This window comes from Notolepis coatsorum (genome assembly GCF_963971535.1).
Source record: "Notolepis coatsorum genome assembly, chromosome: 19".
NCBI lineage: Eukaryota > Metazoa > Chordata > Actinopteri > Aulopiformes > Paralepididae > Notolepis > Notolepis coatsorum.
In genome coordinates, this window is record NC_140183.1 from 24,403,761 (window position 1) to 24,526,545 (window position 122,785).

A 122,785-nucleotide genomic window follows, 5' to 3' on the forward strand; every position below is an offset into this window, starting at 1 on the left:
CGCCCTCGATGATGTAACCGAGGAACCCGATGGAGGAGATGTGGAACTCACACTTCTCCGCCTTGACGAACAGCTTGTTATCCAGAAGGCGTTGGAGGACCCGGCAGACATGCTGGACGTGCTCCTCCATGGAGCGGGAAAAAATCAGAATGTCATCCAAATAAACAAAAACGGAGCGGTTAAGGACATCACGGAGAACGTCATTGACAAGGGCCTGGAAGACAGCAGGGGCGTTGGTCAGCCAAAAGGGCATTACCTTGTACTCGAAGTGACCGAGCGGGATCTTAAAGGCCATCTTCCATTCGTCCCCCTCCCGGATGCGGACAAGGTGATAGGCATTCCTGAGGTCCAGCTTTGTGAAGACGGTGGCACCTTGCAGGGGCTCAGAAGCAGAGTTAATCAAAGGCAGGGGGTACTTGTTCTTGATTGTGATGTTGTTGAGACCCCGATAGTCGATACAGGGGCGAAGGGAACGATCCTTCTTGGACACGAAAAAGAACCCCGCGCCGACAGGAGAGGAGGAGGGAGTAATAATGCCAGAGGCCAAGGACTCATGGACGTATTTCTCCATAGACTCCCTCTCTGGGCGTGAGAGGTTGAACAGGCGACTAGCGGGGAGCAGCGCTCCTGGGAGTAGATCAATAGCACAGTCATATTGGCGATGAGGAGGTAGGGGGAGAGCCTGTTGTTTGCTAAATACAGCCTCTAAATCATGGTAGACAGGAGGAATAGCAGACAGGTCAATGGGTTCGTTGGGAAGGCGAGAACCAGCGACCCCCAGTGGTGGCCGAGCTGATTGCAGGCAGGAGACGTGACAGTGAGCGCTCCAACTTGTCACCAGGCCAGTAGGCCAGTTTATGACGGGGGTTGTGTAGTTTTAGTCACGGCATGCCAAGGACAATGGGATTGTGGGGAGAGTTGGTGACATGGAAGCGGATACTCTCGCTATGGTTTCCTGACAACAGGAGGCAGAGGGGTACAGTGTGGCGAGTTATTCGCGTGAACAACTTCCCGTTTAACCCGCAAGCATCACGGGGTATTGGCAGGGTGTCGGTAGCAATGTGGTAGTGGGAGACAACCCCAGCGTCGATGAGATTCTCGTCTGCACCTGAGTCGACCAGGGCGGACAGCGGGAGTGATTGGCCATTGAGACACGGCGTGGCACTGAATTGCATGGTCGGACCGGAGCTGGGAGCAATATCAAGGATCGAACAGATGGCCAGCGTCACTGCCGAGCTCTGTCGTTTGGGCGAATCGAACATGAAGCAACGGAGTGACCGAGTTGACCGCAAAACATGCCCCTGTCGCGAGCCTGTGACGGCGTTTGTTGGGAGGAAGGCGCGAGCGGTCTAGGTCACGAAGGCGCATATCCAGTTCCCTGGCTAAATGGATTAACTCGTCTAGGGAATCCGGCCTTTCTTTAGATGCCAGTTCATCTTTTAGAACGTCGCTCAGGCCTTGGCGGAAAGCCCCTCGTAGTGGCGTGTCACCCCAGTTGGAGCCGGCTGTCAGGATATGGAATTCGATTGCGTATTCGCTCACACTGCGATTTCCTTGGCGGATTGTGAATACGCCGGCTGCTCTATCCGAGCCCCCCGGAGGGTGGTCGAAGACTTTGCGCAAGTCGTCAATATATGCGGAATATGACTCGCAGAGGGGAGAATTATTGAAGTGGAGAGCGGTCACCCATTCTAGCGCAGGACCCGTGAGCAGGGCCGACAGGTAAGCGATTTTAGACTTCTCACGTTGGAAAGTGTGTGACTGTTGCCCGAATACTAACGAACATTGAAAGATAAAGGCTCGACATTTGGAGACGCTCCCGTCATAACCCTCCGGTGCGGGAACGTGGGGCTCTCTGTGCAGGGGAATCGCAGCCATGGGTGGGGTGTCTGGCGAGGCTTGCTGAGCCGTGACGTATGCCTCGAAACGGCCATATTGTCTGTCTTGCTCCGCAGAGCCGAGTGTGAGAGCGGTAAGCTGAGCAGTGACTGCATCTATTGAGTGGGCGAGTTAGTCTACCCGAGCGGTCTGGCCGTTGATGATACTCACGGACTGCCTCTGAAACTTCCTCCATTCCTCGATCTCGAGTGTAGCTGGTTCTGACGTCATTGGTCGTGGTGTTCTGTGAGAATGGCAGAGCCCAATCGCTGAACACAGGAGAAGAGAGAATGTTCTTGGGGCAATGAGAGCAGGTGCACTCCAGTGCTACTGCGGACAGAAGACACAGGTCCGTGTCGAGAGAGTGAGCAGGAACTCCTTAGTATAGCTCCAGGGGTCCAGACAGGGGCTCGCTGGAACGGAGGTCCTAGGTAATGATAATAACACCACGACGACTTCTGGTCAGCATCCTCCGGTAGAAGTAGGGCCTTGGTGATCAGGGAATGGGATACAGCTGTGAAGAGTGAGGTGCCTGGCAGCGTGTGAATCAGGAGATGAGGTGCAGCTGAGTTGCGTGACAGGGGGTGAAGGAGTGCTGACCATATATGGGCGTGAGGCTTCTGTGGTGGGTGGAAGGGAGGATGAAGAGGCTTCCGTGGTGGATGGAAGGGAGGATGAAGAGGAGTGAGGAAGGTGTGTGGTGGATGTGAAGGGGGGATGAGGAGGAGTGAAGAATGCTCTTGCTGTGATTATGACAATAATGTATGGTGCTCTCCCTCAACATACGAGTAGGGTGAGACAACACCATTCTTTAGTCCAAATAATACCCTACTCTATACTATATTATTGTCATTTGTTTAATGTAAAGTCAGTCTTACATTGGCACTGCTTTAACGTTGCATTTACCCATAATCCATTGCTGTATTAGACCCATGTGCCAGTATAACTTTTGTAAAGTAATGAAGCGAAAATGTAAAGTTAATCAATACACAATGGAACAATATATTTATCTATATCACATGTCAAAACTACTTTAATAAAACAAGATTTCCGTTTTTCATTTCTACTCATTCATAAACAAGACAGCAATTCTACTTCTGCATGTACCGGGAGAATTGAGCTCATAGCACAGATTTGGACATTGCTGTTCTTAGGAAATGTTGCACATGGTGGAAATAATGGAAATTAACATTTCTAACATTAACATTTAGTGCATGTTTAAAGTTTATACATTGAGGCATGGTAGAATTTCACTTTATATTACAGCAGTATCCGTTTTTAACATTACAATTAGTGTCTGACACTATAGACACATGTTAAAAGTCAAAGTCAACTTTGTCATTTTCCAATTTGTGCAAGACATACAGAAAAATTCAATTACGTGCCCCCCTTCCCACGGTGTATATAGAAAGAGACAATAAACACAAAAGTAACATAGGACACAATATACAACACACAGGACTATGTACAATATAAACAGTACCTACAATTAAATTAATTAATGAATAAGAGGTAAAAGAGAACTTAGTGTAAATATTCCTTAATTTGTGTCAACGTTATAAAAATCATATTGTATTCAACAAATTAATTATGATACACCACAATGTGCCCTTTCTATCTATTCTAAATCTATGGCCTTGCGATTCCACGGCTGCGCAGTGCCGACAAGAGCAGGCGTTCCATCTCCTCTACAGAAACACTGACACTTCCATTCATTTAATGCAGAGATGTACACAGCATTTAACTTTCAACCAGGTATCTGATTAATTTAATGTAGCAATTAGTAGTTCACCCAGTCCTTGGGTACATACAGGTTTTGACCAGATGATGGCAGCAACGAGGCAGCTCAGCAGCTGAGCTCTCCCGTTTTTTCAAATCCCAATGTTGACAGCTATGAAATATAGTCAATTATACAGTAGAAATTATGGTAGTGCTACAATACATTTGTATATACATACATACAAAATATTGACAGTTGGTCCTATAATGAAAATGCATCTTTATTTCTTTCTTTAATCTGTCGCCCACAATTTATAGGTAAAAACAACAACAACAACAACAACAACAACAATAATAATAACAATAATACCGGAAATATTTTGTATCTTCTGTTTCAGCCTGTGTGTGACTAGTCTACAAGCGTAAAGTGTGTGTGCGTGCGCGCGTGTGTGTGTGTGTGTAGTCCGGCTCCTCCAGTCCACTAGATGGCAGTGCTATAAGTGTCGGTTGCTGCCTGCGTCACACAAGTTTACCAAAAGAAGAATCTGTTTAGAGCGGATTTCATCTCATCCCGTCAGTCAAACAGTGAATTTTAAGCATTTAGTTAACCCGTATGCCCTCGTTTCGCCGGTCAGCGTCATTTACGGAATTATTTATCACAATTACAAACTTAAAGAGTTATACTTGTCATTAAAAGGCCCCAGATATGGCAGAAAATACAGGTGAGTATCTCAGCTAACGTTGGCTAATAGCGAGCTAACATTCTGTGTGTGTCATTAGTGCTAGCATCATGCTAACCGCTGGGAGAGAGAGCTGCTGTTAGCCTCGTCGTTGCAAAACTGTGGCAACGGACGCTGGATTGAATTTCGAGGCAGGTAATGTTCACGTACACAGTGACTTTAGTTCCAGCTCATTTGCTAAGACAGACGTGTTGCCACTTCACTTAACTTAGCTAGCTAACGTTAGCTCAATAATGGGCCGCTAGCTAACGTCCTTGCCCTGCTGCCTGGATAACGTTTCATATGCTGCACGTCGTGATGATGTCAACACACGCCGAGCAGGAAAGTGGCCGGATAGAATTACAGCAGTGTTTTCTTTATTATGGATCAAATTTTACACACAATGTCCCCCTCCCATTATTTCATCAGAGCAAAGCGAAGCAAAGCACGACAATTCTTCCCCCGGGACGGCAAATCAGGAGAAAGAAATGGCTGCAAGTGCATATGAAGCATTCACTGTGAGTCAACTCTACTGAGTCTGTTTGGTCCCAGAGAGGCGGTGCCCTTGTTGGCGACATTATGTATTGTACGGATTGTTGGGTCGACAGGAACATCTTAATATTAAACGCACCGATGCTTGCTGTCGACAGGCTGGGAAGTACGAGGAGTCTCTGAAACAACTGGAACCCCTGCAAGAGCTGAACAAAGATGACTACAAGATTGCAATGAATAGAGCTGTTGCAGAGTTTTACAAGAGTGGCCAAACCACTACAGGGACTTTGAAGCAGAGCCTTATGGCAATGAAACACCAGGTAACTATTGAAATGTTTGTTGTGGTGCGTTTCTCACAGGTAAGGGGTACAGGTAGGATAGGTAGTAGTAATAATAGAACATAGAAGTACTAATGATCATAGTGTTATCAGTAGTAGTAGTAGTAGTGAGTGGCAGGATTCAATCAGACGGTAGTTATAGGGATGCTGGTATAAGTGGTCCAAACCATAGTAACACTGCACCAGAGTCAGTGCAGTGTTTTATTAAGAGTCAGATAGCAGATATTATATTATAGTAGATAGTAGTGTACTAGACATATTAGCATAGTAGGTGGTATTATAGACATAGTAGCATAGTGGTAGTAGTATAGACATAGTATGTGGTAGTATATGATTGATTGATTGAAAACTTTATTAACAAATTGCAGAATGGGTACAGTACAGCTCAATACACACAATTGTTAAGGGGATGCAGACCAGAGAAAGACTTTCGTCTTGTTTACATCAGGGTCCCCCATTTTCAATTCATCAGGACATATATGACATACAGATAGACGGTACTGCTACATCTATACATTTATGACATATTGCATAGTTGGTAGTAGTATAGGTATGGTAGTATAGACATAGTAGATGATAGTAGCAGTGCTTTTTTTTTTATATACAGTTGCCCACCTTAACTTTACATTAGTTGTGTGGCTAATTAACACTTTAATCGCCAAGGACGCCTTAACTCGTCATTCCCCGCCATGCTAATTCTGCCAATGATGCCGTAACACGTCATTGAGATCAATATTTCAAAAATCTGTGATCGCAATCATATTTCTCCCGCGGAGACTTGAGATCTACTGTTGATCCCCTCTCAACTCTCCAACGGTTCAAGAGCGCCATCTGGTGGCCGATCGGCGGATCGCCCAAACCGGAAACGGAAACTTGTGCTCATCCAAATTCGGTCCGATCACTCGCTATAGGTCCCGGGACTCGAGCTAGACACAATGGATAGCGATCCGTTACCAATAACTCGATAAACAACATGATTTGGACGTATATACTATTATACAACCTGGAGATGGATCGCATATTTCAACATCCCATAATGGGAATATTTTTGCTCATCGCCCAACGGCCCGAGGAGACTGGGGTAAGTTTCAGCGTTTTTTTTAACGTGTTCGATACAAACTGCTCTAATGATCATATCACCCACAATAGATGAATCATCTAACGTTGGCCACGGAATTATAAACGACCCCCCCCCCATCCGGTCAACATCAGATGATACTTCTAGAAGCACGTCCATTTGAAATTTTTTATCTCGCGCTGATCGCTATCAAACTGTATTTGATCATCAATATAATGCATTTAGGGCTATAAATCACGTTCTGCACAATGCTGCAGAAAACGATAAAAACATATTAATAATTTAGACCGTATTTTAGTATGAATGAAGAATTATAACGTTCCTACATCCTGAACGATAGATAATTGACGTTGAATGGGCCATAGTAATGTCAATTTAGCAATACAATTTAAAAAGTTATAGCCCTGCAAAGAAGGGGAACTTCTCCATAGACAAATAGAGCTGGCAGAGGATGGTATAAGGATGTACATAAGCCTGGCAAAGAAAGTGTTAAGGAGAGGAGCTGGGTATCCATTATGAAGCATAGCATGGATTGTGAGAAAGGACTCACCTTCGGCCACATCATTGATGAGTAGGAAATTTAGCTAGGGGTCCAAACTTCTCAACTTATCCTTTAACACATTGGGCGCCAATAACGTCGTACAACGTGTTTCAAGGTCATGCTAATTCTGCCAATCCACGACGTATGACGTTATTGAGATCATATTTAATTTTTTCACCATGGTATTCATAATTCCCTCACCCAGCCTCGGCTGATACAGTGGGAGCCTGCACAACTCTGCAACGCTTCAATACTGCCGCCTGGTGGATGATCGGGGAGTTACAACCGGAAATGGATCTCTGGTGATCTCCGTGCATCTGGGAAATGCGTCCGGCACTCTCATATTGTTGCGGGACTCTAGACACACATCCGTGTATATGGATCGCTGCCATAACTCAATAATCGATATGATTTGGGCGTTTATTATACAAACCGGAAATGGATCTAGTCGATCCACGTCAAATAAGTGGGATCTTTTCCTCCAGTCTCATCGGCGAACGGTAAGAGAACGCTGACATCATTTTCAGCGTGATTGTTTATGCAATGCAAACTGCTCTGATCAATATATCACCCATACTACATAAAGCATTTACTGACGATCACGGAATTATAAACGACCCCCCCCCCCCCCCCCCCCCGACCCCGTTCATCCGCGCATGATGAGTCATAACTAGGGATGCTCGATATTGGCTTTTTTTTTACCGATATACCGATATTGTCCAACTCTTAATTTCTGATACCGATATATGCAGGGTTCCCCCCCCCCCAAAAATTTAATAATTTCAGGTAATTATTAACATTACATATCTCTTGTTGTGGAATTAACACAACATTATGCATACTTTTGACAATAAATAAAATCAGAATTTGTTCTTACTTGCTTGCCTGGGTAAATAAAGGTTATAGAAATGTAAAAAAAATAATATATATATATATATATTTTTTTTTGAAAACCGATACCGATATTTTCCGATATCACATTTTAATGCCGATATCGGCCGATAATATCGGTAGGCCGATAATATCGGACATCCCTAGTCATAACGTTTAGGATCGTATTCAGTTGGATTTTTTAATATAGCGTGTATCACGAATAAACTGCATCGATAATTAGGGCTGGGCGATATGACGATTTTATATAAATATCGGGTACAGTTCATTAACGATACACTTTTTTAACGTATCGTGGATATTGTGATGTTTTACCCAAGAGGATTGTGTCGCGTCAATCTGGTCCACCCCGTTCAAACTTTTGAACAACGCCGCTCCCACACACGCACTACTGCATCAAAGTTAGTACTTATGATTAACAAAGGCATTCGTTTTGTGGCATCAACATTATATAGTTACACGTTATATAGTTACACGTTATATAGTTACACATCAGCGTATTTACCCAAACATAGCAACGTCCGATGACGACATAGATAGCAAGCGTTACTGTTCATATCTCAGTCCGTGCCGAGTTGTGTGTGCCCATTCTGCGGTCTGTTAATAAAGTTTTCAATCAGACAGGTGTATGGAAAGGCTTTTATTATAACATTTGTTGCAGTAAAATCATTATGCCTCGTTGTCATGCTGCGGTGCGCTAGTAATCACTCGTCGGCTGCGGTGAGCTGTTGTTGTCGTTGAGCTGAGCTCTCGTTAAAATCAATGGAGGGCATTCAGGAATGTAAAAAAGAATAGCGCTGCTTGCCGATTGGTGCTAAGAACAGCAGGGCGGGTACAAGCGGTGTGACGTAATTGGCAGACTCGACTGTCAATCAAAATTATTCTGTTGCCGGCTGAATGAATGAACGTTATTAACGATTGCAGAATGGGTACAATACAGTACAGCTCAATACAACAACAGTGGACTGACTGGAGGATGAAGACCAGAAAAAGACTTTCGGCTTTTTTACATAAGGGTCCTCCATTTTCAATTCATCAAAACATTTAGAGACATACAAATATACAGTAGTTTCATAAAAATGCTAAAATCCTATTGATTGATTGATTTAAAACTTTAACATATTGCAGAATGGGTACAGTACAGCTCAATACAACAACAGTGGACTGACTGGAGGATGAAGACCAGAGAAAGACTTTCGTCTTGTTTACATCAGGGTCCCCCATTTTCAATTAATCATATTTCATATCTAAATCATATAATATCTCATTGCTAAATATATGCAATATATAATCTAATAATCCAATAATCTAAATCTAATATATAATATAAAAATGCTAAATGCATGGGTATTTTATTTTGTCTTTAATGTTAGCTTGCAAACTCAAATTCATTATGCATTGTGTGTACTGACTTTTAATAATTTTGTTTTTTTGCAATGGTGATTGTTTTATGTTTTTTTTGTGTGTGGACCCCAGGAAGACTAGCTGGTTGCTATCGCACCAGCTAATGGGGATCCCTAATAAAATCAAATCAAATCAAATCAAATACAGCGAGTTGGAACTGTGCTTTTGATAGTGTAAAAGTTGTTGTTCTCGTTTATCTGCATCTCAATCTGAACTTCATATATTTATTATAAATTTGTTTTTTGTCGTTTTGTCCTCAAAGGTTCACACCTCAGTGGAAGACAGCGAAGGTCTGGATGATGTTGAAAATAGTTTGTTGTACTACAATCAAGCCATCATTCACTACCACATGCGTCAGTATTCAGAGGCCATTTCCATAGGAGAAAGACTGTACCAGTTTCTGGAACCGTTTGGTACGTAATGGTGATTACTACTAGGCTAACGTATCATATCGGATATCGGGCCTGTACCAGGCTAACGCATCATATCAGTAATCTATCAGGCCTGTACCAGGCTAACGCATCATATCAGTATCTGAGAATTCATCCAATACTAAAATCAGATACCACCCAGCGTTTCCGTTAGCCGGTAATTACCGGTATTTGACCGTCAAAATCTGTTGAAGTCCGACATATTTATTCTCTCCGGTCTTAATGTCCGGTGAAAATAATTCCCTCTAAGCACAATTTGATTATTTGAATTGTATTAAAATAGGCTAAAATTAAATAGCCTATGCGATGAACGAAACAATCATTACATTTGTTTCATCGTTGCTTCTAATAATGACAACGACGTTGTCAGCGAGAGCTTAGTGCTGGGTTTGCGAATGCATGTGCAGCTGCAGAGCCGGAGCTGCAGCGGCACAGTGCAGTACTCCAATTCAGCCATTGGCAATTCAGCTGTTGGGTGGGGGGCGCTGCTGAGCGGTCCCCAGATAGAGCCAGAAAACAGCTGAATCTGCTGCTCTGCATCGACATACTCTCGCAAATAAGTCATTGGGAGGTGGAGAGAGAGAGAGTTGTCACGCAAACTAGGGCTGGGCGATATAACGATAACGATAAATATCGCGATATATTTTAATAATCGATATCGAATATCGAAATTAAAAAAAAATCGAAAAATCGTTTTTTTTTTTTTTTTTACCTGCAACAGGGCAGTTTTAAAACCAGAGACAGTGGACAGACTTGTCTTTCTTGCCTGCAACTTAAAGTAATGGCTTTGCTTGTCCAAATGACAATACTGACCAAATTCAGATTTCTTTTTCTCTTGTCCATTTATTTTGTTTGCTTTCTAATTTAAAATACATTTTGAAACCGTCTGTACACAGTAGGCTATGTGTGCTAGCAGAACTAGACTCCAGTCACGAGTCACAGTGCACATGTGCGGTGGTTTGTCCACCAAAAAAGCGCCAAAAGATCGAAAATAAACTAGCAGAGCCAGAACTGTTCAACTCCTCTGGAGCCACAGCCAGCAGAGAAGCCGGTTTACTTTAGCTTTTAAACCAGCTGCAGCCTGAGAACTGGAGTGTGAGGGGATGTAACACTAAAGATGGCGGCAATGACAAAGAATTGCTGCAAAATAAACATACATCTGTTGTTAAAAAAAAATGTTTTTATTTTTAATTTTTTAATTTTTTTTATACTTATAACAATTCGATAATTATCGATATCGAGAAATAAAATAAAATTATCATATCGTTATCGCGATATGATTTTTTTCCATATCGCCCAGCCCTAACGCAAACCCACGATAATGTTGCCGTCTCTCTCTGCCAAATTTCTCAGTTCTTCGCTTGATATAATTAATACAAATGTCCAATATAACGGAATTCGTTAGCTCATAAAAATGTGATTATAACAGACTGCTGTTTATTAATGTCGGGCGACTGCCCAGACACCTATTTGATTTAAAGTCGGCAGCAGCACGGAGTCTCTGGACTTATTTTATTTGGAATATAATGACTATACGCAAAAGTAGCCTAGTTTTAAGTAAAAATATTATAAATCTACATGCCTTGATGATGTCATTCTTTTGTTTTGTTGTCATTCTTTTGTCTATCAATTGTTTTTAAGCTCAATAAACTCTGACCGGAATTTCTCTCATTTGACACTGAGGCCGGCAACAATTTTTTCTAACGGAAACCCTGATACCACCAGAACATGTAGAAAATAAAGTGACATGAGTGTACTTGCTGCCTTTTCACACAGAGATGTATGTTAGATACTAATGGAGAGAAAATTATTATATCTCAATAATATCTGTCCAGTGATCTAAGTCAGCAATCGTTTAATTTATTAGGATGTAGCAGAAGCAGCAGCTATTGTTCCTGGAGACCACACAATATTCTATATAATCACAATAAAACATCACAACAACGACAACAATCTCATACAAAAAACACATGACCTAAAAAACTGAAAACAAAAGGAGTTCCACAGAGATATAAAACTAAAGATGTCTCCTTATTGAGTTGTAGTCGTTGAGCAGACCATGCCAAAATAGCGCCAATAAAATTGTGGTATTTCTGAAAAGTATCGTGGTATTTCTGAAAAGTTGAAAGTATCGTGGTATTTCTGAAACGTATCGTGGTATTTCTGAAAAGTTGAAAGTATCGTGGTATTTGTATTTCTGAAAAGTATCGTGGTATTTCTGAAAAGTATTGTGGTATTATCGTGGTATTTCTGAAAAGTATTGTATTTCTGAAAAGTATTGTGGTATTTCTGAAAAGTATTGTGGTAATATCGTGGTATTTCTGAAAAGTATCGTGGTATTTCTGAAAAGTATTGTATTTCTGAAAAGTATTGTGGTATTTCTGAAAAGTATTGTGGTATTTCTGAAAAGTATCGTGGTATTTGTATTTCTGAAAAGTATTGTGGTATTTCTGAAAAGTATCGTGGTATTTCTGAAAAGTATCGTGGTATTTCTTTTTTTTGATCCACTTTTTCTCCCATTTTCTATATTTTCTCCCATCCCAATTTCGTATCATCCAATTCAACCCTCCCCTGTCACGAACGCTGTTTCTTGCCTCCCACAAGCCGGCTGCAGTGAGGACTAAGTCATACATAGCACAAGTCCCCTCCGGTACTTGAGGTAACAGCAGTCGCATCTTTTCACCTGCGCAGCTCGACCTCTCAGTGTCGAGGAGTAACGCGTGGGAGGCTCACGCTGCCCCCGACACTTCCTGATTCTACTGCGCAGGCGCACCAACCGACTTGTAGGAGTCGCTTGTTCACAACGTTCGATCCCCACCCTTCAGTTTTTCCCTCCCCGTAATACGGCCAATGTGTATTACTGCGGACGACCAGCCAAACTGAAAAACAATGTGGAGAGCTGGATTCGAACACGCGAATCCTAGCGTCTCCACACTGGTGGCGAGTGCCTTAGACCACTACACCACCTAGCCGCCCTAGTATCGTGGTATTTCTATCATTCCACAGCACCACCGTCGCGATAGTGACCCAAAACGATGCCAATACAATCGGTATAAGGGATTCAATTAAATCAATAAAGGTGTTGGATTCTATCAGTACAGAATCTGCATTGGCAGTGAGACCGTGGTGTTGGTATGTCACTAGGTGTTTTAAAATGCTAACATAAAGTTTGTCATGGCTTGATGGTGTAATTCTTTGTTCCTGTAGAGCGGTTCGCTCAGGCAGTGTGTTTCCTGCTGGTGGACCTGTACCTGCTGACCTTCCAACCAGAGAAGGCCCTCCATCTCCTCGCCATGTTGGAGAAACTCTCTGTACAGGGAAACAGCAAAAGTGGCAAAGGAGAGGTAACCTGACTTCAGAAAATCCTTCATTTGTGAATTTTATTTGTCTGTATCATCATCAGACTTGAACCTGTGTATCGTTTGTTCCAACCTGTCTGTTGTGATGTGGTGACTGTGACTACATTCTGCATTAAACATTAGGGATATTTAATCAACGGAAAGTTATGTTTTATTAGCTAAAGACTATGCAGTCTGTACTTGCATTACCTTTTGCACAGAGCATTTCGGTGTTGTGTGAGTTGGATTGTGCCTGCAAAACATTCTAAATGGGCTTGTTGCAGTGTTTGCTAATGGCTAACACCAACATCTCTCCATTGTATTGACCCTGGTTATTAATGGTGAAGTAATTCCCAACATTAATGGGAATTAATCCATTAATGTTAATCAATTTAATTTAGAAACCTGTTAACCATGAAAGCTGTACATTCTCCTAAAAGCCTTTTCTTGAACTCTTTAACATATATATATGTACTTAAATATATATGTGTACTTTTTCCTTTTTGATTGATTTTTGTTTTTCCTTCTAGCATAACAACAGAGATGCAGCGAACCAGAAGGCAGAGTTTGCTGCCATGATAGAAGCTGCTAAAGCTAAGATGCACCAGGTGGGTTTCTGCTGTTGGATTTATTCTACGTTCAGGTCCAAGTTAAAGGGGCATTTCACAGATTTTCTTTTAAACCTTAATCCTATCGTTGTTGCAAGAAGGACATGAAGAAGAAGATTACTTTATTGTCAATGTATACAAGGCAATTGAAATTTGTCTTTTCACATATCCCTCCTAGTTACACATACATAACCACAGTGCAGCGCCCCTGGGGCAGTTTTGGGGTTCAGTGCTTTGCTCAAGGGCACTTGGGCAGAAATGGTAGCCACCGTAGACGTAATACCAGCCACCCTTCAGTCACCAGCTCACAGCTAGAATACACACTCCTGTCAGTGACGGGGATTAAACCAGTGACCTTTCAGTTACTGGCCGGCCTCTTTACCTCTAGGGCGGGCAGGCCATGCTGCCTCCCCTGTGATACGGGACATGCATCTTACCGGTGTGTTACAGAACAGTAGGATTATCACATGTCCCCCTCACGACAGAACAGGAGGATTATCACATGTCCTCCTCACGACAGAACAATAGGATTATCACATGTCCCCCTCACGACAGAACAGTACATGTCATCTCATTTATTTTACAGTGAAATAAAATAGTTCTGGATTACTGTTCAAAGTCGTCTTTACCTTCTCTGTTTGGTATCCACAGTTTAAAACTTGACAGTCTTCCCTCCTGTTTTATACCCACTTTGACCCTTTGAACCTTCCACTCAGGGCAAACCTCCCTCTCAGGGCGCAGTTCCCTCTCTCGGGGGGCAGTTCTAGGCCTGGGTCCTACAGTTTTAAAGCCTGGCAGTCTTTCTTGTTTGATACCCACACAGTTTAATACATGACGGTTTTGAACCTGTAATAAAAATAGAAAATATCACATGTCCCCCCCCACGACAGAACAGTAGGATTATCACATGTCCCCCCCCCACGACAGAACAGTAGGATTATCACATGTCGTCCTCACGACAGAACAATAGGATTATCACATGTCCCCCTCACGATAGAACAGTAGGATTATCACATGTCGTCCTCACGACAGAACAATAGGATTATCACATGTCCCCCTCACGACAGAACAGTAGGATTATCACATGTCCCCCTCACGACAGAATGGTAGGATGCGGTACCTCCGGCTTGGTTGACCGTCCATACTGACACAATTGGCCGGTGGGGTGGGTCCTGGTCGTTGTAAACAGCGACTCCTACAGTTCGGTCGGGGCACCTGCACAGCGAGGGAAGGATCTGGGGGAGGTAGTGTGAACCTTCCACACGTTACACTCCCCCAGTGAGAGTCCTCGCTGCCAGGTGAAAAGAAGTGGTGGGCTGGCTACACATGTGTCGGAGGAAGCATGTGATAGTCTCCGCCCTCCCAGACCGACGGTAGGGGGTAGAGTGCGCAACGACCAGGAAGGGGATTGGGAATTGGCATAACGACTACAGGGTGTCCGCGGATCCTTAAAAAGTCTTAAAAAGTCTTAAATTTGTTTATCAATAATTAAGGCCTTAGTTTGTCTTAAAATGTCTTAAATCCATTTTCAGAGGTCTTAAAAATGCCATAGACAAAGACATAGATTTAATAATAAATCGCTATCTGACTGAATAGTTTGGTTTGTTTAGACAAAGAAATAAAATAAGTCGGAGCGATTCGATTGAGCCTATTTTGAAATCGCCTTTCACGCAAAATGAAATGTGGCTCGGCTCTACCCGTAGTGTTTTTAGCTGTGCTATCTGAGAACAGCGCGCGTGTGTGTGGTCAAAATGCCGGGAGGCTGCCGTTTTAATGAGCTCTGGCTCGAAAATATCAAATATAAGTCATGGTTGAAAAGAGGAGAACATCCTCGAGTAGCCGTCTGCAAAATATGCAGAAAGGACTTGAAGATTTTTACGATGGGGGAGAGTGCACTTTCGAGCCACATGCAAGGTGAGCTAATGGATCATATTATTAACGTGTCTCAGCCTGGCTCGACACTACAAGTGCTCCACACCGGTCTCCGTAAATGTTAGTTTTAAAAATACCACTTCAATAATTGAAATAGTCAAGTAACAGGCAGAATACACTATTGGAATTACAAACTTGTGTTTACCGGACTCTGTTTTCACCGCAGTGTTTTGAAATACGCAGCATGTAGCAAAGCCTTAACGTTAGGCGAATCAACGTTAGCTAATTTCCTTTCATGTATTTCAAAACACGAAAACTTGTTGTGTATTGAAATGGTATTTTATTTTTATAACGGAACATTTACGGAGACTGGCGTGGAACTGGTGTGGAGCAGTTGTAGGTTGGAACGCAGTAACGTACTGTATATGTGTATGTCATAAATGTTATGATGAATTGAAAATGGGGGACCCTGATGTAAACAAGACGAAAGTCTTTCTCTGGTCTGCATCCCCTTATTATTGTGTGTATTGAGCTGTACTGTATTGTACCCATTCTGAAATCTGTTAAATAAAGTATTCATTCAACCAAACCACAAAAACAAAACAACTGGATGAATGAAAACTTTATTTAACAGATTGCAGAATGTGTACAATACAGTACATACACACAATTATAAGGGGATGCAGACCAGAGAAAGACGTTTGTCTTGTTTACATCAGGGTCCCCCATTTTCAATTCATATAGACATTCCTGATGAATTGAAAATGGGGGACCCTGATGTAAACAAGACGAAAGTCTTTCTCTGGTCTGCATCCCCTTAACAATTGTGTGTATTGAGCTGTACTGTATTGTACCCATTCTGCAATCTGTTAATAAAGTTTTCAATCAATCAATCAAAAACATACACAACATAGAATAGATAGAATAGAAATACTTTTATTATCCCGTGGGAAATTTGACACTGCAAATCGCTCAACATTTAAACATTTAGACAGGACAGGTCACTAATTAGAATAATAACACAAATCAATCAAGTTGCCTGGGATAAGAGTAGAGTAAAATAGAATAAAAATGAAATAAAATATACAGAAATAAATACAGTAAAAACATACATGACATCATGACATTTATGGCATAGGGACATGCATGACATACAGGTATATACTGTAGTACTGTTACATTTGTGACATATACGATATGCAAATAATATACAGTACTGTTACCCAGAGATCCTAACAGAAAATATTATATATATATGATGGGGATGAGACTGTACATTGGGGGGGGGGGGGTTGGACATTTACGGTGGCCAGTTTCGAATTGCAGCCTCCCGTAGGTGCTCTTAAAGAGCGGTTTTGAATGTGGGCAGGGGTAAAGTGGGTTTTAGGAGTGAGGTTAAGCAGTAGTCTGACCAGTTTGTTTTGTGATGTTTGTAATCTTGTTTTTAGTACCTTTGAGGTGCTTTGGTACCATGAGGTGTAGCCAGGCATAGTCGTAGTACCCTTGAATGAGTGTACTGAGAGTACCCATGATTTTTGCCATTTTGTTATCGTGAAATTGGTATTAAATTTAATTCTGAGTGGCATTAAAAAGTCTTAAAAAGCCTTAAATCTGACTGGGCTAAACCTGCAGATACCCTGGACTAACATTGGGATGGGAGAAAAATGGAAAAAGGAGGGGTAAAAAAAAAAAAGGGATTATCACATGTCCTCCTCACAATAGAATGGTAGGATTATATCACATGTCCCCCTCACGACAGAATGGTAGGATTATCACATGTCCTCCTCACGACAGAACAATAGGATTATCACATGTCCCCCTCGCATGTGGCTTTTTCCCAATCCAACAGTGCAAAAATGCGGAAGCATTCGTCACCGCACGCCACTACGGTAAAGCGCCTTTCTTTTCAGGCCCGCTTTGGGAGCTGTCGCGCGGAAATAGGCTGTCTATTGCCATTCTCTTTGACAAACTCTAACCTTAACCAGCTCCTTAACAGCGCCTAAACTTAACCGTTCTAACCTTAACCAACTCCGAAACAATGCCTAACCTTAACCTTAACCTTAACCATGCCTAACCTTAACCATAGAAAGAATATTGCCATTCTCTTTGACAAACTCTAACCTTAACCAGCTCCTTAACAGCGCCTAAACTTAACCGTTCTAACCTTAACCAACTCCGAAACAATGCCTAACCTTAACCTTAACCATAACCATGCCTAACCTTAACCGGCGAAAGAATACACGTTAAAAAAAAATCACGTTAAAAAAAATATATTTGACGGGATTCGAACTCACCAGCAACTAGCTGTAGGATCCACAGCCATGGCGTCTTGCCAATTGAGCTATTTCTGGATACTGAATTTGGGGCGGTGACTTATATATATTGTTAAGGCGGGATCTCATGCGCATGCGCGAGCACCTCGCGAGCACGCCGGCGCACGCACGCACCTGAGCGAGCACGCCGCCACTGGGCGCTGCGTGAAGGAAAATGAAAGGCGCATTACCGCACGCCACTACGGTACCTCCGGTGACGAATGCGGAAGCATTTTTGCACAGTTGGATTTGGAAAAAGCAAAAGGCGACCCCCTCACGACAGAACGGTAGGATTATCACATGTCCCCCTCACGACAGAATGGTAGGATTATCACATGTCCTCCTCACGACAGAATGGTAAGATTTCACATGTCCTCCTTGTGACAGAATGGTAGGATTATCACATGTCCTCCCCGTGACAGAATGGTAGGATTATCACATGTCGTCCTCGTGACAGAATGATAGGATTATCACATGTCGTCCTCATGACAGAATGGTAGGATTATCACATGTCGTCTTCACGACGGAATGATAGGATTCAGGTAAAAATTGTCTAAATTGAATCTGCTGATTCTGTGTATTTTCTACAGTACAAACCCTGACTCTGTTGTGTATTTTCTACAGTACAAAGTCCGAGCATACATTCAAATGAAGTCATCCAAGGCTTGTAAAAGAGAGATCAAGTCTGTGATGAACACAGCAGGGAACGTGAGTAACATTTATTACACTTCTTCTTAAAAATAACAATCAATTTTGTACCATTAAAAACAAATAACCTGGTATCCAAATGGGTAACCCCACTACCAAAAATACATTATATTCTCTATACATTCTCTAGTTGATACAACGACTAGTAGACAACAGATGATTATGAGTTTTATTTTCTCTAGTTGTATCACTGAGCTCTTGATACAAAGATCATCAGACGTCTTTAACACTTTGATCGCCATGGTTAAATTCATAATTTACCATCCCTAGCCAGCTCTATTTGTCTATGGAGAAGTTCCCCTTCTTTGCAGGGCTATAACTTTTTAAATTCTATTGCAAAGTTGACATTATTATGGCCCATTCAATGTCCTATATCCATTGTTCAGGGTGTAGCAACGTTATACTTTTTCATTCACATATTCATACTAAAATATGGTCTAAAGTATAAGTATGTTTTTATCGTTTTCTGCAGCTTTCTCCAGACCTTGATTTATAGCCCCAAATGCATTATATTGATGATCAAATACAGTTTGGTAGCGATCGGTGCCAGAAAAAAAATTTCAACTGGAGGTACTTCTAGAAGTTACTACGTATCATCTGATATTGACCCGATGGGCGGGGGGTAGTTTATAATTACGTGGGCAACGTTGTATCATTCGTCTAGTGTGGGTCATATGGTCATCAGAGCAGTTTATATGGAATACGTTAGAAAATAACGCTAGATCTTACCATATCTTCCTCGCGCCGTTGGACGATCAGCTTGGAGTAGACCGTTTTCAATTATGGGATGTTTTATTTTAATTTTTTTTTATTATGGGATGTTGATATATGATTTCAATCACAGATCTTTGAAATATTGATATCAAAGATGAGTTACGGCGTCTTCGGCAGAATGAGCATGGCGAGCAAAGACGAGTTACGGCGTTCCCGGCGATTAAAGTGTTAAGTGACATCATGCCAGACGAATGAAAGGACGGACGATGTTCTGACCCTTGTTTCCCGTCTCCTCCACTAGTCGGCGCCTTCTCTCTTCCTGAAGAGCAACTTTGAGTACCTGAGAGGGAACTACCGTAAAGCTGTGAAGCTACTGAACAGTTCCAACATTGCAGAGCACCCTGGAGCACTCAAAACAGGTCAGCACACTGAACAGTTCAAACATTGCAGAGCACCCTGGAGCACTCAAAACAGGTCAGCACACTGAACAGTTCCAACATCGCAGAGCATTCAAAACGGGTCAGCACACTGAACAGTTCAAACATTGCAGAGCACCCTGGAGCACTCAAAACAGGTCAGCACACTGAACAGTTCCAACATCGCAGAGCATTCAAAACGGGTCAGCACACTGAACAGTTCAAACATTGCAGAGCACCCTGGAGCACTCAAAACAGGTCAGCACACTGAACAGTTCCAACATCGCAGAGCATTCAAAACAGGTCAGCACACTGAACAGTTCCAACATCGCAGAGCACCCTGGAGCACTCAAAACAGGTCAGCACAGGAATACCTAGTCATTAAGGGACCATACCAGTCTAATTTCGACATCTTGGCATTACTGGAGATTGCTCCCGTCTTTAGTAAATTGTGTGTTCATATGTGTGTACGGTGTGTGTTTTAGCTGACCTCAGCCTACCTTACTAAATGCCATTCAAACTGCCATTGATATTGAAAAGGGGTGGAAAATACTCTGAGAAAGTTGTTTGAAGTTGTTATGCATCTCATCCTTCTGAAAACCACTGTACCGATATAAACCCCCTTTGACTCGGCTGGAAGCGTCTCAAGTCAAACTTCAGTGCGCTTGTTTAACTCCCGGGTGCTCCTGGTTGCTTTGCTAATTTAAACAGGAATTGGGGAACGTAAAGGTGCAGTTGAGTGGTTTTAAGTAAATCTTTAAGGTAAGTCATTCAATACCTAGTGACTTTCATGGAGCATCTTTTCAACATCAACGGCAGTGTGAAAGGTAGGCGTAGAACTACTAAAACATACACTTTATACACCTGTGAACACAAAGCTTGTTAAAGACTCTGGTCATGGCGACTAGTCAAAAACCTTTTTTAAAGGGAGCCTTTTACACATTTGAGGAAAACGTTTCCACATACAGTGTGTCCCTCAGTATCCCTAAAACGGCTTCTATGGTTATTGTTCCACATTGAAACTAAGAGGCACAGCTAGCTGCAAGCTTGGAGCTAGCTGGGCCCTACGGTTTCAATGTGCGGAACTGTATAGAGAGAACATTTCCAACACATATAGGGCAACCGATAGGGCATACATACCCTCATCTGCACCTTTGTTTACACTATTTACGTTCTCATTTTATATTCAGAGTAAATTATATTGTTTACACAGTTTTTCTTTTCCTCATATTTCTATATTAAAATTGTATTGCCTATATTTATGTCCGTCTTCTCTTACCCTGCCCATCCCTTTACCTCCCCTTCCCCCCATGCTGCTATGACACCCAAAGTTCCCCAAGGGGAACAATAAAGGAATATCTTATCTATAGGCTGTGATTAAACCTCAGCCACAGATGGATGCTTGTCTGAGCCACAACAAGGTGGTGACTTGTCTCCTTGTCCCCAGGTGAATGCGTGCGGTGTATGTTCTGGAACAACCTGGGCTGTATCCACTTCGCCATGGGGAAGCACAACCTGGGCATCTTCTACTTCAAGAAGGCCCTGCAGGAGAACGACCACACGTGTGCACAGCTTGGGGATGGTGGCAATGGGCAAGGTGAGTTGACACTAAATGGACTGCATTTATATAACGCTTTATCCAAAGTGCTTTACAACTTGTGCCTCGCATTCACTTACACTTTCACACACCGACGGCGGAAGCAACCATGCAAGGTGCCAACCTGTTCATCGGAAGCAATTAGGGTTTAATTATCTTGCTCAAGGACACTTTGACACACTGCCGGGGGGAGCTGGAATCGAACCAGGAACCTTCTGATTACCTGACTGCTCTACTTCTTGCGTCATGTCACCCCAGTAACAATGCAGCTTAGATCAGTGGGCAGGGTCAATTCACAGTAACAACGCTGGTTTGATCAGTGGGCAGAGTCAATTCACAGTAACAACGCTGCTTTGATCAGTGGGCAGAGTCAATTCACAGTAACAACGCAGCTTAGATCAGTGGGCAGGTCAATTCACAGTAACAACGCAGCTTAGATCAGTGGGCAGGTCAATTCACAGTAACAACGCAGCTTAGATCAGTGGGCAGGGTCAATTCACAGTAACAACGCAGCTTAGATCACTGTGCAGGGTCAATTCACAGTAACTGCTGTTTAGATCAGTGGGCAGGGTGAGTTCACAGTAACTATGCTGTTTAAATCAGTGGGCAGGGTGAGTTGACGGTAACAGCGCTGCTTAGATCTGAAATCATATTGCATCACACGAGCCTACACGAGCACCGCCGGCGATCATATGTGGAAAAAAGCGCCCCCTATCGTCTCCCAGATGACATAAGGGATTTTGGAATGGACTCAATGAAAATGGATGGGGGAAAAAATCCGGTACTCCACATTTTCCAGTCCACTGATCCAGCCGGGGTTACCACAGTTCATTCTGGAGCCTCTGAGCCCCGCGGATCATGGAGTTCTACTGTATCTCGTTGGATCTATACACTTATCGATTTTTTCGAATGGTGATCAGGAATTGGAATATACCATCTGATGTCGGGTAAGGAATCTATGTTATCAGTGTTAGGATAATCAGACAAATTTTGATGAAGTTATAAGCTGTTTTGTGAAATGGGCTCTTTCGGTTTCACTGTAAAAGTCCAAGAGGAAATCTGCGCGGCGATTATCCGTGCGCGGCCCGAATGTGCTTGCGTGCACGTATAATATTGATCATCTAGCGTTTATTTGAAAACGATTCATAAATAGGCAGACGAATATCAACGTTGTGGAATATTCCAGTAAAAGACGATTTTCATAGAATGGTCCAGAATGAACTGTTTTTTATCTCAACGGGTGCTTTTCTAAATGCTCTGAAACGGAAATGACGCGATAAAAAACCAATCTGCCTTGACAGCACTGACTGGAAAATAGTCTTTGATAAGCGACGGGCAGATTAGACACATAGCCATAATTTAAAACATAGATTAGGCGATATTAACGTTAACATTGAAGTGGATGGTGGCATCAAGGGGGTAAAAAGGAAAACCCGGCGTGGCACTCAAAGTGTTAATACATGAGACGTTGTCTACTGATGGCTCATAATATCAACAGCTGATTTGTTGTTAGTAATGTTACAGCTAACGTTAGCTATTCGTTCTTCAGTTAGCTTATGCTAGCTAGCCACCTTATAATTCACAATATAATTACTTCATGGAAACGGAGTAACGTTAATGTTATGTCGAGTTCATACTACACTACACGTATTATGAACTCGACATAACGTTAACGTTACCCCGTTTCCATGAAGTGTTTAATTAGCAGCAATCTTGTTGAAAATGTAACGTTAATGCTCAGAGCAAAGCTCCACGCTCCGGAAACCGGAAGCAGTCATGAAATTCTTCAATGGGTTTAATGGCAGATCGCGACCACAAAAGGCGCACACCGCCACCTACTGTACAATCCATTCAACCCCATAACGCACAAAACAAAAAACCCATCCCTAACATCGCCACCCTATCCAAACCTAATCTATGAGTCACTCATTGCCTCCTATGGGCTGACTCTGGCCTTCTTGATCACTCACCACCCCCTTCCCTAACTCTCTTACTTGATCACTCACAACAACCCCCTTCTCTAACTCCCTTACTACTTCCCCCAATGTTAACCCCTTCATACCCATGTGTTGTACTGCTGCTTTAACTATTAACTTTATCCTATCTGTTCTACTGCTAACTAGGGATGCCCCGATCGATCGGCCACCGATCGTTATCGGCCGATACTCAGTATAAATATGCAATCTGTGAATTCCGATAATGAGTCATATTCGCCGATCGCGGAAACCGATCAAGCGAAGCTCTCACTCGCTGTCTGTCTCAGACACACACGACCTGCAAACTGCCGCTGCTCCTCCTCCCTAGCCCCGCCCGCCCCCGTGTAGAGTTTGTAAACAAAGAGGACTGAGAGGCGGCTCCTCTGCTCGAGTCTGTAGTGCATTCGACCTGCGCTAACGTTAGCTACCTAGCTATCGTTACTGTTTAAACAAAATTACCCAGTCAACTATTCACGTTTAGTAGGCATTGTCTAACGGTATTTAGCCGGCTAGCTACCGATAGCTCCTGATATCAACAAATGATCCAGAAAGTCTAGTAGTCCATGTTCATACCTCCGTTAGCTTGCGTTAGCTTGTGTTAGCTGACGTTAGTTTACTGTTCAAAACGAAATGTCCCATTGAACTAAAGTTCTGTCTTAACGTCATCTAGCCGGCTAGCAGTAGCTACAGATAGCTCTCGATATCAATGTCTTATAACATTGATTTAATGCGTATTCGAGCTGAGGGCTTGCTGAATGTGAAATGACCAAAGCACAGTAACGTTACCAATAGGGTCCCGCTGCAGCGCCGGAGAATCCTTTTTGGAGCTGGAGGCTACTAGAGTACACACAGACAGTGGAGCTGTTTGCAGATAGCGAGCATTTTGACTTGTTGCATGGTGGCGATGTCTCGCAGATAATACAAGTACAAGTCTAATTATATAATATATATATTTTATATAAAAAAAAAAAAAGTTTTATATAAAATAATTTTTAATTTCTTTTTAATCAAAAACAATCGGTATCGGATCGGTATCGGCCGATATGGCTCACGGCGATCGGTGATAGGTATCGGTGGCAAAAAACGTGATCGGGGCATCCCTATTGCTAACCATCATTGTTGTATTCACTACTCCTCCCCAGTGCATGTGAGCGGATCGTAGCGTGAGCGGCGCGGGGAGCGGAGTGGGCGGTTTTGACGTGAGCTAGGTGTGGGTTTTAAAATGTGTCCGTGCGACGTCCGGAGTGAGAGTTCTCCTCCGCTCCAGGCCGCTCACAGTGGTTTAACACTGATGTTAATATACATGTAGTACAATGCCAAAGCAACAGATGGCGATGTACAAACATGAAGGCCATTTTCAACCAATGAGAAGGGTGAACCTGTGATATCCTGTTCAGGCTTTGTCACTCACTCCTGTTAGAAAAAGTATCGACGCCATTGTTGTTGTCGTTAGCTTACATGCTAACGTTAATGGCAGCGACCATAGCATTGTGGCTCGGCTAGCTATCATCGCTTAATAGAGCTAGTGAATGGATAAACAACGTTATTTAACATTGCAGAATTGGTACAATTACAATGCGGCTCAATACAAACAATTGTTAAGGGGCCCAGGGGGTGTAGACTGTTGTAGTTTGAGCTAATTTACACCATGCTCCAAAAAAAAATCTGCCGAGCGATCTGGAGCGGGGAGCGCTCGATTCAAGGTGAGTGGTGAGCGAGCGGAGAGCGACTTGGGGGCCGGGTCAACATGAGCGATTAGCGGAGCGGACCAAGCTTTGAAGAGCGGATTTCTCGGCCGCGCCGATCCGCTCACGTGGCCTGCTCCTGCCACAAAGGCCACTATATTCAACTTCTCCCCCCACACCCTCTCTTTCTCCTCCTGTACTTCCTCTACTGACAAATGCCCTTTTCTAAAACCCTGTTCCCTATCTTGCTTTCCCTGATCCTCCTGCACTACCCTTACTGCATGCTTACCACTGTCAGTCTGCAACACTACTATCACCGACATCTAAGAAGGGAGATCCCCCCCTTGAATGGCCCTTCTAAGGTTTCTCTCCTCCACATTGCCTGTGGTGCTTTTTCCCCTATTGTTAGGTTTTAGTGAGTTTTTCCTTACCTTCGCGTGGGGTATGTCTGGGAGTGTTTGCACTCATTCATATATTTGTATTTATCTTAAATTTGTTGGACCTTATGGTGTTCTTGTTTTGTTCTTGACTTATTGTTATGTTTCTTCTTGACTTGTTTAAAGAAGACGTGTCCGGCCCATGGGGACATTAACGTGTGTTGTCGGGCCTTACAAATAAATTTGATTTGATTTACTGCCAAATGCCCTTCTCTTATAATTGTTGTAGTCATATTGTAGTCTTTTAGTCTTAACTAAAAGATTTTAATCAAATAAAAAGCAGCAGCACTATTGCATAACTGAGTCATGTTTGCTATGTATTTCTTTCTTTAGGGGAGTAGGACATTTGTTTCACAGTTTTAGCATGATGTTTTATAGATGGCTAGGTTAAACACAGGTTTTTGTTTTTAAGAGGGGGGGTTTGATTTGATTTAGATTAGATAATTAGTTTTTTTTTTATGTTTGATCTAAAGAGAAACAAAGGGTTTTAAAAGTGTTATATATTTATCTTATAGTACTTTTTTTTTAGTTTAAAAAAAATACATTTTCGTGGTATCGAAAATGATATTGATACTTTTCAAGGTATCGTATCTAAGTCGAAATTCCAGTATCGTGACAACACTACTTGCTACGGTTACACTCATCGCGTCAAATATATTTTTGAGATCTGATCAGAAAGATGTGATGTGGATCTTGTAAACAATTTAGTGGAATATCCTGCTCTTCCAGTATTTTACCTGCTCTACTGCTGCATAGAAGTTAGGTAGTTTCTTTCAAAAGTTGTTACCAATGATTAACACTTTCAGTGCCAGCAGGGGGCGCACGATTTAGTGCTTGAATGCCCACCATCCACTTCAATGTTAGCATTAATAACGCCTAATCTATGTTTTAAATTATGGCTATGTGTCTAATCTGCCCGTCGCTTATCAATGACTCGTTTTCCAGTCAACATTGTCGAAGCGGATTGTTTTTTTATCGGTTCATAGCATTTTGAAAAGCCCTCGTTTTCAAGGAAAATAAAAAGATTCCATAATAAACGCCCTTTACTGGAATATTCTAGAACGTTGTAATTTTTCGGCCTATTTATGAATCGTTTTCAAATGAACGCTAGATTAGTATATGTGTACGTATGCACGCTATATAGGCTATCTGAAAAATCGATTCTCTGATTTCCTCAAAGCCATCGCCCACACACACATAGGGCGAACGCTGAGAGCTCAGCGAATACAACTCTGATTATCCCAAGACTTGTAAAATAGATTCCTTGAATGAATGAATGAATGAATGAATGAAAAACTTTATTTAACAGATTGCAGAATGGGTACAGTACGGCTCAATACATACAATTGTTAAGGGGATGCAGACCTGAAAAAGACGTTTGTCTTGTTTCCATCAGGGTCCCCATTTTCAATTCATATAGACATTTATGACATACACAACAAACATGACATTTATGGCATAGGGACATATAGGTATTTAGTACTGATACATTTGTGACATAAACGGTATTCAAATTAGGGCTGGGCGATATGGCCTAAATATGATATCACGATATTTTCTGACCTTTCGGCGATACACAATACACATCACAATGTTTTTCTTTTTTACCCCAAACGATTCATCATGAGGCTTACCAAGACAGTATTTGAGTTTGCAAGCTAACATTAAAGACAAAATAAAATACCCATGCATTTAGCATTTTTATATTATATATTAGATTTAGATTATTGGATTATTAGATTATAATATATTGCATATATTTAGCAATGAGATATTATATGATTTAGATATGAAATATGATGAATTGAAAATGGGGGACCCTGATGTAAACAAGACAAAAGTCTTTCTCTGGTCTGCATCCCCTTAACAATTGTATGTATTGAGCTGTACTGTACCCATTCTGCAATATGTTAATAAAGTTTTAAATAAATCAATCAATCAATAAATAGCATTTTAGCATTTTTATGAAACTACTGTATATTTGTATGTCTCTAAATGTTTTGATGAATTGAAAATGGAGGACTCTTATGTAAAAAAGCCGAAAGTCTTTTTCTGGTCTTCATCCTCCTGTACTGTATTGTACCCATTCTGCAATATGTTAATAAAGTTTTCATTCATTCATTCTGACGGACAACAGAATAATTTTGATTGACAGTCGAGTCTGCCAATTACGTCACACCGCTTGCACCCGCCCTGCTGTTCTTAGCACCAATCGGCAAGCGCCATTCGTTTTTGACTTCCTGAATGTCCGGTGTGCTGACATCAACAAAGCTACTTACATTAGCTCCCCGCAACCGACTAGTAGGAGACCAGTGCACCACAGGATGACTAAATGAGCCATAATGATTTTACCTCAACGAATGTTATAATAAAAGCCTTTCCATACATCCGTCTGATTGAAAACTTTATTAACAGACCGCGGAATGGGCATATCTCAACACAGGCTGAGATATGAACGAGTAACGTGTGGACCAGATTGACGCGACACAATCCTATTGGGCAAAACATCACGATATCCACGATACGTTAAAGTGTATTGTTAATGAACTGTACCCGATATTTATATAATATCGTCATATCGCCCAGCCCTAATTCAAATATACAGTACTGTTACCCCTAGATCCTGACAGAGTATATACATATGTTGGGGAGGGGACTGTACATTAGGAGGGGGTGGGTGGGTGGGAGAGAAGTATCCATACGGCGGGGAGGGAATATGTACATGCGGTGGGGAGGAGACTGTCTATTAGGAGGTGGTGGGGGTTTTGGGCATTTACGGTGGCCAGTTTCGAATTGCAGCCTCCCGTAGGTGCTCTTTAAGAGCGGTTTTGAATGTGGGTAGAGATTCACATTCCTTTACAGCTTTGGGTAGGGCGTTCCACATTGATGTGGCATAATTGCGAAACGTATTTAGTCCCTTGTTTGAGCCGAATCTGGGTTTAACATGATCAGATCAGATGTTCTCCAAAAAGATCATTCCAATTCCTGATCGCCATTCCGCTTTTATTGATCCAACGCTACATACTGTAAACACATATTCCACGCTGTTCTGATGGTCCACAATGAATCCGATCGGCTCGGGTTACATGCCTGAGAAGTAAAATGTGGATTCCGGATTTTTCTTTTCTCATCCATTTTCATTGAGTCCATTCCAAAAGGGTGCATTACCATCTGGGAGACGATAGGGGGCGCTTTTTCACATCTGAGCTCCTGATGGGGCTAGTTTACCAACGGGAGACTCGGTTGATGAAATATGAATTCAGATCGCTAATAAAAAAACACGCTAATTGTCGTGGTGGGCATTCAGGGGGCGGGCTGATAACACGTGTTATGTTGTGGTGGGCACTGAAAGAGTTAAAGGCAGCTATGTGGAAGAAGTAGGACTTTACTGCAATCTGCTGCTCTATCTCAGAAACCAAGACACTGGTGCTTGTGCTCTTAGGGTGGAATGACATCACTCCCAGTTTGGGACAAATCGGATAAAATGTGGACGGTCTATTTTTAAGTGTAAATGCATACATCCCCCCTTTTTGTTTTAATCAACTCTATTGTCATTGTGTATCCTTCCAGCTAAGAAGTTTGCAGGGATTCCCATGTGTGCCCTGCTAGCCAACAAGCGCTATGAGCTGCTGTATAACTGTGGGATCCAGTTACTGCACATCGGAAGGCCCCTGGCCGCCTTTGAGTGTCTGATGGAGGCGGTGCAAGTGTACCATTCCAACCCGCGGCTGTGGTTACGACTGGCAGAGTGCTGCATCGCTGCTAACAAGGGGGTGAGTACTGTCTGACAGTGAGTCTTTGTCTAACCAATCAGAAGTCCTAGCTATTAAAACAATATTAAGCTATTAAAACGGCTTCACCTGCATGTTTTACCTAATCTGTTTTTTCTGTGAAGACTAATACAATTATTTGATCGCTGGTTGATCATCTCATTCCTGGTGTAGCTGTGGATCTTATCCCAGTGGTTCCCAAACCTTTTTACTCTGGCTCTCCATGGGTAATTGGAAACATGTAGGCACCCCCCACACAAATGGCCAAATGTATTAGTTAGGGATGCACCAATATGAAAATGTGCGGCCGATACCAATTGTTCAAATAACTAGGGATGCACGATAATTATCGGGCCGATATCAGCAATTATGACGTCATCCCGATAAGCCCGATAACGTTATTACGGTAATAGCTCCGATAATATAATATATTTTTTGGTAAAAAAAAAATGCGGTGTGGGTGAATTGTGATGAAGGGTGTTTGTTTTTACTGTAGGCTCCTCCCGTTTTGCCAGTACTGTGGTATGACTGATAGCGTGTGGTTTAGGAAGAGGGCGTTTTACACAAATCCAGCGCTCCCTTTCTTGGCTGTGACGTAGCCACGTAAGTTTCTGAAGCAGCGCGGATGTAAACAAAGATGGCGTCGGTAGTGTGGGAATAGTTTCAGAGGAAAAAAGTTTGCTTGCTATTTGTAACAAATGCAATGCAGAAGTTCCACGAGGAGGGAAAAGGGCAACAACTTATAATACATCCAACCTAACAAGTCACCTGCAACATCGCCACCGCTACGATGGTGTGTTATTGTGTTAAAAGCCTACAATGACGCGTGAGCAGCTAACGCTGCTGCAAATCTAGCCCCTTTCATGACTGTGATGCAACCCTTGGTTGAATACGCAGTCAGTTATTGCTCCGTAGTAGCCAGGTTCATTTGCACCACCAAGCACTGCTTAAAAGCTAGCGGCTTGAGCCCTTGGGTCATTTCTGTCAAACTTCTTTAATTTAGCAAATGCCTCGTCAATAGGTACAAGCGCCGCGGGTTCCTTTGTGCTCGCGCCGTCGTAGGCTTTTAAAACACCATGTTGTTGTTGTGATGTTGCAGGTGACTTGTTAGGTTGGATGTATTATAAGTTATTGACGGATTGTGAATTTTCATTTGGAAAAATAAATATGGTCACTTTATCAGTCAAAACTGTTGTCTTGGCTTTGTTTTGTTCATAGTAGTAACACATGTCATGATAAATCTGGTTAGGTCAAAACTACAGGAATATACATTTAAAAAAAAAATGTATAATACAATAAATATCGGCTTGAGGAGCATAAAGTTATCGGGGTCAAAAAATCAATATCGTGCACCCCTACAAATAACACAATCAGCCAATACCGATATTTGTGCCCTGGCAAAACATAATTTTTTTCAAAATAAATTATATTTGTATGTCTCTAAATGTTTTGATTAATTGAAAATGGAGGACCTTTATGTAAACAAGCTTTCTGGTCTTCATCCTCCAGTCTTAGCAGTTGTTGTATTGAGCTGTACTGTATTGTACCCATTCTAAGCTTTTATTGTAACATTCTTTCATATAACAAAAAATTATATTATTATTAGATAATTTTTTGGCCCTATGCTTGCTTATTTTAGGCATGGCACAACAAATCAAATTATAAATAATAATACAATTATTAAATAAATAGGCTACACGTCTCTTTTTGTGTTCACAAATTGTGTTCACTGATATGAACATAGGCCTTTTTACTTACCGGTACTTAAACAAAAAGGAAACATCAAGAAATATGTTTATGGTATTCCACCATGCCATGTGTGTTTTTATTTTATAATGCTCATGATTATTGCTGAAGTCTGAGTCATACAATACTCACTGGCTTTCAGTTTGTGCTTTTTTGTGCATTTAGTTTGATTGAAACCCCATGGTACGCTACTGAAATTGACGGATAATTATCGGCCACTGCCGATTGCAGTCAACAAGGCACATATCGGCCGATACTGATACGTGACCGATATATCGGTGCACCCCTAGTATTAGTAGTCAGGAAATCGTTTATATAATAATAATAATAATAATAAAATAAAATACGATATCAATTTCGTTTTTTTTTCTACTAGTCTCTTTTCATTCAAACATAAAAATCTGGCGGCTGGGTGGCGCAGCGGAGATTGCGCTCGTCACCAATGCGAGAGACTGGTCTCGAATCCAGGTATTGGCATTGTCTCTGGCTTGGGCCAGCCGTCATACTAACTCGTTTGGCTGAGTTAGCAGGAGGGAAGTCGTGGGTGGTAATCTGGCGTTGTGGACAGCGACTCCTACATGTCAGGTCTGGGCGCCTACACAGCAAAAGACAGGAAGTGGTGAAGGCAGCATGACCTCCCACGCGTTACACTTCACCAATGATAGTCCGCGCTGCCAGATGAAAAGAGAGCCGCTGGCTGTCTCCGCATGTGTCGGAGGAAGCATGTGGTAGACCTCAGGGCTCCCTAGACCGACCAGTAGGGGGGCACATGCGCACAACGACAAGGTAGGGGAGGGGGGAATTGGCATAACGACAAAAAATTGGGATGGGAGGAAAAGCACAGAAAAATCAGGCGGAGAAAAAGAGGATTAAAAAAAAAAAACATCAAAATCTGAGGTTCCATAGTGTTCTGATGTGCATTTATTGGGTCTCATAGTGAAGTAGACATGAAGCCAAGAGGCCTCGTCATTAGAGTTGTTCCGATACCGATACCAGTATCGGAAATGCCTCCGATACAGCTTAAAATGCTGGTATCGGTATCTGCGAATACACGTAAAAGCTATGCTCCGATCCCATATGATGTCATTTATCAACACGCGGTATCCTCCTGCTGAGAGTGAGCATTATAAAAACAAATGTGTTTTTAATCGACGTGAATTAAAGTGTCAATGCCGTTTGTCATTTTAACAGCAGATAACGGCAGATACTTTCTTAAATGCCATCGTCCCGACAGAGCGGTGTTGACGGGGAGTTCTGATGTGTTTGCTTGCTGGTGTTATTAGCATTAGCTGAAGAGCTAACCGAAAAGCTAGTTTTAGTTTAACGTTACTTTGGCTAAAGTTGGAGCTATTCATAATCCAGCAATAATGGCTGCAGACCTGCAAGCAAAGTACAGCAAGTTGGCAAAGGAGTATTCCAAGGTAAATCACTTTTTCACCAGTAACGTTACATTCTTTCCATCTAGCTCACGTTAACGTGGCTAACCTAAGTGTCGTCACTGATCGACCTCTCCCACACATGCACGCAATTAATGACATGTTGCAGACAGCCATACCGGTGACAATGTTTAGTTTTTAGTGCCAAAGGATAGGAGTCTGAGGCGGAGTCTCAAAAGAGAATGTTGAATATTTATTGTGCATTAAAAATCACAACAGAGCCTCTGCTACTAGCTAACTGAACCGGAGCAGACTGGGTAGCAAGTGCAACAACGTATAACGTCCGTGCGGAACCAATGTCCCAACAACCTTTCCGCGGGTGAACTCATTGAGCATAGTTGTCAATTAACCCATTCTCTGCCGGGCTTATATCCATCCTAAACCATCCTCTGCCAGCGCTATTTGTCTATGGAGATGTTCACCTTCTTTGCAGGGCTATAACTTTTTAAATTGTATTGCTAAATTGATGGCTAAAATTCGGTTATATATATATATAAAAATTATATATATAGATTTTTTTCAAAATCAACTCTGCCTCTCTTTAACACATTGTTCGCCAAAAACGACTTACGCCGTTTTTGCCCGCCATGCGTTGAACGCCAACAACGGCGTAAATAGTTTTTGGGATCAATATTTCATTTTTTCGCCATGGCATTCATAATTCATCCAGCCTCCCTCCGGACTGCAGCGGCACCTGTATGAGATTGCAACACCTCAATACCGCCACCTGGTGGATTGTCGGGCGAGTTACACTCTCGCCAAAACCGGAAGCGCCGATCGGTGCGTCGAGGAAATCCCTCCGGCAGTCATATCTTGTTACGTGGATCCAGACAAAGGACACTAACGTTATTTTCAGCCTGATTGTTTATTCATTTCACTGTAAACCATCTGCTCAACATATCAACCCATACTAAATAATGCCGTTACTGACTATCAAGGAATTATAACCCCCCCCCCCCCTTTCCTTCACGCATGATGAAGCATAATGTATACCAATCATATACATTTGAATTTTTTAATATAGCGTGTATAGGAAAGAAACGCCAACCGATAATCTATCATATGCGTCAGGGCCTATTACGTTTGTTTTTGGAATAATTACAGCAGAAAACCTTAAAAAACATACTTATATTCTAGATGGTATTAACACAACAATGTATGAATGAAAAAATATAACGTTCCCACATCCTGAACGATAGATAATCGATGTTGAATGGGCCATAGTAATGTCAATATAGCAATACAATTTAAAAAGTTATAGCCCTGCAAAGAAGGTAAACATCTCCATAGGCTTTCAACGGTGGCAGACTGGGTACAATGATGGGCACAACCCCCGGCACCCAATGTGTTAACTACAACAAGCAATGCTGTTTGTTATTTAAGATGAGGTCGGACTCGGCACTGACCGATGTGTGTTCATTGTGCTGCTTTTATAAAACCTCAAATGACGGCTTACAATATTTCATGAAAGCAAAGTGTTTTGTTTGTCTAAGATTTAAAAAGGTTTAAACTTTACAGCACTGACAAAGTGCTGTACAAGTCCCACAACATAAAAAAAATATATTTATAAAAGATGTTTTAATTTTTTTTTATCTCGAAGCTTCGAATTAAAAAAAATAATTCAAGGTCAGCCCTAGTATCGGAACACCTCTACTAGTCATGCTGTCTTTCTCTTGGTTTTGTAACGTGAGCCATGTTCACTACACTAGTAGGAACAACCATAGAACTATATGAGGGAACAACATCCACTAGACTAGTAGGAACAACCATAGAACTATATGAGGGAACAACATCCACTACACTAGTAGGAACAACCATTTCTCCTGTATATTAATGACTTGAAAGCAGCTTGCTCATGTGACCTTTTTTTATACGCGGATGACTCCGCCTTACTAGTAGTGTCTCACAAAGACAAACAAGTGGTTGAGCAGACATTGAGTGCAGAACTAGAGAAGGTTAGCGACTGTCTAGGCCAGCGTTTCCGTTAGCCGGTAATTACCGGTATTTGACCGGCAAAATCTGTTTAAGTCCGACATATTTAATATCTCCGGTCTTAATGTCCGGTGAAAATAATTCCCTGAGTCTAAGCACAATTTGATTATTTGAATTGTATTAAAATAGGCTAAAATTAAATAGCCTATGCGATGAACGAAACGATCATTACATTTGTTTCCTCGTTGCTTCTAATAATGACAACGACGTCGTCAGCGAGAGCTTAGTGCTGGGTGTGCGAGTGCATGTGAAGCTGCAGAGCCTGAGAGGCAACAGCACAATGCAGTATTCCAGCAGTACTCCAATTCAGCCATTTTCAGCCAATGTTGGGTGGGGGGCGCTGCTGTGCGGTTCCCAGAAAAGAGCCAATAACAGCTAAATCAGCTTCTCTGCAGCGCCATACTCTTTGCAAATAAGTCGTTGCGAGGTGGAGAGAGTCGTCACGCAAACCACGATAATGTTGCCGTCTCTCTGCTTTCTCAGTTCTTCGCTTGATATAATTAATACAAATGTCCAATATAACGGAATTCGTTAGCTCATAAAAATGTGATTATAACAGACTGCTGTTTAGTGTCGGACCGACTGCCCACAGATACGCGGTCTATTTTATTTCAAGTCAGCAGCAGCACGGAGTATCGAGGGACTTATTTTATTTGGAATATATTAATTAATGACTATACGCAAAAGTAGCCTAGTTTTAAGTAATAATATTATAAATCTACATGTCTTGAGGATGACATTCTTTATATAGCCTGCCTATCAATTGTTTTAAAACTCAATAAACTGACCGGAATTAATCTCATTTGTCCGGTAGATTGAAATCTTGCAGGTCACGGAGACCGGCAACAATTTTTTCTAACGGAAACCCTGGTCTAGGCTACAACAAGCTGTCCCTCCATGTGGGGAAGACTAAGTCCATTCTATTCGGGTCAAAGTTCAGGCTCAGAAAATCGCCAGGTTTTAACATTAGAATAGGAGATACTGTTCTCACAGACAAAACATCTGTGAAATATCTTAGTTGCGTCCTGGAAAACAGCTTATCAGGGGAAAGCATGGCTCACCAAGCACTTACAAAGATCAATAACGGGACTAGATACCTAGCCAGAATTTTCTAGATCGGTCAGCGATGAAGATTCTTGCTGGAGCACTCAGTGTCACTATGACTATGCGTGTGGCTCCTGGTACAACAGTGGCCCCAAAAGTCAGAAAATAAAACTACAGACTTCACAAAACAAGCTAATCAGGGTAATACTAAGGCTACCTGCCCGAACCCACCTTGACCCATCACACTTTGAGATCATGAGATGGCTTAAGGTGGAAGACAGAGTAAACCAGATAGGGGTGTGCCTAGTTCACAGAATAGTGCACAGGGTAGTGCCAGTGTACTTCAACAACTACTTCAACCGAATCAGGGACACTCATGCATACCCAACTAGGCGCAGCTCAACTGACTTTGTGCCAGTCAGATTCAGAAGTTGTATGGGGAAGGAGTCATTTCTGTATTCAGCAGCTATCTATTGGAACAGTCTGCCCAGTGACCTGAAAATCGTAGACAATGCCGTTAGATTCAAGTCCAGCCTGAAGACATGGCTCAAAAGGGACTACTTAACCTAGACACTTAGCTTAAGGCACCTTGCATGTTGTATGAGTCTGTTATGTATATAAATGTTAAATGGTATATGTGATGTGTTGTGATGTCATGTTTTTTCTATGATGCATGTATAAGCATCACACTCCCCTACCCCTCCACAAGGACCACAATGGAAATAAGCTCTGAGTTTTTTTGTGTTTCATCCTTGGCAGTATATCCTGACTGTGCTTTTCTGTCACATGTTTATTTTTTATATTGTCAAATAAAGTCATTCAAGTCATTCATTCATTCATAGAACTATATGAGGGAACAACATCCACTACACTAGTAGGAACAACCATAGAACTATATGAGGGAACAACATCCACTACACTAGTAGGAACAACCATAGAACTATGTGAGGGAACAACATCCACTACACTAGTCGGAACAACCATAGAACTATATGAGGGAACAACATCCACTAGACTAGTAGGAACAACCATAGAACTATGTGAGGGAACAACATCCACTAGACCAGGGGTTCCCAAACTTTTCAGGCCGTGACCCCCAAATAACTGTGTCAGAGAGCCGCGACCCCCACTATTATAGGAGGATAAAAAATATAAATAATAATATATATATATATATATATATATATATATATATATATATAAAATTATAAATGGAAATGTATGGTTGAAACATGCACACACACTAATAAGCATTGGAGGCTTTTAACCAGGGCCGGACTGGGGAAATCATTCAGACCAGGAAATATAGTGCAAAATATAGCCCCAGTCAGGCCACTTTTTAAGCAGGGGGTCTGGGGGTCCCCCACCAGGACATTTCTTGTTACAAAGACTTCATTTCCTGCATTCTGGTGCAGGCATTTTTTAATTTGTACCCTTTAAATGCCAGTGTTTGTGATGGCATCACAAATTATTGTTAAAAAACAGACTAGCATATGTATGATTAGCAACAACACTGATTTTGATGGATTTTCTGTTTTTTGTAATGTCAGATTGAAAAAAATACAATCTTTTATTCAACTTCAGCCCTGATCATAACACCACATATTCATTTTATAAATCTAACCCTTTAAATGCCAGTGTGTGTGATGGCATATATTTGCAATATATCAAATGCAAAGTAGATTTTTCTTGGGGGGATTATTACAGGCTAGCATGTGTCAATGATTAGCAACAACAGTTTTTTGTAAGGGTCCCGCCTCCACCAATCACATGCGGCTCCCTTTGTGTGTGTGTGAGAGCAAGAGAGAGAGAGATAGTTCTCCAACTTGTGTGAGTTGCAGTGATCTCCTGGTTGTTCCTCACCTAGGTTATCTAACTATTGCGCTGCTGCAACTAGAGACACTGGCCTGGCCTGCTTCTAACTTCAGTGGCCTGACTGCATACTTTTTTTTTTTTTTTAAATCATCTGGCGACCCCCACTTTGGGAACCCCTGCACTAGACTAGTAGGAACAACCATAGAACTATGTGAGGGAACAACATCCACTACACTAGTAGGAACAACCATAGAACTATGTGAGGGAACAACATCCACTACACTAGTAGGAACAACCATAGAACTATGAGGGAATGTCTTTTTTTCTCCCTCCATCTCAGCTACCCAAGGGAAACACTGGTCTATCCAATCAGGGCAAGGATCCCCTCTGATGCACCTGTTCAATCTTCCTATTAATTTTTATTTTTTATTTTTTTTAAAGGAACAATGCAAATATGTTGTTCCAAGAACAGTGCTTTTAAACATGAACAATATGGACTAGCCCTTTGATATACAGTTTGAAGATTCTATAATGAATGAATGGTAGATTGGAGATTTTATAGACCTTCCAGAATAATTCCATTGCTAGGGGCAGCTTTGGCCCCAGTTTATTTCCTGTCGGCTACTCTAGCAAACATTAGCTATTAGTAGGGATGGGCGAAATGTCTATTCAGTAGTCACTGGGAACTATTGAAACTGTTGTTTTTACTTAATGGCGAACGTGAGAGAATCAAGCGAGCTGGCTGGCTGCTGTCATAGCTAACAGCTACCGTTAGATATTTGGGAGTCGGACCAGGTGCAACGTTATTTCCGGGAACAAAAGCATTCAGTCCGATTTCCGAGAGTTACAACATTGATGCTTGAAAGGTGTGAGCTTAGTGAAACAAAGTGCAACATCTCTGGTCTCATCTTTCTTGAATGTACCGTACTCTAGAGACGGAGCCTCTCCCAGCTGTTGTGCTACCTGGTTAGCTAGCGAGCTCCCACCAGCATGCCCATTTCAGTGGTGTAACAGTTAATAGGGTCCCCTCTCAATACACTACACAGTGTAAGTGCTGCTAAAAACAAGGGAAAATATATATTTTTAAAGACTAAACGATAGTCTCATAAACCTTTTTTATAATGTAATGACTATTTGAAAATCAATGCCCATCCCATAGCAGTTAACAAACATTGCAACAGGAAATAAATAAGGGCCTGTTTAGAATGTTTGTGTTGTAAAGTTAGAAAAGGTCTAGACCCAAATTGGTGTCATTTCCTAGTTGTCCTAACAGCTCTGAAAGAGATTATACTCTAGGTTCTCTGGCAAGCACCTAATTCAATATTATCTTTTGACTATTTCCAGGGCTCTGAACAAGAGAACAAGGGTCTACCCAGTAAAAAAGGCATCGTTCAGTCTGTTGTTGGACAGGGCTATCATCGCAAGATCGTCCTGGCATCACAGTCTGCCCAGAACACTACTTACAGGTCAGTCTCTCCAGAACATTACCTACAGGTCAGTCAGAACATTACCTACAGGTCAGTCAGAACACTACCTACAGGTCAGTCAGAACATTACCTACAGGTCAGTCAGAACATTACCTACAGGGAACGACCACATCAAACAAGAGGTGGATGCGGGCAAATACTGCGGCATGGTCATGCTGGACCTACAAAAGGCCTTCGACACTGTCAATCACACCATTCTGATTGACAAGCTAAAAGCAATTGGTTTTGATGGTCTATCAGTGAGCTGCATACAATCTTACCTGGAGGGGAGAGAACAGATGGTGGAGGTAAACGGTACCCTATCCCCCCCCCCCCCTCCCAGTGAGCTGTGGTGTTCCACAAGGAAGCATACTAGGACCGCTACTGTTCCTAATTTATGCAAATGACATGTCGTCAGCTTGTGACTGCAACTTGTTCCTGTTTGCGGACGGCTCAGCCCTGCTGGTCTCTGACGAGAACAAGTTACAGGTTGAGAGAACCCTCAGCTCGGAACTAGGCAAAATCTGCATATGGCTCGCCGATAATAAACTATCATTACACATGGGCAAAACAGAGTCCATTCTCTTCGGTTCAAATAACAAACTCAGCAAGACCGACGGCTTCTCAGTTACAGTGGGTGACAATATTGTCACAAGGAAAGATGAAATTACCTACCTGGGTTCCATCCTAGAGGCTAATCTTTCCTGTGACAAAATGGCATCCAATGTAATAAAAAAAAGTCAACCAACGAACTCGATTCTTGTACCGGATCTCCTCTCTGGTAAACAAGAATACCCTGAAGACTCTGGCAGGAGCACTCATTCAAGGGTACTACGACTATGCTTGCACCTCATGGTACCAAAGCACCTCAAAGGCACTAAAAACCAAATTACAAACATCTCAAAACAAACTAGTTGACCTGACTCCTAGAACCCATCTCACCCCTGCCCACTTTGACAACCTAGGATGGCTTAGAGTAGACGACAGAGTACAGCAACTTGCAATGGGCCTGGTCTACAAGATACACTACACGTCCAAGGTACCCATGTACATGTCAAAATACTTCCCAAAGGTCAGTGAATACCACGATCACAACACCAGAGGGATCTCCACAAATCATGTTAAACCCAGATTCGGCTCAAACAAGGGACTAAACACGTTTCGCAATTATGCCACATCAATGTGGAACGCCCTACCCAAAGCTGTAAAGGAATGTGAATCATTCACTACCCACTTTCAAAAACACTCAAAGAACACCTACGGGAGACTGCAATTCGAAACTGGCCCCTACAAATGTCCTAAACCAGTTGTACAGTAAATGACCAAGTATGGCTTTGTCAGTATTCCAGTGTACAGTGTCCCCCACCCACCCCCTACCCAACCCCCCCCCTCTCCAATGTACAGTCCCACCCACCCAACCCCACCCCACCTACCCAACCTCCTCCAATGTACAGTTTCTACATCAAATGTATATACACTTTTCTGGACACTTTTTGTATCACAAACAGTACTGTATTTGCAAATCTGGTATGTCATAAATGTATAGATGTAGCAGTACTGTCTATCTGTATGTCGTGTGTGTCATATATGTTATGATGAATTGAAAATGGGGGACCCTGATGTAAACAAGACGAAAGTCTTTCTCTGGTCTGCATTCCCTGAACAATTGTATGTATTGAGCTGTACTGTACTGTACCCATTCTGCAATCTTTTAATAAACTTTTCAATCAATCAATCAAGGTCTGTCTCTCCTCCATTCCAAGTATTGTCCAGTAGAGGGCGACATAGGAGCACATCATGTTAAGTTATTACATCATATTGTGACTGAAAGATGTAAGACTATGCTCATGTTTTTGGAAAAGGCACATCGATTTGTTTTTATTTTATTTCGAATTTGGTACCAATATTGGGTGTTTTGGTATGTGTTATGTGTTCGTGCAGCGAGGGCCAGTCAGCAGCCATCCCTGTGGCCAGTATGGAGTTCGCTGCCATCTGTCTGCGGAACGCCCTCCTGCTCCTCCCCGAGCACCAGCAGCAGGAGGTCAAGACGGAGAACAGCTCCAAGACCTCAAGCCAGTCGGGGAGCACAGAGAGTGGCAGTGAAAACAGCGACGCCTGCAGGTCAGAGGAACACACACCACCTCTCACCTGTCCTTTCAGTTGTACACTCGGCAGGGTCTCCAGAGATACTCGTTCTGTACTGAGATAAACTACTTCACAATATTGGTCCCTTCTGGCATTTTCTCCCATCTCCCAATTTAGTTATGCCAATTCCCTTTTTGGTCATTGCCCTACTGTTGGTCTGGGAGTGATGTAGACTCCATGTCTCCATTAGCTATGTTCAGCCTGGCTGGGGCTAGCCATGGCCAGGTATGGTATGGTTGGGTTCACATCTCCATTGCGTAAACTCTCCGATTGCTAGGCAATCTTTAAAAATCACAACTATGGTACACAAGTTAAACTATGATGATATGACAGTCCCAGCCGGCTTTGGCTCAGTTCTCTGCCAGGCAAAGGTTCTAAAGACAATGGAGATGCTCACTGTGTGCCAGACATGCCACAGCACGGCTAAACCCTGGCTAGTGGAGATGAGGCATACCAATTGCCTCCTCCGATACATGTGGAGTCGCCAGCCACTTCTTTTCACAGAGGAGTTTCACTGCGAGAGCGAAATTATTAAAGGAAAAGTCCCTCTGTATATTGTGAATAATTTTTTTTTCATATTGTCCAGTAGGCCCCAGTATCGGCACTGATTACACAATTCTAATCGATTTCAATTCACAAAGTCCCGATTTCAATATAGATTCAATTTGGCTTCATGGTGCTGGTTTCAGGGCACCTGCATTTGTTGTCAAAAGATAAAAAAAAAAAGTAATTTGGTCAACTGAGTTTCCATAGTAGTTCAGCAGAAACTAGAGACGTCTGCAGGACGGGAGGCAAACTAGAGACGTCTGCAGGACAGAAGGTGAACTAGAGACGTCTGCAGGACAGGAGGTGAACTAGAGATGTCTGCAGGACAGAAGGTGAACTAGAGACGTCTGCAGGACAGAAGGTGAACTAGAGACGGCTGCAGGACAGAAGGTGAACTAGAGACGTCTGCAGGACAGAAGGTGAACTAGAGACGTCTTCAGGACAGAAGGTGAACTAGAGACATCTTCAGGACAGAAGGTGAACTAAGGAGAACTAGTGACGGCTGCAGGACAGAAGGTGAACTAGAGACGTCTGCAGGACAGAAGGTGAACTAGAGACGTCTGCAGGACGGGAGGCAAACTAGAGACGTCTACAGGACAGAAGGTGAATTAGACGTCTGCAGGACAGGAGGCAAACGAGACACCTGCAGGACAGAAGGTGAACTAGAGACGTCTGCAGGACAGAAGGTGAACTAGAGATGTCTGCAGGACAGGAGGTGAACTAGAGACGTCTGCAGGACAGAAGGTGAACTAGAAATGTCTGCAGGACAGGAGGTGAACTAGAGACGTCTGCAGGACGGGAGGCAAACTAGAGACGTCTACAGGACAGAAGGTGAACTAGACGTCTTCAGGACAGGAGGCGAACTAGAGACGTCTTCAGGACGGGAGGCAAACTAGAGACGTCTTCACGACAGGAGGCAAACTAGAGACATATGCATGACAGCAGGCAAACTAGAGACTAGAGAATGTTAGAAATAACATTTAGTGAAAATCTACACGCATCCACTTAAACGGTGTAGATTAACCTCTTCCACCCGTGCGGTCCGGTACCGTTTGTTATTGTGTTATTAGTGAGATTTTAGTTTTTGAAATGTGATAATATTTTCTCTGAGATCTGCCATTTTGAATGAGCAAGCCTAGTAATAGACACACTATTTCTGACACTGGGAATACATTCACTGAGGTCCATAGATGTCCCTAGATACCAAGAACATGCAAATGGACCTTGTAGAAGTGGAGCAAAATTCCATTTACTTAGGTATGTATTTTAGGTGGATTTTCAGAAAATAGGGCTCCGGGCTTAAGAGGTTAAACGATCGATCTTGGGATTTTAAGATTAATAGACCTTATCGCCCAGTCCTAATTGACGCTATGGAGTCATGTTCTAATAATGGAATGCTCTGTGTGTTTTCCAGTGGGAAGGGCCAGGAGGCAGATAAGTTCCTGTCTGCCGCTCCGTCGTCACCCCTTAGAAAACAAGAGGTGGAGAACCTCAGGTAACCTGGCGTTCTAGTTCTCATTCCTGATTCTCCTGTTATTTCCCAGGTTTCACTTTGTCACTTTGTTTTTCCCCTCTCACCTCCAACATCTGTTTCTCGTGTCTGTTCCTTGTGTTCTTCTGTTAGTCTTTGGCTCTGTGGAGATGTAGCCTAAAGGTTTGTCTGTCTAGTCTTTGGCTTGGTATGTAGAGGTTTGTCCGTCTAGTCTTTGGCTTGGTATGTAGAGGTTTGTCTGTCTAGTCTTTGCCTTGGTATGTAAAGGTTTGTCTCGTCTGTGTCTGCTCTCTTGTCCTCCAGGTGTTCCATCCTGGCCTGTAGTGCCTATGTTGCGTTAGCCCTGGGAGACAACCTCATGGCCCTGAACCACGCAGAGAAGCTCCTTCACCAAACCAAGGTCTCCGGATCCCTCAAGTAAGGACTCCTGTATTGGTCAGATGCAGTTATCACCAAACTTGTGATACCACACTACAAAGGGTTAACACTTTCACACTACATAAGGTTGATCTTTCACTACCACACTTACAGAAGGTTAACCATCTGTAGTGTGGTAGTGAAAGGGTTAACCTTATGTAGTGTTGTAGTGAAATGGTTAAACCTTGTGGTGTTTGCCTTTTTGCACTCAATGGTCGCAGGTCTGGTTAGGCCTGTCACGATAACACATTTTGCTGGGCGATTAATTGTCCCAGAAATTATTGCGATAAGTGATATTATTGTGGTTTTGAGATTTTTTTTCTTTTTGAAAAATTTATTTCCCAAAAGTTTTAATTTTTTATTTTTTTTTACTAATATAATGATAATAGCATAATAATGCAAGGAAACCGTTTCAAAGTGCAATAAACCTTTATTTAACATTGGAAGACATTTTAAATATCCTAAATGACTACCTAACCAATCAGATCTGCGATATGAGGTAGCGTCACAAGCAGAGTAACCTCGTTCCCATTTTTATCTCCGTGAGAGAATGATAAAACGAGCAGAGCAATGTGTGTGGACAAGAGGCGGGTTGCTAGGTTTACTGTAGGAAGGGGCTTTTAGACTCATGTTTTTTTTTTTTGCTTCGAAAAGAGGGACATCTTCTCAATATGCAGGACGTGGGACATTAGGTCAAATGGCTGTGCAGTACAACCAAAAGCGGGACACCTGGTCACCCTAACTGTGGCTCGCGTTTGTTTACCGTGGCTCGCGGATTATGTGATGGGCAAGGTACTTGGAAAATGTAGTAAGCTACACTACCAGTTACTCTCGATTTAAATATAGCTCAACTACAACAATAGCTATCCCCAGATAAATGTAGCAAGCTACACTACAAGCAACATGGCAAAAATAGCTAGCTACATCGACACTACTTTTTTTTTATCAACTTCATGATCAAGTTTCCACCAAACAAATAGGCATGCAAAAAATGCTCAGTTTGATTGTTTATTATAAAACAAACTGAAACTGGAAACAAGCCCTCTGTCTGGCTTTTTGTGTCATCCTTTTAACATGTACTTGTATTATTAATGTACCTTGCGGTACCATGTACAAAATGTTAATAAAGTGTGAGAAAAAACTGTGGAAACGTAATAAATAAAAGGCAGTGAAACAATAATCAAATAAACACCAAAATATATACTATCTCTATTGGAATGGAGACTTTTCAGCACAGGATAAACTAGGGATGGGCAAAAAGAATCCAGATAGATTGATCACATGATGTACTCGAGTACTCGTGGAGGAAAACGCTGTACAAAATAAACGTCTTTTCCGGTGTTTTAGACTTTGCTCTTTTATTTTGAAACCCACCGACCGGATTGGAAGTATTGTTGTTATTATCCTAGCAGAACCTATGAGCGGACAACTTGTCTCGTCCGGTTCTGTGTTTTTGAGCTAATGATAAAACAAATGTTGAGATTGTTGGTGAACAACTAACTTTAGGTTAGTTTTAACGTTAGCTACTAACGTTAGATGCTGCTACTACAGGCAATCAACGATGAGGAGGAAGCGCCAAAGCCGTATATAATAGAATAGCCCTGTGGTGCGTAGGCACGACAGCGCAACTCGAAACTGCCTGTTAATTCATGTTTAACTTGTCCCTGTGTCCAGTCCTTTGACTAGCCCCACCCGTTCATTGTAAACAATGATGCATGTAATTCTATTAACGTTATTGTGTGTTGTAGCTATGTTATACAATGTATTTCGTTGGTTAGCTATATAGCTAATGTTGATAGCATTGAATAGTAGGGATGTGTACCGAATTCGGTACTTTTAAAGGTACTTACCGAAACACGTCGGTACTACAGAGTATCGATTCACGTGAGATACCCCAAAAAGAAATTAAAATGTTTTACACTTTTTATTTATTTTTTAACCTTTTTTTCTTTTCATGTCAACGTTCACACACACAATATATGCTTACCTAGGATTTTACTTGATTCAACAACAAAGCAGTCGGGCAATGGCAAGCCGAAAACGTCAAAAGTGTAGTTACTTGAAGTTTTGATATTTCTTTTCACGACTGAGGTAGGTAAATACATTTTTTAGAGACTAAAGTACCGAAAAAAGGTACCGTTGGGTACCGGTATAGATTCACAGGTACCGTATCGGTTCAAATGTGAAAGGTACCCATCCCTATTGAATAGCATCAACGCTAGATCTTTAATCTTTATTTAGCAGTCCAGTTTCTCCGGGCAGTAGCGAGTAACTACTTGGGTCTAAAAATAGCTACACTACAAAGAACGCTACTTGGTTCAAAAGGAGCAACGCTATTGAGAAATGTAGTTAAGCTATGTAGCGTTGCTACTGCCCAACATACGCATGGTGCTCACAGGAGCTCCCGTGCTGTACGCCAGCGGCCCGCCTCCCCACACGGAGAGTGACTGACGAGAGGTACTGGTTCCGCCTCATTAAAACAAACACGCAAATAGCAATTAATCGTGCCCGTCAAAATCATTGCATTCATTTTAATTATCGGGCGATAAATTGATTTATTGCTTATCGCGACAGGCCTAGGTCTGGTGGACCCACAACATTATTGGGATTTTAAAATTATAAAGCCATAACAATTTGTACCCCTGTAACATTTATCAATACAATTGCTATTCATCTTTTGTGATAAAATGTGATGTCTATTATTATATATTTTTCTACAATCTATTAAGACGTGAATGGAATAAATCATGTTTATCTTGAAAATATATAATTGAAACAAGGTGGAGGCAGACAGTGAAGGTACACAGTGAACCTTTTTGTTTCGTTTTTACCATATTTACTTACACAATGACTATGTGTTTTTATATGTTCTTCACAGAAAATTAGCCAAGGCCAATGAGTCTCGGCAATAATACAAAATTATTCATTATATAATTTCTTAGTAAACATTGAAACGGGTCCCACATACCTGAACAACACCACACAAGGGTTAAAGGGAAAGCTATGGATTTTTAGAAGCCTGCCTCATTGACTAATAATTAAGCCCCATAGCAGAATATTCTAAAAGTTTACATGTCAGTTTTCTTGTTTGATAGAAATTGGCACCAGCCTTCTGTTAGTATTCATTGGCAGTGCTAACGCAAGTCAATGGAGCTTTACTTTGAAACCATCGGAAAGCTATTCCACATGACTTCCATAGTTGTAGTTATAGTTGGACCAAGTAAATGGAATTAAAATGGAACATACCTCTATGCGATTTAGAGTAAATGCCCCATATATACCCTAAGAGGGGCCCTGGTAGGACAGGCTTCTAAAAACGTTTTCCCTTTTAATAATTTAACCCTGTCGCCTCCTTCTCCCTGCTGTGTCTTCCAGGGTTCTGGGCCACCTGTACGCTGCTGTAGCCCTCATCTCCCTCTAACCCTCCCCCTGCTGTGTCTTCCAGGGTTCTGGGCCACCTGTACGCTGCTGTAGCCCTCATCTCCCTCTAACCCTCCCCCTGCTGTATCTTCCAGGTTTCTGGGCCACCTGTACGCTGCTGTAGCCCTCATCTCCCTCTAACCCTCCCCCTGCTGTGTCTTCCAGGTTTCTGGGCCACCTGTACGCTGCTGTAGCCCTAATCTCCCTCTAACCCTCCCCCTGCTGTGTCTTCCAGGTTTCTGGGCCACCTGTACGCTGCTGTAGCCCTCATCTCCCTCTAACCCTCCCCCTGCTGTGTCTTCCAGGTTTCTGGGCCACCTGTACGCTGCTGTAGCCCTCATCTCCCTCTAACCCTCCCCCTGCTGTGTCTTCCAGGGTTCTGGGCCACCTGTACGCTGCTGTAGCCCTCATCTCCCTCTAACCCTCCCCCTGCTGTGTCTTCCAGGTTTCTGGGCCACCTGTACGCTGCTGTAGCCCTCATCTCCCTCTAACCCTCCCCCTGCTGTGTCTTCCAGGTTTCTTGGCCACCTGTACGCTGCTGTAGCCCTCATCTCCCTCTAACCCTCCCCCTGCTGTGTCTTCCAGGTTTCTGGGCCACCTGTACGCTGCTGTAGCCCTCATCTCCCTCTAACCCTCCCCCTGCTGTGTCTTCCAGGGTTCTGGGCCACCTGTACGCTGCTGTAGCCCTCATCTCCCTCTAACCCTCCCCCTGCTGTGTCTTCCAGGGTTCTGGGCCACCTGTACGCTGCTGTAGCCCTCATCTCCCTCTAACCCTCCCCCTGCTGTGTCTTCCAGGGTTCTGGGCCACCTGTACGCTGCTGTAGCCCTCATCTCCCTCTAACCCTCCCCCTGCTGTGTCTTCCAGGTTTCTGGGCCACCTGTACGCTGCTGAAGCCCTCATCTCCCTGGACAGGATCTCGGACGCCATCGCTCACCTCAACCCTGAGAACGTGACCGATGTCTCACTGGGGGTTCTACCCAGCGAGCAGGACCAAGGTCACACACACACTCACACTCTCTCTCCCTCTCAGCTTCTTATCCCAGGGTGGTAAGTAGTAATCAACAGTTAATGCTCATGTGTTTTGTTTGTGTTTCATCCACAGGGTCAGAAAAGGGGGATGAGCCTGCTGAGTCCTGTGAGTATACTCTTCGTTATCATAATCGTTATGCTATTCTAAATATGTACCAGCACATGAAGCCACATAAAGTCTTAATGCAACATCTGCTTTACCCATTGGCTAGCATGAGCTTTAGCCGCTAACATTAGTAATTTAACATTAGAGCTAGGGATGTCCTGATCACGTTTTTTTGCTCCCGATCCGATCCCGATCATGTGATTTTGAGTATCTACCGATACCTATATTTCCCGATCCGATCAAAGAATTTAATTTTATTTTTTTACCTTTTTTTTTTATTTATGTCAATTTATTTTTATTTATTTTTTGTCAATCACGATCTTCGGAAAATCACGTGATCGGATCGGGACATCCATAATTAGAGCTAATTAGGGATGACCCACGGACCCCGGTTCTAAATGGGAACCGGTACTATATTAGAAAAGACCGGAGTATTTATAAGCTCCGACGTCATCGGTACTGCTATCGGTACTCGAGAAATTATGGATTTTTTTTTTTAAAGGAATTTAAACGTCTCAAACTAATCTTGTTGGCCGTTTTCTATATCTCTCCTCCCTCGGTCTCTCTCTGCCTGCGCGAGGAGGAGCGGGCTGTGCTGTGCTCTTACACAAACACACTCACTCACACACACACACGGGTGCTGTTGTAGGCTACAGAGTACAGACAGCTCTGCTCTCATCATGGCGGACAGAACGAAACGTTCAAAAGTCTGGGTCTATTTTACTAAAGTTGATGCGGACAACGCTTGTTGTGCAACAAGACATTTGCCAGTAATGTATAAGTGCTGGTACTTGTCAATGTGGCTGGCGGGGAGCTAACGTTATTAGCCTGAGCTGAGAGCTCCGAGTAGAATAATGGCTGACAATCCGGAAGTAAATAAACGAACGAGAGCTTCCGATTGGTGGTAAGAAGAAGAGGTGGGTGCAAGCGGTGTGATGTAATTGGCAGATCGACTGTCAATCAAAATAGTATTGTATGACTCCAACTTTTTTATCTTACATTTGTTGTTAATTATGAAAAGTCTATAAATCAGACACATTTAAAACATTGCTGCTGCTGTTGCTGCTGAAGAAATAATATTTATTTATATTTATATAGTTATATAAAAGAATAATAAAGCAATGTCGATTCTGTTCTTAATTAATTGTTTTTTTTCTTGCAAATAATCAAAAAGAACCGATAAGAGTATCGATAAAGTACCGAACCGTTAAGCAGTATCGATAAGAGTAGTAGTATCGATAAAATCCTAACGATACCCATCCCTAGAGCTAATGTTAGCTACCAAACATTACAGTCCTCGCTCTAGTAGATAAATTAACCACAAACTGCTGCATTATATTGTGGTGTAGACTCGGTGGACTGAATGACATATTAAATGTTATTCATTGTAGACATCTTGCTCACTAGCAACCGGTGACTAATCAAATGACAGATGACTATCATTAAATGACAACCAATGAGCTGTGTGGCACTGAGTGTGCCATGATATTGTAAAGCAAAACATTTCACGAGAATGCTATGAAGTCTTTTGCTTTTATTTAGTATTTCTGGTTCTTTCTGTGTGTTGCAGCAGGGAAGCAGACTCCTCTGTGTTATCCCAGTACAGTGAGCTCAGCCCGCGCCATGATGCTGTTCAACCTGGGCAGTGCTTACTGCTTGAGGAGCGAGTACGAGAAGGCTCGCAAGTGCCTGCATCAGGTACTACCAACACACACACACACACACACACACATGTTGCGTCAGGTACTACCAACACACACACACATGTTGCATCAGGTACTACCAACTAGGGCTGTACCGAATGTCATTTTTTAACATTCGAAGCTTTGATTGAAGTATTCGAACGAAGCTTCGAATGTCTATAAAAAAAAAAAAAAAAAAATTTACTAAAGTGATTAATCTGATTAAATTAGTCTTTTTCTTTGATTAAATCAACTCTTTAATGAATATAACTCATCAGTTTAATCAACAATCCAATAAGGGCACGGTTGGTATGAAAGTGATGGTGACGTCTTATGTATAATATTAGTGTAGCCAAACCCCCATTGGTTTAAACCAGTGCTTCTCAAACTTTTTCTGTCGGGCCCCCCTTTGGCGGACCAAAATATTTTGGGCCCCCTCGCCCCAACAAAATAGTCATGAAATGGGCCATGTTTAAATTTATTGAAATGACACCAATATCGTGACCTTTCAAATTGGCCCTATATTTTGTTTTCAGAGCGGTCATGGATGAAAAGCCAGCTTCACACAGATACTGTATGTGGTGCTGAATGGTATCAACACCTTAACTGCTGCATCATGAGATACTTGGTACTCAGCACCACACTCTGAAACTAGCTCTCTAGGTGGTATCAGATGAGATTTCAAAGAGTTCTTCCATGAGTTTGGATGGAGATGTGTCAGGAAGCTTTGTCTCAATGTTGTCTGTAAAGTTTTTTTTTATCCAGAGTAACTTGGTGATCCTTTTCTGTGTTTTATTAAATAATGATTTTCAGATTTTGAGAAATGGTCAAACTTATCCAAATATGGTATTTTCATGGAGAACAGTGCAGCTGCAACAGATAGCACTTTAGTGAAATTTTCTGTATTCCAATTATATATATCTTTTTTTTATAAATCTCAAGGCCCCCCCTGTCATGCCTCTGCGCCCCCCTGGGGGGCGCGCCCCCCACTTTGAGAAACACTGGTTTAAACGGATAGAAAAAATAAATGATTAAAAGAAAATAATAATAAATTGGTCTACTTCTCTTTAATCATTAGGTTATGGAGTAGAGAATATGTGGTTTAAAGTTGGCAGAGGACATCAGACATTTTGCCAGTGACTTCACTCATTACGTAGCTTTTTCTTTAACATTTTGGTCGCAAGGCTTATATTCATAATAAACCATCCCACGCCAGCTCTAGTTGTCTATGGAGAAGTTCCCCTTCTTTGTTCAGGGTGTAGCAACGTTATACTTTTTCATTCACATATTCATACTAAAATACGGTCTAAAGTATAAGTATGTTTTTATCGTTTTCTGCAGCATTCTCCAGAACGTGATTTATAGCCCTAAATGCATTATATTGATGATCAAATACAGTTTGATAGCAATCTGCGCGAGAAAAAAAATGTCAAATGGACGTGCTTCTAGAAGTTACTACTTATCATCTGATGTTGACCGGATGGGGCTGGGGGGGGTCGTTTATAATTCCGTGGCCAACGTTGGATGATTCATCTAGTGTGGGTGATATGATCATTAGAGCAGTTTGTATCGAACACGTTAAAAAATAACGCTGAAACTAACCGTAGCTTCCTCGTAGCGTTGGGCGATGAGCGTGGAGCAGAAATATTCCTATTATGGGATGTTGAAATATGCGATCAATCTCCAGGTTGTATAATAGTATATACGTCCAAATCATGTTTATCGAGTTATTAGTAACGGATTGCTATCCATTGTGTCTAGCTTGAGTCCCGCTACTATTAGCGAGTGATCGGACCGAATTGGAATGAGCACCAGCTTCCGTTTCCGGTTTGAGCGATCGGCCACCAGATGGCGCTCGTGAACCGTTGGACAGATTTTTGAAATATTGATCTCAAAGACGTGGTACGGCGTCTTTGGCGACCAAAGTGTTAATATACCTTATGTTACCTAAATTTAGAATATAGAACATGCAATGCAAACTAGTTTGTTTCCAGATCAAATATAATTCCGTTTGTCTATTTAAAAAAAATTATATACAGATACATGTATATATATTTTTTCTTTATATTATATATATATCGTTAGCCTCATACGATAATTGCCTAAGTAATTTTTCAAGATTTTAGTAAAAGAAGAAAAAACAAAATGTCCAGCAAATGTGTACACGTTTTTTTATTTTTAGATTTATTTTTTTAGCATTTATTGCTTTTCATGGTCAGTCATGACTGACAGATGAGGAGAGGATGAACGTGAGAAGAGGCGGGGAAGACATGCAACAAATGTCACCGGGAGCGGGAAGCGAACCCGGGATGGCCGCGTGGCGTAGGTGTGCGATGCACTAGCGTGGTGCGCCACGAGGGCACCCATGTGTACGAGTTTTTAATTTATATTTTGAAAGTAAGTTCCACAAGGTGTATCAACAAGTTTGCAAAATTACAAAAACACAACAACCATAAATAAGGTGACTTTTAACACTTTAATCGCCGGAGACGCTGTTCAGCGTCTTTCCCCGCCATGCTTATTCTGCCGAAGACACTGGACAGCGTCTTTGATATCAATATTTCAAAAATCTGTGATCGAAATCATATTTCTCCCCCAGAGACATTATATGTACTGGTGAGCCCCTCTCAATTCTCCAACGGTTCAAGAGCGCCATCTGGTGGCCGATCGGCCGCTCGCCCAAACAGGAAGTGATGCGGATGAAGTGGCGCTCACCCATATTTCGTCCGGGCACTCGCTATCATTAGCAGGACTCCATCTTGACACAATGGATGTCGATCGGTTGCAAATAACTCGATAAACAACATGATTTGGACGTATATACTATTATACAACCTGGAAATGGATCGGATATTTCGACATCCCATAATAGAAAAATTTCTGTTCCACGCTCATCTCCCAACGTCGCGAGGAAGCTACGGTGAGTTTCAGCGTTCTTTTTTAATGTCTTCGATACTAACTGCTCTAATGATCATATCACCCACACTAGATGAATGATATAACGTTGCCCACGGAATTATAAACGACCCCCCCCCCATCCGGTCAACATCAGATCATACGTAGTAACTCCTAGAAGCACGTCCAGTTGAAATTTTTTATCTCGCACAGATTCCTACCAAACTGTATTTGATCATCAATATAATGCATTTAGGGCTATAAATCAAGTTCTGGAGAAAGCTGCAGAAAACGATAAAAACATACTTATACTTTAGACCGTATTTTAGTATGAATATATGAATGAAAAGGTATAACGTTGCTACACCCTGAACAATAGATATAGGACGTTGAATGGGCCATAGTAATGTCAATTTAGCAATACAATTTAAAAAGTTATAGCCCTGCAAAGAAGGGGAACTTCTCCATGTTAAATAGGGCTGGCGAGGGATGGTAAATTATGAATTTAACCCCGGCGATCAAAGTGTTAACAAAATGTCGTGACTTAGGCATTTTTTCCTCGTACATACATACATGTCATACACTAAGGCAGTTGTTATACTTGCCTAAGTCATGCAATCGCCATCTGTGTATGTAACGTTAAAATGCACAAGTCACACGAGTGAGTTAGGCAGATGGGGATTTTTTAACGTAACAAGCATTCTGATTGGCTGAGGACATAGGCACTAAGCCAGGGCGATGCAGCAGTGTGAGTAGAGTACAGTTAGGCAAAAATCTCAATTTGGCCAAAACATTTCTTAAGCAATTATCGTATGAGGCTAAATGAATATCGTTCGATATATTGATACTGGGAGTTTTTTACTCCCTAATCCCTAATACTAATATTATTGGTCAGGCTCGACTCAAATATTTTTGGTTAGGCTCTACTCAAATTTTTTTTTAATAAAAAAAAATAAAAAATGTGAATGTTGATTTAGAATTTGAATGTCAACATTATGATCGAAGCTTCGAAGCATTCGGTACAGCCCTACTACCAACACACACACACATGTTGCATCAGGTACAACCAACATACACACATGTTGCATCAGGTACTACCAACACACACACACACACTTCTTGGAGGCGTGCCTTTGACTATACAGATTGATATTTGTGCATAACTTGTCACCAGAGCACCTTTTTCACAATCTTTAACTGAAGGGGGGGGCTTCTCTGTGCCTCCTCAAATTCTGAGTCTCTGGTCAAAATCTGAATCTGAGTTGCTATCACCCAGCTGGTCACACGGTCATCCAGGAAATGCTAACGTGAAACTCGTATTATAAGTTGATACATTTAGTGATCTGTGCACTTTTTTTTTTTTTCAGCAGATACAAAGATTTTGTGAGCTAAATGTGTTTGTTTGAGTGAAACAAATGTTTGGTGAACCGTTTAGGTTAGTTGAGAGAGAGTTAACCGTTGAGAGAGAGTTGACCGCTAAGAAAGAGTTAATCGGCGTGGGGGACGTGAGGGGAGAATCTTGGTTCATAGATCCTTCAGGGTAAATATGTAGTGATGCTGCCAAGACATTTTCAGTAGTTTATTGATCATTTTTGGTGGTAGTCAAATAGTTCCCAGTGACTATCGAATAGCAAGTGTGTTGTGTTTTGCCCATGACTACTGCGTACCGTGGGGGAAGGGTTAAAGGGGACATGTACTGCTATTCCTAGCACTATTTGGGAAACTTTACACAATTCCTGTGAGTGTATTGAAGACATCTGTACGTTTTATTTTCCAAAACATTTATTGTTTTATATTTCTAATCAAGTACTCAAAACTATCATTTTTCAGCTTCAAGATTTCAGGCTGTTATGGCCTGGCTCCGCCCATAAGCACTTTGAGTGACAGTCAGTCCACACAGTCTGCGACTGGTAGACAGAGAGAGAGCGATAGGGAGGGGGAGAGAGGGAGAGGGAGATTCTTTTTCCCTCTGCCTCTCGGTGTGCTGCGCGACAGCTTGTGTTTTTTTCTTTCTATCACTCTCCCGTTCGGAGGTGTGTGTTGCACGGACCTGATTGATTGATTGATTGATTGATTGATTGATTTTTATTGTGGAGTAAAAGACAGCATCCAAGGGATAAAAACATGAGAAAGTGCAAGCACTTATTTCCATCATGGTCCCTGATTTTGGACATGGACAGACATCATAAAACATAGAGCATCATAATAAAACATACTAAAACAGAGCATCATAATAAAAACATAGAGCATCATAATAAAACATAGAGCATCATAATAAAACATAGAGCATCATAATAAAAAACAGAATAAAACATAATAGCAACCCTCTCCTTCCTATGGCTATTCTATGCTTCACTGGCTAGCCATTTCTTTGTGGCACGTCTAAAACTTCCCCCCTCTTCGATGTTTTTCAGGGCCACTGGAAGCTTGTTCCACTCCAGTGCTGCAGAATATAAAAATGTATTTGTGCCCATTAGGGAGTTAAATCTTGGCAGAATAAAATCCGTACTGCTCCTTCTAGTAGAGTATGAATGATTGTCACGGAATCGATTAAAATAATTAGATAGATATTTCGGACCTGTATTTTGAACTATCTTGTGTGTGAGACCTAATTTGATGTGAATTACCCTTTTATTGACCGGAAGCCAGTTTAGTTGCCTAAAGAAAGTTGGCCCTAGGTGAGTGCGTGGAGGTAGTTTAAGGACTACTCTAATTAATTTGTTTTGAGCTGTCTGAAGTTTATTTTTCAGGACCTGTGGAGCGCCACTGAACCAGGAGGTGGCAGCATAGTCAAAGTGACTCTGTACTAATGCGCCCTCCGCGCGGCAGGTCCCCCCCCCCCCCCCAAGTGCTCCTGAATGCTCTCTATCTCTCTCTCTCTCTCCCTCCAGAGTGCACGCAGAGTATGAGGAAGTGGTTTCCACTCGCTGTGTACAGTCAGTCTAGGACTCTAGGTAGATTGTGGGCGGGCATTAGCTACAACCACAGAGCCAATCACATCACTGTCTGCTACCCAGAACCTGAGTAATGTCATTCAGGCCTTCAAATCAGGATGGCCTAATTTACTGGAGAAGGAAATGATCTGAGCTGAATCAGAGCAATCCGCCAATATGGTATTTAGACACTAAAACACATTGATACGAACTCCTATTACTATAATACAATGCTAGAGACTGAAAAATGACATTTATAGTACATGTCCCCTTTAACATTAACACCAGTTCAGCCCTCCAGCAGCCAGCTGATGTGTGTGTGGTGTCTTCCCCAGGCCGCCTCCATGGTGAACACAAAGGAGATTCCTCCAGAAGCCATTCTGCTGGGGGTCTACCTAGAGCTGCAGAATGGTGAGTCCTGAGGGAACGCTCGGGTTTAAACACTTCTTTTTAATTGTTTTCAGTTATTTAAATGAATCATACTAACATTATATTAACCTTGCACGGCAGCTGGCTGTGTGAGATCACGTGAGAATCCATCTTCCAATGCAGTGTACAGAGGAGAAAAGACTGAACATTAGGAATACACATTTAGAATTTTACTTATCTTTCTCCCATTAAAAGTCTATGCAATAGTCCTCATATACCATTAAAGGTATATGCAATAATGCCTCAGTTTACCATTAACACTTTCAGCGCCACGCCTGGTTTTCCGTTTTACCGCTTGAATGCCACCATCGGCGCCAATGTTAACGTTAATATCGCCTAATCTATGTTTTAAATTATGGCTATGTGTCTAATCTGCCCATCGCATTATCAAAGACTATTTTCCAGTCAGTGCTGTGAAGGCAGATTGTTTTTTTATCGCGTCGTTTCCGTTTCAGAGCAGTTAGAAAAGCCCCCGTTTTGATATAAAAAACAGCTAATTCTGGAGCATTCTATGAAAATCGTCTTTTAGTGGAATATTCCACAACGTTGATATTCATCGGCCTTTTTATGAATCGTTTTCAAATAAACGCTAGATGATCAATATTATACGTGCACGCAAGCACATTACGGCCGCGCACTGATAATCGCTCCGTTGATTTCCACAGAGTTTTACAGTGAAACCGAAAGAAGACATTTCACAAAACAGCTTATAACTTCATCAAACTTACTCTGATTATCCTACCACTGATAACATGGAGTCCTTACCTGACATCAGATGGTATCCAACTGGTATATTCCAATTCCTGATCACCATTCGAAAAAATCGATACGTGTATGGATCCAACGCGATACAGTAGAACTCCATGATCCGCGGGGCTCTGAGGCTCCAGAATGAACTCTGGTAACCCCGGCTGGATCAGTGAACTGGAAAATGTGGAGTACCGGATTTTTTCCCCCTTCATTTTCATTGAGTCCATTCCAAAATCACTTATGTCATCTGGGAGACGACAGGGGGCGCTTTTTTCCACAGTGATCGCCGGCGCCCCTCGGCTATACTCGGGTAGGCTCGGGTGATGCAATAATTTTTCAGATCGCAAAAAAAAAAATCCGAGAAATCTCGTGAGTGGCACGCAACCACCTATAAAAAAAAACTGAGAAATCTCGTGAGTGGCACTCAAAGTGTTAAATGTCGATGCATTCGTTTACCTAACGCATGCCAGCATCATTGGTATTCCTCCTTGAAACCCAAGGGGCACAACTAGTGGTAGGCTTGCATCCAGCTGTGCCCCTCGTTTTCAATGGAGAATGCTAATTATACTAACAAGGACAAATTTAAAATGTTGGTCTGTTGGAGACGAAGGACAAATATTGTTTGTTTCTGCTTTGTTTTTGTACTATGGTGCTAGTTTACACTACATTACCATAGCCAGGCCTAGCCAGGCCAGGAATTGGAGCCAGTCTACTTCTCTTTAATCATTAGGCTACTGCCAGCCCTGAAAGAGTAGAGCTATGTGTCCTGCATAGATGGAATACTGTGATAACCTCTGTCATTAGAAACAGCTCACTTGGAGTATGACTCGGGGGTCATGACCTTTAGTAAGTGATGACCCTTTCTTTCTCCCCCATCTGTCTCTCTCCGTCTGTCTCTCCCCTCCCCTCTCCTCTGTCTCTCTCTCTTCTGTCCAGGGAACACACAACTGGCCCTGCAGATAATCAAAAGGAACCAGCTCCTCCCCCCCTCCCTGCAAGCCCCCTCCCCCGACACGAGGAAGAAACCGGTTCAGTCCTTCCAACCTATCCAGCCTATCCAACCTATCCAGATGCCCTCAACTTTCACACAAGTCCAGCGCAAATGAGCCTCCCTCTCTCAGCCCTGTAATCGTCGCCTGCCCCCCCCCCCCCCCCCCCCCCCGATGCACAACACTACAGTATATTACACGCTCGCACACACATACACACTGAAATGTGGGAAAAATAAATTTTATTTACAGTACATATGAGACGTAAGGTGTTTGATTGCTCATTGACTTTGTGTCTCTGGCCTGTTGTGCAATGTTTATCTCTACTACAATGATTTAATCGGTCGATATTGGCCTCACAACTTAATACAGAGAAAAAGGCTTGGGGAAATTTAGAAATGGTGTCATCACAGTTTGTCCAGCAGAGTGCGCTCTTACTCCATTGTTTACATACAACTCATTCATAATACTCAGTCATTGTTTACAATACTCTTGGGAGACTCAGCACTGTCTGCATGAATCTCATAGCTTGCATGAATCTCATAGCTAGCTTGATGGAGTAGAGAATATGTGGTTTAAAGTTAGCAGAGGACATCAGACATTTTGCCAGTGACTTCACTCATTACTTTTTCTTTAACACTTTCAGTGCCACGGACGACATAACTCGTTTTATTAGGCCCCCCACTGAGTGCCCACGACGAAATATCGTTTTATTTGTTTATTAGCGATCTGATTTCATATTTCATCAACCGAGTCTCCCCTTGGTACAGCAGCTCCTCCAGCAGCTCAGAATGGAAAAAAGCGCCCCCTATCGTCTATCCCTGTGTAACTGCAGGTCAGTCGCTTAGACTGACCTGGGATCAGTTGATATGTAGAGGCGGAGCCAGCTGGCTCCTTGAGCTGGCAAGCTGTCTGCTCAACATGGAAGTCATCGCGGGACTTCACAGTAGCCAATACTCAATCAATAAGTGATCGATATTTGGAATGGCGATCAGGAATTGGAATGATCTTTTTGGAGAACATCTGATCTGAGGTAAGGAATCTATTTGACCAGTCTTGGGATAATCAGAGTTGTATTCGCTGAGATCTCAGCGTTTGCCCTATGTGTGTCTGTGTGCGCGATCGCTAATGAGGAAATCAGAGAATAGATTTTTCAGCTCGCGTCTCTAGCGTGCATACGTACACATACTATCGATAATCTAGCGTTTATTTGAAAACTATTCATAAATAGGCAGAAAAATTACAATGTTTTTGTGTATTCTAGAATATTCCAGTAAATGTCTTTTATCATGGAATCTTTATATTTTCCTTAAACGAGGGCTTTTTAAAATGCTATAAAACGAAAATGAACCGATAAAAAAACAATCCGCTTCGACAATGTTGACTGGAAAACGAGTCATTGATAAGCGACGGGCAGATTAGACACATAGCCATAATTTAAAACAGATTAGGCGTTTTTAACGCTAACATTGAAGTGGATGGTGGGCATTCAACCGGTAAATCAAGGTTAAGCAAGGGCTCTGAAAGTGTTAATATACCTAAATACAAAGATAAATTCATCAAGTCAAGATTAAACTATTTAGAATATAGAATAGAACATGCAATGCAAACTAGTTTGTTTCCAGATCAAATATAATTCTGTTTAAAAAAAAATATATACATATATATATTTTTTCTTTATATATATATATATATATATATATATATATATATATATATCGTTAGCCTCATACGATAATTGCCTAAGTACTTTTTCAAGATTTTAGTAAAAGAAGAAAAAACTAATTTTCCAGCAAATGTGTACAAGTTTTTTTATTTAAATGTTTTAGATAAAGTTTTTTGCATTTATTGCTTTTCATGGTCAGACATGACTGACGGATGAGGAGAGGATGAACGTGAGAAGAGGCGGGGAAGACATGCGACAAATGTCACCGGGAGCGGGAAGCGAACCCGGGATGGCCGCGTGGCGTAGGTGTGCGATGCACTAACGTGGTGCGCCACGAGGGCACCCATGTGTACAAGTTTTTAATTTATATTTTGAAAGTAAGTTCCACAGGGTGTATCAACAAGTTTGCAAAATTACAAAAACAACAACCATTGCGTAACAAAATAAGGTGACTTTTAACAATGTCGTGACTTAGGCATTTTTTCCTCGTACATGCATACATACATGTCATACACTACGGCAGTTGTTATTTAAGCATTACATAACGTGCAGGAGTGGTTTGTGAACAATAAACCATGCCTAGGGGTGGTCGTTAGGCCCGAGGTGCAGCCGAGGGTCGTTAGACCCCCCTAGGCATGGTTTATTGTTCACAAATCACGACTGCAAGTGGTGTAATGCTTTTATACAACTGCCACATTCATCCAACCTTATTGCTATACAATAAACACACATTAATTGAAGATTTATTGAAAACCATCCGCCAGAAAAAGTAGTTCCCACAACAACAAAAAAGAGAAATTGCCTCCATGTGGAAGCAGCTCGGAAGTGCATCCAACCAACTAACACATCCAACTGTGTGTTATTGGAATCCAACTGCCTTTCAACTAAGACATCCAACCAACTAACACATCCAACTGTCTTTCAACTAAGACATCCAACCAACTAACACATCCAACTGTCTTTCAACTAAGACATCCAACCAACTAACACATCCAACTGCCTTTCAACTAAGACATCCAACCAACTAACGCATCCAACTTTTCTTTAGTTTTTAACATCAACCTGCAAAGGGACTACAGATGGAAATTAGCCTCCGGCTATAATCTGGCATATTTACATGAAAATGTTCATCAATATGTACTGTCCCCATTTTAAATAAATAAATAAAATAAAGAAAAGCCAAAAATCTGTTGAAAAACCAGTGACATCACAAGATGTCATCTGTGATAGGCTGACTGAATATACAGTACAGTACTTGTATATAAAATACCTTGAGGTTCTGTGTGCTGCTACACTGTCAATTGATAGTGAATAGTGATGTGAACCAATCTCATGCTTATCCAATTATTTTGATTGATATTGAAATCACAATTATTAAACACGATTACGCATTGATTTGAGAACGTCACATGACTACAACAAGGAATTTTTTTTACCTTCTCAACCAAATCTTCTACAAGTTACTAAACGCGCCATGGCTCCCTCCTCCCTCTCAACACAAGCTGAAACTACTGTTGGGCCTGGGGGAAGGGGTGTAGTGCACCGCTGTGAAGGAAGGGTGCACTGCACTACAAAAGACAAAATGAGAGCAACACGGCATGCGGCACAAGAATAATTTTATCTCTATCTTGTTTTCATGATCGTGGGAAGACAAAATCGACAAACTTGATTAATTTCCCAGCCCTAAGCTGTACACTGTTTCTGGCTGTAGTCACATGCAATAATCAAGTGTTTATTACCTTGAATATCTGAAGGACAACAAATACTAGTTTCGGTGTTCCAAATGTGCCCCTAAGTCCTACTTTTCCTGGTGAGAATGTGTCTCCTTCTCCTTCACTGTGACTGGTGGGAACACTGGTTTTTAATGTATAGTATGGCGTTGCTTTCCCCTTATCCTCCTTTGCGCCTCCATCTTATTTCCATGTCCGTTTTTATGTTTGTTTGTCTTGTATTTTTGTAGATAAAATAATAATAATAATAAAAAAAATAAAAAACAATGGTAATTCATTCGACCACGAACACACAGGAAGTGAGTGTAGCTTCTGATATAAACATTTGTGCAGACAGGTATTTCTCACATGACAACAATAGAGCCTCATAAGACTATCAATAAATACAAGTAGACTGCAGACTGATTTGGACTAAATCCATCTGTGCACAAGGATCTTCTCTGGTTGAGCGACTGCAGTTCAGAGATACAGCGGTCATGAGGTAACAAGTTGTTGAGAGGTATGGAGACGGCATTACTGCATGGAGCTGACTGTAGTGATTGTAATTTCATTACTGCATGGAGCTGACTGTAATTTCATTACTGCATGGAGTTGACTGTAGTGACTGTAATTTCATTACTGCATGGAGCCGACTGTAGTGACTGTAATTTCATTACTGCATGGAGCTGACTGTAGTGATTGTAATTTCATTACTGCATGGAGCTGACTGTAGTGACTGTAATTTCATTACAGCATGGAGTTGACTGTAGTGACTGTAATTTCATTACTGCATGGATCTGACTGTAGTGACTGTAATTTCATTACTGCATGGAGCTGACTGTAGTGACTGTAATTTCATTACTGCATGGAGCTGACTGTAGTGACTGTAATTTCATTACTGCATGGAGTTGACTGTAGTGACTGTAATTTAATTACTGCATGGAGCTGACTGTAGTGATTGCAATTTCATTACTGCATGGAGCTGACTGTAGTGACTGTAATTTCATTACTGCATGGAGCTGACTAGTGACTGTAATTTCATTACTGCATGGATCTGACTGTAGTGACTGTAATTTCATTACTGCATGGAGTTGACTGTAGTGACTGTAATTTCATTACTGCATGGAGTTGACTGTAGTGACTGTAATTTCATTACTGCATGGAGTTGACTGTAGTGACTGTAATTTCATTACTGCATGGAGCTGACTGTAGTGATTGCAATTTCATTACTGCATGGAGCTGACTGTAGTGATTGCAATTTCATTACTGCATGGAGCTGACTGTAGTGACTGTAATTTCATTACTGCATGGAGCTGACTGTAGTGACTGTAATTTCATTACTGTATGGAGCTGACTGTAATTTCATTACTGCATGGAGTTGACTGTAGTGACTGTAATTTCATTACTGCATGGAGCTGACTGTAGTGACTGTAATTTCATTACTGCATGGAGCTGACTGTAGTGACTGTAATTTCATTACTGCATGGAGCTGACTGTAGTGTTTGTAATTTCATTACATATTGTTTTACACCAACACGCCTATAGTGATTTACTGCATATGGCTTCATGTGCACAGAGGTAACTTATCTAATCAAATATGACTTATATTTCAACTTGTCTTTCTGATTCACCTTTATAGAAATCACTGAGGTAGACTTTGTGTTTGGAAATATCACTGCATGCAGGCTCTGCTAAAAGATACTGTGTACTAAATACTGATTTGTACAAAGCTGGATGAGGTAGGTATGCTGGCACAAGAGCAAATAGTTCAAAAAGAGGAGAAATTCCCTGAGAAGATCAGCAAACCAGATTCCTGGACACACATCAGGAGCAACGGTTACTGGGCTGAAGAAATAACCAGGCCCTTTTAACTGTGCTGATAGTACAACAAGTAGACTCAATATAACTTTTAAAGATCCTCAAATTCACCATTTTCACCTGATGTGCTTCAAAATCTTCCAGTCTAACTGCGTTATTTAATTTCCAGTATGTGAACTAGAAAAGCAGGACTCGGTTGTTACCAAAGTCCACCGCCACGATCATCCCGTCGGGGGTGACGGCTACGCTTGACGGACGGTCCATCTGCCCAAAGCCGCCTCCCTGCGTCCCAAACTCACGTAAGAAGTTGCCGTTGGGCTCAAAAACCTGGATCCTGTGGTTGCGAGAGTCGGCCACGATGATGCGGCCCTCCCTGTCCACCGCCACGCCTTGTGGCCGTAGGAACAGCCCGTTGCCCGCGCCCTCGGACCCGAGGAAGTGAGCCGCTTGGCAGTCGGGCCGGATGACCAGCAGTCGGTGATTGTTGAAGTCGGTCACCACTAGGTGGCCATCTTGGTTGAAGGCCACACCTCTAGGAGAATCAAAGTTCTTCCAGAGGGCTCCTTCAAACCCATATTTATTAAGAAACTGCCCTTCAGGACCGAAGAGCTGGATGCGATGATTCCGAGTGTCTGACACTAGGATCTTACCCTCTGAGCTGACGGCTACATCCCAGGGGTAGTTGAACTGGCCGTTCTTACTTCCCTTCTCCCCGAACGTGAGGAGGAACAGGCCTTCGAAGGTGAAGATCTGGACACGGTGGTTGTCCTTATCCGCTACGAGAATCCTCCTCTGGCCATCGCAGGCCACGCCGGCAGGCCGGTCAAATTGGCCCGGCTGCGAACCCAGCGTGCCGAACTTGTGGTGAAAGGAGCCGCCCGAAGTAAAGACCTGAATCCTGTTGTTGCTCCTGTCGGCCACGATCACAAAGCCCTGCCTGTCCACGCACACGCCCCAGGGACGACACAGCTGGCCGTCTTTACCTCCCTCGCTCCCAAATGAAGCCACCGCCTGGCCGATGGTGCCGTAGTCGCGGCCGAACTTGATCAGGACCTTGAAAGGGCTTCCTTCGATGTGCCGGTTGCAGATCAGCACAGACAGGAGGTGTTCTCCATCTGTGTTGGGGAGGTAGCTGACGGTATAGGAGCCACTCTGATGGTCGCACACCTCTGCGTTCAGCAGGGTTCCATTAGGAGCCACGAGAAGAGCAGACACCTCGTCTCCCCCGGAGACCATGGCTTCTCCCTCGTGGTCATATCCCACTACAGTGAAGGAGGCGGTCTTGCCCAGCAGACCCCGTCTCAAGCCTTCTCCCTGGGCCTTAGTGAGTGGAGCGTAGGCCCTGCTGCTGATGAGGCCCATGGTCTGGATGGCCTGCAGCAGAGCCTGGTCAGGGGCAGTCAGCACGATCCCGTCATCTTCCTGAGGTAGCAGCAGTCCTCCTCTGAGGGCCTTCAGCTCTTGGACCTGGGACAGCATGCGCTCCCGGGCCAGGATCAGGTCCAGGGTACCGCCCTCCTGCAGGACTTGTGTCACGGTGGTGATGGTGCTGTCCAGCTTGGTGAGGTTCTGGTGGAGCTTCTCCACCTGTCGGTACAGAGACTGGACCTTCACCTGACGGATCTTCTCCACCTGACATGAGTAAACAAAAAGTAAACAAAAATAAAGCATGTTCACAGCACTCCATTACCATGTTACATAGTGTAATTAGTCACGTATTACTTATCATGTCCATCCAAGACCTACAGACATGTAGGCATTTCACTATAGAGGGGTCAGCGAATAAGGTTAGTGAATTGCAGCATTTTAGGGTTCAGGCTCAAGAAAACTTGGCTGTCACAAGCATCAAACCGGCGACCTTCTGGCTACAGGACAAGCCCTCTAGCCACCTTCTGGCTACAGGACAAGCCCTCTAGCCACCAGGCCACCTTACTACCCCTGTGAATAGCTCACCCACTGCACGATGACCTAATGATTGGACATATCAATAACTACTGGGTACTCTGCAATTGCATTGTGGATACGTGCCTCCCTCAGAAGCTTTGCACTAAAGCTGAGCTGACTACACTTGTGATCTAGCTGTGTTAAGTAAGTCAGTACCCATTGTGTATTATTTTGGTGGTTGTTCTCTCTGAATCAATCAGCTCAGTTCACCCCATAGGGATTGACTTGAGCAGCCTGTGCTAATTAGTCCAGTCAGAGGCCAGCCCCCTACAGGTGTGGCACAATATTCATTAGGGATTTAAGTGTAGTTTATCCAAGCGCCGGCGAAACGCCGGCGACCGACTAAGACAGACAAAGACTTGGAGTTTTCCAGGAGGCAACCGAGTGCATTTGAGTATCTACTGCCTCTTACTTGCCCTCCTCCAGCAGGCCACTCTTTTGTATCTGCATTTTCTGGTCTTGCCTTGTTAGCTTGTCAACTATACTATCCTAGTCCGCTAGCTTCCAGGCTTACCCCGGCTAGCTCGACCTACTGGTTTGAGCTCTTTAGCTAAACCTTCAATTGGCTTCATACACGTAGCCTTTAGCAGTTGATCCATAGCACTTCTTATTTAAATTTTTTCCCGGTCTACCACCGCCACCTGGGTAAGCATGTCTCTGTGTTCGGTCTGTCCCTCTCTCCTAGAAATGTTAACTCGGTTAGAGAGTCGTGTCCTTGAACTTGAGTCAGGAAAACAGTCAGCTTTAGACGTCTCGGACACTTCAGGCTTTTCTAAGGAGCCTCAAGCGAAGTCTTCTAGTCTGGAGAGTCAAGTTTCAAGTTTCTTTAATAGTTGTCATACAGAAGTACAGAATACTTTTATACAAAATGCTTCTTACTGTTACGCTCCAGAGACTGTGCTAGACAAGATAAGTATGAAATAAAATAGTATAGCATGTAAAATAGAAGTAAAGTGTTCAGTATAGACATATGTACAATGTTCGATGCTGAATAGAAGTAACTGAGTTACCATACAATATACAATATACTATGCAATGTACTAATATACAATACTATATAGTGCAGAGCAGAAATGGGATGAGGTACAATTTAGGTACAATTTACAGTAAGGTGTACGAGTTGTAGTGCAAATCCTTTACCAATAAATATAAAGTGTAAAGTGTGTTTAGGTGATCTAAAGTGTGGAGAGTGGGTGCTGCAGTGTGTTTGTTTAAGTGAGTGTGTGGGTGTGTGTGCTGTGTGCATTTGATGGTTGTTGCATAGTGTTTATTGTTCACTGAGCAGCCTGATGGCCTGGGGATAGAAGCTTCTTCTGAGTCTTTCTGTGCTCGCCTTAAGACTCCGGTATCGCTTGCCTGACCGCAGCAGTTCAAAGAGGCAGTTGTTCGGGTGGCTGGAGTCCTTGATGATTCTCTTAGCCTCACCCCTGCACCGCTTGTTGTAAATGTTCTGGAGGGTGGGAAGCCCCCCTCCAATTGTGCGTTCGGCTGCACGTGTCACTCTTTGTAGTCTGCTACGGTCTTGTGCAGTGCTATTCCCAAACCAGGAGGTGATGTTGCCAGTCAGGATGCTCTCTATTGTACATGAGTAGAAGTTCTTAAGGATCTTCTGACTGACTTGGAACTTCCTTAGGCGCCTGAGGAAGTAGAGGCGTTGTCGTGCCTTCTTCACAACACTGTCAATGTGTGTGGTCCATGTCAAGTCCTCGGATATGTGGGCTCCGAGGTACTTGAAACTGTTCACTCTCTCAACCGGTGCCCCGTCGATGCTGAGGGGGCTGTAGTCCTTGACCCCCGACCTCCTGAAGTCCACAATTATCTCCTTTGTTTTGCTGACGTTCAGGGAGAGGCTGTTTTCCTGGCACCATCCCGCCAGGACCTTGACCTCTTCCAGGTAGGCCCTCTCGTCGTTGGCAGAGATCAGGCCCACCACCACTGTGTCGTCAGCAAATTTGATGATTGTATTGCTACTCCGCTGAGCCACACAGTCGTGTGTGTGTACAGGGAGTAGAGGAGGGGACTCAGAACACAGCCCTGGGGGGCCCCTATGTTGAGGGTGATGGATGAGGAGGTGCAGTTGCCTGCTCTCACCACCTGGGGTCTGCCCGTCAGGAAGTCCAAGACCCACTGGCAGAGGTCATAGTTCAAGCCCAGGTCCCTGAGCTTGGCTATGAGTATGGAGGGGACTATGGTATTGAATGCCGAGCTGTAGTCGATGAATAGCATTCTCACATAGTTCCCCTGCCTCTTGTCCAGGTGTGATGCTGCTGTGTGCAGCACATGGGCTATGGCGTCCTCCGTGGACCTGTTGGGGCGGTATGCAAATTACAGGGGGTCCATGTTGATGGGGAGGGAGGAGCAGATGTAGCCCTTTACTAGCTTCTCAAAGCACTTCATGGCTATGGAGGTGAGAGCTACAGGGCGGTAGTCGTTGAGGCAAGCAGGCTTGGATTTTTTGGGTACAGGGATAATAGTGGACTTCTTCAGGCAGGTGGGGATGACAGCCTGTTCTAAGGACAGGTTAAATATGTCAGTGAATACCGGGGCCAGTTGGTCGGCACAGACTTTTAGGACGCGGCCGGGGGGGTGCCGTCCGGACCTGCTGCCTTCCTGATATTCACTTTTTTAAAGGTCCGCCTCACCTCATGCTCTGTTACCCTGAACACTGAGTCTCCATCAGCAGCAGACCCCCCCCCCCCCCCATTGCCGTGGCTTGTGGGCTGGTGTTGTTATTACCAGCATCAAACCTCGCATAGAAGGTATTGAGGTCATTTGCTAAGGAGATGTCACTGTTCAGTTTGAGGGAGGCGCCTTTGTAGTCTGTCATCGTTTTGAGCCCCTGCCACATAGCTCTAGAGTCAGCCTGTTCAAACTGGAGTTCAATTTCATCCTTGTAGCGCCGTTTGGCCTCTGTCACTGTCCTCCTTACGTTGTATCGCGCCACCTTGTGGTCATTCATGTTGCCTGCCACTAGGCCGTCGTTGTATGCTTTGGTGCGCGCTCTCAGCTTCACGGACGGATTTGTCTACCCAGGGTTTTTGATTTGGGTAAACTCTCATTGTGGTAGTGGGGATTGTTTCTTCCACCAAAGTACGAACATAGTCCAGCACTGTCTCCGTGTAGACATGAATGTTATCTGTGTCGCGGAACACGCTCCAGTCTGTGCAGTCAAACGCAGCCTGGAGCGTCTCCTCTGACGTCCAATCCCATTTCTGCACCTCTCGCGAGACTACGGGAGTGCTTTTGATTCTCTGTTTGTACTTTGGTGAAAGGAAAATGGACGCGTGATCTGACTTACCAAAGCCACTAGCAGAATGAGCCTTGTATCCACCCTTGAATTGCGTGTAACAGTGATCTAGGATGTTACCGCCTCTGGTGTTACAAGTCACATGCTGATAGAAGTCAGGTAATACCTTTCTCAGATTGGCGCTATTGAAATCACCCACCACTATGATGGCGGCATTAACGTTCGCTGCCTGGAGTTTGTTTACCTCGTCGTGGAGCCTGGAGAGCGCGGCACTATTGCTGGCTTGCGGTGGAATGTACACTCCTACAAGGATGATCGCCGTTAACTCCCTCGGGAGGAAGAAAGGACGACACTTGATGGTTATATATTCCAGGTCTGGGCAGCAGTGGTTCGATAATTCCTTCACGTTAGCTGGATCGCTCCAATTGTTGTTAAACATGAAGGCAATACCTCCTCCACGTTGTTTGCCGGACAATGCTGATCTGTCCTTGCGGTGGATGAAGAAGTGGTCGGCCGGTTGTATGGCGTGGTTAGGCACCCAAGAGTTTTTATATAAATTGTCTTAGATGTAAATAATTTTTTTTATTAGTGTGTCAGTAGACTACTCTTAGTACATTTTCATTCAATTATTTTTTAAAGCATCTTCATGGTTTAATAATGCAAACATATGTTGCAGGGACTTATTATAATCACCATATTGGCGTGACTGTATGCATCAAAGGGTTAAATCAAGCATTTTTTTAGAGGAAATGTAAAAATATCGCGATATATATCGTGTATCGCGATATAGCCAAAATATACCGGAGGGGACTTGTGCTATGTATGACTTAGTCCACATTGCAGCCGGCTTGTGGGAGGCAAGAAACATCGTTCGTGACAGGGGAGGGTTGAATTGGATGTTACGAAATTGGGATGGGAGAAAATATAGAAAATGGGAGAAAAAGTGGATACAAAAATATATATATACAGAGTGCGTGAAGGTTGGCCTTATCAACATTCGCTCTCTGCCAACCAAAGCACTTTTGGTAAATGAACTGATAACAGACCATAGTCTCGACTTATTGGGCCTCACTGAGACATGGCTTAAACCTAATGACTTTCTGCCCTTAAACGAGGCTTCACCCCCTAATTTTAGTAGCTCCCATATCGCACGCACCTCCAAGAAAGGAGGCGGAGTTGCTCTAATTTACGACTCTAAGCACAACTTTACAAACTAAGTTTTCCTCGTTTGAGGTGCTCCTGTTGCGTCCCTCTCCCCCCAACAGAAAGTGTGGCGGTCTGATTCCTACCTCCACTGCATCCTTTGTAATGGCTGTCCTTTACCGCCCCCCAGGCCCTTACACCCTCTTCCTAGATGAGTTTTCCTCTTTCATCTCTGAGCTTGTTACTCGCTCAGATAACATTTGAATTGTTGGTGATTTTAACATTCATTCCAACAAAACTCTAGATCCCCTAAATAAGGCTTTTACCGACATCATTGACTCTGTCGGTCTCATTCAAATCGTTGACCAACCCGCACACAGTGGTGGGAACACCCTTGACCTAGTCCTAGCCCGCGGTCTCACTGTGTCAGATTTGACCGTTTCCCCGTATGTTCCTGCTCTCTCAGACCACTACCTCATCAAATTTCAAATTGATTTGACGGTTTCTCGCCCAGACAGTGTAGAATCGTACATGAGCCGTCGTATTAACGCCTCAACTGTCCCAATTCTAGTTAACTGCCTACCAGACACCCTCTCTCCCTTCCTCTCTTACTCTGGCCCCCTTGATCTCTTTACAGACAAACTTAACGCCGCCCTTCATAGCACGCTCGACATTGCCGCTCCCCTTAACACTTTCAGTGCCCAGCAGGGGGCGCTCATTTAGTGCTTGAATGCCCACCATCCACTCCAATGTTAACGTTAATATCGCCTAATCTATGTTTTAAATGTGTGTCTAATCTGCCCGTCGCTTATCAAAGACTCATTTTCCAGTCAACATTGTCGAAGCGGATAGTTTTTTTATCGGTTCATTTCCGTTTTCTAACATTTTGAAAAGCCCTTGTTTAAAAAATAAATAAAAAGAATCCCTGATAAATGCTGATGTACTGTAATATTCTAGAACGGTCATTTTTCTGCCTATTTATGAATAGTTTTCAAATAAACGCTAGATTATCGATAGTATATGTGTACGCATGCACGCTGGTGCCGCGCGCTGAAAATCGATTCTCCTAGTTCCTGACCGCTCGCACAGTCAAACAGCCTGGGGGACACATATGGGAAAAGCTTATATCTCCGTGAAAACGGGTCTGATCATCCCAAGACTGGTAAAATAGATTCCTTACCTGAGATCAGATGGTATCCAAATGGATTATTCCAATTCCTGATCGCCTTTCCAAAAATCAATCATTTTATTGATCCCACGCGTATACTGTAAAACACAGTAACCACGCTGTGCTGAGGGTCCAGCATGAAGCTGATCGGCGCCGGTTACTTGCGTGAGAAGTAAAACGTGGATTCCGTTTTTTTTTCTCATGTATTTTCATTGAGTCCAATCCAAAAGGGTGAATTACCATCTGGGAGATGATAGGGGGCGCTTTTTTCACATCTGAGCGCCTGGGGTGGCTGATTTACCAACGGTAGACTCGCTTTATGCAATATGAATTCAGATCGCTAATAAAAGAATTAAAAAAATATTCTCGTTATGGGCATTCAACCCGCGGGGGGTAAACCCGAGATATCTCTGTTTGGGCATTCAAAGTGTTAAGCCTAAAATTAAACGTGCTCCACAAAAACAAACTCCCTGGTTTACGGAGGAAACTCGCTCCTTTAAAAAGGCTTGTCGCAAACTTGAACATAAATGGCGTTCGACCAAACTCGAAGTATTCCGCCTTGCCTGGAATGATAGTTTACGTAACTACAAAAAGGCACTCTCACTTGCCAAAACCTCATATTTTCCCAGGCTCATTAATGAAAACAAAAACAACTCAAAGTTTCTGTTTGCAAAACTTACTCGGAAACAACCAACTGCCCTAAACCATGCGTTCTCGGCTAACGAATTCATTAAATTCTTTACCAAGAAAATGTATCTCATAAGAGATAAAAAAATTGTTGGCTTACTCAACAATCAGAGTCCCTCCCAACCTCTGATGGGCCTTCCCCCTGACTTTGAATCCAGCCATTCACTATGCTGCCTTGAAAACGTCTCACTTAGTGCCCTCTCTAAACTGGTTGGTGCGGCTAAACCCTCAACCTGTCTGTTTGACCCTCTTCCAGCAACTCTCATCAAAAAGCTCTTCCCAACTCTAGGCCCTGCCCTACTCAATATCTTCAACACCTCCTTGTCTACTGGCGTGGTGCCCCTGGCCTTTAAATCAGCCGTCATTAAACCACTACCAAACCGAACCTCGACCCTCTAATCTTGAGAAATTACAGACTCCAATCTTCCGTTCCTATCCAAAGTGTTAGAACGGATTGTCGCAAATAAAAAAAATTTGATAAAAAAAAAAAAAAATGATTGTCGCAACACAACTTACTGACCATTTATCAAACAATAATCTTAATGAATCTTTTCAATCTGGCTTTAGAGATTGGACTTACTTACTGCTCTCTCTTGACTCAAACCTAACTTCTGTGCTCTTATTACTTGATCTCAGTGCAGCTTTTGACACTATCGATCATTCGATTCTTCTAGGTCGGCTTGAGAATCATGTTGGCATTCGGGGTCACGCACTTGCTTGGTTTAAATCTTATTTAACTGATAGAACACACTGCGTGGTCTATAATGATTTAACATCTGAGACCCTCCCAGTGCAATGTGGTGTCCCACAAGGCTCTGTCCTGGGCCCTTTGCTATTTTCGATTTACATGCTACCCCTCGGCAATATCATACGCAAATTTGGCATAAACTTTCATTTTTACGCTGATGACACCCAATTATATATACCTATTAAGCCAAATGATTCCTCCCAATTACAAAATATTGAGGCCTGCCTGCTTGCTGTCAAAAAGTGGATGTCGCAAAACTTTCTACTCCTTAAGGCCTCTACATGCTACAGCAACTGCAACGCAACTGCAACACAACATCAGCACGACTTCAACGCAACATGTTGCAGAGGGTGTTGTAGAGTGTGTTGTGAGGATGTTGCGTACCTCTCCCCAAAATCTAATCTGAACAACCTTGCGTTGATGTTGCGTAGCAGTGATTGGTTGGTTAGCGAATGGGGGCGGGGCTGTCATCGAATAATATTGGTCCTGCAGGGAGGAATACTATCCTCGAGTTAACCTAATTTATACAAATGGAAGTATTGATTTTGCCGTAACGAATCATTAAAAGAATATACCGTTAACTGGAATATGTTGTTTCTTTACACATATGTTGGATTATGTAATTGGTTTGTCATGACAAACTAATAAAAAACCGCGAATTAACCGGTGGTTATCCTATTAACATAGCTACAACAACACAGTAACGTTAATATAATTACATGCATCATTGTTTACAATGAACGGTGGGGCTAATCGAAAGGACTGGACACGGACAAGTTAAACAGCAATCAATTAATTTAATATAACAGGTAGTTCGAGCTGCATTTTCGTGCCTACAACCACACCACAGCCACAGGGATATATCCGGCTTTGACGAGCTCTCTCTCTAAATTCAGCATCTCTTCCACCTCGAGTGCCAGACTGTAGCTGCCTGCATTTGCACAAAGGCATCCATCCCTGCTGCTAGCTAACGTTAAAACTAACCTAAAGTTAGTTGTTCACCAACAATCTACAGACACCAACAAACATAGAACCGGACTAAGTTACACAAGCAGAAAAGCATCACAAATACTTCCGGTCGGGGGGTTTCAAAATAAAAGAGCGACGTCTAAAGTACCGGAAATACGTTTATTTTGTACATTATCTAACGTTAAAACGAACCTAAACTAACGTTACAACTAACCTAAAGTTAGTTTAGGTTCCTGTTAACGTTAGATAATGTACAAAATAAACGTATTTCCGGTGCTTTAGACGTCGCTCTTTTATTTTGAAACCCCCCGACCGGAAGTATAAATGATGCTTCTTTTTCTGCTTGTTATCAATGGGTTGGTTGAGAAGGGAAGTTTCATCTATCTAGGGAACCTAGCTACATCCGGGGTACAATGTTGCATAGGCTGCACGTCGATGTTGCAGAAGCATAAAGGCAGTGTCTGCAACACTGTTGCGTTGTCGATGTTGTGTTGCAGTTGCTTCGCAGTTGCTGTAGCATGTAGAAGCCTTTAATGTAGATAAAACTGAGATGTTAACCCATTCTCTGCCACCACTTTGATCATCCTAAACCATCCTCTGCCAGCACTATTTGTCTATGGAGATGTTCACCTTCTTTGCAGGGCTATAACTTTTTAAATTGTATTGCTAAATTGACATTACTATGGCCCATTCAACATCAATTATCTATCGTTCAGGATGTAGGAACGTTTTACTTTTTCATTCACACATTCATATAAATATGTTTTTTATCGTTTTCTGCAGTATTTCATAGAACGTGAGATATAGGCATAAATGCATATATTAGATTATCAAATGCAGTTTGATACCGATCAACGTTATATTAAAAATTTCAACTGTACATGGTCCTAAACGGTATGTCTGATCATCTGCGGGTGAACGGAGGGGGGGGGGGGGGGGTCGTTTATAATTCCGTGACCGACGTTAAATGATTTATGTAGTATGGGTGATATATTGATCAGAGCAGTTTGTATCGAAAATGATAAAGAAAAACGCTGAAACTCACGTCAGTCTCCTCGTACCGTTGGGCGATGAGAGTGGAACAAACAGATCCCAGTTATGTGGTGGGGATCGAGGCGATCCAGTTCCGGTTTGTATAATACTAATATACGCCCAAATCATGTTGTTTATTGAGTTATGGCAACGATCCATGTCCACGGTGTGTGGATTGAGTGCCCGGGACGATAAACGAGTGGCCGGACGGAATTAGGGGACGGACCGATCTGAAACGGGCATTTCCGGTTTGGCAACTCGCAGATCGGCCACCAGGTGGCGGTATTGAAGCATTGCAGAGTTGTGATGGCTCCCGCAGCATATGACAAGGCTCTGTGGGTGAAATATGAATTCCATGACGAAAATATGAAATATGAACTTGAAACACGCTGTACAGCGATATTGGCAGACAACGCATGGCGGGCAATAACGCTGAACAGCGATTTTGGCGGGGAATGGGTTAATTGTTGGCCCCCCAAACCAAAAAGAAATCCGCCGGCCACAGAGCGCTCCCTACCTGTGGAACAAATTACCTGCCGTCGTCAGGGGCGCCTGCTCTGTCAAAGCTTTTAAATCCCTGCTTAAGACCCATCTTTTCTCTCTCTCCTTCAACCTACCCTGATCTCACCTGGTCGGGGACTGACCTTTAGATTAATCCGTCTAGTTTAGTTAGGATGTCTATTTTCTCCCATGTCTGCAGAAAATAACCTTTTGGCCTCTGTCTCGACCGGTCCCGTGGAACGGCTTCGTGTCGCCTTCTGTCTGGCCTGCAGTGCTGAACCTTCTGAGTGGCTCCTCCTGCCCCCACGGGCGTGCGGCCCTGGGCTGTTGTCTCGTATCTCACCCTGTGTCCATGCGCTTGCAGTGGTTCTATCTATTGCTCTATTTCACAATTTTCTTGTATACTGTGGTTCTGCTGTCGCCATGTGTGCATGTGTATACTGTGGTTCTGCTGTCGCCATGTGTGCATCCCCAGGCCATCAGGCTGCTAAACGAACAATAAACACTATGCAACAACCATCAAATGCACACAGCACACACCCACACGCACACACTCACTTAAACCACACAAACACACTTTATATTTATTGATAAAGGATTTGCACTACAACTCGTACACCTACTGTAAATTGTACCTAAATTGCACCTCATCCCATTTCTGCCTTGCACTATATAGTATTGTATATTAGTACACTGCATAGTATTGTATATTATATGGTAACTCAGTTACGTCTATTCTGCATCGAACATTGTACATATGTCTATACTGAACACTGTGACCTCATTTTTTTTTTTTACTTCTAATTTACATGCTATACTATGTTATTTTATTTCATACTTATCTTGTCTTGCACAGTCTCTGGAGCGTAACAGTAAGAAGCATTTTGTATAAAAGTATTCTGTACTTCTGTATGACAACTATTAAAGAAACTTGTGCTGACTGCATGTATCTGTTGCTCCATCTCCGCCCACTACAAACATGGGAACTCTCTAACCCCTGTCCGCGTGAATATTAAAGGCAACCAACTTGTGTTCAGCTTTTCTCTGATTGGCCGCGACCCCCCCCGCCCCCTTTTGCCGCGAGCCGGCAGCCATCCCACGTCCCAAATGAAATCCAAGGAGCAAGCGGCAGCGCGGGCAACCAACTTGTGTTCTGGAGCTCTGCTGACTGATTATGAAATGCGCTGAACTAGAAAGCGTAACGCTATTATGTTTCGCGTTTTTAACAACCAACTACCAGATTTACTCGTCACTGTACATCACTTCTGAAGTATAAACAAAACCCATACAGTTATGAAATGCGCTGAACTAGAAAACATAACGCTATTATGTTTCGCGTTTTTAACAACCAACTACCAGATTCACTCGTCACTGTACATCACTTCTGAATAAACAAACTATACTGCTGTGACGATTTGTCACTGTACATCACTTCTGAAGTATAAACAAAGCCCATACAATTTTTTAGATGAATGATTGTGGATATAATATAGAAAACACATCATTATGATATTGTCAGATGGCGCAAAATACAATGGTGAGTGAGAAATGTATCTCCAGTGATAAAACCCAATTCACGCGTCACTACTGTAACTAGAAACTCTGCTGGGTGTCACTGTACATCAGTGTGGAACTGTACGCTGTAACGTTATGTTATTTCGTCCGTGGAGGCTGCTGAAGCGCCAGCGGGGCGACGCAGTGGTTTGTCCCCGGCTTCCGTGCGCCGCCCGCGGCTTGACTCGGTCCAGCTCCAGCAGCAGCAGCGCTCCGTTGTAGGAAGCCCTTCAATGACAGCGCTCTCATATTTTGCGAATGCATAAACTATATCTTAAATTATGGCTATGTGTCTAATATGGCTGTCGCTTATCAATGACTTCGCGACAGCCATATTAGACACTCACTGTACATCAGTGTGGAACTGTACGCTGTAACGTTATGTTATTTCGCCCGTGGAGGCTGCTGAAGCGCCAGCGGGGCGACGCGGTGGTTTGTCCCCGGCTTCCGTGCGCCGCCCGCGGCTTGACTCGGTCCAGCTCCAGCAGCAGCAGCGGCCGTGCTCCGTTGTAGGAAGCCCTTCAATGACAGCGCTCTCATATTTTGCGAATGCATAAACTATATCTTAAATTATGGCTATGTGTCTAATATGGCTGTCGCTTATCAATGACTTCGCGACAGCCATATTAGACACATCGCCATATAGTTTATGCATTCGCAAATATGTGAGCTCTGTCATTGAAGTGGGTGGTGGCAGCGTTATGAGAGCTCTGTCATTGAAGTGGGTGGTGGCAGCGTTACTAACAGTAGCGATTTTTATTGTTTTGTCATGACCAAACATAATCCCAACATAGATAGGAGGTGTACTGTATGTCAAATGTCGGTCATGTGGTGGAAGAGTTTAGTACAGTCACACAACAGAACAGTGTTTCTAGTAGATATGTTTATTAATATAAATAAACACCTCTGTCTGAACTGGTTCGACCAGCGAGTTGGTTCGACCAGCGCGTCTGCCGCGTCTCTCTGTGGATAAGGGCGTGTGCTAGGGCGGTCACGTGGCCAATCAGAGAAACGCTGAACGAAAAGCTGAACACAAGTTGGTTGCCTTTAATATTCACGCGTCATGTCCCAACCCCTGACCACCCGCATTTCATTGTATACTTGTATGCCGTGACAATTAAAACTCTTGACTTGACTTGAACCCCCCCCCCCCATCTCTCTGAGTGCTTGTCTCATAGTGCTGACCAAGGTGGTGGATGTCTCGGGGTCTTGTCCAAGATTGCAGTGACTGCTCTACATGCACCACCGAGGCCATGGATCAGCTTCTTACCGTCTTCTGTCCGTGGTCTGTCAACATGGTTTGTAGTCTGTCAACGTGGTTTCATTGCTGGGTTAAGTACTTCTATTCTATTCACATATGCTTACTTCATATATCTATTCTATTCAGATATATGCTTACCACTTGTATCTATTGCTATGTCCGCCCATTACAATCACGCGAGCTGTCTAACGCCTGTCCCGTCTCCCTGTCTCCCTGTGAGTTGCTGTCCCGGAGTGATGACCGGAGTGTCGGACGTCCCGTGATGAAGACCGGGAGGATGCGACCCTCTCTGCGTGCCCTCCTGTCTCCGGCTGTCTCGTAGTGATGACCGGAGTGCTGGACGTCCCGCGATGATGACGGGGAGGTTGCGACCCTCTCTGCGCCGCCCCCTATCTCCCTGTCTCCGGCTGTCTCGGAGCGATGACCGGAGTGTTGAATGTCCCGTGATTAAGACGGGGAGGACACGACCCTCTTTGCGCCGCCCCTGTGCCTCAAATAGATCCGCTATCAGCTCTATCTTACATTTTTCAAAATGTTCAGTTGCTATTAGGGGTGTAACGGTACGTGTATTCGTCCCGCGAATTTACGGTACGGCCGTCACGGTGCAGTACATCCAGCCATACGGTGAATACGTCTCAGATGACAAGCGGACAGAATAACAACAGCGCGCACTGACATCTGCACTCAGCTCTCCCCTCCTCCTCTCCTGTTTACTACAGCCTATTTGTCCCTAAAACAAAACGATGATGAATTAATTAAATGTTTAACACAGCAGGGCCATTACAATTTTGAAGTTTTCTTTAGTTTTCTTGTTCGCCCAATAATGTTACCCAAAAGACACACGTGCACGCGCGAACACACACGTCAACCTTTTCTGGCGGACCGCGGAGTCTCACAGCTGATCGGAGAAAAAATAAAAGCACAACATACCACCAGATCATCTGAGCTCCTCTCCAGTTGCTGCTATTAAATCCAAAATATTGATAATCCTCTGCCATTGTTGTGTAACATGTCATCTGTTCTCTAGTCTTCTTCAGTCTCGGCTTCACGTGAAGTTAAATTCTCTCTATAAGTGAAAGTGAAACTAAGTTGTTGTTAAAGGTGCAGTAGGGAATTAATTTACTCTGTGGATGCCTGAACACAGAATTACACCAGTATCACTGACTACTACGGCAAGCCTATAGAATATTATTATATTTAATAATAATAATAATAATAATAATAATAATAATAATAATAATAATAATAATAAATATATAATAATAATTATAAATATTTTTTTCCTGTTGTACCGAAATCCCTAGTTGCTATTGCATGCACTCATCTGTGTTTCACTACACACATGAGTGCATGCTTACCAACTGTCCGTCTGCAACACTACTATCATCGACATCTAAGAAGGGAGATGCCCCCTTGAATGGCCCTTCTAAGGTTTCTCTCCTCCACACTGCCTGTGGTGCATTTTTTCCTATTGCTAGGTTTTAGTGAGTTTTTCCTTACCTTCGCGTGGGGTATGTCTGGGAGTGTTTGCATACATTCATTTATTTTGCATTTATTTTAAATTTGTTGGACCTTATGGTGTTCTTGTTTTGGTCTTGACTTATTGTTATGTTTCTTCTTGACTTGTTTAAAGAAGACGTGTCCGGCCCATGGGGACACGTGTGTTGTCGGGCCTTACAAATAAATTTGATTTGATCTTTGGCTGATCAGTATCAGTGCATCCCTGATTAATTACAACGGTGATGATACTCGTCATCATCACGTTTAGGCAGAACCTTCTGTATTGGTGGGTAGTGTAGTTTATATAGACCTTTTCAACCTTGACAATATACTATTCTAAATAGGCCCAAGTGTATTTCCTGTTGCAATGTCCGCTAATATCAATATAACTATAGGAAATAAACGTGGGTCCACCGTGTTTCCATCATCTTTTGGTCACTAACAATGTGCTTATCGTCTTCTCTAGAGTCAGACGAGAAGATAAGATACCAATTTCCTCTCTGAGTTCAGTAGAAAGCTATCCGGCTGCAAGCTAGCCTAGCTTAGCACAAATTAATGGAAGCAGATACGGACCACTAGCCTAGCTTAAAACAGATAGCTTTCTACTGTACGCACAGGGAGGCAATTGTTATCCATCTTCTTGTCCGACTCTGGAGAAGACGGTAAGCGTATTTTCCCACAATGTTGGTGTGTTTCTTTAACCCTTTCACTACCGCACTACCAAATGGTTAACCCTTTCACGGCAACAATACAGAAGGTTAACCCTTTCACTGCCACACGACAAAGTGTTAACCCTTAACCGTCTGTAGTGTGATAGTAAAGGGTTAACCTTCTGTAGTGTGGTAGTGAAAGGGTTAAGTGCAAAAGTGGTGCCATGATGATACATAACTTGTAACATGACAGTAAACCTGGTTTACAATTATTTATACAATGGCCAGTACCGTGGTAAAACTGAAATCGCCACCATACAACCGTAATACTTGTTCAGATCCCTAGCGATGCAATTCCATTGAAAGGGTGTATGAAGACCGGACATCCCGTCAGCTTTACCTTCCAGAGCAGGTCACACTCTCGTTCCTCCAGAGCTTTCCTGTGATTCAGCGACATGGCCTTCACCTCAGACCGCGCCACCTTGGCCCTCAGCTCCACCTGCTCCTCTACGGCCTGCACCTTCTCTAGACTCACCTGGAGAACCAGGGAGAGAAGAAACGCACAGTTCTGTGATCGGATGGTGAGCGCTTAGAATTTATGCAGGAAAAGGATTTACGTTTGGTCATTTAGCTGACACTTTTATACAAAGCGACTTACAAATTGTGAACAACAAGTCAGCAGGTGGGGTACAGCTCTGGCAGCTAAGAGTAAGTGATATGTGTCGAACTTGAGTGTTACACTCTGAGTGCATAGCAGGCTTACTGTATGATGACCACACGATTCCATGAGCGTAGCACAATTAAAGAGTAAGTAGGTTAGGAATTTTGGACGCCTGGCCCTGCTTGAAGTATAATGTGCAAAGCGCAACATTTAAATATAGTTTCGTGAAACAGGTGCAGGAGTGAGATGAGAAAAAAAAACTAGGCCTACCAACCAAAGGCATGTCTCTGTCTTATCTCATCTAACTTGTGCTGGACACTACTAACGCATGACTGCAGTGTAACAGAACCTGCACCACTCCATATCAGTATCTCAGAGTCATTAACACTCACAGTCCACTCTGGATGGAGCCGGTTGCCCATGTGAGTGGTGTGGAGCAGCTGGCTGCTGTCGGCTGAATACCAACATACTGGATATCTCCACCCGATCGCTTGATACTGTGCATGCGGCCCGGCTGAGCTGTCCAATCGGAAGACAGAGCTCTGACGGATGGAGGGAGGGAGTATGGGTGGACACACACAATGCCAAGCGCTTCACACAAAGCGCATTTCCTGTGTGCTGCCACTAGGGGCAGAGCGGCTAACGGAGAGTGAGTGAGGAATGGGATTCAGAGAACTATTAATGAGCAACAGCACATCAAATGACAAAGGCCTGTGGGAGCTGTCTTGTTGTGTGTTGTACGAGGAGAGGGGTCTTGACTGGCATGTTGTTGTTGAGAGGATCTGAGTGCATGGGGTGACAGAGCGGGGGAGGTCAGAATTCCTCTCCATTGTTCCGCTCCTTCCAAAGCCACCCATCCATCCGTCCATTCCTTCTACCCTTCACTCTGTATTCACAGCTGGATGGGACACTTGTGCTGGCCTTTAGCCCTACAGTAGGAGGCTGTGTTTGAGATGGATCAACAGGCAGGGTGGTCCCTCTTCCCTTCTGTGACGACACAGCTTCCTCTGAATGCTGCCACAACAAGCAGCCCAGTTGGGGAGGCACAGAATATCACCAAAGATACTAATGGAAGATAACGTGTTAAACACTGCACCGATGGGATGAAAGTGGAACAGTTCCTGTCTCCTAAGTGGGCAGGACCTTTACACAGGTGCTATCGTTAACACTGCGAGATCGATGGACAGGTCTATAGGTCAGAAAAATTTCAACGTTGCGTCAAAGTGTTCAGAACACCTTCGACTTGTAGGATACGTTCCCATAAGAAGAAAATGGCCACATTGGGATCAAATCACTACATCTCTCACTGGGGTGAATGGAGCTTGTGCTGCTGTCTCCTGAGGCGTGGATTTAGTCAATAAATCTGTAAAATTGTAGTTTCCCACGTGCAATCATGTAAAAGCACCTCTTTAACACACTCCCGGCCAACCACGGACATGTCCGTGTTTTGGATCCAACGGTTGAGGGCATAGGCGGCGGGCCTATAAGGCCAGGGGGGGCTATGCCTACCCAAAATATTATGCTGGGAATTTTTAAATGTATATATAATATGTGCGCAGGCAGCTGGCTATTGTGTGTGTCTTGTGCCGCAGCCCGCTGGCCGAGGTGTCAACGACGAAGGTGTCAGTCGGCTAGGTGGCAGCGTTTAACATTCCAGGTACAGGCAGTAACCAATCACGCATAGGCTCAGGTTAAATAATGTAGCCAATCACATCATTCACATGATCATCCTGATCCCGCAGGCCGAGTAAAGCAAACATCTGCGTTCCGAATCTCCGCCCGCCGATCGCTTTGTAGCGAACACCAGCGCACTATTTTGAGTCAAATTTCAAAAAGCTAAATGGATATACGGTATTTTCCCAAGGCATATAAACAAAGTAATTTTGAAGCTGCACCGGGCTGGCCCTGGGCATAACTACACGGATCACTTGAGGCTATATGTTGCGTTATCTTGGCAAACAAGGGCTTGCTCTAAGAGGACATGATGAGAGTCCGAGTTCATCAAATCGTGGAAACTTTTTAGAGCTACTGTATGTACATTGTTTTCAAAGCATGATGAGATCTAAATTACGAAAGACGTTCCCTTCATTGCTGTCAGCACTGCAACTTGTGATTCAAGTCGTGAACGGTCTTTCTCAGCAATGAGGCACATCACATCCAAAAGAACAACAATGCGCCAGTCTGCTTCACATTGAAAGTGATCTCACAGACAAAGTTAAAGCAGAAAAGATAATTGATGCCAAGAAAGACGAAACGTCGCATTTTGCTGCATTAAGGTAAGACAATGGTTAATCTATTATTGGATGCCTTCATTTGAACACTTAATTTGCACTGTGTATTGACAAAAAAGGAAAAATGTTGCGAGCTCCGCGCTATATAGCCTACCCTAATGTCCGGTTCACACGCCGCCTATGGTTGAGGGCCAACCACGGACATATCCGTGGCTAGGTTGTTTTGGCTTTTATTCCATTTTAATAACCTACTCAATGTCACCGAGCGGCACTGCAGAATTACCCTACTCTTGGAATTCGGAAAAGTGCATTATCGAGCTGTCTCGATAATGCAGTGTTCCCTGTGGCAGAACGGTGTTTTATTCTTTTTTATCTTGAATGGACTTTCCTGTTAGGCTGAAGCTATGCGTGTAGCATGTAGCATGGAATACGTTTTGGGACGCTGAATTCAGTGTGCAGTAAAGGAATATATCATCAGCCAATGGACATATCGATCTACCAGATGGCGATCGATAACTGGGAAATCCTTTTTGCAGTCCAACCGGCCCACGGTAAGAGCTTCTTCACGTAAATTACAGCCCAATCGGGCCTTGCTTTGATAGCCATCCACCCGATCAGCGAATACAGCTACTGAGGCTAATGCCGTTATTGGTAATCAATAATCAGAAACGACGTCCCCCGCCCCCCCCCCTTTCATGCATTCATGGTGGACCATGATACCGACAATATGCATTTTGATTTTTAGCTCTAGCTTCTGTAGGGCCAAAATGCCATTCGATTTAACGTTATTAGCTTACGTATTGATGAATTTCCTTTTTATTTAAGCCATTTTGAAGGGACGGTTTATAGTGTCAATTGACAATGAGAATGGACAGATAGCAATAATATAAAGTATAGATTTAGCTCTACAAACAGCCTCACGCACAATGAAACCTTATTATGATAAGCTGACCTTATAGAGTGGGTCCGTCTAATACCTGTGGCCGTCAATGTGTTAACGGTGCTATAGATAACATTCAGCCACTAGATGTCGCACTAGAGCACCAGCACGTAATTTATCCAATTAGGTGCGTTCCACATGGGGAAACGGGAAGTAGGGAGGGGATACATGCAACATGTACACAACAACATACATTTTGGACCCACACAAATATTTTAATTGATAAATTAATTCATAATTTATTTGGGGGGAAAGTAATACTTTTTTTCAAATGACTACTCTACATAAACATGTAATAAACTAATTTTACTAAATACTAAGACCAATGCACCAAGGACTGTCTTTCTTTCTTTCTTTGTCTTGAACATCAGCATTAAAAGATCACAAAAAAACTGTAAAAGATAAAACATAAAAGATAAATTAAACACAAATCAGAAAAAAACTAAACAATGGATGTGTTGGAGAAGGAGGAGGAAGAAGCAAGATGCTCATCATGTCCTGCCCCTTCATCATAAAAATAAAAACAATAACCATATAAATAAAAAAAGATAAATATTTACATAATTACACCACATTTACATCATCACACAATGCAGTATGGTCAGCCGTACTAGAAGCAATACAGGAGTGTCGACTGAGTTTGAGGTGAACCTGACCTGATGTAATCTATAGACATGCTGCGACCTCAACCTTAAATCCTTGGACTCTTTTAAGGCCCTTATTGGTAAGCAACCTCCTTATACTACATCATTATTGGTAAGCGACCTCCTTATACTACATCATTATTGGTAAGCGACCTCCTTATACTACATCATTATTGGTAAGCGACCTCCTTATACTACATCATTATTGGTAAGCTACCTCCTTATACTACATCATTATTGGTAAGCTACCTCCTTATACTACATGATTCATTATAAGTAAGCTACCTCCTTATACTACATCATTATTGGTAAGCTACCTCCTTATACTAGGGCTAGGCCTACATCATTATAAGTAAGCTACCTCCTTATACTACATCATTATTGGTAAGCTACCTCCTTATACTACATCATTATTGGTAAGCTACCTCCTTATACTACATCATTATTGGTAAGCTACCTCCTTATACTACATCATTATTGGTAAGCTACCTCCTTGTTCCTTATACTACATAATTATTGGAAAGCTACTTCAAACTTCAAATTACTTTATTTTCCTTTCGGAACTTCATTTGTGCAGTGGTTGAAAGACAAACATACAGTCACAATACATAGACACTCACCACTATATATAAAAAAAATTGTTAAAACTACAATAAAAAGACCACCAGTGACCATATAAAAAAACACCAACTACATTAAAACTACAGTACTTAAAGCATGATATATTAAAAACCATGTGGAGCAGTTCTGTATAAATAATAAATAATAGTAGTACAGGTACATAGTATGTGTCCATCAGGTGGACGGGGGAGTCTATTTTAAGTAGTCCAAAGTCCTTGGGGGGGGGGGGGGGGGGCAGTCCGACCTCCACCAGACCTAGGTGTTCAGCAGTCTGATGGAGGTTGGCACGAAACTACCTAAGCCCCTTTTGTTCAGGGATGAAGCTCTGTGTCGACGGCCTGAGGGCATTAGTTTGTAATGGGTGTGAAGGGTGTGTGTGTTATCTACAACTATTTGGGAGGCCTTTTTAACTGTCCGTTTCTTGTGGATGCTGCTGAGTGGCTCCTGGTCCTTCCCAATTATCTTGCCGCTGATCTTAACGACCCTGTCGAGAGGTTTCCGGTTGATGGCACGCATCACTCCAAACCATGATGTGATGTTAAAGGACATTATCGATTCCACAAAGGAGTTGTAGAAAGCCTGCAGGATTGATGGTCGCACCTGAAGCTTCCTCATCTTCCTGAGGAAGAACAGTCGCTGTTGGCACTTAGAGTGGATGTTATCTGTGTTGGTCTTGAAGGACATTATTGATTCCACAAAGGAGTTGTAGAAAGCCTGCAGGATTGATGGTCGCACCTGAAGCTTCCTCATCTTCCTGAGGAAGAACAGTCGCTGTTGGCACTTAGAGTGGAAAGCTACCTCCTTATACTACATAATTATTGGAAAGATACCCCCTTATACTACATCATTATTGGTAAACTACCTCCTTATACTACATCATTATTGGTAAACTACCTCCTTATACTACATCATTATTGGAATGGAATGTTGGAACCTATGGAACCCGTTCTAGTGACTGACTGGTCCTTAACACATTCCCTGCCATAACTTATATCCATCAATATAGCCAGTCTGCCACCACTGTAAGCCTATGGAGATGTTCACCTTCTTTGCAGGGCTATAACTTTTTTAATTGTATTGCTAAATTGACATAACTATGGCCCATTCAACATCGATTATCTATCGTTCAGGATGTAGGAACGTTATACTTTTTCATTCATACAAAAATTACGTTTATAAAGCGATCGATATGTACTATAGTGTCTGTCGGGAGCCTTGCAACAATGTCTGACGGCCTGATGAATTTAATCGACGCACACCTCCCACTTCCTGTTGTTCGAGTGTAACTCGCCCAACCATCCACCAGGCGGCGGTATTGAGCCGTCGTTGTATTGAGCCGTAGGGTCCAGCTGCAGCGACGGAGGTGTATATATGAATTATGAATGCCATGGCGAAAAAATTTAATATTGATCTCAATATCGCTGTACAGCGTGGTCTGGCGGTCAAAGCATGGCGGGCAGTAACGTGTTACAGCGTGGATGTGTTAAGGTCCCCCGAATTTGCTTGGAACAGGGTAAATCTGCTTCTCACTATGATTCCCCTCTAGCTCATGAAATGAACTCCAACAGTCATTAAAGCTTGAGATTATCCCCTCTGTTGCAGAGTTTAAAACCTTGATCGTCAACCTTTGTCATGTACATGTTTTAATTGATTTGTTATCGTTGCTTTTTGCCTCGTCTTGTTGTCTTATTGTTATAATTGTATACGCTGTGTGATCTTACATGCTTTTATGCTTGTTTCTGTATGTACACTCAACGTGACTGTAAAAGTTGCCTTTCGAGTTGAAATAAAGGTTTGACATTTGAAACACCCACCTGTAGGGCTTGTCTGCCCTGCTGGGCGTCAGTCAGCAGCTGAAGGGTGAGAGTCCTGGAGTCCTGCAGGACATCGCTGAGGTAGCAGAGACTGTGTCCCGCGTGGCGTCCCACGCTACACTCGCCACAGACCGGCACGGAGCACGTCTCGCACAGGAAGTGGAGAACCTAGGAAGAGACGAGCGAGACAGAACAGAGACAACTCTGTTAGGGGCTGGTGACAAAACACTATTATACATTCTTTCATTTAAGACCTTGATGTCTTATTGTGAAAAGTAATCACGATACTCTTACTGTGAAAAGTTATCACGATACTCTTACTGTGAAAAGTAATCACGATACTCTTAATGTGAAAAGTAATCAGAATACTCTTACTGTCAAAAGTAATCAGGATACTGTCTGTCACGTATGAATAATATTTTTTTTATCTACTTTTTCTCCTCCTTTTTTCTGTGATTTTTCTCCCCATCCCAATTTACCTCTCGTGCCAATTCTCTCTCCCCTGTCCTGATCGTTGCTCGCATATGCCCCCACTGGCCGGTTGTAGGGAGGATAGAAGCCTTGCGTCACATGTCCCCTCCGACACATGTGGAGGGAGCCTGTCACATCTTTTCACCTGCTAGCGCGGACTCTCATTTAGCGAGGAGTAACGTGTAGGAGGCTCACACTGCCCCCGCCATTTTCCTGACTTTGCTGTGCAGGCGCCCCAACCGACCTGTAGGAGTCACTGTTCACAACGACCAGACTACCACCCTTCGACTTCCCACCCGCTAACTCTGCCAATTGAGTTAGTATGACAGCCGGCCCAAGCTGGAGGCAACGCCGACAGCCGGATTCGAACCCGGTGTCTCTTGCGTTGGTGACGAGCGTAATGTCCGCTGCGCCACCCAGCCGCCTACGTATGAATAATATATAACTAAATATACAATAACACAGCAGGAGGATGGGTCACAGCTCCATACTGGACCAATATTTTCCCATATCCATCGTATATACACTTGGACAACAGTTTTGACCCATTTCCTGTAATATCATAGCCTGTAAAATGACTAAATAAACGGTGGAAGGGTATTCGTTCTAATTGTGTGAGAGAGAGAGAGAGAGAGAGAGAGAGAGAGAGAGAGAGAGAGAGAGAGAGAGAGAGTCCTCCATACAGGAAGAAGCCAAGACAAAGATGACTGACGTACAGCACTCTCTACATAATGACATACTTATGTTGGTCAGCTGCCAAGAAAATCAACATTTAGAACAGAGAGCATAATAGACATCTGTTGATCTTAGATGATGTTCCAGACAGTGGATTATTACTAGAGGACAAGGGCATCTGGCACACATCCAGTACTCAACTCAAGCAAACTCAACTACATACTGCACTTCTCTCTAGTCCCAATAATGGTAAATGGACTGCATTTATATGAACCTAGTCCGTCTGCCAGCTCTCTGAGGTATGAACCTAGTCCGTCTGCGAGGTATGAACCTAGTCCGTCTGCCAGCTCTCTGAGGTATGAACCTAGTCCGTCTGCCAGCTCTCTGAGGTATGAACCTAGTCCGTCTGCGAGGTATGAACCTAGTCCGTCTGCCAGCTCTCTGAGGTATGAACCTAGTCCGTCTGCCAGCTCTCTGAGGTATGAACCTAGTCCGCCTGCCAGCTCTCTGAGGTATGAACCTAGTCCGTCTGCCAGCTCTCTGAGGTATGAACCTAGTCCGTCTGCCAGCTCTCTGAGGTATGAACCTAGTCCGTCTGCCAGCTCTCTGAGGTATGAACCTAGTCCGTCTGCCAGCTCTCTGAGGTATGAACCTAGTCCGTCTGCCAGCTCTCTGAGGTATGAACCTAGTCCGTCTGCCAGCTCTCTGAGGTATGAACCTAGTCAGTCTGCCTTTTAACCAAAGCGCTTTAAAACTTATGCCTCACATTCACACATTCACTCATACATTCACACCGATGGCAGTGCCAAGAAAACCGAGGTCATAATGTATAACATCCTCCCGGATCATCCACCTCTAACGAGAACAGGAGGCACTGCTCTAAAGGAAGTCAGTGACTTCAAATACCTGGGCTCGTGGGTCAACTCGTGGGTCAACTCGTCCGAGCAAGACCTTAAAGTGAGGAAGGCGCTTGCCTGGAGGGCTCTGAACGGCATGACCAGTGTGTGGAAATCCAACCTCCCCCGTCAAATCAAGCTAAACTTCTTTCATGCAACAGTTTGATTGATTGATTGATTGAAAAGTTTATTAACAGATTGCAGAATGGGTACAGTACAGTACAGCTCAATACACACAATTGTTAAGGGGATGCAGACCAGAGAAAGACTTTCGTCTTGTTTACATCAGGGTCCCCCATTTTCAATTCATCATACATCAGTTGAGTCTGTCCTTCTGTATGGCAGTGAATGGTGGACCCTGAAGCCCACCCTGCAGAAGTCCCTGGATGGGTGCTACACCAGAATGATGCGTGTGGTGCTCAACATCAACAGGGATGAGCATGTCACTAATGCAAACTTGTATGGGGGGGGGCGCTAAGGGTGAGCGAGAAAGCCAACCAGCAAACTTGTGCTGTGGGAGCCAACACACAGGCATCGATCACGAGGACGTCCTACATTAACATATGTGGACGTACTCAGGAGAGATGCGGGAGCAGAAAGCACCGGCGAGCTAGCCAGATGCATGGAGGATCGGGATGACTGGAAGCACCGATGGAGGGCCCGTCCAAGGACGACCTAGATAGCAGAAGCAAACATGAGCTGACAGACAGACTAGGTTCATACCTCAGAGACTGACAGACTGACTAGGTTCATAACTCAGAGACTAACGAGAGACTGACTTGGTTCATACCACAGAGACAGACTAGGTTCATACTTCAGCAACTGACTAGGTTTACATTCATTCATACATTCATTCATACATCAGAGACTGACAGACTGACTAGGTTCATACCTCAGAGACTAGGGTCATACCTCAGAGACTAGGGTCATACCTCAGAGATTAGGGTCATACCTCAGAGACTAGGGTCATACCTCAGAGATTAGGTTCATACCTCAGAGACTAGGTTCATACCTCAGAGACTGACTAGGTTCATACCTCAGAGATTGGTTCATACCTCAGAGATTGGTTCATACCTCAGAGACTAGGGTCATACCTCAGAGACTAGGGTCATACCTCAGAGACTAGGTTCATACCTCAGAGACTAGGGTCATACCTCAGAGACTAGGTTCATACCTCAGAGACTAGTTTCATACCTCAGAGACTAGTTTCATACCTCAGAGACTAGGGTCATACCTCAGAGACTAGGAGGTTCATACCTCAGAGACTAGGGTCATACCTCAGAGACTAGGGTCATACCTCAGAGACTAGGGTCATACCTCAGAGACTAGGTTCATACCTCAGAGACTAGGGTCATACCTCAGAGACTAGGGTCATACCTCAGAGACTAGGTTCATACCTCAGAGACTAGGTTCATACCTCAGAGACTAGGTGAGACTAGGTTCATACCTCAGAGACTAGGGTCATACCTCAGAGACTAGGTTCATACCTCAGAGACTAGGGTCATACCTCAGAGACTAGGTTCATACCTCAGAGACTAGTTTCATACCTCAGAGACTAGTTTCATACCTCAGAGACTAGGGTCATACCTCAGAGACTAGGGTCATACCTCAGAGACTAGGTTCATACCTCAGAGACTAGGTTCATACCTCAGAGACTAGGTGAGACTAGGTTCATACCTCAGAGACTAGGGTCATACCTCAGAGACTAGGGTCATACCTCAGATACTAGGTTCATACCTCAGAGACTAGGGTCATACCTCAGAGACTAGGTGAGACTAGGGTCATACCTCAGAGACTAGGTTCATACCTCAGAGACTAGGGTCATACCTCAGAGACTAGGTGAGACTAGGGTCATACCTCAGAGACTAGGGTCATACCTCAGAGACTAGGGTCATACCTCAGAGACTAGGTGAGACTAGGTTCATACCTCAGAGACTAGGTTCATACCTCAGAGACTAGGGTCATACCTCAGAGACTAGGTGAGACTAGGTTCATACCTCAGAGACTAGGTGAGACTAGGTTCATACCTCAGAGACTAGGTTCATACCTCAGAGACTAGGGTCATACCTCAGAGACTAGGGTCATACCTCAGAGACTAGGTTCATACCTCAGAGACTAGGGTCATACCTCAGAGACTAGGTGAGACTAGGTTCATACCTCAGAGACTAGGTGAGACTAGGTTCATAACTCAGAGACTAGGGTCATACCTCAGAGACTAGGTTCATAACTCAGAGACTAGGGTCATACCTCAGAGACTAGGTTCATACCTCAGAGACTAGGTTCATACCTCAGAGACTAGGGAGTAGGGTCATACCTCAGAGAGATGGCAGGACTGACAGCTGCACACAGTAAACCCAAGGCTGGTATTCCATCTAGTTACTGGCTGAATGCTAAAGCAAACTGAGCAACTCTGTGCTCCCACTGGGTTAGTGTGTATAAAGGTCATGTGTATGCATGCATCTGTGTGTGTGTGTGTATGCATGCATGCGTCTGTCTGTGTTTGTGTTTTTGTGTGTGTGTAATGTATGCATGCATGCATGTGTGTGTGTGTGCATGCGTGTGTGTGTGTGTATGTATGTGTGTATCTGTGTGTGCGTCTATGTGTTTGTATGCGTGCGTGCATGTATGTATGTGTGCGTGTGTGTGTGTGCGTGTGTGTGTGCGCGTGTGTGTGCGTGTTTACATGTGTAGGGGGTTGGTTGGTTGCATACTAGGGCAGTTCAGAGACAATGAGGCCTAATGACAAATGTGACTGGTAGGAACTAGGCGTGTGACCAGTCAACCAAGAATTTGATACGATTCTGATTATTCAGTGATTCATAAGATTAATCAGACAAATCTGTTTTCTTTACATATAGAAGAATGATGTTAGATGACTGTGAACATTTTATTATATTTATAGGATTTCTTTGTCCAGTGACCCCAAACTAATGGTCTGAGCCTATTCTGTTTAGTAAAAGTAACAGGTCGGATCAGTACTCATATCAGATGATACTGAGAGTCTCATTATCAGCAGTGAACAAGTGACATTACTGCATCCCTCCTGCCACTCCACTGTCTCACTGCATCCCTCCTGCCACCCCACTGTCTCACTGCATCCCTCCTGCCACTGTCTCACTGCATCCCTCCTGCCACTCCACTGTCTCACTGCATCCCTCCTGCCACTCCACTGTCTCACTGCATCCCTCCTGCCACACCACTGTCTCACTGCATCCCTCCTGCCACCCCACTGTCTCACTGCATCCCTCCTGCCACTCCACTGTCTCACTGCATCCCTCCTGCCACCCCACTGTCTCACTGCATCCCTCCTGCCACTCCACTGTCTCACTGCATCCCTCCTGCCACTCCACTGTCTCACTGCATCCCTCCTGCCACTGTCTCACTGCATCCCTCCTGCCACTCCACTGTCTCACTGCATCCCTCCTGCCACTCCACTGTCTCACTGCATCCCTCCTGCCACCCCACTGTCTCACTGCATCCCTCCTGCCACCCCACTGTCTCACTGCATCCCTCCTGCCACCCCACTGTCTCACTGCATCCCTCCTGCCACCCCACTGTCTCACTACATCCCTCCTGCCACTGTCTCACTGCATCCCTCCTGCCACCCCACTGTCTCACTGCATCCCTCCTGCCACTGTCTCACTGCATCCCTCCTGCCACCCCACTGTCTCACTGCATCCCTCCTGCCACTCCACTGTCTCACTGCATCCCTCCTGCCACCCCACTGTCTCACTGCATCCCTCCTGCCACCCCACTGTCTCACTGCATCCCTCCTGCCACCCCACTGTCTCACTGCATCCCTCCTGCCACTGTCTCACTGCATCCCTCCTGCCACTGTCTCACTGCATCCCTCCTGCCACCCCACTGTCTCACTGCATCCCTCCTGCCACCCCACTGGAGCCAACGGTCCAAAGCCAGGAGGTAGAAGTAAAACATCTGTCTGACAGGACTGTCATATTAGCCTACAGTATGTAAATAGAAAGGTGTGTTGAGGAAAACAGATGTTTTGAACTAGACTCAGCGGATGTCAAACATAAACAGACCCACACAGAGATAGAAACAGAGAGAAAGAGAGATAGACACATTATGTGCCGACACACACACACACACACAGATAGAAACAGAGACAGACACACACACACCCACACAAGATAGAAACAGAGACACACACACAGATGGAAACAGAGACAGACACACACACACAAGATAGAAACAGAGACAGACACACACACAAGATGGAAACAGAGACAAACAGAGACACACACACACACACATAGAAAGAGACACACAAACAAATGCATGCATGCACGCACACATACACAAAACATACACACACATGCGCACACACACACACACACACACACACACACACACACACACACACACACACACACACACACACACACACACACACACACACACACACACACACACACACACACACACACACACACACACACACACACACACACACACACACATAGATGAGTCACCTTGTACTTTCCGTTCTTCCTCACAGTCTAGATGTTTCTTCCTGCAGGTCAAACAGCCTATTTTTTTTCTTTTTTTTTATCTACTTTTTCTCCCCATTTTTCTATTTTTCTCCCGTCCCCAATTCCGTATCGTCCAATTCTACCCTCCCCTGTCTCGAACGTTGTTAGGCCATGCCTCCCACAAGCCGGCTGCAATGTGGACGAAGCCTTGCATCACGTGTCCCCTCCGGTACACGAGGAGGCAGCCGTCGCATCTTTTCACCTGCACAGCGCGATCTCTCAGCGGCGAGGGTCTGCGTGGGAGGGACACTCCGCCCCCATCGCTTCCTGATTCTACTGCGCAGGCAGGCGCACCAACCGACCTGTAGGAGTCGCTGTCCACAACGTCCGATCCCCACCCACCAGCTTCCCACCCCCTAATACTGCCAATTGTATTAGTATGAACGACCAGCCAAGCTGGTAGCAACGCTGAGAGCTGGGCTCGAACCCAGCATCTCCTGCGTTGGTGGCGAGCGCCTTGCCCACTGCGCCACCTAGCCGCCCAGGTCAAACAGTCTCTCCACATACAGACACGTTCCACCAGACCTGCTTCTCCCTGCTGCTCTGGCTGCACACTGTTCTATACAATACAATGCAATGTCTGCCACACAGAACTGTAAGTGATTCTCAGTCAAATCAACAATCAGTCAATTGACCTGATGCACCTTAAGACGGCAGCTATAGAATGTGTGTTGATGTTCTCATGGGAACCAGAGTTGGTTTGACACCTAGGATTAGAAGAGGAGGATGGGTTGGGACTAGGGATGCTCGATATTGGCTTTTTTACCGATACCGATATACCGATATTGTCCAACTCTTAATTTCCGATACCGATATCAACCGATATCAACCGATACCAATATATGCAGGGTTCCCCCCCCCCCCCCCCCCCCCCCCCAAAAAATGGAATAATTTCAGGTAATTAACATTACATATCTCTTGTTGTGGAATTAACACAACATTATGCATACTTTTGACAATAAATAAAATCTGAATTTGTTCTTACTTGCTTGCCTGGGTAAATAAAGGTTATAGAAATGTAAAAAAAAATAAAAAGATATTTTTTTTTTAAACCGATACCGATATTTTACGATATCACATTTTAATGCCGATATCGGCCAATAATATCGGTAGGCCGATAATATCGGACATCCCTAGTTGGGACGTCTGGGTGGCATAGAGGTAAAAGCACTTGCCTCCACAATTGTTACGCTCTCCCAGTGAAACTCCTCACTGTCAGGTAAAAAGACCGTCAGGTGGCTGTTGACTACACCCTCCCTAGACCGACAGTAGGGTAGTCTACACCCTTCCTAGACCGACAGTAGGGTAGTCTACACCCTCCCCAGACCGACAGTAGGGTAGTCTACACCCTTCCTAGACCGACAGTAGGGTAGTCTACACCCTCCCCAGACCGACAGTAGTGTAGTCTACACCCTCCCCAGACCGACAGTAGGGTAGTCTACACCCTCCCCAGACCGACAGTAGTGTAGTCTACACCCTCCCCAGACCGACAGTAGGGTAGTCTACACCCTCCCCAGACCGACAGTAGTGTAGTCTACACCCTCCCCAGACCGACAGTAGGGTAGTCTACAACATCCACCCCAGACCGACAGTAGTGTAGTCTACACCCTCCCCAGACCGACAGTAGGGTAGTCTACAACATCCACCCCAGACCGACAGTAGTGTAGTCTACACCCTCCCCAGACCGACAGTAGGGTAGTCTACAACATCCACCTCAGAGCGACAGTAGGGTAGTCTACACCCTCCCCAGACCGACAGTAGTGTAGTCTACACCCTCCCCAGACCGACAGTAGGGTAGTCTACACCCTCCCCAGACCGACAGTAGGGTAGTCTACACCCTCCCCAGACCGACAGTAGTGTAGTCTACACCCTCCCCAGACCGACAGTAGGGTAGTCTACACCCTCCCCAGACCGACAGTAGTGTAGTCTACACCCTCCCCAGACCGACAGTAGTGTAGTCTACACCCTCCCCAGACCGACAGTAGGGTAGTCTACACCCTCCCCAGACCGACAGTAGGGTAGTCGACTACAACATCCACCTCAGAGCGACAGTAGGGTAGTCTACATATTTAGAGCTAGCCTCCCTAGGATGAGAGATTCATAAAGCTATATTTGAGGATCAAGTCAAGTCAAGTCAAGAGTTTTAATTGTCACGGCATACAGGTATACAATGAAATGCGGGTGGTCTTGCCCGCAACGATGTGCAATACAGTGGTACAACATATAATAGAATCAAAAATGAAAAAACAACATTGTGCAGTAAACAGGTAACAGGTAACATGGAGTGACATCTCGGTATCTGTACATAGTTATTTACAGAGCATATGGGACATGCTAGTTAGCTTTGGTAGTGCAATACACTGTTCCTGTTATTCTAATTTAAAGTGTCCTTTCCTTTGGCCATAAGTGTGCGTGTGTGCGACATGAGTGTGTGCCCGCTCATGTTAAAGTGGATACCCAATATTGAGATATTGTATGAGACAAAAGCCTAGGTTTTATATTATGTGCTCATAAGCCTGTTTTCATACAAGGTCATAGTTTCCTAATCTATATGAAACCACTGGAACTAGATGACAGCAGTGTTCAGACTTTGTGGTAATAAAGATTTTTCCCATTTCAGACAACGGTGGTGATATAACGTCTGGACTCTAATCAGGTTACATAAGACCTGAGATCTATTAGCCTGCTAGACTGGGGCCCCAGTCTGCACTGGTCTTGAGTCCATTCCACATGCTAACTGACACATTCCTCAGGACAGCCAATAGGAAGCAATTCTCTCTCTCTCTCTCTCTCTCTCTCTCTCTCTCTCTCTCTCTCTCTCTCTCTCTCTCTCTCTCTCTCTCTCTCTCTCTCTCTCTCTCTTGACAAGCTAAGTTGACCCACTATTAAAATAGATAATAAAATACATTTGTATTTAATTTAAAGATTGATATAAATACATTTTATATTATTGTTGTTGTTATTGTTGTTGTTGTAGCTATAGTTGTTGTTGTTGTTGTTGTAGTTGTAGCTATAATTATTATTATTGCTGTTGTTGTGGTTGTTTTAACATGTTATGCCTTGACAAGGCTTAGGGGGGATTTGAGGTCAGCGCTGACATGACTACAGCAGACAAACACCACGGCAACTGTGAGCCGGTAACCTCTGACCCCACGCCTGGAGGGGGGAAAAGAAGCAGACAACAGGAACGCTGAACTGGGGTTGATCCGCCATGACCCCGTCTAGTAACGGAGGTCAACCAGAGAGAGAGAGAGAGAGAGAGAGAGAGAGAGAGAGAGAGAGAGAGAGAGAGAGAGGATAACACACAACAACACTGAATGGATCAACGTTAGCTGATGTCTGAAGTCTGGCTTAATCTCATAGACCAGACAACTGTCTGAATAGCTTTGATAATAGCAAGATCCTGGAATTAGTAAAAGAGAATCTAACAAACAAAATAAGCTTATATTTTATTTATAACAAAACACAACATAACTGTGCCCTAATGAAAACGCTCAAGGAAGAAACTCAATCCCATTGTCAAAAGAAAGTCTAACATGCCTATAGATACTATGGAACTACACAATATGTATTACATGGCCCACAATGGCCCCTTGATGTGAGCTTCAGGTATTGCCAATACAGATGCACCACAAGTCCACTGTGTAGATACAGTGTTTCCCTAGGATTTTTTTCAGGGGGGGTGGTAGGAAACTACTATTTACAACCAGTGTCAGAGCGAGCGCACTCAAGTTGTTTGGAAATTCTGAGGGCTCAGAGTGCACACTGGACGCTCTGACCGAAGAGTCAGTTTATCAGAGCGGAGCAGATTTTCAGAGTGAATTTATTAACTCACCTTAACTAGGGCCCTATGAAATCAGTTTTCTTTTTTCGGATATGAATTTTCCTGTTTTCGGATTTCTCGGTTTTTAATTTTCCTGTTTTCAGATTTCTCTGATTTTATATTTTTTCCTTTGGATTTAACAAAAATAAAACATACAAAATTATGTTTTTAACTAACTTTTCTGTAAACAGTGCCAGTGCAGTTCAATGTTCAGTGCCAGTTCAGTTATGAGGTTTCTTTTTTTTTTATTCAGTTCAGTTCAATGCAGTTCAACTGCCAGTGCAGTGCAATAACTAAATAATAATTAAATAATTAAATACTAAATAATCATTTGTTTAAAATAAATCAGAAAATATCAGATTTTAGAATATCATTAAGTCAACTATCCAGTTATTTTTAATAGCGTAACGTGTGGCTACTTGAAGGAGAGAGAGAGAGAGAGAGACTGCGACTGAGACTCGTTAAGTCATTGAGTGCGCTCCGTTGTCTCTGAATGGATTTGGTAGCTTTTTTCTGCATCTCCGTACACCGTGCCGCACCACCGTTTTAAAGTCGTAGTGAAGATTGATTTATATGAAAACCGATGTATGTATAATTTAGCTAGCTCGCTAACATTACTGTGAATAAAGCAAGCTTTAATTAAAAAATTATAATAATAACATGTATATATGTATGCGGGCCGCCCCTTCAAGGCAATGGTAGGGGAAACACTGATATAGATAGATGCTACATACCCTATATGGTCCCTAATGGTACCACAACCCACCGTGTAGATAATAATAACTTTATTTGTATAGCACTTTTCATACAGAAGTTGCAGTTCAAAGTGCTTCACAACAGTAAAAAATACAGGCATAAGCGAGCATAAAAAAGATAGAGAGGTAGCAAGGTAAGGTAAATCACAGTGTTTCACATTAGGATCTAGCATCCCAATAGGCCTTTCTGTTTACAATAATACAAATAATAAAAATTGTTTAAAATGATTCAGTTTGGGCTTCCGGTTTCCGCTCAGGTCGGATGGCTGTGTGATTTTTTCGAGCTCCGCGACCACTTCACATTAATCATTATAACGACGTTAATTTCACGCCATACGCTCATAGGACACATTGTAAGGATGTCCAAACAAATACCGAACCCGACTGGAACGTTAAATGAGGAAGACAGAGATTTTATCAGAACTTTATTCCGTGTGGAACTTGAAGCTAGCACGCTGAAGCTAGCTAACAGATTGGACTCGTTCCAAGCAGAGCTAGCGAGCGTGACCACGCGGCTCTCGGGAATGGAAGAGGAGATAACCACGGTTAAGACTAACTTTGAGTTCAACTCCACCGATGTCTCAGCTATAAAAGACAAGATGCTTATTTATGAACAGAAGTTGGCCGACCTAGAGGACCGAAATAGAAGATGCAATATCCGAGTCTACGGCTTACCCGAAAACGCCGAGGGTGATGCGCCGATTCAATACCTGGTACGGATGATTCCCAAGTGGTTCCCGTCCATCGACCCTCCGGAGATTGAGCGTACCCACAGAATCTTCAGAAACGGTCCCCCGGAGAAGGGTGAACGTTCCCGCGCCTTCATATTCTGCTGCCTGCGTTTCACTGCACGCCAGGCTCTTCTTCGAGAGGCCAGGAAGCACCCTCCAACCATGGGTAACCACCCCCTCAGATTCGCAGCGGACTTCAGTGATTACACCGCCAAACGTTGCAGAGCCTTATTTCAGGCTATGGGCTACGCTCGTGAAAAGGGCATTGAAGTTTTCCTACTCTACCCAGCAACTTTGAAAGTCAAGATGGGCCACGGAGTTGTTACATGCAACCGCCTGTTCACCTCGCCGGCCGAGGCGGAGCGCTTCCTACGGCGCGTCATGGTGGCCTTCCCGGCCGAGGGGGACGAGCCGGCCTCGGCGGAGCAGACTACGGGCATCGCGGAATAACAGGCCCCGGAGCCTGAGTGTGCTAAGTACGAAGCGTGCTTATTCTCCGGCTCTCCAAGCTAACACTATCGTTACCACTCGCCTACCGCAGCTTTTCGGACCAACAGAACGGTAACGCTCAAGGTTTATCTCCGCTGTATTATCTCAGCAACAGGTATGCATATTGACTATTTTCAAGTATAACTCAGACGACCTGTGTTTTTTGTCGCCTTCACTTTAAACTTCGCATTGAACTGCGCATATACTTCTGCTCTCTGTTGAGCGAAGTGGGTTCTTTTTTCTAATTGTTAGAATATACCTTACAAGTTTTTGGTATGGTTAAGTAAGTTACATAATGTTGTTTCAAGTTTCAAGTTTTCAAGTTTCTTTAATAGTTGTCATACAGAAGTACAGAATACTTTTGTACAAAATGCTTCTTACTGTTGCGCTCCAGAGACTGTGCATGACAAGATAAGTATGAAATAAAAACATAGTAAAAATTAGAAGTAAAAAAAAAGGTCACAGTGTTCAGTTTAGACATATGTACAATGTTCGTAGACGTAGTTACCATACAATATACAATACTGTGCAGTGTACTAATATACAATACTATATAGTGCAAGGCATAAATGGACGAGGTGCAGTTTAGGTACAATTCACAGTAGGTGTACGAGTTGTAGTGCAAATCCTTTATCAATAAATATAAAGTGTAAGTGTGTTTGTGTGATCTAAAGTGTGGAGAGTGGGTGCTGCAGTGTGTTGTTTGTTTGAGTGAGTGTGTGCGTGTGGGTGTGTGTGCTGTGTGCATTTGATGGTTGTTGCATAGTGATTATTGTTCGTTTAGCGATTATTGTTCGTTTAGCAGCCTGATGGCCTGGGGATAGAAGCTCCTTCTGAGTCTTTCTGTGCTCGCCATAAGACTCCGGTATCGCTTGCCTGACGGCAGCAGTTCAAAGAGGCAGTTGTTCGGGTGGCTCGAGTCCTTAATAATTCTCTTAGCCTTCCCCTTGCACCGCTTGTTGTAAATGTTCTGGAGGGTGGGAAGCCCCCCTCTAATTGTGCGTTCGGCTGAACGTGTCACTCTTTGTAGTCTGCTACGGTCTTGTGCAGTGCTATTCCCAAACCAGGAGGTGATGTTGCCGGTCAGGATGCTCTCTATTGTACATGAGTAGAAGTTCCTAAGGATCTTCTGACTGACTTGGAACTTCCTTAGGCGCCTGAGGAAGTAGAGGCGTTGTCGTGCCTTCTTCACAACACTGTCAATGTGTGTGGTCCATGTCAAGTCCTCGGATATGTGGGCTCCGAGGTACTTGAAACTGTTCACTCTCTCAACTGGTGCCCCGTCGATGCTGAGGGGGCTGTAGTCCTTGACCCCCGACCTCCTGAAGTCCACAATCATCTCTTTTGTTTTGCTGACGTTCAGGGAGAGGCAGTTCTCCTGACACCACTGTGACAGGTTCTCTACCTCTTCCAGGTAGGCCCTTTCGTCGTTGGCAGAGATCAGGCCCACCACTACTGTGTCATCAGCAAATTTGATGATGGTGTTGTTGTTCCGCTGTGCTACGCAGTCATGTTGTGGTTGTTATGCTCGGTCATAGTGGCCAACTGATGTTTGATCGATATTGGACAATTTTTCTGATGGGGGGGAGGGAATGGGGGGTGCGTTGCTTTTTGTTTTTGTTTTCATTCGACTCGCTCTATTTTATTTTATTTTTTACGCTCATGCTCGGAACTCAATAGGACCTTAACGAGTGGATATGTGACTGTTGTAATGCTCTACTCCAAACGAATTACAATCAATCATACTGTAGCCCTTTTAGACTATGGCTAATTTAAATATCTTGATCTGGAATACAGGGGGTCTTAATACACAGCAGAAAAGTGTATTAACTTTTCTAAAAAGGAAGGAAGTGGACCTTGCTTTACTGAGTGAAACGCACCTTTTAATGGCTGATAATGCAAGACTGGCAAATAGATTTGACCATAACATAAGTTCTTCTTCTTTTAGCACCAAGTCCAGAGGGGTAACCATAATAGCGAAGCGGAATTTGAACATTAGATGTGTGGTCTGATGCAGATGGTCGAATTACTATTGCTAAAATTGAATACTCTAACCGAAAAATTGCTCTGATCTCTGCATATGCCCCTAATTTGTATGACGCTAACTTACTCACTGCAGCTATGTTGAAACTACCTGATTACTCGTTTATAGTAGGAGCTGATTTTAATGCAGTATGGGATCCATTGATTGATAAATCAAAACACACTGAAACCTTTGATCAGAAACAAGCTACCACTGCTCTACAGGCCTGGTCCAAGGACACGGGGGTAATTGATATGTGGCGTTCGCTCAACCCATCCATGAGATTACTCTTTTTTCTCTTCGAGACATAAGACCTTTTCCAGAATTGATTATGTTTTTTCTTCCCTGCGTCTCTTTGATAGCTTTGATGTTGACTTAATGCCCATTTATTTTTCTCTCAGTAAAATAACATCCCGCTCCCCTAGATGGCGCTTTAACTCAACGCTGCTGAAAAATGGAGAGTTTAACCTGCAATTTAAAGGGAAGCTCACTGAATTCCTGCAGTTTAATACTGGCTCGGTACAAGATCCCAGATCCCTATGGGATTCTGTTAAGGGTTTTATTAGTAGTAACACTACTCTCTTTGCATCTCCGCAAGGGATGTTTCTCCAAGCTGGTGGAATTGGAAAATCTTCATGCCACGTTGATCTACTCTAGTCGACTGAGGCTTCAAATTAAGGTGGTGAAAAAAGAGATTAACTCCATTTTAAGACAACAATCTGAATTTCAAATGCACAGAAGACAGCACTACTACTTTCACGGCTCCAGGCCTAGCCACCTACTAGCTATGAATATACGAGCCAGTGAACAATTAGCTGATATCCCTTCCATTAAGAACCAACAGGGGGAGGTAACCACCAACCCCAAAAAGATTAATGATACATTTCGCTCTTTTTATTCCAACCTGTACAAGTCAGAGGTGGTCTTTGATCATACTAAGCTGGAGGATCAACTTACCACAGGTCTCAGAAGATGACGCTAAGCGGTTAGCTGCACCTATCACACTAGATGAGCTTAGGGAGGCGATTGCTGATATGCAACGGGGCAAGGCTCCCGGTTGGGACGGCATTCCATCGGAACTCTATCTTGCTTTCTGGGATGTACTCGGTCCCTTATTACTTTCAATGATTTTACACTCAATCGAAGAGGGCAATTTTCCAGAGATGTCAATATGGCGCTTATATCTGTTTTACTCAAGAAAGATAAGGACCCCACCGAATGTGGCAGCTATAGGCCCTTAAATCTCCTCGGAGCTGATCTCAAGCTATATGCCAAGGTTCTAGCCATCCGACTTCAAAGGCATATGACATCTCTAGTTCACCCTGATCAAACTGGCTTTATAAGAGGCCGCCTGGTTACTGACAATATCAGACGGTTACTGCACGTGATTGATGCCAGCAAGGATGTCGCAGTCCCTACAGCTGTCATGTCCTTGGACGCAATGAAGGCCTTTGACAGATTGGAGTGGTCTTATTTGTGGGAAGTTCTTAGAAGGATGGGGTTAGGTGAGGGGTTCATTCATATGATAAAAGTTCTCTACACAGGGCCTTCAGCCATGATCTTATCAGGGAAGTTCTGCTCGCCACTCTTCTCTGTCTCGCGCTCTTCTAGACAGGGTTGTCCTCTTAGTCCCGGACTTTTTGCCTTATCCCTCGAACCTCTAGCTCAATACACAAGACAATCCCAGATTATATCTCCTGTTTCAATTCAGGGCACACATCACCATATCAGCTTATACGCAGATGATGTACTCTTATTTATGCAGAATCCCGCCATCTCTCTACCTCATCTTCTCAGCGTAATAGATGATTTTGGCAGTCTATCCGGCTTTAAGATCAACTGGCCAAAATCTGCCTTTCTTCCACTTAAGAGACTGCGAAGGCTACCATCCTCCCTGAAAACATACTTATGGTGGAGCACTTTAATGTCTTGGGATTTAAATATTCCCCACTATTAGCCAGACGGTAAAGTATAATTACTCCAGCTTGGGTGACAGGATTACGAATGACTTCAACAGGTGGTCAAAATTTAATAATTCATTACAGGCCTGTGCGTCAATAATTCAAATGAATATTTTACCCAGAATTAACTTTATCAGCTCCATGCTCCCGTTACCTCCTCCTGTTGGTTACTGGCAGAAATTGCACTCTGCCTCATATAAATTTGTCTGGAACAACAAATGCCCGCGCTTAAAGAGATCCACTGCCCAGAGGAGTAAACTCGACAGGGTTTAGCATTTCCAGACTTCAAATATTATTTAAGCTTTTTCTTTGAGACCATTGATCACTTGGTTTGACGCTCAAGCAGCCGTATCCTGGCGACCATTGGAGGAGAAGATAGTATCCCCATATAGACTTCAGGATATACCAACATATCAATTAAGCAATGCAATTTACGATTTGGCCCTCTTATCACACATGTGATCCAGACTTGGCGGGACACCCAGAAATTGTGTACTAACCGCCATCGATGGCATACGCGCTCCCCTCTATTTAATAACAATCTACTCCTTATTGGACAACAGCCTATTAGGTACCCTAGATGGGAAAAGAAAGGCATTCACACGTTGGGGGATATCTTTGATAACTCTGGTCTCCGCTCTTTCCAGGATCTATCCAACGGATATGATCTCCCCGGAACTTCCTTTTTCTTTTATTTACAAATAAGGGCAGCTCTGAAGGCTCATGGGGTTCCATGGGACGTTCCACTAGAACATCACCAATTTCACAAATTATTTTATGACAAAGAGACATCGAGAGGCTTCGTTTCTGACTTTTATCGCCATTTACTTATGTCCTCGTATAAAGACTCGTATAAAGAGCTCCTGTTGAGCTCTTTTGGGAAAATGTTACCTCTCAGCTCTCAAATATTTTCTCTCTGACCATACCCGTCTCTCCTTCTGTATTGCTACTGAATGACGTTTCTCAATTACCGACCTCTACACATGTGAAAAGACTGATTCTAGCTGGCCTCACAGCCGCCAAAATGTTTATCGCCTCACGTTGGATACACCCAGACAAACTCTGCCCGAAGGTATGGATTCTCACTTATCTCGATGTGATCTATTTGGAGATATCTACGGCACGTGTTATAGGGGTCAATTAATCTAATATTGCCATCTGGATGGCTGCTGTTGTGAAGCTAAAAGAGCGTATATAGCTGATTACTGAATACTATATTATGTATGTAACTCTTGTTAAGGTCCTGGGATGGGTGGGGGTGGGGGGGAGAGCGAGCGAGCGAGTGTCAAGTGTATATAATCTTTTTTTGCGTTACACCTCGCCAATGAGAGTCTGCGCTGGCAGGCGAAAATATGTGACAGGCTGCTTCCTCGTGTTCCGGAGGGAACACGTGATGCAAGGCTTATATCCCCTCTACAACCGACCAGTGGAGGGCATCGTCGAGCAACGTTTAAGACAGGGGGGGGGGGGGGGGGGGGGGAGAATTGGATACACGAAATTGGGATGGGAGAAAAATAGAAAATAAGGAGAAAAAGTGGATAAAAAAATAAATAAATAGAACGGACATACAACAGGTTATTTAACATACAACAGAGCAGTGCATCAGTAAGAAGTAAAAAGTGTGATAAAATAGTTCAATAGTTCATGCATTCATGATGGAACATAATAGCTAGGGATGCACCGAATATTCGGCCACCGGAAATTATCGGACGAAAATGGTTCAAAAGGGCACTTTCGGCCGAAAGGGTTTTAGCACCGAAAAAATATCACAGAATGTCAAAGAACAGGGTTATGTTCGTAACCTAACGTGTTGTTGTGATGACATAATCAAAACGCGGCTTCAGTCATTACATGCGCAACGTGTAACGTGAGCTCTTCAGTCCTGCATTCTACAGCCGGTGTTATCCTGTGATAACTCCTCTTGCGAGTCGCGCTGATTCTATGTAAACTCCGCGAGCAACGCGCCAAATGTGTCTTTAACATGCTTTATATCCTCGCCATTACTATATGCCCGTCGTAGTTAAAAATGTTTTTGGCTAACGTTAGCTGCTAACTAAGCTATACGTTCCGTTCCTCTTTCACTCGTCTCTCGTAAGCTACGTCATCCCCCGCTAAGAGTCACGGGAGATGTAGTAAATACAACAGTCCTTCCATGTAGGCTAGAACGCCGTGAATTATGACAGTAGCCACTACAGTAACATCATTTTGGGGGGGATCAATAAAGGAATATCTTATCTTATCTTATCTTATCTTAAGTCTGCTATAAGCTATTCTCCCTCTTGTGTGTGTGTCTTTATGCAGATCTTTATGCAGTTTTAAAGCACCGTGGCTTTGTTCTGAATGCACTTTGTTGTAGTTATCCTACACAGAGAAAAGAAAATGCATTTAACTTTAATGCACATTTTGTTGTATGCAAAGAGAAAATGTTTAAATTGTACAATCTTTCAGCAGTCAGTCTGGAATTAATGTATGCATTCAAAAGTGCTGTTTTATGGACCCATAATAGTGATTATTAATATTATTTAAGTTAAGTTTAGCCATAATCATGTATTTTGCCATAATCAGGTAGCTGAACAAAAAAAAAAACATATATATATTTATATTAATATTTTCGGCCTGTTTCGGCATTCGGTTTTCGGCCAACTGTTTCCTATTTTCGGTATCAGTTTCTGCCAAGAATTTCCCATTCGGTTTCCCTAATAATAGCTATGATATAGATTTGATTTCGGGATAATAGCGTATACCTCCCCTACCACAACCCAACGTGTAGATAGGTAGGCAGTGAGAGCCAGCACATCACCATGGTTATTAAGTGGGACCTCTCTTCACTGGTGTTTTGTCAAGTTAGACCCACGACACCTCTGGAAGGCTCAACAGTTAGCTCCAGCATCCCAGAACCACCCCCCTCCATGCTAGCTCTCACTGTCCATGATACCCACATGCAGAACTTCCTTGTGTTATCCTATCCTTATGTCGAAAACAGAACTATTCCTGATACCAATATCACACATGAAACAGCAGCAACAGAGAACAAAAGGAATACTCTTACTCCTCGTTTACTTTGACCCCCAGCTGACTGAATCCACTGACTTCCGACATCTCATTTACCTTCATACAATGTGCTGCATTCATGTTAATAGTGTGAGGAACAGGGAAGCAGATAACATTAAGGAGGCCACGTAATGTAGCTCCGTGGTGGGAGTCGAGCTGGTCAAACTAGAGGTGATGGCAGAGAAGGGGATGAGAATCCCTCCCACCCCCTCTATGACGAGCTAGTCAAGATGAGAAGCACGTTCAGTCACAGACTCATACCCCCCCCGACACTCAACTAACCGACTCGGCCAGTCCTTCATACCAGCGGCCATCAGGCTCCACAACAGTGGGCAGGGACTGCTGCCAGACATCCAACTACAACTACTAGGAACCTAAAAAGGACAATAACACTACCATATGCATACTGCACCTTATGTGTGTTTTTACTACCTGTACCCCCCCCCCCCCCCCCCCCCCATGATGCTATGATGCCCGAATTTCCCCAAGGGAATCAATAAAGGAATATCTTATCTTATCTTAAGTGTTCCCTCATGAAAAGTCATGAGCCTGATAAGATACAGTAAGATAAGATAAGATAATATACTGTAAGATAAGATGGATATTTACTTATCTCCATGGGTAAATGTAGGTGTCAAAGTAGCAACAGGGCAGGGAGAGGAGACTAAAACTCACTTTTTCAATCAATATCTGGAAAAAAAATCTGTCTTTTACTACTATGTACTTTGCTACTATGTCTATACGACTATCTACTATGTACTATGCATATACTACTACCTATATGCTACAGTTTCTACTATGTCTATAGTACTATATCTACTCTGTACTATGCTACTATACCTATATTACTCTACTACCTATGCTAATATGATAAATATGCTTTTATGCACTGAGTGTATTGAATAATCCATCATTAGGTCTTTGTTGACTTTAATCAGTTTGGTTTTCATTATCATTAACCGTTGAGCACAATGTTCATTATCCTTGTTTAGATTGAACACAGTACTCAGATCAGTTTGTGGAGGATAATCACAATGTACAATTGTGAAAAGTGAGAATAGCTTTTATTTCCTTCCTGCGAAATGTCATTTTAATAGTCCTGCTAAACATCTAAAGAAAAAAAAAAGACGGGCGGCTAGGTGGTGCAGTGGGCAAGGCACTCACCTCCAATGCTGGAGACGCTGGGTTCGCCTGTTCGAGCCCAGCGCTCCACATTGCTTTTAGTTTAGCTGGTCGTCCACACTAATACAATTGGCAGTATTAGGGGGTGGGAAACTGATGGGTGGGGATTGGACGTTGTGGACAGCGACTCCTACAGGTCGGTTGGTGCGCCTGCGCAGTAGAATCAAGAAACGACGGGGGCGGCGTCCCTCCAAAGCGCAGACCCCTGACGTTGAAAGATCGCGCTGCGCAGGTGAAAAGATGCAACGGCTGTTACCTCGAGTATGGGAGGGGACTCGTGCTATGTATGACTTAGTCCACATTGCAGCCGGCTTGTGGGAGGCATGAAACAGCGTTCGAGAGAGGGGAGAGTTGAATTGGACGATACAAAATTGGGATGGGAGAAAAAATAGAAAATGGGAGAAAAAAGTGGATAAAAAAAAGAAAAAAAAAAGACTAATCAACTTCAAAGTTTGAAAGTCGGCGGCTGAGTGGCGCAGTGGGCAAGGCGCTCGCCACTAACGCAGCAGATGCTGGTATTGAGCCCAGCTCTCGGCGTTGCTACCGGCTTGGCCGGTCGTCGTACTAACACAATTGGGCAGTGTTAGAGGGTGGGAAAGCCGGTGGGTGGGGATTGGACGTTGTGGACAGCGACTCCTACAGGTCGGTTGGTGCGCCTGTACAGCAGAATCAGGAAGTATCGGGGGTAGCGTGAGCCTCTCACGCGTTACTCCTCGCCACTGAGAGATCGCGCTGTTCAGGTGAAAAGATGCGACAGCTGCCTCCTCGTGTACCGGAGGGGACACGTGATGCAAGGCTTGGTCCTCACTGCAGCCGACCAGTGGGAGGCATAGTCTAGCAACGTTCGAGACAGGGGAGGGGAGAATTGGAAATACGAAATTGGGATGGGAGAAAAATAGAAAATGGGAGAAAAAGTTGATACAAAAAAAAAAGTTTGAAAGTTGATTATGAATCGGTCTCGATCGAATAATCAATCACTCTGACACATCTCTTAATTTACACCTTTTTCATTAGAAAGTCATGTGACCTGCGGGGGCTGTGACAGGGGCTGTGGCGGAGCCACAGGTAGAACTGAGAGGTTCACAGTAAAACTCTGCTGGTCTCACTATGCTGCTATTGTTTGACCTTTACCTGTCAAGGATTTCCTCTTGCCCTTTCCCGAAAACCAAAACAAACGTGACCGACGTGTAGACACACCTTTTACAGACACAAAATAAGAGAAAATTATTTGAGCTCAGTCAGTCAACTAGAGAATGACAGCATGTTGTCTATAGTGTTAGTCTTGTATCAAGAGCTCAGTCAGTCAGCTAGAGCAGTGTTTCCCAACCGGGGGTACGCGTACCCCTAGGGGTACGTGGGTGGTCCCCAGGGGGTACATGAAAAGATTTTAAAAATGAAAAAGAAAAAATAATAATAATAATCTTCTGCAGGGGGGCTAGACTCTAGCTGACTGACTGAGCTCTTGGTACAAGACTAACACTAGACAACATGTTTTCATTCTCTAGCTGACTGACTGAGCTCTTGATAACAAGGACTAACACTAGACAACATGTTTTCATTCTCTAGCTGACTGACTGAGCTCTTAAGACTAACACTACACACTAGACAACAAGTTTTCATTCTCTAGCTGCTAGAGAATGAAAACATGTAGTCTAGTGTTAGTCTTGTATCAAGAGCTCAGTCAGTCAGCTAGAGATTAGAGAATGAAAACATGTAGTCTAGTGTTAGTCTTGTATCAAGAGCTCAGTCAGTCAGCTATAGAGAATGGATTTGTGAATATGATTCTGATGCCAGAGATGTGCTTGTACTTTTCCAGGGGGAGGAAAGTGTAATAATTAATCATCTACTTTAAAAGTGTATACAAGATAATAATGACTGATTAGTAGACAAAGGGGTGTGGGGGCTAATAGCAGTGGATATATTGCATGTAAGCTTCAACTTAAGGGGCAGTAAATGGTCAATTACAAATAATTGGTGTATTTCTGGCGGACCAGTTGTTCTTGATGTCTACATGTTCTACCGGTGTGAGCCGACGTCTGTCAGCGTTTGAAAAGGGGCCACACCGGCAAAAGTGACATGCTTGGCGTTCCGTTCCATCACGTCACGTGATCAACTCAAACTGGAAAATAAAGCGAGTTCTCCGGCTATTTGTGACCCGTTGTTGTAACGTACAGCCATAATACTCACCGCATTCTCGTGCTGATGGCAGAAGTTCACACTGTCCTGCCAGGAGGAGGAGGAGGAGGGGAGCAGCAGGGAGTGGGCAAGAGTCTGGGTGACAGGGGGGCTGTAGAGGTGGGATAGATTTATACTCTCCACTAATCTCTCTATGAAATGATCTTTGGTCAACCGGACCCTCTGGTGAGCCTTCACACAGTTGTCACAGAGGTATTCCTGACAGTCATGGCAGTGGGCTGAAGCTGGGTTCTCCTCCTCATCACAGGAGCTGCACTGGGGAGGAGGAGGAGGGGGAGGAGGAGGCTCGCTGAAGTGGCGCAGGGCTTTGAAAACATTAACGAGACCACCGGCCCCCCCACCGCAGCCAGTCTCGGTCTCTTCCTCCGGACCGGGACCCGGGGAGCCCCCCTGCAGGAGGTCGTGGAAGAGGAGACCTGACGGGAAGGCATCAAGTCCCGCTGCTGCAGACAGTAACACCTTGTGATCACAAGTGGGGCAGTTCAGTTTGAGGGGGTCACCCCGGCTCCTCTGACCCTCCAAGCAGCGGCTGCAGAAGGCGTGGAGGCAGGGGAGGACGCGGAGTCTTCTGGAGGAAGAGGTGGAGGAGCAGGAGGTCTGAGAGGAGGAGGAGGAGGAGGACGTAGATGAATTTGAGGAGGTTGGAGCAGAACATCCACACAGTTCTTTGCACAAGAGACATGCTTGTATGTCAGAATAGGGAAATGTAGCCATTTGTTCTGAAACGCAGCGTTGACACACGAATGTCAGTCAAATAACGCGCCACGAGTTATTGACCGACCACAATGAAATAAAATAAAAAGGCGGGGCTATTTAAGCTCTCCAATACAATTATGATTATTATTATTATTATTTAGAAAATAAGAAAAACACAATTAACGTTTCTAATTAAATAGATCCCGTCTGACAAACGACTAATGTTATTTTGACTATCTAAAATACTTTATAGCGCATAATTTAAAAATAAATTCGTTACGCCTATATATGTTAAACATTGTAACATTTAAATTAGTTATATTTAACGATCCGTCGTTGTGTGAAAACTAATAATGTTCAAATCGTTGTACGCGACTTCTCCGCTCCAGACAGCGGCAGGACAGGCGCGGTGCGCGCGCATAGCGCCAAGGAAAGCCGCTCAGCAGTTTGCTGAAAATGTCCTCACGCTTCTCCCTTCTTCATTATTATACATCATTTTAACAATCTTCCTAAAAAATTATATTTTCCGAGGGTCCCACTTTCCTTGAGCTTCCATTCACTTGAGAGCAATATCCTTCCATCCGTCCGTCCGTCTCCCGTCACGTCAGTCCCGTGCCATGAAGTCTTCCATTCAATGTCCATTTGCGCCCATGTCCCTTTTTTTCCTTTTTTTTTTTTTTTTTACGCACGTTGGACCTGGCGACCGGCTACGTTATGTACCAGTAACCACACAAGTAGCAAAGCACGAGTTGAGTTAGTAGATCCAGTGGATCCATTCTGATCACAGACCTTCAGTAGGACTTCCGCCCTCAGTAACGGGAGGGGGGCGCGGCTTGTAGCGGAGAGGGGGCGCGGCTGGCTCTGTCGTGGCCATTTGATCCCAATGGCCAATAGCCCTTCAATTTACCTTTCTCCCTCTGGCATATTCTTAACCACCCAATGAAACGCCGTGAGATAATGCCTTGAATGGAACGATGCTCCAGCGGGATGGGCTCAGTGACCCGACCTTTCTGAGCACAGTACCAACTGATGGCGAATTAACTGCATTTTATATGGAGATTTTATCCGAAGGCTTTTACAACTTAAGCCTCAGTCTGTGTATATACTCTTACACATGTATATACTCTGTCAGGATCTATGGGTAACAGACCCATATCGTATATGTCACAAATGTAACAGTACTAAATACCTGTATGTCATGTATGTCCCTATGCCATACATCATGTATGTTGTGTATGTCATAAATGTCACTATGAATTGAAAATGGGGGACCCTGATGTAATCAAGCCAAAAGTCTTTCCCTGGTCTGCATCCCCTTAACAATTGTGTGTATATTGAGCCGTACTGTATTGTACCAATTCTGCAATCTGTTAAATAAGGTTTTCATTCATTCATTCAGTCTCACTCACACATTCACACACTGATGGCGGAGGCGACCACGCAAGGTGCCAACCTGCTCATCGGGAGCAGTTGTTAGGGGTTACGTTTCTTGCTCAAGGATACTTCGACACGCTGACGGGAAGAGCCGGAATCGAACCTTCCGACTACCAGACGACCGCTCTGCCCCCTGAACTACTGTCACCGCCGGGACGGGGTATCCTTGAAGGGCTGGTGGAGAGGCCGAGTTTTAAGGGCCCTTTGGCCTTTAAATCCCTTCTGTTCCATGTTCAGGCCTGTAAAGAGACAATTGCCATAATTATGATATGCAATATTATTAATTTTATAACATAATTACGCACTAATTATGCACCCATGGACAACATGAATATCTCCAGAGGTCCTGGTATAGCCTAATCTTGCCATGAGCAAATTGTGCTCTGGCTCCATGTATCACTTCGGATATGAAATGGATGTATACAAAAATAACAACACAAATAGTCTCAGCTTAGATTTGTGGAACCCTAGTCCCATTTCTTGAATGAATGAATGAAAGAAAACTTTATTTAACAGATTGCAGAATGGGTACAATACAGTACGGCTCAATACACACAATTGTTAAGGGGATGCAGACCAGAGAAAGACGTTTGTCTTGTTTACATCAGGGTCCCCCATCTTACTAATTATGTTGTTGGTAGAGTCCTTTCTCAGCACAATGCATAGTTCTGCATAGTTAGCACATGGGGTACAGCTTCTTCTGTACAAACTGAAAGTGAGTCTCAATCAGCTTATACTTAGTATAAGTGGTAATTAGTAATGGTTTATTAGTCATCTAAATGCCTAGTATTTCAGAAATTATAGGGATAGTTTAGACTGTTTGACATTATAAGTGGTATGAAATACTTGTCAGTAATGTAATTTATGTATAACTAACTATTAGCTTACTTACTGAGTCCAGTGGTCAAAGTTCTGGCCAGGTTCTGAGGGAACCAGGAAGCTTCAGACAGGGAGCAGACAGGGTCTTGCAACAAAAAAACATTGGATCCACACCACAACATGCATAGTATATATATATATATATATATATATATATATATATATATATATATATATATATATATATATATATATATATATATATATATAGTAACTGCACACACACTCCTGAGGCATAGAAACACTGGGGCTATAGTTCTAAGACATCATGTCTGTCTGAAGCATATAGGAAACACTGGGGCTATAGTTCTAAGAAATCATGTCAGTCTGAAGCATACTGTAGGAAACCCGTTACCGGTTACCCGTCGGTAGTGTGATAGTAAAGGGTTAACCTTCTGTAGTGCGGCAATGAAAGGGTTAAGCTTCCCGGTTCGCTCAGAACCAGGCCAGAACTACGTCCATTACACTACGGGCAAGTATTTCATACCACTTAACGTCGAAAAATCATAACTATCCCTTTAACCTGTCAATTTGAGTGTGAATAAACCTTGAACCTTGAACCTCCAAAAAACAATCTGATTTATGGTCCTAACCATTATAGGCGCATTAGGCTCCGGCTCTGGGGGGCTCCCCACTAACTATGTCAGGACCACATCCCTGGCCCGTTCAAAGGGGGCCAGCAAAATCAACACTTCTCACACAGGGCCAACCCCAAGCCAGGTGCTCCCTTGAACATTAATCTCTTCTAAAAAGCTTGGAATCAGAACTGAGCTAAATGATCCTACTTCCAGACACTGACCTGGCTCTTTTGTTGAAGTGGTAATTTCCTGACTGAGAGAGAGAGAGGGGGGGGGGGTGTAACCGGGATTGTTGGGTGGAGTGAGACACAAGAGATGGATATCATTTTTTATTATTATTATAAACATCATTAATATTATCTTTTTTCCTGCCTGCACCTCCCCCATGCTGCCTGATTGTCCCCAAAGGGATTAATAAAGGAACACTTTATTACCGTTTACTGACTGTTAACTAGGATTGTATTGGGGATTGTATATATTTGGGAAGCAAACCTGTGCTCTTCTAGCTCTCTCACATGATACCAATAACGTTTTGGAAAACACAAGACAATGTATACTGTATGTGTGTGTGTGTGTGTGCGTGTGCGTGTGTGTGTGTGTGTGTACACACCAGGGCTAGATCCACAAAGAATGGATTGCACGGTGCTAATTGCACCCTTACTTACAATTCATTATGAATTGAAAATGGGGGACCCTGATGTAAACAAGACGTAAGTCTTTCTCTGGTCTGCATCCCCTTAACAATTGTGTGTATTGAGCCATACAATTGCCGTACGGTTGGTGCATTTAATGTGTATGACCGTCAGTCACTCATAGACATTGGATTAAGGAACACTTACCAACTGGATTGCTCTCTGGATTGGCTCGCCGAACAACAACAGTGGCCTGCTGAGATCTTGGGTAGAAACAACATCGGCCCACGCAACAAAGGAGGCATACGGCAAGGAAGGAGAGCTGGTGTCCGAGAAAGACTGCGATCCAGGAGGCGCAAAACGCCATTGCCTCCTGGATATGCATATTGTTGGCCAATGTGCAATCAATCGAAAATAAACTGGACGACATCAGAGCTAGGATTCAATTCCAAAGAGACATTAGGGACTGTAATGTTCTCTGCTTCACCGAGACATGGTTGACGCCGGACGTCCCAAACCACGCCATTCAACCGGCCGATCACTTCTTCATCCACCGTAAAGACCGCACGGAGGAAGATTCTGGTAAAAAGCGTGGAGGTGGAATAGCCTTCATGTTGAATAACAAGTGGTGTTATCCAAGCAACGTGAAGGAGCTCACAAACCACTTCTCCCCAAACCTGGAGTATATAACCATCAAGTGCTGACCATTCTTTCTCCCGAGAGAATTAACGTCAGTCATTCTGATCGGAGTGTATATTCCCCCCCACGCAAACACTGGAGTCGCGCTTTCCATGCTTCACGACGAGGTAAACAAACTCCAAGCAGCTATGGTTGACGCTGCTATTTTGGTTGAGGGTGATTTTAATAGCGCTAATATGAGAAAAGTGTTGCCAAATTTCTATCAGCTATACATTGCGCTCCATCATGCGTGAAGGAAAGGGGGGGGGGTCGTTTATGATTCCTTGATTGTCACTAACGGCTTTCTTTAGTACGACACCATACGTTGATCGGATAGATTGCAAGGAAATAAATGGACAATCGAGCTGGAATTAACGTTAGATTCCTCTTACCTGTGGCCGATGCGTCTGGTGAAAAAAAAATCCAATTATTTGATGTCGATCTGCTATATCCATTTTCCGTTTGTATGACGCAATAAACGGCGAAAGCATATTGATTCTTGCGTCTCAAAAGCGATCCCATGCACTCGAGTGTGTATCTTAATCCACGTTACAAGATATCTCTGTCGGAGGATTTTCCCCGATGCACAGAGCGCCACATCCAGTTTAGAGTGGAGTGCAACTCGCCCGAAATCCACCAGGCGGCGGTATTGAGGCGTTGAAATATCAGACAGGGTCCAGCTGGCTCCCGGAGCCTTCCTGTATGAATTATGAATGCCAATAGCGAATAAAGGAAATAACGATCATAAAAACGAGTAAACTCATTGTTGGCGCTATTCGATTGGCGGGCAATAACGATTTTGGCGCAAGATGTGTTAAATAAACAACACACTGTAGCACCCACTATACCCACTTTAGACACTAAAGCACTTTAGCACCGTGCAATCCATTCTTTGTGGATCTAGCCCCAAGTCTTAGGCCACCTGAAAGAAAGGTTTACTTTAAAGCTATAGTATGGCATTTATCTGGGCAGTGTTTATTTGCTCACAAAAACATGAGGCTATGTAACATTGGAATAAATGGATTAGGGGTAGGCAAGTAAGTTTGGCCGAGGGCCAGATTTTTTCCAAGCCATTGTATGGGGGGCCGGAAACAAAAACAATGGCTAATTTAATATATTGATAGTGAAAACATTTTAACTCTGTGACAGACCACCTTATAACTAAGACATACATTTGTGGCAGAGGCAGATAATGGACAAAATAAACGAGCTGCATAGGTGGCATAATAAACTGTAAACGACATACACATTTGCACTGAACATTATACCTTTGTCTTTTTGCCATTTTATTATAAAACCAGAGACAAGCGCCTCTCTCTTATCGGCCTATCTTTTATGCGCAACCAATGCGTCTATCTGACAGCCCTTTCTGTGAAGCGCACTGGACTATTAAGAAACAATAGGTATTTTCAATTGGTTCTCCCAGTCCATGTGACCATTTCTAGCATTTCCATTGGCTATAGTGACAGACATAGATATATGATAAATGGAATATGGATAGATACAGCGGATTAGATGCAGTCCAGGGAAAACAACCAATATAGATATTTCAAGATTCTATGCTTTACATCCCCGCATTCTCTGAGAGATGCACAAAATGTTGAGATGACAATCGATTCCAATACAATAAAGCAAGTCTTTATCACAAACAAATCCAAAGATATTTAATGTTTTACAAAACATGTCTAGTGTTGCGCCCGGCTTTAGAGGGTTAAACGCCTAATTGTATTTTTTTATTTAGTTAATAAATGTCAATTGTAATTCCTTATATACCTAATGTAGCGCATCTTCTTGAAGCAGATTCAGCTTTTTTTGCTCTGATTTGACTTCAGTTTAATTGCATTGTTACTGTTCACATGTGTGGTGCCGTCACAGTCATATATAAGTAAAGATAAAGTTTGAATGACTTACTGAACTGGTGTTTTAATTTCACACCACACATGGTGTGGCTTGTTTGTTATTTCAGCACCAGGCGCTGTCCTCTGACTTTTTTCATGTTGAGCAAGCGCTATATTGCACCTCGCTGCCTACCTGTTATTCACTCTCAACATGGATAAAACAAAGTATAAAAAGCATTCTTTAGGTGGTGGTAGTTTCTCTATTTGGACATTATAGCTAACATATAGCCTAGCCTAGTTGGTCTGATATAAAACATATAACATTTTTTATTCTTTTTTTTATGAATTTTTTTAATATTTTGTGGGGCCAGATATTATTGCTGGCAGGCCAATTTCGGCCCGCGGGCCGCCTATTGCCGACCTGTGATTACAGGATACAACAAAACCTCTTCCGCCCGTGCGTTCTGGTACCGGACCGCAAATGACATCACGTCATAAATCAGTCTCTCTAGACCAGGGGTGGGCAATTATTTTTCCAAGGGGGCCGAATGAGCAACTGAAAATATGTTGGGGGGCCGGGCCAAAATTCCAAACTCAATTATGCATAATATACATTTTATTTCTATATAAAAAGCAGTAAATGGCATTGTTTTGACCCCTGGTAAGAGTGTATGTTATTATTTGGCAATTAAAAGGTGAGGTTAGCTTTCAAAAATATCATTTATTCAAATAGAATTTATTTCCAAAATGATAAACATTAATAACAAAGGGCATTTTGAGTTTCATATACTATTGAAACAAGGATTTTCTTAGCTTTCTAAAGACACCACATCATCTTATAGCAAAAATAAACAAGACATGTCACTGAACTGTGTAAAGAAAAGTGTCCCAGTTTTGTAGCCTTTTTTACTTTACATGCCTATATTAAACATTTAATGTTTTCAGCACTGTGCAAAAAAAAGAAAAAAATATATCAAGTGTCCCATTTCACTTGTTATATTTCCACATTTTAGTGTTCTTCAGTTCTCTTTTTTTTTTTCATTCAGTGTGATAAATCCAGTCTCTGTTGAGCTTTAACAAGTCCATCAAAGTCAGGTTGCATGTCTGAGCTGGAGATGTGAAGCACAGCTGCCAGATGTTCATCAGTGAGAGAGGATCTGTACCATGACTTGGTAAACGTCATGACTGAGAATGTCTGTTCACATATGTAGGTGGATCCAAAGAGAACCAACATCTTCTGAGCATGTCTCCTAAGCGTATATTGTGCGTGTGAATGTTGACACAAAAAAAAAAGTAAAAAAAAAGAATATTACATTTTTTTTTTTAAATTTATTATCATGTAATCTTTCGCGGGCCGGTCAGAATCATGCCGGCCCGCGGGCCGTACAATGCCCAGGTCTGCTCTAGACTGTGTGACATAATTATTGTTTTTTCCCCCAAACGTATTCAAGAGTAAACATCTAACCATGTCACAACAGCAGTCATAGTGTATATTTTCAGTTGTTTACCAAGTTTCAAGTTTCTTTAATAGTTGTCATACAGAAGTACAGAATACTTTTATACAAAATGCTTCTTACTGTTACGCTCCAGAGACTGTGCAAGACAAGATAAGTATGAAATAAAATAACATAGTATAGCATGTAAATTAGAAGTAAAAAATTAGGTCACAGTGTTCAGTATAGACATATGTACAATGTTCGATGCAGAATAGACGTAACTGAGTTACCATATAATATACAATATACTATGCAGTGTACTAATATACAATACTATATAGTGCAAAGCAGAAATGGGATGAGGTACAATTTAGGTACAATTTACAGTAGGTGTACGAGTTGTAGTGCAAATCCTTTATCAATAAATATAAAGTGTGTTTGTGTGATCTAAAGTGTGGAGAGTGTGTGCTGCAGTGTGTTGTTTGTTTAAGTGAGTGTGTGCGTGTGTGCTGTGTGCATTTGATGGTTGTTGCATAGTGTTTATTGTTCATTGAGCAGCCTGATGGCCAGGGGATAGAAGCTTCTTCTGAGTCTTTCTGTGCTCGCCTTAACACTATGGGTGCCGGAGGTTAAATTCATGCTATACCATGGGTTGCCAGCTCTATTTGTCTATGGATAAGTACCCCTTCTTTGCATGGCTATAACTTTTTAAATTCTATTGCGTATACATTGCCATTATTAGGGCCCATTCAAAGTCCTATATGTATTGTTCATTGTGTAGCAACGTTAAACTTTTTAATTCACATATTCATAGTAAAGTATGGTCTAATGTATAAGTATGTTTTCATCTCTTTCTGCAGCTTTCTCCAGAACGTGATCTATAGCCCCAAATGCATTATATTGATGATGAAATACAGTTTGATGGCAATTGGGGCGATATAAAAAATTTCAATTGGACGTACTTCTAGAATGATCTACGTATGATCTGATGATGACCGGATGGGCGGGGGATCGTTTATAATTCCGTGGGCAGCGTTAGATGATTCATCCAGAGTGGGTCATATGTTCATCATAACAGTTTATATGGAACACGTTCAAGAATAACGCTGAATCTCACCGGATCTTCCTCGCGCCGTTGGACGATCAGCGTGGTGTAGACCGTTTTCGATTATGGGATGTTTATCCTGATGAACCATTTCCAGCTTGTATAATACTATATACGTCCAAATCATGTTGTTTATCGAGTTATTGGCAATGGATCGCTATTATATTGTGACGAGCGAGTGCCGGCAGCCAAACCGAGTGCCCGGAAGTAATATGGCCGACCAGCACAACCTCCATAGCACTTCCTGTTTGGCGATTGCGCCGATCGGCCACCAGATGGCGCTCCTGAACCGCCAGAGAGCTCAGTGGGTCCTCCTGGTGGATCTCAGGCCAGCGGAGGGGAAATATGAATCCGATCGCAGATTTTTGAAATATTGATATTAAAGATGCTGTAAAGCGTCCTTCGGCAACTTGAGCATGGCCAGGAATGACGCTGTAAAGCGTTTTCCGGCAGTTAAAGTGTTAAGACTCCGGTATCGCGTGCCTGACCGCAGCAGTTCAAAGAGGCAGTTGTTCGGGTGGCTGGAGTCCTTGATGATTCTCTTCGCCTTCCCCCTGCACCGCTTGTTGTAAATGTTCTGGAGGGTGGGAACTTCCCACTGGGAAGCCCCCCTCCAATTGTGCGTTCGGCTGAACGTGTCACTCTTTGTAGTCTGCTACGGTCTTGTGCAGTGCTATTCCCAAACCAATACCAATACCAATAGGTTAAACTGTTATTAGTGACATTTTAGTTTTTTAAATGTGTTGTTTAGATCGCGGGGATCCGCCATTTTGAATTAGCGGCCGTCGCTGAATGGTGACGTTTGTAGTCCTTTTGAGAAGAGGACATCCAGAGCTCTCAATGAGCATTAGAATTTTTTAAAACTACACTTCCCAACGGCTTCTAGCTGCCTTCAAGCAAAGTACTAGTGTATGGATTTTTCTTATTTCTCTTATTACCCGGGATTATATACCACAAAACAGAACGTTATTGGCATATATTGGAGCGCAGTTAGTTTGTCTCCCCTATTGTGAACATTTAGCAACCATCCGATTTGAAATCAGTAAAAAAAATGGCGGAGCTGTCGCAAGAATAAAAAACCTACTGTACATACATACACAGTAGATTTCATTATCTGTTCTTCATGTACGCCTGGTGATACTAAATCCAAATTGAACTCTGCCATTGGAAAGAGTAGTTTTGGCCCGATCCATAGTGTGCAAGTTGGCTATAATAAGGTCATTTATAGGCCTCATATTCTATATTCTATAATAATATTTCAAATTGCATGGGTCCGGATGGCAGAATTCAGTACTGCATCTACAAAACCTTCTGTTTAATCATCTTCCCTTTATTCCTTTCCTTAGATTTTTTTGTACATGTGATCTCAAGAAGGTACTGAACAAGCTCAGTGGCAGTTTCTTATGTCTGGTCATTTTTAGCATGGTGTTATTCATAGAAGTGGTGTTCTTGGTATGTCCCTAAATACCAAGAACATGCAAATGGGCCTTGTAGAAGTGGAGCAATCTTGCATTTACTTAGGTATGTATTTTAGGTGGATTTTCAGATAATAGGGCTCCGGGCTTAAGAGGTTTTAATACAATAAAATAAGCCAGAATGTCTTGCGTTTTCCAAAACATTATTGATATCATCTTGAGAGGCTTAGAAGAACACATGTTGGGTTCCTAATCATCTCCTCCCCAGCTATTCCATGTAGCTTCCCTCCACCACCAGCACCTGGTTCAGCTAATCAATATCTCATTGAACACAAGCACAGTGCAAAATATTGTGGATGACTGAAAGCCAGGATCAACAATATACAAGAAATGCAAGAACAAGAAAAATATATAATGGAACTAAATTAATGATTGATCAAAACAGACAAGAAATCAAGTAACTTCAAATCTAAGTGTTTTTTATGACCATCTAACAGGGAAGAAAGAGTTTTAAACTGTGAGTCAATATTTGTATTGTTATTACATGCATGGCTTTTACCCTTTTTCTTATTCTCTGCATTGCTTTTATTCTGTCTATTTTATGCTAAGTTTGTCTGTTTTCACTGCTGTGAAGCACTTTAGGCTGCAATTCTTGTATGAAAGGTGCTATACAAATAAAGTTTATTATTATTATTATTGAACCAGGTGTGTTGGTGGTGGAATTCAACAAATAATCAATGGAATGAAACTGTACAGTACATGGATTGGCTGCAGTGCCTCAAGGAGACGTTTGGCAACCAAACCTGTGTTCTTCTAGGCTAGCCCCCTCACAAGATATCAATCACAGGCATTCTCTGCAGTATAGGCAACTTCTGAGAAATTTGTATTGGAAAGACCAAGACCACCACCGCGTTCATCATCAAAAAGTGCACACAATGTGCATTAGAGGCTGGGAAATAAATATATTCTTTGGGGAAACATTTGGCTTAAAGCTGCTGGTGTGTATGGGAGTCTGTGGGAAACCTTTGTTACGTGTGCATTGGCTTGAGAAGTGATGTAGAGCTTGATCTATTTCTGCTGGTCAGGTAAACTCACTTCACTCATTTCTCACCTACAGCAGCTTTAATGTTGATTTTGTATTTATATGTTATATACCCTAGTGTTTTTCTGAGCGAATAAACGCCATCCAAATAAATACTATAGCTACGTACACAGTAGGCTACTGTATATATTGTTCTCTTCTTCTGAAAAGGATTTGCACTACCTCTACCTAATTTTAGCATTTTGTTCTTGTTTTGTAGATTTTATATAGTGTATTTCGTATAGTGTCCTTATTCTTTAACTTTTTTCTGTATGAAGCACAATCTCAGGGGGCTCATACAGAACCAAGCATTTCACTATAATGTACATGTACCTTACAGTATATGTGACAAATAAAACCAAACTTGAACTTGAACCTGTAAAGTAAAATGCATCTTACTTATTGTTTTGTGAATTTTTTGAGTTGATAAATTACATTTAATCATACAATAAGTAATACAAAATAAAAAACCATGACAATCAAGTCTGAAATGAGAAGTTTTATTTAGCAGCATATTCGTTTCGGTCAGTTATGGAAACTTGGAAACAAACACGTTAAAATATAATTCACATAATCATCCTCCCTTTTATCTCTTTCAAAGTGTAACAGTGAATCCAAACAACCAATCAGCAGATGAAAGACACAGTAGTGGCCTGGCACTCCTATGCAGAGCCAATATGTCACATAGCCTGAAATTCCTTTTTCCACATTAGGACGTGGAACTCTATTTTATTCGACTGTATACAGTCTGACAGCAGCACTGGCTACCGGAGCTAGTTTACATGTTGCCATGTTTTTGATTGAAACCTTTAATTATTCTCAAAATTAACATTGAGGTTTTACCCTCATTTGCAACCATCTCAAGATTACAAGTTCAAACAGTTCAAGTACATATAAAAAGGGAAAATACATTTGCATAAAATAAAAAAAATATCACATTTAAAAACAGTTACAGACTGAGGTAGGGAGGTTTGTGATCATGTTCTTAAAATGTCAAATAGGATGGTGGGAGTATTGATTTTTAGTGCGAGTTGAAGATCATTCCAGGAAGCTGGTGCATCAAAACAAAAGGCAGATGTACCAAGTTCAGACTGAACCCGTGGGACCTAAATGTGAGCGGGTCAGATAAGGACCGTAAGGGACCCAAGTGTGAGACATCGTGAGCGGGTCAGATAAGGACCGTAAGGGACCCAAGTGTGAGCCCATCGTGAGCGGGTCAGATAAGGACCGTAAGGGACCCAAGTGTGAGCCCATCGTATCCCATGTTAGTAGTACTGGGGAAATACCTATATCAGTGCATCCCTCAGGTAGTCTACTTCAGATTACATAGCAGACATAGATTACACCCAATATTAAAGCACTGGCAGTATTTTAGCCAAACACTGGCTATGGCTACAGAAAATGTCCTTTTGAAGAATATGCCCCAAGGATGAACCCCAGCATGGGCTCAATAGAAGACCACCCTCTAGTGGAGCAAGTTAACGCCACATGCAGTATGGTGCCTGAAACACTCGAGTATGGACAAAGTATGATCATAAAGGGCTCTTTTTTATAGTATAAAAATAAATGTGAAACAAACGGCATATATCATCACATATAAATTAAAAACGTCTGTTGCTGAATTATTGAGATGTAACATCTCTCAATAAAAGCTTTGTTAGCAAGTGTGGATTGTCTTTTGAAATGATGAAGGTCTATTTTCCTAAATGTTTCATCCATCCATCCAATTACTTCCATCCATCCATCTATCTATCTATCCATCCATCCATCCATCCATCCATCTCGTACTGAGCGGTGATTATCCAAGTCTTAAGGAAAACACAAACAGGGATTTATATACATTTACCTTTAAAAGCATTTCTACTGAAATACAATATTTATCAAATACAAAACGGGTCAAAGTAACAACAGTTATTTAATTTCTGCACGCAATAACAAAAATACAACTTCTATAATTTTCCGAAAACTATTTCTCCTCAACACAGAAGAAACTAGGCATTCTCTGCGAACTTCGACCCATAATGCACCTGCATTTCCTGTCCATTCATTCTTCTTCAGCTCAAGCATAAAGTGCTTCTCATTTCCATGCCCCTGCCTTTCAGGGGTAATCCCACTAAAATAGACTTCTAGGTTGCAATTGACTCGTCTCAAACCCTGCCCTCTTTTCTTCATCCTCCAATCACAACTGTTGCTGGAAGCAATATTTAACATCTAGCTAACATCTTATTTTCTTGTTAATCTATTTTTAATATTAAGTTTAGATGTTTTAAGGTGCTATAGATAACATTCAGCTACTAGATGTCACAATAGAGCACCAGCATGTCATTTATCCAATCAGGTGCATTCCGTGTGGGGAAATGAGAGGTAGGGAGGGGATACATGTAACATGCCTACAACAATGTAAACAACAACATTAATTTTGGACCCACCAACATTTGTAAA

At 43.1% G+C, this 122,785-nt stretch overlaps 2 protein-coding genes across 2 annotated transcripts; one reads left to right on the plus strand and one right to left on the minus strand.

Moving 5' to 3' along the window:
• Positions 1–4,140: 4,140 nt before the first annotated feature.
• On the plus strand, positions 4,141–57,401 carry cnot10 (CCR4-NOT transcription complex, subunit 10). The gene is made up of 19 exons (XM_084335748.1): positions 4,141–4,319; positions 4,746–4,834; positions 4,967–5,128; positions 9,323–9,473; positions 12,699–12,835; positions 13,360–13,437; positions 18,246–18,329; positions 19,345–19,462; positions 20,907–21,056; positions 28,725–28,927; positions 38,302–38,423; positions 40,365–40,544; positions 42,529–42,609; positions 42,910–43,023; positions 47,309–47,439; positions 47,547–47,579; positions 49,150–49,277; positions 55,425–55,500; positions 57,205–57,401. Exons 1-19 carry the CDS (start codon positions 4,304–4,306, stop codon positions 57,372–57,374), a joined length of 2,223 nt encoding a protein of 740 aa, XP_084191874.1. The 5' UTR covers positions 4,141–4,303; the 3' UTR covers positions 57,375–57,401.
• Positions 57,402–62,627: 5,226 nt separating this feature from the next.
• On the minus strand, positions 62,628–109,285 carry LOC311246787 (E3 ubiquitin-protein ligase TRIM71-like; the record flags this gene model as incomplete). The annotated part of the gene is made up of 4 exons (XM_084337036.1): positions 62,628–64,082; positions 79,255–79,389; positions 85,766–85,933; positions 108,563–109,285. The coding sequence occupies 4 exons, from the start codon at positions 109,283–109,285 to the stop codon at positions 62,628–62,630; spliced, it is 2,481 nt and encodes an 826-aa protein (XP_084193162.1).
• Between the last annotated feature and the right edge of the window lie 13,500 nt (positions 109,286–122,785).

Bases quoted from the DNA above. Each gene is read 5' to 3' on its own strand.
- cnot10 (XM_084335748.1), top strand. The intron at 28,928-38,301 runs GTGAGTACTGTC...GACTATTTCCAG, and splicing joins GCATCGCTGCTAACAAGGGG to GGCTCTGAACAAGAGAACAA. The intron at 55,501-57,204 runs GTGAGTCCTGAG...TCTTCTGTCCAG, and splicing joins CTACCTAGAGCTGCAGAATG to GGAACACACAACTGGCCCTG.